At 45.6% G+C, this 144,179-nt stretch overlaps 1 long non-coding RNA gene and 1 pseudogene across 1 annotated transcript; one reads left to right on the top strand and one right to left on the bottom strand.

Annotated features, from left to right (window-relative positions):
* Positions 1-21,187: 21,187 nt before the first annotated feature.
* LOC141207024 (uncharacterized) lies at positions 21,188-23,473 on the bottom strand. The gene is made up of 3 exons (XR_012277453.1): positions 23,413-23,473; positions 23,029-23,121; positions 21,188-21,273 (listed from the first exon to the last, which is right to left on the bottom strand). It is a non-coding gene; the product is annotated as an uncharacterized lncRNA (long non-coding RNA).
* A 39,517-nt stretch (positions 23,474-62,990) lies between these two features.
* Positions 62,991-126,248, top strand: LOC141207025 (dynein axonemal heavy chain 12-like; annotated as a pseudogene).
* The last annotated feature ends 17,931 nt before the right edge of the window (positions 126,249-144,179 follow it).

The raw sequence follows: 144,179 nt of genomic DNA, 5'->3' as shown, positions 1-144,179 counted from the left end.
ATGTGAAATATGAAATATGAATAGCATAACTGCTATGAAAAATAGAAATAAATGAAAAATTTTTTGAAAATTTTTTTTATAGCGCATGAAATATGAAGTATGGAAAATGAATAGCATTACTGCTGTAAATAAATGAGAAATCTTAGCGCATAAATTGGCCAATTCATGTGTATCTGACAGCCGCGGTAAGGCGTTTCTCGATGTCAGGACCTACCAGGATCTGTCTTTCCCGCACATAAGCAGACGGAGGTGTCTTAGAGAGGTATTCACATTGGTAGGTCCTGACATCGAGAAACGCCTTACCGCGGCTGTCAGGTACACATGAATTGGCCAATTTATGCGCTAAGATTTCTCATTTATTTACAGCAGTAATGCTATTCATTTTCCATACTTCATATTTCATGCGCTATAAAAAAAATTTTAAAAAATTTTTTCATTTATTTCTATTTTTCATAGCAGTTATGCTATTCATATTTCATATTTCACATCTATATACTCAGTGTTACAGTGTGCTACTTTATTTGTTCATGAAAAATCAGGGAGACACTATTATTTTTTTTTTTACGGCAAAAAATGCCAAAAGCAGGATAATAGAGATTTTTTACCGTGGAACAGCAAAACCACACTGCTGTCTCTCTGGCCTACACCAGACTATTTTCAACAGATATATTTGTGTCTGAAAAATCAGGGAGACACTATTATTTTTTTTTTTTACGGCAAAAAATGCCAAAAGCAGGATAATAGAGATTTTTTACCGTGGAACAGCAAAACCACACTTCTGTCTCTCTGGCCTACACCAGACTATTTTCAACAGATATATTTGTGTCTGAAAAATCAGGGAGACACTATTATTTTTTTTTTACGGCAAAAAATGCCAAAAGCATTTAGATGAAAAAAAGGGACTTTTCCTGGCCCCCGAGACCTGGAGCTAAGTCCAGCAATTTCAGCAACAGGAGCACACAGGACTGTAATGCAGCGTTTGCTGGTATAACCACTGCGTCTCCTATACAGCCTGCCTGCCTGATATCTGGGATGGATATTAGTCCTTAGAAGGACTGTTTGTTTGATCTGGCAGCCTTTACAGACCCTACACTAACTATTTCGCAGTTTATATCTCTCCCTAAATCAACAGCGCTGTCCCTACACTGTCTGTTCTGGAGCGACTGTGTCCAAGATGGCGGCGCCCCGTTTTAAATACTCGAGGTGACGCTGTGCGGCCAGCCAATCACTGTAATGCCCACAAACAACATGGCTGCGGCATTAAAGTGACTGGCTGGCAATCCCTGCATGTTCATTGGCTCTGTAAAGAGCGCCAAACATGCAGGGCGGAGACCCGAGCTCCCGCCCGAGTAACCCGGAAATGCTCGGTGCTCGCCGAACATCTCGAGTAGCGTGATGCTCGGGCGAGTACCGAGCAGTGTCGAGCATGCTCGCTCAATACTACACATTGCACCACAAACTGTCCAGGAGTTGGCGGATGCTTTAGTCCAGGTCTGGGAGGAGATCCCACAGGAGACCATCCACAACCTCATCAGTAGCATGCCCAGGCGTTGTAGGGAGGTCATACAGGCACGTGGAGGCCACACACAATACTGAGCCTCATTTTGACTTGTTTTAAGGACATTACATAAAAGTACGATCAGCCTGTTGTGTGTTTTTCCACTTTAATTTTGGGGGTGACTCCAAATCCAGGCCTCCATTGGTTAATAAATTTGATTTCCATTGATGATTTTTGTGTGATTTTGTTGTCAGCACATTCAACTTTGTACAGAACAAAGTATTCAATGAGAATATTTCATTCATTCAGATCTAGGATGTGTTATTTGAGTGTTCCCTTTATTTTTTTGAGCAGTGTATATACACAGTGTGTCTATCTGTGTCTGTGTGTGACAGCTGAGTGTGTGTACACTTTATGGAACATAATACTATGTTGTGATTGGGGTCTGTGGGGCATCATACAGTGTGTGGGCATTGTTAGGGCTGTATACTATGTGTGAGAGGCTGTTGGGTATCATGCAGTGTTGTGGGCACTATTGGGGCCATATACTATGTGTGGAGGGCTGAGGGGGCATCATAAAGTGTTGTGGGCAAAGTTGGAGCTGTATACTATATGTGGGGGGTTTCAGGGGCATCGTACAGAGTTGTTTGCACTGTTGGGGCTGTGGCGCCCCTGAGGGTTCGGTCGCCACAGAGGTATTGCATCTCATCCAGATGTGTGGTACTTCACTCTCAGGTAAGGAAGGAGTATGGCTCAGGATCCTAACACCAGCATTCGCTACACCACATTTCCGGGGGACAAGGCAAGATTGCTCCTACGGGAGAGCACAGTCCCTGATCCCTGGCTGGAGTGGGGGGAACCACCTAGAGAGGGGGAACCATGTAGTGGATGGGGTGAAGGACGCAGATCCTGGGAACACTTGAGTGGGAGCAGTATAAAATAGGGACACCATCTTAGAGAGTTCAGTCAGAGGAGGAGAAGTGAAGGAGCAGAGGCTCTGTATGAGCTCTGCTCCAGAGGTGGGCCTAGCCTGTGAGGCCCAGGACTGAAGGAGAGAAGAGAGGAGTGGGAGCAGGAAGGCTCCAGGAACTGAAGGGACCCTAGGGGTACGGGCCATGCAGAAGGCCACCCGTACGCCCGCTGCTACCAGGAGGTAGAGGGGTCAGGCCAGATAAGGGGAACCGGTCCCTCAACTAGCAGAGAAACAGCAAGGCTCAACTAGAAACCGGAAGCTGCAGCACTTTATGTACCGTAAGCCAAAAGTCCACACCAGTCTCACTAAGAAGGTAGCCACATAGGACCCAGGGGACGGAACACACGTCGCCCGCCAAGGCCCGAGGGTACCGGATAGAAGTGTCACTGAGTGTGAGGTGCAGGGAGAAGGCCAGAGAAAAGACACACAGAGGAGGATCCTGCTAAATACTCCGGAGTTACCTGGGGGTCGGTTGAACCCCTCACTGAGTGAGCACAGAACGACGAGGGCCGTTACATGGGTCCCTGTAACCAGAACTGCAATAACTGTGAGTAAAGACCTTGGGACTGCATCACACGGACTCTGTTTTCATTACTGACTCCTTGCCCTACAATCACCATCATCCACTCACACTGCCCTGAAGCTACACTCTTCCTGTGGGGAGTTATACCACATGTGCTGCCAAACCATCAGCTTCAGAGGACTGTTCCGCAGCGGCGGCCTCATTGCCCGCACTCCACAGGTGGCGTAGTCGGACATTATAAAACCCCTACACACAAATACTACCCTTAGATTGACCGCCCTGGGTCACGGACCGGGTCACCGCCACAGTGACTACAACCCCCAGCGTCTACCGGCCCGGCTCCGGGTACCCCACGGCCCAGGGGGCACGTCAACTTTGGCGTAGTCGGCAGGATATGAGCCCACCCGTTATCACTGGGTATCGCGCGCCTAAAGACTGTTTTCTACTAAATGTGGCGCCCGCCCCAGAAGAATGGGCGCCATTATGTGCGTGCTAAAAGACGACAAGAAACCACCTCCCATCGTGGGCCAGGTCCCAGAATGGTGCCAGAAGCGGAGCCCGCCCCAAACAGCAGTGGTCATGTATGCAAGTGTGTCCATCAAGTTGGGGGGGCTGACCCTGAAAGTAACCGACAGCAGATTGCCATGGGACCACAACAAACTGCCCTGGGACTGCCCCCAAAAGGGGAGAGGAGAGAAGAAAACTGGGAGACAGGGCGTGGTCTGGATCAGTCTAGACAGACCGCACCCTGTAGGGAAGATGGAGGACGGCAGCACAAGAGCCCCAGTCAGCGGCCTGCTGCAGGCCGCAGCACCCTACACCTTGGAGGAGCTAGTGGCTAAGCTGCCCCAGGAGGACTCGGAGTTCCTCCGCTCTGGGATGGAAGACCAGGGCCGGAGGATGGAGAGGGCCTAGCGAGACGCCATCACCGGGTGGAGACGGGAGATGGAACAGCGGATGGCGAACCGGCAGCCGACGACGCTACCAAGCACCGGCGGTGCCCCAGCCTTAGCGGAGCCCGACCAGCGCCAGGAGGCGACACGTGACGCAGGAGCGGCTGCGGGAGCAGGTAGGAGGAGTTTCCCTGTCCCGGGCGCTGCCAGCGTCGACCTGCTCCTGGGCCCCCTGGTGGAGCCGCTGACCCCGGGCGCTACCAACACCAGCCCGCTCCTGACCCCGCAGCAAGGCTCCCAGCCAAGCCCTCCAGCCCCGGGCGCCACCAGCGGCGGCCCGCTCCTAGGCCCCCAGCCAAGCCCTCCAGCCCCGGGCGCCGCCAGCGTCGACCTGCTCCTGGGCCCGCTGGTGGAGCTGCTGACCCCAGGCGCCACCAGCAGCGGCCCGCACCTGACCCCGCCGCAAGGTCCACAAGTCCCGGGCGCACCTGCCCTGCACGCCCCGCAAGCCCAGACACCGCCACCTCCGGGCACCGGCACAGCCAGCCAGCTTCTGGGTCCCCTGCAGGAACCAACTACCCCACCAGCCAAGTGGGTATACAGACGTCGCCGGTGGGACTGGTCCACGGAGGTGGAGGACCAGCGGCCCTCGCTCCTACCCGCTCCGCAGCCTGCCGCCATCTCCCGGTTGCCGGAAGACGAGGCCCAGTTTGAGTGGGATCACTCTGGGGAGGACCTGATGGGGTTGTCCCAGGAGACCAGGGCAGCCGCAGCCCGTCGCAAAGAGTTCTGCCACCAGCAGCTGGTCCAATTTCAAAAAGGAAAAAGAGCGCAGCTCACGGCGCGTGCGGTGGGAGAAATTAGAGGCCCAGAATATGCAGGAAAAGACCCGGGCCTGCCAGGCCAACAAAGCCACCCACGGTCCCAAGGAAGAAGGGACCGTAGTTAAATTCAATTTGGATGCCGGGTGGGGATTCATCCGGGACCCATACACAGACATTGATCTGTTCGTCAACAGGAGGGACGTGGAGTCCCACCTAATAGCAGGTCACCCTGATAGGGACCTCTACCCCGGAGACATCGTGACCTATACCCATCACAAAGGAGTCAGAGGCTGGTATGCCTTAAATGTCCACAAGGTGGTAGAAGAGCACGGCTTCTACCAGTATGAAGCTGAAGACCCGGCTGGGTCAGCTTGTGATGAACTAGAGCCTCCCTGGAGGGAGCAATACTACTAAGGACTGCCAGTAGTAATCAGTACCCGTACAGCAGCATAGACGCTGCAGGTTCACCGTTTGTGTTTTTACTAGGTTGTTTAGTTACCCGTAAAGGGTCCAGAGACTAACTGGCTGAGGACTGGGAGCAGCCGCTTCTTGTAAATAGTTGCACCTCTTGAGGTGCCCCTTATTGGTTTTATAAGAACTACAACGAGTGACCTCAGAACAAAAACCCGTTGTAGGTGACCGAAGACGAGGTCCAGCATCTGGATCGTCTAAGCCCTGCAGCCACCCCAGGGCCTCCGTTGAGGGTTTGGAACGGGTCCGTCATATTCATGTTTGCAAGTTTGTACTTTATCGAAAAATGGACACCTGGTTGCAGTCATTACTGTGACCGGTTGACCAAAAGTTTTACTTGAAAATGTGTTGATATGAAGAATGTTTATATTAAAAATGTCTTATATGTGTGAAGAAATATTTTATAAGTGTGAAGAGAAATGTCCTTTAAAAAGTATCCATAATGTTATATAATGTGATGCATCCAAAAATTTGCATGTCCTAATTTACCCTGTCTTTTGCTCTGTTCCAGCCCGTGGATGTGCTGTGTTTTACCAGGGGGGTGTGTGGCGCCCCTGAGGGTTCGGTCGCCACAGAGGTATTGCATCTCACCCAGAGGTGTGGTATCTCACTCCCATGTAAGGAAAGAGTACAGCTCAGGACCCTAACACCAGCATTCACTACACCACATTTCCGGGGGACAGGGCGAGATTGCTCCTACAGGAGAGCACAGTCCCTGGTCCCTGGCTGGAGTGGGGGGAACCACCTAGAGAGGGGGAACTATGTAGTGGATGGGGTGGAGGACATAGATACTGGGAGCACATGTGTAGGAGGTATAAAAGTAAGGAACCATCTTGGTTCAGACAGAAGAGCAGGTGGAGTTCCAGTCAGACAGACTGAGGAGAAGTCAGGGAGCAGAGGCTCTGTATGAGCTCTGCTCCAAAGGCGGGCCAAGTCAGGAGGCCTGAGCCTGAGAGAGAGGAGAGGGAGCAGGACGGCTCCAGGAATGAGGAGTGAAGGGACCCTAGGGGTACGGGCCGTGCAGCAAGCCACCCGTACCAGGAGGTAGAGGGGTCAGGCTAGAACAGGGAACCGGGTCCTTCAACTAGTAGAGAAACAGCAAATGCTTAACTAGGAACCGGAGGCTGCAGCATTTCAAGTACTGCAGACCACAAGTCCACACCAGTACACTAAGAAGGTATCAGCACAGGACCCAGGGGACAGAACACACGTCGCCCGCCAAGGCCCGAGGGTACCGGATAGAAGTGGCGCTGGGTGTGAGGTGCAGGAAGAGGCCAGAGGAAGGTACACAGAACGGGGTCCTGATAAGTGCTCTGGAAATACCTGAGGGTGGACTGAACCCCTCACTGAGTACGCACAGCACGACGGGGGAAGATTGCTTGGTACCTGTAATCTGAACTACAACAACAGTGAGTAAAGACCCTGGGACTGCACTATCCTGTCTCTGTGTTCCTTGCGGCGCCAGCACTCATAGCACTAGAACGCCCTGCACAATCACCACCATCATCCAAGCACGCTGCCCTGAAGCTACACTCCTCCTGTGGGGAGTCACATCACCTTGCTGCACATACCACCAGCTTCAGCGGACTGCTCCGCAGTGGCGGTTACCAATGACCGCAATCCACAGGTGGCTTAGTCGGACATTAACATTTGTACATATAGACTACCCCTTTGGTTTGACCGCCCTGGGTCACGGACCGGGTCACCACCACGGTGACTACAACCCCCAGCATCTACAAGGCCCGGCTCCGGGTATCCCCATGGCTCAGGGGGCGCGTCATCATGGCCAGGTATTTTTGACAAGGAAGGAAAAGTTTTTAAAGATGGTCAAGCAATACCTGGCCGACCAAACCAGCTTATTTGTTAATTCCTCTGCGACCTTCAGCTATTGGGTCTCAAAGCTGGACACCTGGCATGAGCTGTCCCTCTATGCCTTGGAGGTGTTGTGCTGCACTGCCGCTAGGGTCTTGTCTCAGCAGATTTTTAGTGCCAAAGGGGGGTCATAACGGACAGGCGCTTTCTCCTGCAACAGAAAGGCTGACTGATAACAATGAACAAAGCATGGATTATACCAGGCTTTTACACACCACCTGATGACAGCAGCATATAAAGTGTTTTTAATGTTCTATATTTGAATGAGGCCTGCCAGTTGTTGCCTTCTAGGGTCTATGGATGACCTTACTTATAATTTGTTCCTGCCTTTGTACTTGTGCAAAGCCTTTATGAATGTAGGAGTACCACAACTACACTTTGTTCACAATATTTGAATGAGGCACTACAGTTGGTGCCTTCAAGAGAGTATGGATAACCCTGCTTGTAATTTTTGGCAGGATTTGCACTTAGTGCATAGCCTTTATGAGTCTAGGAGTACCACTACATGACAATTTGAACAGAATGTGTATGAGACCCTCCTTTATGTCTAATACAGGGTGTATCCGAGTCGATAATTTTTGGCAGTTCGTGCTTCCTTCATAAATTACACTGAAGTTTACTATTTTTTCATAAAAAAAACAATTTTGGTTTACTTAAATTATAATTTTTTTAAAATGCTTTTTAAATTTTGCCTTATATACAAGTTATTATACAGGAAACATATTTCTTAACATTTTTTTTCATCTAAAATGCAATTTATCGTTGATTTGGAATGTTTTATTGTCAGTCCTTAAAGTGGAGTAAAAGTGTGAAACCATTGTTCTCAGCTGTGATCTGGGAGTCGGAGATGCTTCCAGGGGTCTTCCCCATGCTGTTCTCCTTCCATTCAGCACCTTTCTCATCCATTTGCACATTTTCTCTGCCCCCCAGACCTCCTTGTAGGGTCTGCCGGAAAAATGCTCAGATTTCTCATTGACTCCCATTATACTCGTTACTCGAAACGAGCACCCGAGCATTAGGAATTGTTTGGTCCGAGTAAGGAGCATTTTAGTTACTCGTGCATGCGTCCTGCAGTCACCGAGCACTGATCAGTGACACAAATCACTAATCGTCACTCGTGCTCGCTGTTTTCCAGTAATTTTTTTTCCTCTAATCCCCAACCTCCACCCTTCCTTTACACCACTTCCGTGCATGCGTCCTGCAGCCGCCGAGCCGCTGATCAGACGCGCATCACTAATTGGAACCAATGCTCACATTTGGCTAGGACTTTTTTCTTTCCTTTCTATTTTTTTTATCCTCTTTTTTCACCAGATCTGTGTATGCGTCCTACAGCCATTGAGCGCTGATCGGCATCCGATTATTTATTTTTTTTGTGTGTGATAAAACAATTAAAAAAAATGAGAGTAATTAATAGGACTAGAATAGGGACAGCAAAAATATACATGGTGTGGTAGCCTTTTTATACATGGTGTGGTAGGTCGACTTGCTCGGCCGCTTCCGGAAGTAGACTCAGGAACCAGGTTTTCTCTGCAGGCTTTATTATATGGCATAATGCTGTCACATCAGGTATTAGTGCAATACAGAGGGAAAAGGGAAAGGGAGCCCAGACACTAGGGAAAGGGGGAAGTGGAGACCTCCTAGTCTAGTCTAGCATCACTGTTTCTCAACTACCGCCCCTATATTGACTCTTCAGCAATCGCTGCACGCGTGCCTCGCCCTACTTTCCCTCATGTATGGCTACGGCTAGGGATGGAAAGAGATGAGCACTAGTCAACCGCCACTAAACACTATAGACAACAAGGGAAGACAAAACGGGGAAATTGCTTAGCTTTAGATCAGTTCAAATATACACACGGCCTCAAGCTCCAGAAAGGACTAAGTGCTGCTCCTGATAAGCCTCACAAGTGGAAATGAATATAGCCGGCGACTCCCTCTCAGACACACCAGGTATATATATGACATGCCCCCTGGGCCGCGCGCGTGTGGGGAAACCCGGAACCGGACTCATTGCGGATGCTGGGGGTTGTAGTCTTCGTGCGGCGGGGACCCGGTCCCGTGGCTCAGGGTGGTCAACTCAAATGGCAGTCTATTTGTGTGGTTTTTATGATATTAAACGTCCGACTACGCCACCCGTGGATTGCGGTCAGGATGAACCGCCGCTGCAGGGCAGACCGCTGAGGCTGGTGTTGTAAGTGCAGCAGAGTGTAGTACAACTCCCCACGGGAGGAGTGTAGTCTCAGGGCAGTGTATGCGGAGGATGGGAGTGATGGTGCAGGAGTAGCAGTGACGACACAGAGTCAGTGATGCAGTCCAGGGTCTTTACTCACAGTTCTTATTATCCAGACCACTTCTGCAGGTAACGGCTGCCTACGTCGTACTGTGCTCACCAGCCTCTGCTCCCACCTCCTGCTCCCTCTTCTTCTCTCACTGAACTGTCTTCTCTTTTAGTGCTTGCTTGGCCTCACAGGCTAGGCCCGCCTCCGGAGCAGAGCTCCACAGAGGCCCTGCTCTGTCACTTCCTCTCTCAGACTGAACACTGATCTAAGATGGTGCCCACCTTTTATACCTCCCTCTAGGTGCACCCAGGAACTACCTCCTCCCTGCTCCTGCACTACAGGGTTCCCACTTCCTCGGTGTTCCCTCCCCCCACTCCAGCCAGGGACAGGGACTGTCGTGCTCTACTTGGAGCATATCGGTCGCCCTGCCCCCTGGAAATCTGGTGTAAAGCATGCAGGTGTCAGGGTCCTGATCCACACTGCATCCATACCTGAGAGTGAGATATCGCACATCTGGCTGAGATGCAATACCTCTGTAGCAACCGAGCCCTCGGGGTGCTACATATACACCCAGGCCAGAGAGCTAATTAGCAAGAGAGAGGTAGCCACTTGGTCCTAAAGACAGCTTCTTATCTACAATCTTATCTTATCTGTAATGCCAAACGTAGAGATCTCCTGCAACCCACTGCAGGGCGACTGTTTGTCACCTTTGACACACTTGCGATAGTAGCCCCCCCTCTACGAGTGGCCTCAGGACCGGGTTTCTCAGGAAAAGAGGTGTGGAATGAGCTAACCAATCTGGGAACGTTCACCTCTGACGCTGAAACTCACATCCTCTCCTCTGGACTATGGCCTTTTCAGTGCACCAAGTATTGTAAAGAACAACATTTGAGATGAGAATCTACAATCCTCAAAATCTGGAACTCCAGATTACCATCAACCAGTACTGGGGGCGGTGGTAGACTTGAGGGTTCAAGAGGTTCCACATACCTTTTGAGTAAAGATATGTGGAACACATTGTGGACCTTTAAGGGCCTGAGGAAGTTCAAGATGAAACGCTGCTGAGTTAATGACGGTGGTTATTTTATAGGGCTTATTAGCCTAGGTCCCAGCTTCCAAGAAGGAACTTTTAATCTTATATTCGTGGTAGACAACCACACAAAATCATTCACATTCAGGTCCAGACCTGGCAAGCTTTTTCTGTCGGCCATACGTTTATACCTGTTTCACATGGTCTTTAAGTTTCAAAGAACACCCTGCCATATGGAGGAGAGCAATGATGTAAACCGTTCCTCCTCAGAAACTCATGAAGCTCTTCCCCCACTGAAGGTACCAAACTGTGGATGATAACCATATGTACCGAAGAACGGTGACCTGCCAGTGGATTCTTGACGATGATTATTGATGGCAAATTCTGCTGGCGGTAAGTAGGATGTCCAATCCTCCTGATTTTCGGAAACGAAACACCTGAGGTATGTCTCCAAGTTCTGATTGACACGCTCGGTCTGACCATTCGACTGAGGGTAGAAGGCAGATGAAAAGGACTGCTGCACCCCCGGTCGAGAACAGAATGCCTTCCAGAACTTGGAAACAAACTGGGTCCCCTGATCAGACACCACATCAGAGAGAACCCCGTGAAGCTTCACAATATAATTTATGAACACCTGAGCAAGTGTCTTGGCATTGGGAAGTGCAGGTAATGCGACAAAGTGAACCATTTTACTGAACCTATCTACTACCACCAAAACCACTGTTTCACCTGCAGAAACCGGTAGGTCAGTAATAAAATGCATGGACAAGTGTGTCCATGACCTACTAGGGATAAGTAGCGGAAGAAGAGTACCAGACGGAGGGGTATACGAAACCTTAGAACGCGCGCAAATACTACAAGCAGCTAAGTGTTCAATTGGATCCCGATGCAACCCCAGCCACCAAAAACGATGAGAGAGGAGGTCCGCAGTTGCCTTACCACCTGGATGCTCAGCAAGCACAGAGTTATGATGTTCCTTGATTACTTTGCGGCGCAGGTCAGATGGTACAAATAACTTTCCTGAAGGGCAGAAGGCAGGGGCGTCCCCCTGAGCCTCCAACACCTCACCGTCCAGTTCAGGATAAAGAGCGAAAATGACTACCCCTTTCTGTAATATCAGGGCAGGGTTCTCATGGTCACCACCACCAGGGAAGCTCCGGGACAAAGCATCAGCCTTGACATTTTTGACCCCTGGACGAAGAGTGACAACAAAATTGAACCCAGGGTTGAGACATTTAGCTGACTGGAGATATGACGGGTTCTTATGGTCAGTAATAACAGTAATAGGATGGACAGCCTCCTCCAACTAATGTCGACATTACTTGAACGCCAATTTGATCGCCAAAAGTTCCCTATTACCCATGTCCTAATTTCTCTCTGCTGAAGACAATTTTTTAGAAAAGAAGGCGCATGGATGCCATTTACCAGGGGATGAACCCTGAGACAACACAGCCCCAACCCCAACATCAGAAGCATCAACCTCCACATTAAAGGGTTGAGAAACATCGGGTTGACTGAGTATACATGCAGTGGCAAAATGGTTCTTTAAGGAAGAAAAAGCCTGGAGGGAAGAATCAGGAAGAGGGTTTGGATCATGGATGGTAATTTGATGTAATTCCCGGAAATCTAAACAGGAACGTAGACCGCCATCTTTTTTCTTCACAAAGAAGAACCCTGCCGCCACTAGCGAAGATGAGGGTCTGATATATCCCTTCTCCAGACAAAGGAAAAAAAATTACAGCTTTTTTTTTTTTCTTTTCAAAACGTGCTCGGCCGGCTATAATGTCACGCCAGGAGTTAGTGCAACACAAAGGGAAAAGGGAAAGGAGGAAGTAGAGACCTCCTAGTATGGTCTAACGTCACCCTGTCTTAACTACCGTACCTATATTGCCTCTTCAGCAATCACCGTATGCGTGCCTCGCCCTACTTTCCCTGGCGTACGGCTACGGCTAGGGATGGAAGGAGATGAGAACTAGTCAACCTCCACTAAACACTATAGACAACAAGAGAAGACAAAACAGGGGAAAATTGCTTAGCTTTAGATGATTTCAAATATACACATGGCCTCAAGCTCCAGAAAGGATGAAGTGCTGCTCCTGATAAGCCTCACAAGTAGAAATGAATATAGCCGGCGACTCCCTCTCAGACACACCAGGTATATATACACCCAGGCCAGAGAGCTAATTAGCAAGAGAGAGGTAGCTACTTGGTCCTAAAGACAGCCTCTTATCTAAGAAGCTGTCTGCAATGCCAAACGTAGATGTCTCCTGCAACCCACTGTAGGGCGACTGTCTGTCACCTCTGACACACCCGTGACAAAAGCTCTGCAACTCCAGCAAAGATAAACACAGCCTTACTAGCAAAACAACATAACAAAAGATAAACAATAGCACAGTCCATATGTGTATGTGCCATTCACCCACACAGGTTATGTCCACCCTTCAGCTCTGTCCTGAGCTATGGCTGTCCAGCCTGGAGACCTTGCCTCTCCAAACACAACACAAAGAAAAAAAAACAGGACTGAACATTTAAAGCTTGCTCAGCCACACCCTGAGGAGGAGATATGGGGAATGACTTCCCTCCCATCTCTACATCATTCCCATAAAACCACACCCTTTAAAAGAGGTAACCCACAGCATATAACATGCTGGCAGAGATTCAGTAGGTCTCAGTTCACACAGGAGAGAATCCTGAGTGACGCATACCTCCCCTCGCATATAATACCAGTGACTCTGTCACATATTCCCCCCCTCTGCCAAAAGCTGGGGGGCACCTTCAGTCACCCAGCAGGGAATTCTGGAGAGGGCAGTAGCATTAGCGTGTAACTTCCCAGGTCTATGCTCCATGTGAAAATTAAAGTCTTTGAGACCTAAGAACCACCTAGTTGCTCAGGCATTCTTACCCTTCTTTTCCCTCAACCATCTCAAAGGGGCATAGTCTGACACCAATTTAAACTTTTGGCCAAGTAGGTAATATCTTAGCGTGTGTATGGCTGATTTTATGGCTAAGCATTCTTTCTTCACAATGGCATAATTTTTCTCACAGGATGAGAGCTTCCGGCTCATATACAGGATGGGATGCTCTTCCCCATTTATCTCCTGTGACGGCACGGCTCCTAGGCCAACTTCTGAGTCATCTGTCTGGAGCACAAACTCTTTAGTAAAGTCTGGTGCAACCAGGACCGGCTGCTTACAGAGTGCCAGCTTCAGCTGTTGGAACGTCATCTCGGTTTCAACCGTCCATTTCGCCCTCGTTGATTTTGTGCCTTTCAGAAGGTCCGTCAGTGGTGCGGCAATCATAGAAAAATTTGGGATAAACCGCCGGTAATATCCCACGATTCCAAGAAACGCTCTCACCTGCTTCTTGGAGAGCGGTTGCAGCCAGTTCTGAATTGCCTCGTTCTTATTGACCTGTGGCTTAATTTCGCCTCTCCCAACTACGTAGCTTAAGTACTTGGCCTCCTTTTTTTGTTATTTTCTGTAAAGTAGTTAAAAATTATATACATTTCTCTTCATGTTTTGAATTAGAAAACAGTGTGTAATGTTCCCAATGCTGGAAATAAAAACTAGTAGAAAGATTTTGTGCTTAACTCATGTTTTTGGACACACTGCTATTGTTTTGAACATTACTGTATTAAAACGAAATCTGTGTTCTAAAAGCCAAGTAGCGCTCCTTCCTATCCAACCCCTGCTGTGTGCTCAAACATTAGTGTACAACCACATATGGGGTATCACTGTGATCGGTAAAAATTGCATAACAGATTATGGGGTCCATTTTCTCCTATTACCACTTGTGTAAATTATAAATTTGGTGCTAAAACAGTATTTTAGTATAAAAAAATAATTTTTTGTTCTCACGTCTGGAAGTTATAAAGTTTTGTGAATCACCTGTAAGTTAAAAATACTCAATACATCCCTAGATAAATTCCTTGAGGGGACTAGTTTCCAAAATTGGGTCCCTTGTGGTGGCTTCTGCTGTTTTCGCATGTCAGGGGCTTTCCAAATGCGACATGGCCTTCACAATATATTCCAGACCAATAGCTCTCTTTCCTTTCCTAGTCCTGCCATGTGCCCAAATAGAAGTTTTTGATCATCGCGTTATTTTTTAACCTATTGTCCATTGTGAAAATAATCAATTTGGGGCTAAAACGTCATTTTTGTGAAATAAATGACAATTTTCAATATGACGACCTAATGTTAACAAATTATGTGTAGTACCTGTGGTTTACAAATGCTCACTATACATAACCCTGGATAAAATCCTTGAGGGGGGTAGTTTTCAAAATGGGGTAACTTGAGGGGGGATTTCCACTGCTTAGGCACATCAGGGGCTCTCCAAACGCGACATGACACCCGCAGACCATTCCATCAAAGTCTGCTTTCCAAAACGTCACTCCTTCCTTTCCGAACCCTGCCATGTGCCCAAACAATAGTTTTCCCCTACATATGAGATATCGGCGTACTCAGGAGCAATTGCACAACAAATTTTTGGGTCCATTTTCTCCCATTACCCTTGTGGGAAAAAAATTTGGGGCTAAAAGTATATTTTTGTGGTAAAAAATAGATTTTTTTTTATTTTCACGGCTCTGCGTTATAAACTTTTGTGAAGCACCTGGGCGTTCAAGGTGCTCACCAGGCATCTACATGCATTCCTTGAGAGGTCTAGTTTCCAAAATCGTGTCACTTGTAGGGGTTTTCACTGTTTAGGCACATATGGGGCTCTCCAAACGACATGGCGTCTGCTCTCGATTCCAGCTATTTTTGCATTCAAAAAGACATTATGCTCCTTCCCTTCCGAACCCTGCCGTGCGCCCAATCAGTAGTTTTATCCCACATATAGGGTATTGGCATACTCAGGACCAATTACACAACAATTTTTGGTGTCCATTTCTCCTGTTACCCTTGTGAAAATAAAAAAAATGGGGCTAAAGTAAAATTTTTGTGGAAAAAATGTTTATTTTTTCCTTGCCATTGCTTTAGTTCCTGTGAAGCACCTGAAAGGTTAATAAACTTCTTGAATGTGGTTTTGAGGAATTAAGGGGTGCAATTTTTAGAATAGTATCCCTTTTGGATATTTTGTGTCATATATGCCCCCCAAAGTCAATTCAAATGTGATGTGGTCCCTAAAAAAAATATTTAGTAAATTTTGTTGTAAAAATGAGAAATCACTGGTCAACTCTTGACCCTTATAACTTCCTAACAGAAAAAACGATGTTTCAAAGAGGACGCAGATGTATAGTAAGCATGTGGGAAATGTTATTTATTAACTATTTTGTGTGACATGACACTCTGATTTAAGGGCGTAAGAACTAAAAGGTTGAAAATTGTGAAATTTTAAAAATTTTCGCCAAATTTCCGATATTTTCACAAATAAATGAAAGTCATATTGAAAAAATGTTACCACTATTATGAAGTACAATATGTCATGAAAAAAACAGTCTCAAAATCAGTGGGATCCGTTGAAGCGTTAAAGAGTTATTACCACATAAATTGACATTGGTCAAACTTCAAAAATTTGGGCAGGTCATTAAGGTCAAAATTGGCTTGGTCACTAAGGAGTTAAGGAAGATTTGGCGGTATGAAACATGTTGTTGTTTTGCTTTAATAATAATAATAATCTTTATTCATATAGCGCCAACATATTCCTCAGCGCTTTACAATTCAGGTCCATATACAACAGTCATAAGTAACATAGCTAAAGATAATACAATAATTAAAGCAAAACTAATGAGGACCCTGCTGGTAAGAGCTTACAATCTATAATGAGGTGGGGGGGACATAAAGTACAGGGGCTTATTTACAATGATGGTCCGCCATCTTGAGGGGATGAGGGAGAGATAAAGGCTGCAGGAGCTGTCACCAGCCAGGATTTGTAGGGGTTTTGGGTGCGGTGGAGTGACTTATGTTTGGAGAAATAATGAATGGGCTATAAATATATAAAAGGACTTTGATTAAGGAGCGTGATAGGCCGCCCTAAACAGATGTGGTTTTAGGGAGCACCTATCTTCGAGGAGTTAAGACTAAATCAGGGCCGGCGTCAGCACCCGGCGCACCCGGGCAAATGCCGGGGCCCTGAGCAGGCAGAGGGGCCCACTGGCGGTCACGCACCCCGCTGGGCTATGGGCGGAGGAGAGCGGTGTCAGCGCCCGCCCTTCTCCGCCGCTTGCTCAGGGCCCCGGCAGCTGGATACTTACCTCTCCCCGTGCCTCCGCAGATCCGCTGTCTTCCTGCTCTGCGCTCCCTGTGACGTCTCAGGTCAGAGGGCGCAGTGACACCTTTACACCGCGCCCTCCCCTGAGCCGTCACAGGGAGCGCTGAGCGGGAAGACGCCGACAACGCTGGAGTCCGGACCCGAGCAGCGGCAGCAGGTGAGAAGGGAGGTGAGTATTTGATTTTTTTTTTTTATGTATGGAGGCATGGGGCATTATAAAGAGGGGGGGGGGATTCCTGCATGGGGCATTATAAAGAGGAGGGGTGACAGCCTGCATGGGGCATTATAAAGAGGGGGGGGGATTCCTGCAGGGGGCATTATAAAGAGGAGTGGTGACAGCCTGCATGGGGCATTATAAGGTGGGGAACAGCCTGCATGGGGCATTATAAAGAGGGGGGGGACATCCTGCATGGGGCATTATAAAGAGGAGGGGTGACAGCCTGCATGGGGCATTATAAGGTGGGGAACAGCCTGCATGGGGCATTATAAAGGGGGGGGCAGCCTGTATGGGGCATTATGTGGGGGGGTAACAGCCTGCATGGAGCATTAAAAGGGGGGGGGCTGTATGGGGCATTATGTGGGGGGGAACAGCCTGCATGGAGCATTATAAGGGGGGGCAACCTGTATGGGGCATTATGTGGGGGGTAACAGCCTGCATGCAGCATTATATGGGGGCCAGTATCCTGTATGGAGCGTTATAAGGGGACCGGTATCCTGTATGGAGCGTTATATGGGGGCCAGTATCCTGTATGGAGTTTTATAAGGGGACCAGTATCCTGTATGGAGCGTTATATGGGGGCCAGTATTCTGTATGGAGCCTTATATGGGGGCCAGTATTCCGTATGGAGCCTTATATGGAAGCCAGTATTCCGCATGGAGCCTTATATGGGGGCCAGTATTCCGCATGGAGCCTTATATGGGGGTCAGTATTCCGCATGGAGCCTTATATGGGGGCCAGTATTCCGCATGGAGCCTTATATGGGGGTCAGTATTCCGCATGGAGCCTTATATGGGGGTCAGTATTCCGCATGGAGCCTTATATGGGGGCCAGTATTCCGCATGGAGCCTTATATGGGGGTCAGTATTCCGCATGGAGCCTTATATGGGGGTCAGTATTCCGCATGGAGCCTTATATGGGGGCCAGTATTCCGTATGGGGCCTTATATGGGGGTCAGTATTCCGCATGGAGCCTTATATGGGGGTCAGTATTCCGCATGGAGCCTTATATGGGGGCCAGTATTCCGCCTGGAGCCTTATATGGGGGTCAGTATTCCGCATGGAGCCTTATATGGGGGTCAGTATTCCGCATGGAGCCTTATATGGGGGTCAGTATTCCGTATGGGGCCTTATATGGGGGCCAGTATTCTGTATGGGGCCTTATATGGGGGCCAGTATTCCGTATGGAGCCTTATATGGGGGCCACTATTCTGTGTGGAGCGATTCACCGGTTTCTGAGCTATTGTGGAATTTATAATAGATATCACTCATGTAATGTAAGAAGTGAAATCTTTGCATTGTACTAATATATATATATATATATTTCTCCGCCATGTCTCTGCATCATGAATCGTGGTATGTGTTAAAGGGGCCCACTGAGACTCTTTCGCCCGGGGCCCAGAAAAACCTGGAGCCGGCCCTGGACTAAATGAACAGGTCACCAGCCAATATCTGTACATATGTACAGATATTAAGTGCTGGGGGCAAAACTTAGATTAGTGACATGACTTGATAGTCTTGCTAAAAATTATCTGTTTTTAGTGAACACTTAAATCCATAGACAGTAGGAATGAACCTGATGCACTCCTGAGAACTGGTGCAGCACAGAAAAAGTCATGGACGTGAGAGTGGGAGGTCCTGATTATGGAGGATATTAGTCTTGGCTCATTGGAGTGTAGATATGGTAGTAGACTGACATATGGGAGGAGTTGTAGAACAGTGCAGCACTGTGGAGAGCTTTGTGGGAGAGTGCAATGACTGGTACTGTGGAGGCGCCGGTGTAACTGCTGGACAGAAATATGAGCCTGGCTGCTGCATTCAGAATAATGACAAATGCAGTTAGTGTTAAGAAGCACAATTAGTGAGTTACAATTAGTTGTGAACTCAAGATGAAAAAAAATCAGAGCAACAGTAACAGCTTTTATTTTAATTTTTTTATTATTAATAATAGGATAGAAGGTTAAGGCATGAACAAAACCATGAATATTATTAATAGATGAAATCATAGTCATGAACACAGCTGGGGTCAGATACCAGGTGATCAGTAAAAGCCAAGTCAGGCGAGTAGTATGAATACCGCGGAGCCTGATGATAGAGGCAAAGCATATCTGGGTAAAGATGTTCCAGTGAGAAGGCCACAGGAAGCTGGTGAAGGTCCTTCTATACAGGTTCAGCAGTGATGGTGGATCTGCTGCATTTCTGGGCGCTAGATGCGGAGGTTTTCAGTCTTTTAGATGATGCTGGGGGAACAGTGACAACATGCACATATCCGAGCAGCCCTGGACAATCCACGCCGGCAGGATGATAAGATCCGGCGGAGGAGGGAACCTATGAGAAGAGAAATAAATATAATGTAAGTAATGGGACTCCGTATTACATGATACCACTGCGTGGACACTGCGGCCAAACGGCAGAGGAATCTTATCATACAGAGGTCAGGGATCATTGTCAGCCATCATACATGTGACAATCCCATCACTGACAGATGACATCTGCTCCACATGAATTATTCTCACTGACATCACACAACATAGAGCTGATTCTCACACTTACCTCGTCTCCTTCCTCTCTTTTCTTCATTTTCTGAGTTTTGTTCCTGTGTACTCAGATTTTTTTCAGATTTCCTTTCTTTCTGAGCTGGAAATTCTGATCAGAAAGTAAAAAAAACCCTCAGTAACAATATATTCTTATAGGATCTGCTTTGTATTTATAATGTAAGTAAAGGAGCTGATTCTCACACTTACCTCGTCTCTTTTGCCTCTTTTCTTTATTTTCTGAGTTTTGTTGCTCTCTAAGCAAATACAGCGAAGATTTTCTTTTCTCGAGAGCTGGAATTTCTGATCAGAAAGTAGAAAAAAAAAACAGTAACAATATATTCTTATAAGATCTGCTTTGTGTCTATAATGTAAGTAAAGGGACGACTTATTACTTGATACTACTGTGCGGTCACTGTGGCTGAACGACAGAGGAATCTTATTCATAAAGAGGTCAGGGATCATTGTTAGCCATCATATATGTGATGGTCCGTACTGGACATCTAGTGTCTCCCGGAAGTCTGTGTTACTGTTTTGGTTCAGCAGTCCGAACAAAGCTTGTTGAAAGGATGCAGCACAGCCAATCAACAAACTTTTCTGGTGTGGGCACTTCAGGCCCCATCACAGCCATGCCAAGTATTGGTATGCCTGTGATTGGCCGGCGCAGTATAAAGGGGACCCCATGTCATTTTTGGGGTGCACCTCCCTTTAATAATCAGTGAAGGCTATGCAGACAGCCGTGAGCTGATATTAATAGCCTGGGAAGCTTCATGGACATTGGCCTCTTCCCAGAATAATAACACCAGACCCGAGCTGTCTGCTTTCCCTCATCTGGGCATTTTTTTATATTATTTTTTTAATTATTATCTAAATACATGTACAGTAAGCTACACACACATACTGCACTAAATTATATATCTCACTGACAAATTTCTAACTATGCACAGGCACCGGCTGGTGAATACCGTATTTTTCGGACTATAAGACGCACCTAGGTTTTAGAAGAGTAAAATAGAAAAAAAATGTAAGCAAAAAATGTTGTCATGATGCCCTGTTAAGGGGGAGGGGGTCTGCTTCTGACAATGTGTAATGTACCCTACTTCCGTTAATATCCCCCATCCTGGTATATATGGCCCCCTCCTTCCTGTTATATGTGGCCCTCATCCCCATCCTGATATGCAATGGCACCCCAATCCACCATCCTGGTATGCATGGCTCCCCAATCCCCCATCCTGGTATGCATGGCCCCCTTATCCCTCTTCCTGGTATGTATGGCACCCTTCATCCTGTTATGTATGGCTCCCCCGCACACCCATCCAGGTATGTATGGCACCTTCATCCCTCTTCCTGGTATGTATGGTACCTTCATTCCTCTTGCATCCCTGTATGTATGGTCCCCCTCATCCTTCATCCCTGTATGTATGGACCCCCTCATCCCAGTATATATGGCCCCTTTCATCCCTGTATGTATGGCCCCCCTCATGCCACATCCCTGTATGTATGGCCCCCCTCATGCCTCATCCCTGTATGTATAGCCCCCCTCATCCTTGTATGCATTGCCTCCTCATCACTTATATGCATGGCCCCCTCATCCTTGTATGCATCGCCCCCCCTCATCCTTATATGCATGGCCCCCTTCATCCCTGTATGTATGGCCCCCTCATCCTGGTATGCTTGGCACCCCCTGTTCCCTGTCACGCTGCTCATAAAAAAAATAAACAATCATACTCACCTCCTCTCTCCTCCAGCGCTGTGTTCCCCGAACATCCACGGGTCTGCACATCCCTAATAACAACTGCTCCACATGAATTATTCTCACTGAATGACATCACACAACATGGAGCTGACTCTCACGCTTACCTCGTCTCTTTTCCCTCTTTTCTTCATTTTCTGAGATTTCTTGCTCTATACTCAGATATATTGAAGATTTTCTTTCCACGTCAGCTGGAATTTCTAATCAGAAAGTAAAAAAAAGCCCTCATTAACAATATATTCTTATAGGATCTGCTTTGTGTCCATAATGTAAGTAAAGGGACGACTTATTACTTGATACCACTGTGCGGTCACTGTGGCTGAACGGCAGAGGAATCTTATTCATAAAGAGGTCAGGGATCATTGTTAGCCATCATATATGTGACGGTCCGTACTGGACATCTAGTGTCTCCCGGAGGTCTGTGTTACTGTTCGGGTTCAACAGTCCGAACAAAGCTTGTTGAAAGGATGCAGCACAGCCAATCAACAAACTTTTCTGGTGTGGGCACTTCAGGCCCCATCACAGCCATGCCAAGTATTGGTATGCCTGTGATTGGCCGGCGCAGTATAAAGGGGACCCCACGTCATTTTTGGGGGTGCCCCCCCTTTTAATAATCAGTGAAGGCTATGCAGACAGCCGTGAGCTGATATTAATAGCCTGGGAAGCTTCATGGACATTGGCCTCTTCCCAGAATAATAACACCAGTCCCGAGCTGTCTGCTTTCCCTCATGTGGGCATTTTTTTATTTTATTTTTTAAATTATTATCTAAATACATGTACAGTAAGCTACACACACACACTGCACTAAATTATATATCTCACTGACAAATTTCTAACTATGCATAGGCACCGGCTGGTGAATACCGTATTTTTCGGACTATAAGACGCACCTAAGTTTTAGAGGAGCAAAATAGAAAAAAAATGTAAGCAAAAAATGTTGTCATGATGCCCTGTTAAGCTGGAGGGGGTCTGCTGCTGACACTGTTATAGGGGTAATGTACCCCACTTCTGTTAATATCCCCCATCCTGGTATATATGGCCCCCTCCTTCCTGTTATATGTGGCCCTCATCCCCATCCTGATATGCAATGGCACCCTAATCCACCATTCTGGTATGCATGGCACCCCAATCCCCCATCCTGGTATGCATGGCCCCCTCATCCCTCTTCCTGGTATGTATGGCACCCTTCATCCTGTTATGTATGGCGCCCCCGCACACCAATCCTGGTATGTATGGCACCTTCAACCCTCTTCCTGGTATGTATGGTACCTTCATTCCTCTTCCTGGTATGTATGGCACTCTTCAGCCCTGTATGTATGGCCCCCCTCATACTTCATCCCTGTATGTATGGACCCCCTCATCCCGGTATGTATGGCCCCCCTTCATCCCTGTATGTATGGCCCCCCCTCATGCCTCATCCCTGTATGTATAGTCCCTCTCATCCTTGTATGCATTGCCCCCCTCATCACTTATATGCATGGCCCCCTCATCCTTGTATGCATCGCCCCCCTCATCCTTATATGCATGGCCCCCTTCATCCCTGTATGTATGGCCCCCTCATCCTGGTATGCTTGGCACCCCCTGATCCCTATCACGCTGCTCATAAAAAAATAAACAATCATACTCACCTCCTCTCTCCTCCAGCGCTGTGTTCCCCTCTGTGCCGGAATATTCACTGCATGCGTGGGGAGCAGTGACCACTCATTTTCCCTAATAGTTTGCACGTGGTAGCCGCAGCGCGGCTCCTGCTGCGCTCAGCTGTCTGTGTGCCCGCTATTAAAGTCCCATGAATATTCACCACATCCCGTTCGGGTTCGGGATCACATTAGGGTAACATTCTTGAGCCTGATGGACCCGAACATCCACGGGTCTGCACATCCCTAATAACAACTGCTCCACATGAATTATTCTCACTGAATGACATCACACAACATGGAGCTGACTCTCACACTTACCTCCTCTCTTTTCCCCCTTTTCTTCATTTTCTGAGATTTCTTGCTCTATACTCAGATATATCGAAGATTTTCTTTCGACGTCAGCTGGAGTTTCTAATCAGAAAGTAAAAAAAAGCCCTCATTAACAATATATTCTTACAGGATCTGCTTTGTATCTTTCCTGTATATAGTAGAATTGTTCTACTCCTGTCCCCTATACATCTGGTAATCTGGAAAAACTTTACAAAATTAGGCAAATAGAGATACAGTATGGGCCTATGGGCAACATAATTGGAATCCATGAAACATGTATAACATAGAAGACCACTAACAAAAATACCATATGAAAGTATTTGAGCCTTGACATCAACATTCTCATTTTTTGTGCTGTAGACATGTACATACCTGACAATGGGGACGAGGGTGGCAAGCTGGTAATAGCATCATCTCTAATAGACACAGGAAAAGATTCTTTCTGCCTGTTTGGAAGAAAATAAACGTGTAAATTACAAGTAAATTCGGTATAGAAGGGGTTGTCTCACTAGATTAACATCAACAATAAGGCCTATTAGGATATATAAGAGTTATGGTAGGGAAGGTTTCCTACTCAAAACTACCTTCTATAAAGCAGAGCGAAAAACCACTACCAAGAATGGCTGGCATGTAGTACTACATCTCTCCTACAGTGTGGGCATCACTAAAAGTGCATGACTGGCTGCAATTATGGGCTGTCACCACCAGAGGTTTCTGAAGCTAAAAGCACAATGACTGCTAATCACGGGCGATGCATGCTGTATTTGTTGTTATGGTATTTATGTCCTATATTTGGGTTTGTGCATATATATTAGTATGAAGCTCCCAGTAATGACCTTAGAATCTACTCACATTTCTGAGATGCTTGTGCTGGATGCCGGGGTACACTCTGGAGGGGACTTGGGATCCTCATTGTTCATCCTCCTAGTAGCGGTGGTACAGAGCTAAATGTGGACAACAAGAAGATATTAAATACTTTTTTTTTACTTTTACAGGTCTTTTTTTACATATTTTAGATTAATTGTTCTCATACTTACTTTAGAAAGCTTTTCAGAAGAAGATGTAAAATTCTGGAAGTTAAAGCTCTCATTGTCCTCCTCATCCTCTGAGACGAGATGTTTGTTTATATCAGAGTGATCTACCAGAGATAAGTAATGAAGTATTATTAGAGATTGTTAGTTTAGCACAGTCACCATTTATCCGTAATATTAATGGGAGCCAATTGTCTCAAATTATGGTAGACGAGACAAATAGCTGCTTTGTCTAGATGACGTCTCCTTCTACTTACTGATAGGGGAGCTTATGTCTACGTCTGACAAAAGCTGAGGAACGTACTCAGGCTTCTGACTTAAAAGGTTGTCAAAGTCTACATCACTCAGGAATGGATGACCTTTGATCTCAAATGCTCCTGCTGTAGAAGACAAAACAAAAGTATTGCGGATATTGTCAGAGACTGCTCCATATCTGAACTGTTTAACTTAATCTGAACTAATGACATAACTGAGCAAACATGAAGGAAATATACTGAAAGTCATATTATGGCGAACTAAAAATGGATGAGCTGATAGAGAAGTGCTGAGTCTCATGGACTTGAGCGATATGTCCTTGGTGTAATAATTATCTGTTACCTGTCCCAAGTCTTTGTGCAGGAATTTTTCTGAGCAGTTTAGTGATGAGGTTCTGAGCAACAAAGGGAGGAACGGGATTACAATCCCAAATTACGCCTCCTGTTATATAGAAAAAGACAGAAAATGAAACCTCTTTATTGGACTGTACGACAAAGCAAAGGAAATAAGTAAACAAATGTAACCAATCAAAGCTATAATCGGATTATTCTACTTACCTGTGACAACATTTTCATAAATCTCAGTTGGGGAATTTCCATAAAATGGAACCAATCCCACAAGAAATTGATGTAGTATGATCCCCATTGACCACCAATCAACAGGTCTCCCATAGCCTTTTTTCAGGATGACCTCTGGGGCTACATAATATGGGGTGCCACAGACCTGGAAACCAATAGAAGAAAGAGATGAGATTGATGATGCCATTAATATGACAAGTTCTCACCATAAAAACACAATGACAGAAGATAAAATATCAGTGGAAAAGTTCTCTAGGAATGAAGAACGTAGAGAAGAAGCAATAGTGTGATGAGATTTGTAAAGAACAAGCTGGGTTTCTGTAAGTGATGCTGACCTCATGGTCCCGGAACTCTCTGGTGATGTCCTCTGTTAATTGCTTGTAGATGTTGGTTTTTGGTATCATGACACCAACTTTTGAAAGCCCAAAATCGGTAACTTTAATGTGTCCAGCAGATGTTATCAGGAGGCTGCGAAAAAAAAGATGATTTTAGCCTTACAGACTATATGATAATAAATAATAACTTTCCCTCCTTATTATACTACAGGGGCACTTACTTCTCCGGTTTCAGGTCTCTGTGCACCACACCACAGCTGTGCAAGTATTCCACAGCTACAACCACTTCTGCAAAGTACAAGCGGGTCAAGGGGACAGATAAATGACCCCTGGTGTTTAGAAGGGTCTGACAGTTTCCACCTATAGAAAAAAAGGAAATATGACAGGTGAGGGGTTTATAAATCAGATCCCTGTGACGAATAATGAGAAGTCAGCAGATATATTTGGCAGGAGAGAATATATACAGATGTAAAGGATAGTGCACATAATATTAGACAAAAGTAGTGGTAAAATGTGGTCCTTAACTAATTACATAAATACATGTCCCACTCAATATGAGTGGCCCCTCACACATAATTTGGACAACACAGAATGAGGATCCCCACACAGAATAAGGACTCCCACAGCACACCACTCAGTATGAGGACCCCACTCAGTTTAGGGGCATTCACAGTCAGCAACTCAATATAGGAGAATTCACAGTCTCCCATAGCCTCTCGCACAGTATTATGTCTCCCACAGCCCCCAATTCAGTATTATGGCCCTCACCAGTCCCCCACTCAGTATTATGCCCCCCACCAGCCCCATCACTCAGTATTATGGCACCTACCAGCCTCACTATTTCATATTATGGCCCTCACCAGCCATCTAATCAGTATCATGGCCCCCACCAGCCCCACCAATCAGTATTATGGGCCTCACCCGCCCTCCATTCAGTATCATGGCCGCCTCCAGCCCCACCACTTATACAAATCAGTATAGTTGTTCCCACGAGCCGCTTAACTCAATATTATGACTCCCAGCAGCCCCACCACTCAGTATTATGGCTGACACAAGCCTCACTACTCAGTATTATGGCCCCCATCAGCCCCATCACTCATTATTATGGACCTCACCAGCCCCACCACTCAGTATTATGGCCCTCACCAGCCATCTAATCAGTATCATGGCCCCCACCAGCCCCACCAATCAGTATTATGGGCCTCACCAGCCCTCCAATCAGTATCATGGCCTCCACGAGCCCCACCACTTAGTATTATGGCCCTAACCATCCATCCAATCAGTATAATGGCCCCACCACTCAGTATTATGGCCCCCTCCAGCCCCATTACTCAGTTTTATGGCACCCACCAACTCTCAGTATTATGGCCCTCACCAAGCCTCCAATCAGTATCATGCCCCCCCCCCCCATCTTCCAAATCAGTATGATGGCCCCCATCAATGCTCCAATTAGTATGATTGGCTACCTTCAGCCCCCTATTCAGTATTATGGTCGCCACCACTCAGTATAATTGTCCCCACTAGCCCCCCAACTCATTATTATGGCTCCCTCCAGCCCCACCACTCAGTATTATGCCCCCCTGAAATCAGCATGATGACCCCCACCAGTGCCCCAAACAGTATGATTGGCTACTGCCAGACACCCATTTAGTATTATGGCCCCTACAAATACTAACATAAAAAGCACTACTCATCTCACCCCATTCCCCAGGCATTCTGGTCAGTGCAGTGTGAGTACTGAGTCGCCACACTACAGGCGTGATGCTATTGCGACTTTTCACCTTCAGTGCACAGAGTCTCAGACTCACCACAGGCTGAATGGTGGATCAGGGAGCTTTTGGCTTCTTGATCCACCATTCTGTTCAGCCATATTCGCATTCTGAGGATGTGGCTATGCTGAAATTTTGATGATAGGAACAGGGATGGGAAACAAAGCAAAGTGGCGCGGGACCCCTCCGACTCATGGGCACCATAGCACCCGTGCACACAGATCAATGAATTTCCAGGTATCTTGGTAATATATAACCTATAGTAAATTCTCTGAGGGGATGTAGCCAACCACTTGGACAAATCCTAATTATATGAGCGGTGATAAGATGTAAGCAGACATGGATTGAATATAATATAATGTACATGTCCTACCTTCTACATACTCCATAACCATACACAGGTGAGATTTAGTTGGAAAGGAGCAGAGCATGGAGACCACAAAGGGACAATCAGCGAATGTTAAGATGTCCCTCTCCAGAAAGGCCAATTCCACTTTTCTTGGAGTATCCAGGTTCTGCTTGGCCATTTTCTTCATTGCAAAGATCTGGTGTGAGTCTTTATGGTGCACTAAGTATACGGCCCTGGAGAAAAGGAGAATCTATGGGTTATAATGAATCCTTATTAATAGTCCATCTATAGAAGTCATTACATGATCTTCTGTACCAATTCTTGAAATCTGGCCGTCACTGGATATTCATTTCAAGAAATTAATAAAATAGCACTTAGATCAACTATGGGCGATCTGCACAATGCCATGTCTGTCTGAGGCCTCACCCATGTCGCATTAGAGACATGGGAGAGAATCTACCCAAATTCTTCTTGGCCAGATTCTCTATATTTGGTCAATAGATACGATTCTGCCCAAGTGACATTTAGTGCAAATTGAAATTCCTCCAATTGCTGTAAGAAGAAATTTGTTATGCTCCTCCCATACCCTATGGCATAATAAAAGGAGGGGATGGAAGTAGTTAAAAAATAATAAAACATGTTATACCCACCTATCCTTGGCTCTCACCTGTCCATCACTGCAGTCCTGCGTCCTCTGTGCCAGTCTTTGGATGTTCTGGCGCCCCCTTCTGGTGCTGAGGCCAGTGATTGGACTCACATTGTCATGGTGGAGGATGTGGGTGCAGATGTCATTGACGTCAGTATCGTGTCAATCCTCACGTGACCGTGTGCAGCCAATCTCTCTTATCAGCTCCATAATGGAGCCGCCCCGAAAAAAAACAAAGTCCGCTGAGGAGGAGAAGGAAGCCCTGGTGGAGGTGCAGCATAAGAACAGGTGAGGGGCTAGGACAGGGGAATGGAATCTATTATTTTAATCTCTTTCCTTAAGGGTATGTGTCCATATGAAGTATTTGGAGCAGAAAGTTTTCCACCAAATCTGCATCCCTAGGCAGGAAAAACTATGCAAAAAAGAGGTGCGTTTTGTCCTGTTTTTACCTGCATTTTTGTTGCAGATTTTTCCCCACTTATTATTATGTGTGAAATCTGCAGAAAAAATACTGAAAGAAATGACATGATGCAGATGTGCTGCAAATCTGCAAGGAAAAATAAGCATCGTGTGCATAAGATTTCAGGAATCTCCATCACTTTGCTGGCAACATGAAATTCCTCAGGTTTTGTGACAATTCTGAGCAGAAAAAACACAGCAAAAATGCAAAAAATTTGCAATGTGTGCACAGGCCCTTACAGTCTGATTTGTTATAGATCAGTTTGCTCAGCTGTATATAAATGACCTGAATAGTGAGAATTAGAACAGTGATGTGGACTCCGATCATTTCCCTATGATAACGCTGAATGGCAGAGCACAGAGGCAGAAGCATTGTCAAAGGGAACCTGAGAAATATGGATTATACCAGCAGAAATCTCACCCAAAAGCTCCGCTGCCGATCAGTCTGGATGTTTGGAAGTCGCTCATATGCGGCTTTCTCGCCGGGATCAATGATTCGATCACACTCTATAAAAAAATAAGAAATGATTTTCAGATAAAAAAGCTGCAAGAAAAAAGCTCCGGATACAAAACCATCTTCCACCTCTGTTATGTCCCAGCTGATTTACACTGATTGTATGTAGGGGGCGATACAAGCAGGACGCCCCGCAGACATGGGGGTAATTTAAGGGGGATACTCCATACACCGGAATCATTGTACCAAGCAATGTGAACTGAGGTCTAAGATGGTAGACATGCAAGAAATAGGAGCATGTTCACACTAGCAAAAAGAAGCAAAACCTACAAAAGACAAAAATATATCTCATACCCTACCATCATTATATATAAATGTAAAGCAAAGTTGCATAATAAATATAGGGTACTTAGTGAACTATTTTTGATCAAAAAAAGTATACAAGCCGTCCCACCAGCGGCAAGGTGACCCTAAATTGGGACGGTACCTATACTGTCTATATTAAAAACCTTACTGTATATCAAAGTTGAAGTAATGCATATAAAAGGGTAGACAAATAGGACCGGGTCCCAACTCTTTTTTTGATCAAAAATAGTTCACTAAGTACCCTATATTTATTATGCAACTTTGCTTTACATTTATATATAATGATGGTAGGGTATGAGATATATTTTTGTCTTTTGTAGGTTTTGCTTCATTGTACAGTGCAGAATAATATGGGAGATCACAGAAGAGAACTGAAAAGGAATCTGTCAGCAAGTTGTTTTTTATATGTAATCTAAGAACTGCATGAAGTAAGGGCCGAAATCCTGATTCCGGCTATGTGTCACTTACTAGGGTCTGTGTCGTTGTTTTATTAAAATCAGTGTTTAATCAGCAAGAGATTATCACTACAGGACTAGTTGTCTTGTGCCATGTAGTCCTATTGCTCTGTGTAACCCTGCCCCCACCACTGATTAGCGGATTTCTGCATATTCACAGAGTACTGTACAAGAAAGCTGCCAATCAGTGCTGTGGGCAGTTATACATAGCCCAGCATGCAGAGAAAGAGAGATTTTATCACAACTGCTGCACCCAGTAAGTGACATTGCTGGAATCAGGGTCCCTGCCCCTACATCATGCTGCTCTCAGATGAGTAGCAAAATCTGGTGACAGATTCCCTTTAGTATAAGTGCTATTATCTAACACAATAGTGTCATCTACATTTAGAATAGAGATGTCCCATGGTTATATGGGGATAATACTGGACGTGTCATTCACACCCCATGATCTGGTGATATACAGACATCTCCCTCTATGATACTTACAGCGGCAGGTTCTTGGATCTCTGGGATCTCACAGATTACACTGTCAGCATCCGCCAGCACAGTTGTATCTAAAATAGCGATAAAACAATGAAGAAATAAAATGTATTAGATGATATCAATCCTATATACACAATACAGCAATATAATGGAGAAATGGCAGGACGTCTGTAAATGGGGCTATTACTAATTATATGGGGATTCTAAATATGAGAACGTACAGCACATCCATAGACAGATACATGTAATATAAATGATGGAGGAATCCCCAATCATCACATGAATGAGGAACTCATCACCCTCACTGTACATGTGAGTGATGGGAAGAGACAGTTCAAGCAGAGCAGCCATATGCAAGTTAGCCTGGAAGTGCACTGGGGGCATGTTACTGCACTCTGACTTTCACACCCCCCCCAGTGAACTTCCATCCAGATTTATATTAGATTTCTCCTGACTAAGACATTGGATCCTGATCCCCCATCCTGGTATATGCTTCCCCATCCTGGTATATGCTCCCCCATCTTGGGCCCCCATTCTAGTATGTGCTCCCTTATCCTGGAATATGCTCCCCTATCCCGGTATATGCTCCCCAGTCCTGGTATATTGTCCCCCATTCTGGTATATTGTTCCTCATCTTGGTATATGGTCCCCCATCCTGGTATATGCTCCCCTACATCCTGGTCCCCTATACTGGTATATGCTCCCCCATCCTAATCCCCTATCCTGGTATATGCTCCCCTATCCTCGTCCCCCATCCTGGTATATGCTCCCCCCATCCTGGTATACGCTCCCTCATACTGGTCCCCTATCCTGGTATATGCTCCCCCATCCTGGTCCCCCATCCTGGTATATGCTCTCTCATCATGGTCCTCTATACTGGTATATGCTCCCCCATCCTGGTCCATGCTCCCTCATCCTGGTATATGCTTTCCCTCATCCTGGTATATGCTCCACAATTCTGGTCCCCTATAGTGGTATACGCTCCCCAATACTGTTCCTCTATCCTGATATATGCTCCCCAATCCTGGTCCCCTATCCTGGTCCATGCTCCCCCATCCTGGTTCCCTATCCTGGTATATGCTCCACCATCCTGGTCCTCTATCCTGGTATATGCTCCCCCATTCTGCTCCATGCTCCCCCATCCTGGTATATGCTCCCCCATCCTGGTCCTTGTTCCCCCATCCCAGTCCCCCATCCTGGAATATGCTCCCCCGTCCTGGTCCATGCTCCCCCATCCTGGTATACGCTCCCCAATCCTGGTCCCCCATCCTGATCCCCCATCCTGGTATATGCTCCCCCATCATGGTATATGCTACCCCCCATCCTGGTATATGCTCCCAAATCGTAGTCCCCTATTCTGGTATATGCTCCCCAATCCTGGTCCCCCATCCTGGGATATGCTCCCTCATCCTGATCCCCCATCCTGGTATATGCTCCTCCATCATGTTATATGTTCCTCCATCATGTTTTATGTTCCCCCCCAGCCGGGTATATGCTCCCCCATCCTGGTCCCCCATCCTGGTATATGCTTCCCCATCATGGTATATGCTCCCCCCAATCCTCTGGCACCAGTCTCCTCCTCCACCGGCCTTTCTGAAGATCAGGGTATGTCCCCACTGGAGATCGCAATACACGGTAAGCGCCTACGCATACCGCTTTATCAGTCACCACACTCCTCCTCCATCCTCATCCTCCTCCCTCCCTGTCTGGGATGTGTCTTTCTGTCTCTGTCACATCCCTGATTATATTATAGGTAGAAGGTCGGATGATCGGCTTACCTGTAATCAGATCACTGGTCAGTTCCGGCTGACTCGTATTAGGGTCAGGGATTATTTCCGGGTGTAGATTTTGCCCATCTTTGGTGTTGCCTTTTGCTGTTTCCTAATAATTATAATATATATATTTAATATGTGGAAGATTTCACCAAATCACGAAACACATAAATCAGGAAGCACTAAACCCACATTTACAGATGCAGCAATTGTAACTATACAAATAATGCGCCATCTTGATAATAATTCTCAGAAAGTTCTCTCATTTAGGTGGATTAAGATAAATTTAGATTGAAAAATCAAACGTTCAGTGTAAACTTCGACTTTTCTGCACTGATACCCCAGAGCTGTGTTACCTGCATTCTTTATATCATGGGTACATCTTGTACTCCATTCCCTACAGTATTGGGTGGAATTGCTTTACACTGCAGTTCCTCTCCACAAGTCCATGTTAATATAGTGTAGAAGAGACTTGTGTGCACTATTATCGCCTATTATCTCAGCTTCAGCATTTACAAGCAGGAAGACTCTGATAATAGTGATAGACAGAAGCGGTAATACAGACTTCCCACCCCTGAGCTGTGACTACATCAGCAGAATACAGACTGTGCTCACAGGCGAGGGAGCAGCACAGACTGGCGGCCATACATATGCTGAGCCTGCCAGGAGCTGACAGGAGGCCTGTAACATCAACCACCAGATCTGATATCTGACTGCTGATCTGGAGAAGATCAGAGAACAAGGACGTGTGATAGGGAAGATGACGGCTCCTTACCAGGCGTTCCGATGAGCGGGCCCGACGTTCCAGTACAGACAGGACTTTTTCGGCGAGTTCTTTAATAAAAGCCAAATCGCCGTTTTGAAATCTTTTTTCAGCCTATAAAAAAGAAAAGAAATAAAAATGAAAATCCTGAGTGAGAAAGGGCACAATGGAGGCGGCCATTGTATGTGACATCTGCTCCTCTAAAGAAGTTTCTGTCCCGCTATTATTATCTATGATTATGGAGAAGATTTGTGCGGAGCGTCCGCCACTTACCTGCTGTAGTAAAGTCCTGATGTTCTGAGGTAAATCCGTCAGATAGTCTGACGTTAGATGACCTTGGTAGTGTTTGGTCAGGCAGTCATTTACTAGCTTTATCACCATCCGGTGAGTGAAGCTGAGGACGCCATCAGGTGGTAGAAGCGCAGTGTCTGGGTTATTATTGATAATAATCTCCCATAGTGCGTCTACCTGAAGATTATCCAAAAGTAATTCAGCCATAGCGAAAAACTGCAAATGCTATCAGTCACTATGAAGCCAAGAAAGGCACCCGTGACCCTGTGTACATTCTATAAGTAATGGCTGTGAGCTGTGATGTCATAATGGCCGACCATCACCAGTGATGTCATCATGGAATCTTGTCACAGAATGTTAAACTGGCGGCTCTGCACAAAAAGATGCCACCTAGCAATACTGACAGTGCAAACACCATAGAATGAATTACATCTCCATGTTATTATGGACGTTTTATTTTATTTCCAATTACAGCACAACCAGGATAAGGGGATGTTCACACGTTACATTTTCACAGCATTTTTTTCTACCCCGAAAACCTGAGTGGTAGGAGGAACAACGCTGCATACAATACTCGCGTTTTTGCAGCTCTTTTAATGGTTTTTTTTCATTTTAATGGGTGAAAAGCGCTGCAAAACTGAAAGAATTGACAAGCTGCAGATTTAAAAGAACAGGAAAAAAATGCAGCGTGTGATTGAGAGTTTAGAAATCTCATTCTCTAAGCCGGCTCTGTAAAATGCAGCGTTTTTTGTTCCTCAGAAGAAAAAAAAAGGCTGAAAAAAAACTGCCAACTGTGAACATACCTTAAAAATATACTCAGTTCTGTTATTGGAAACATTGTGTAGATTTATTTCTCATGTGTCTTTTTTTACCATAGAACATTTAACTCATTGGCTGCACATGACTATTAACAACTGTGACAACTATTGAGCAATTAAAGATAAGCGACTGAAGTTATAAATCATTGAGATCAGGGGTTGGCAATTCATTTTCCTGAGGGGCCACATAAGAAATTGTGACTGTTGTGGCTGAACTAATAGGCTGAGAATGAATTCTACTATGCTCACGCGCCATGCTCAAGCCCCCGGCCCGCATATTGTGCGGCTGTGACAGCTGACAAACATGCAGGAAATGTTTTCCATACACATGGCCTTAGCCATGTTGGTTATTGGCATTACTGTGATTGGCCGGCTGCATTGCGTCATCGGGTTTATAGAAGACCCTGTGAGGCGAAGCTTACCACACTGTCCTCTGGAAGCAGTTCAGAGAGAGTTGACCTAGAAAGGGAGAGCTTATATTATTCTACGTCCCACCCTAAATATTATACAATTGTACCCTTTACTACCTTTCATGGTGTTTTTAACATTTTCTGACCTATTTAATAAGTAATGAATTTAAAAAAATGACGTGGCGTCCCCCCTATTTTTGATAACCAGCCAAGGTAAAGCAGACAGCTACAGGCTGATATTACTGATATTATCAGGCTGGGAAGGTCTATGGATATTGGCCTCTTCCCTGCCTAACAATACCAGCCCCAGCCGCCCATGTAATCCATGGCGATCCCACGACATCCACCGATTCTGTAGTACAGCCGATGGAGTCTCGTTCTGAGAACAAAGCCTCTTAGGTCACTCCCGGTCAAGCTGCGCTCTGCGAGACCCGGCGAGAGCAGTGATGACATCAGTAATGTTACTGAATATATATCTAAAATATTTACAGCGTCTATCTATCCATCTATATACAATATCTAAAATATATACAGTGTCTATCTACAATATCTACAGAATCTATCTATCATCTATTTATATATCAATCTCTCATGTCTATCTATCTATCTATGTGCTCCATGTGTGAATACATATGTGTGTGTATATATGTGCGTCACCTATGGTGTATGTACATTCATGGCCGAAAGTGTTGGCACCCTTGAAATTGTTCCAGATAATCAAGTACCGTATTTTTCGATTTATAAGACGCACTCCCCCCCCCCCCAATATTTGGGGGGAAAATAGGGGTGCGTCTTAGAAAGCAAAATCACCTTACCGGCTGCAGTGGAGCAGGTCCCGGAGATGCTGCGGGGTGCCAGAGATGCGGACAGTGTGCCGGAGATGCTGCAGGGTCAGGACAGGGTGTTCGGAGGTGGCTGCCGGCCCCATGCTGTCTGCCAAGTTCTGCGCTGGAGGTGTTCGGTGGTGAGGGGGATCCGCCGACATCTTGTGGCAGCCGGATGTTGGCGGAGCCCCCACACCTTCCATGCTGTCCTATGCGATGGACTCCGGGAAAATGGCCACCGGATTGAGATTTTTGCGCTGAGATCTCGTCTCCTGAGATCTTGGTGCCAAGATCTCAATCTGAGCATGCGCCGCCTCTGGCGGCCATTTTCCCGGAGTTCATTGCATAGGACAGCATGGAAGGTGTGGGGGCTCATCATTCTACTGTTTGGAAGGCCTACAAAGAAAAGAACACAGTACCCACAGTCAAATATGGTGGAGGTTCAAAGATGTTTTGGGGTTGTTTTGCTGCCTCTGGCACTGGGTGCCCTGACTGTGTGCAAGGCATCATGAAATGTGAAGGTACCAAAGGATGCAATGTAATGCTGTAGTGCTAAGATGTTAATGGTCATCAGGAATCCATATTGGTATCCTGTCTTTAAAGAACCCTTTAAGATATTTCACAGTAACAGTTCAGCTTGATAGCCTTGTACTTTCTGTAATTTTCTCAAACACCTGGACTGCATAGCTCCATTATCATTATTTAGTTTATAGTATCACCCAGTACCATATAGCTCCATTATCAATGTTTAGTGAGAGCGATGCATGTTTATATTCGTTAGCAATATTTGGTGAGAATATGCTGTGTTTATAGAATGGTAAGACATCTGGTACCAGGAGCATTTGGCATATTTCATCTCCGGTGATATATTTGATATATTTGTTTGGTGTTAATTGACATCTGAACAGCTGGCCACTCAGAAGAAAGATACTATATTGAACAAATAGAACCTGTCAGAATTTGTGCAACATTTGGTTACGCAAGCATTTGTTTTTGAACAAGATATAAGCTAGTGAAGTTTTCAGCTAAGACAGAAGCCTGTTGACCTGTGGACTAAAAGGGGACGCCCTGACGTCGCAGTGTGGATTCATCCCAGGACTTTTCTCTGTCTTCGCTGTTTTGCTTCTCACAGCTGATATTTTTCTGGACAGATGATGTATGTTGCTCCTGGTGAAGTTTTTCCTGTATAGTGTGCGCTGTAACTACTTTACCTTTGTGATTTATATTGTGATGCAAAAGTGTACGCAATATCACACCATTTCCTATTTTCTGTAATCATTTAATTATAATAAAAATTAATCACCTTCTTTAAAGCCGTATCCGAGCCCTTTAAATACTTGGCAAAACATTTGGTGTCAGAAGTGGGATACACAGAAGGCTTAAAATTTATATTTTAGCTAAATTCCGATAATCCGGAATTTTGAGACCAAATTCCAATAGTCCGGAAAAGTGTGCGTACACCCCAGCAAGCTGCTACTCTGCTGAACCAACTCCCAGATCCAGAAAAACAGCCGATGCCTTTCTATAGAAGCATGCTTCAAATCCAAAGGAATTACTCCGCCACATGGCAAGATCTCATTTCCCTGGCAAATCTTAAAGCAGGTGATGCATATTGGCCTGTTATGGACACTGCATTTAATGATGTCTCACTTGTCAGTGACACCACATGGGACTCTGATGTTCAGTTCTGCCAAAAACTTAAGCTCCGAGCTGTTAACGTGGTAACCGTACTAGAAAGTCCCATTGTGCCCAATCCACATACATTGTCAGAAATGCCATCAGATGCAAAACGTGTCATCGATCTGGCCAATGCTTTCTTCAGTGTACCACTGCATCCAGAAGATTGGTATCTGTTTGCCTTCACTTACAGAGGATCACAATACACCTGGACAGTCTTACCACAAGGAGCACAGAACTCACCAAGTCACCTCTCAGGCTCTTCTCCAGTGGTGTCAGCCCAAAGTTGTGTTTTTAGGCCACTGTCTCTCTCCAAACCTGAAACATCTAACGGGTGAAAGGAAACTTGCTATTGAGACCGTTCCTCTACCAAAAGGACCTAAGCAATTACAAGCTTTCTTAGGACTTATCACATATTGTCACCAATGGATTCCAGATGCCTCAAAGCTGATGCAACCGTTGTACGATGACCTCAAGACGTCAGCTTTTCCACTACGTCCCAAATCCGTGGAAGCCTTCTACGCTCTTAAACAGGTCATACAGTCTGCACCACCTCTTGGAATCCCCCTGTGCGTGATACTGGAGCCTCAAGCAGAAGGCGGAGTCCTGGCCTGAGGACCGCCAACATCTTGGACACGAGGAGACGCATCACTGGAGCCTGTCTCCGCTCTTGCTGCACTCCCCTGACAGTAATCTCTACTAGCCAGGGGTAAGTGCTTCGGACCGGCACCCCCTGATCACCTGTAAAAGAGACACTCACCTCGCCCTCGTCCTCCTTAGGGGTCCGGAGACATCAGGGTTGCCTGCGTGCAGTGCACCACGTCCTCTGTGGAGTCCTGCAGAGCGGGTCGTCGGGACTTTCCCTTCAACGGTGTGTAGTGCGGGGCTGGGAGGCTGCTAGTCCCGGGCAACGGAGACTTTTGAGGCTACTCTTGCGCTTTGAATTTGGCCCAAACAGAGCATCAATACCTTGATAATTCTCCTTTATACTCTGTTCACTACAGGGTCATTTTTTACATCAGTGGAGTAATATGGGAGTTTGTTAAACTCCAAATATCCGTCCTCCATTGCTAATTACATCAAAACTCCATCCAGTGGACATTTGAATTATAACAATCATTTTTTTTTATCATTTACTTCAAACGCCATCTTGAGGCCCACAGGAATATTGCAGTCTCAATTTTTTACAACTATTGTCCACTCACTACTCCTATGATACAACCCAACTCTCCATGGTCATCTAATAACCAGACTTGACCTCACATATTCAGTTTATTACTGGACAATAGATAACCTGCTCTGGCGATCCCTCCATTTCTTATCATGAAGTAACTACTGTCTACAAACCATGATTCTGTGAGTCTTCCGGTTCAGGCGCTGACCATGTGATCTCTGATTATCTATCTGCTCATGTTCTCCCCCCCGTACATCGCCTCCAAGCTCCTGATTTTCGACCCCGCAGCTCAGAATTTTTTTGAAATTTTCACACAGCTGAAGGTCGTCTTTGAACAATATCTTTGGCCTATATGGACCACTACCTTCTCCGTAGCAGGCAAAAACTATCTTCCTTTTCCAATCACTCTGACTTCTCCAATCTTCATAATATGGCTCCTACTCTAGACCAAGAGGAACAGCCCGCCCAATCTGAAGACGGAGGGGATCTACGTCAACCCCCTAAAACGCCCCGCAATTCTACTTCTAGGAACGGGGAATCACAAATGGACCCTTCGGAACTAGCGGCTGAGGTCACTGCTAGGCTACTTCCTGAAATCAAAACCTTAATTCAATCCACACTAAATACTGCTCTGATGGATCTTCAGGCCAGACAGGAAGAACAAGCCGAACAGCTCACTGAGTTAGAATCACGAGTATCGAACATTGAAGATGATTCAAATGAGGACCATTCCAAAATAATGGCTATTGTTCGTGAAAACACAATACTGAGAAACCGTATAGATGACCTTGAGAACCGCTCTCGCAGAAGCAACCTGCGTTTGGGGGGTCTACCTGAATCGTATCTTCAGAACACTCTGAAACCCCTATGCGAGAACGAAGTCCCAAAAGCCCTAAAACTATCTGAAGGTAAAAAGGTGGAAAGGGTCCACAGAATTGGTCCTCCACCCTCTGTCTCTGGAGCTTACAATACAACCAGGCCAAGACAGGTCATTATGAAATTTTTGAATTTCAATGATAAAGCTGACATTATCCGAGCATCAACCACCCATTGATCATTCAAGGCCATAAAATCTTGCTTTTTACTCCATTGAAGTAACCAGGAAAAGGAAGTCCTTCAGCTCTATATGCACCAGACTGCACAAAGAAAAAATTTGCTTTCAACTCCGCTACCCGGCTACTCTACGCCTGAAAGACACAGATGGCTCTTTCCGGGAATTTATCTCACCTGATAAGGCAGAATCTTTTGTCAGCAGTCTCCTAGGCCCAGGGGCCAGCCCTGAACAGACCTACCAGGCGATAACTCCCTCTAGCTCACTGTCCCCTAAGAGACCCACAAAACGAGGAGACAAAGGAGACCAGAGTTATAACAATCGTTGATTTAATGAGTTTCTCCTTTTATACACCTGGAGGCTCTGGAGTAAAAGTCTTTTATGGAGGCACCATTTCCGCTTGGAAAGCGTTTAGAAAGAAATATGGCCTTTCTTTCAGAATTTCTAAGCACCTGCCGCTATGGCGGAACCCGGAATTTCCACAGGGCAGTGAAAATAAATTATTTTTTAAATGGCAGCAAGCAGGTATAAATAACATATCTCACGTTATCCACCCAACCGATCAGAGATGGTTGACGTACCCAGAATGTATGGATAAGTATGATCTACCTCTTCAGCAGGGCTTTCAATTTGAACAAATTAGACTATCCATTATGTCAAACTTAAGGGATGTTACCTTCGAGACCTTTCAAAACGAATTAGATGTAATTTTATCATCCCAACAGGCACTCCCTCAATATCTAGTCTTTACTCGGCCATGAAATCCAATTTATTAAAGATACACCCTGACATTTTCTTTAAATAATGGAAGCAACAACTTGATGACGTTGAAATTCCCACTATGCCCAGCTGAGTTTGAGACCCCTGGGCTAGACCCTATCATTCCCCCCATAGCAGAGCTAATAATCCAAATGAAACATTTTATGGGAGTAGAGCAGCTAGGTGCCCTTAGTAACAAAGAACAACAAGCCGGCAAGTTTCTATCAAAATGGAAGCAGTTTATTAGAACATGTTGCTCTCTGACTGAAAAGAATAAAATTGTCAAACCATTTACTTCTACAGAATGGTATATACTAGAGGATTTACACAACAACCTAGGACTTTTACGCGTTAACTAAAACATGGGAGATAATTGACACAAATCACCGATATTTACTTAATTCTTTTGGTTGAAGATGACTGTATTTTGCAAGACTTAATCTTTGTATCTTTCTTTAGTTGATTATTTGGTAAGCCAGCTAACCTGAACTTATCGGGTATTCAGTGTGCCTGATCTATGGACAGGCTCCTTATTATTCTGCATTCTGCCTTTGTTTCATATGTCTTTATATGTTTTTGCTTTTCTGAAAAAAACAAATAAAAATGATGTTTAAAAAAAAGAAACAGGAAGATTCCATCCGGGATATGCCGTGGTTACACATGACCAGGATTCATTTAGAAAAGAGAAAGCAGCGGTGGACGTGTCTCAAGACACCGAAGAAGGGCCTCAAAGCTCTCTTATGAAGTTTTATCCATTTACATCAAGACAAGACACCGGATGATGAAAAGAAGTCGTGGCAAGAAGCAGGAGCTTAAAGGATGAAGATGGAGTCTGGAGGAAGAACAAAAAGATCTGTCTACCTCGTAATTTGTACCCCTTGGTGACAGAATGGGCACCGGGTATCACCCATAGAGGCAAGAATCAGATGAATGACTTGATTTGGAAGACTTATATGGCACATGGGATTTCTACTGTCACCCAAAAATATTGCAAGTCCTGCTTTGTGTGTGAAACATGCAATCCAGCACCGCCTCAGAAAGTAACTCAGAAACATTTGGCTAAACCACTCTATCCCTTTCAAAGAATTCAAATCGATCATATTCAAATGACAAAAGTAGGGAAGTACGAGTATGTACTGGTAGTGACTGACATGTTCTCGGGATGGCCTGAAGCCTATCCAGTAACCAATATTACTGCCAGAGTGACTGTTAAGAGACTGATGACTGAGGTAGTGTGCAGATATGGAATCCCAGAGGTAATTGAGAGTGACCAAGGACCCGCATTCATTGCAGCACTGACTAAGGAACTATGGACATTGGTAGGGGCCGATTTGGGTTTACATACTCCGTATCACCCCCAGAGCTGTGGTAAAGTAGAAAGGCTAAATTGCACCTTGTAAAACAAAATACTGAAAGCCAGTTAGGAGGTCAAAACTTCCTTGGACAGACATTTTGCCCATTGCCTTATATTCAGTCAGAAACACTCCGAGGGGTCCTGCTAAACTCACACCATATGAGATTCTTTTTGGGGGGCCTCCAAGGTTGGGTCAATATTTTCCACAATAGCTAGCCTTAGGAAGTGATACTCTCGTAAATTATGTCATTGCTCTTATTAAAGAATTGTCAGTAACACATGCACGAGTTTTGTCATCCATAACAGATCCAGATTTAAGTAAAGGTACTCACACTTTCCAACCTGGTGACTACGTGCTGGTAAAGAAGTTCACCAGAAATACATCCCTAGAGTTGAGATTTGAGGGTCCATACCAAATGCTCCTGACCACTCCTACTTCAGCGACGTGGATACACGCCTCCCACTGCAAGAAGTTCGTGCCTCCATCAGAACCTTCTACAAAATGTTACATATCCTCTATTTTGTGTGTTGTGCCATTCTATACTCATTTGTAGGAGGACAACAGATTGCAATCACCCAAGCAAGGGGGATGATCACGCACTGATGGGTGAGGGAACCACAGTAGGGACAAAAGGTTAATAAAGTATTTAGGGGGGACTGTTGAGGAGAGCCATAGGATCAAATACTTAATTAACCTTAAGACATAGGAGAATACATATTGGTGGTGATGGACCATTTTACTCGATTTGCCCAATCATATGCCACCGCCAATAAAGCTGATTGAACAGCGGCAGAGAAGATATTCAATGATTTTGCTTTGAGGTTTGGGTTCCCTACGAGGTTACACCACGACCAAGGAAGAGAATTTGAGAACCAGTTCTTTCCCAAGCTAGGAAAGTACTGTAGAATTCAGAGATCCCACACAACGTCCTATCACCCAGAGGGTAATGGACAAGTGGAAAGTTTTAACCAGACATTATTGTCGATGTTGCGCACTTTAACAGCTGACGAGAAGAAAGACTGCAAGAGTTCTCTGTCAAAAGTGGTACATGCCTATAACTGTACAAATAGCGATGCAACGGGTTACTCAAACAATCGCTAAGACTGCCAATCGACATCAAGTTCGATACTCCGGTGTAAGAGACTTACAGAACATATCCGGAGTACGTTCGGAAATGGAAGGAATGGATGGCAGAGGCATACAACATAGCATCTAAAGTGGTTACGCAAGGACAGAGCAAGAGTAAGGAGTACTATGATCAAAAATGTTATGGAGCAGAAATGGCACCGGGAAGCCGGGTGCTAGTCAAAAACGTAGGTGAGAAAGGTGGTCCAGGAAAACTTTGTTCGTACTTGGAGGACAAGGTGTATGTGGTCGTAAAGAGGAAAGCTGATGACATTCCAGTGTATGAAATCTGATTGGAAAGAGGGGACAAGAAAACCAGAATAGTCCATCGGAATTTATTACAACCCTGTGATTATCTCCCACCACAACAAAACTTTCCAGAAGCAGACCGATATCGACCGAGATCAACTAAGGGACCACCACAGACTGAAACTCCAGAGGTGGATAGTGACCTTGAAAGTTCCGATGAGGAAGAGCACACCATTGTATTTCTCGAACTGGCAAGGAGAGGGACGTACCATCCTCAAGAGAGTGAACTAAGTCCTGAGGCTCCAAAGTTTGTACCAAGGAGTAAAGATGAAGTCCAATTCAGATCTGATGATCGAATACTGATCACTGAAGAGATTGATCGACATTCAGGAGGAGCGAAATTACCAGACCGTGTGGAAACAGGCGACTCAGGAGAAGTACAGAAAGTTACAGAGGCAGATCCAAGAGCATCTGAGGAAGCATGGGAAATGAGTGCGGTGGAAGAAACTCCTGTTACCGAAGAACCCGTGGTATCTGAGGAACAACCCACCAGAAGGATTTCGACTCGAGAAGTAAGGAGGCCCGTGATGCTGACGTATGAGACAATTGGAGAACCAAGTCAAGTGCCAAGGACTGTCGACTGGAAACAGGTATCTCTCCCTGCAGACCAGGTAAGCCCACTTGAGTGGTGTTCACCTCCGAGAGACAGTATGGGCAATGTTACCTGGTGGAAAGACTTGTTTTGGCCTAGTGAGAGAGAGAGCTGGTTGAAGACGTACGAAAAGCTCCAGCGGTAGAGATGCTGATTGTTTTAAATGTGTTGTTTATTTCTTACAGGAGTCCTACAAGAAAAAGGTTGCAAGAATAGGTTATTATCAATGTTTATAAATGTTATACCAATTTGATAATGACAAATTTATATATATAGTAACTAAGCCGGCGGCCGCGACCAATCAGCGAACCGTATTAGTGAGGAACGGGGACCGGGGAGCGGCGCCGCCGGTCGGGATACTTCTGATGCGAGCAGGCCCGTACCCTGGGGTCACTCTTAAAAGCAAGGAAAAATGGGGGAAAGTTATATGGGAAAGGGGAAATTGTTTGTGACACCACCCATGGTGTCTGGTGAGGATCACCAGCGCTGCTACAGTCCTCTGAGGCCGGTGATCAGGCAGCTTAGTTGGTGCTGCTCCCCACAGGTGGAGCAGGGTCTCAGGGCAGCGTAGTAGAAGGGATGCAGGACAGAGGGGACCCAGCCGGGTCAGAGGAAGAATAGGCACACTCACAACAGTTCACTTCAGTACCTTTACTGGTGGTGTTTCAGGCACGATCCAGGGCACTGTAGGGTGAAGGGTGCATATCGGGACTCTCCCCAGTGAGCGGGTGTGGAGCCTCCTGCTTCTTGCCTTTTCCTGGTAAGTTTATGACCTGCCTGGAGCTATGCCTAACTTGGTCTCTGTCTTGCACCGGCTGACCTGGTGGTAGGGCCTTCCGTTGGAGATCACACTCCCCGGTCTCTTGGGCCTCCCTCACTCCTGACCCTGGTATAACGGTCAGCTTTTGGTGTTTCTGGGACATATAGTTCGCCAGGGGTTCCGGTAGTTTCTGCTGGTCCTTAGGGATCCCTGCAGACGCGGACCCGGTGTCCGGTAAATGCTTGTGGGGTGAGCTGGTTAAGCTCCTCTGCCCCCTATGTAGCTCATTTACTCCACTTGCCTTCGGCCGCGCTCGGGGCCCTCACAAGGCTTCACACTGGCAGTAGGCCTCGCTACTCTTCACCACTCTTACGGCGTCGGCACGCTCTGGGCTCACTAACTGAGCTCACTGAGTCTGGGCTGGCCTGACTTTCTCACAGACTAACACTATCTGTGGACTCCAGACTTAGACTGCACTGCCTAGCTCCACCTTCCCTATTTATATCTCTAACAGGCTCCCTCTGGTTGTCTGAGGTGGAAGGTAGAGGTGTGTGAATGCTATGAGGGCCTCTTGTGGAGGAATCCGTCCATGCACCCCTCTGGGATCTGTGGCACCAATGCGTAGCAGGGCGCCACATTCCCCTCTAGCAAAGCTCAGTACTCCCGGACTGAAGTACTTTTTTAACAACAATAACAATAACTCTTCACTTTATGGGAGGCACTTTGCTTAAATGTTACATATAAAACATTATAAATAATAAATAGATATTTACATTTCAATAAGCAACCCCAGAATTCAAGTCTCTTCCGGTGAGGTTCCCCGACAGGATGTCCATCTCACAGGTTAGAGTACTTGGTAGCTTGAGGGACCTGTCCAAAGCAAACCCTCCATGTAGGCCCTGGGGTGGTTGCAGGGCATGGCGATCCTGAGTTGGACCTCCGCTTGTGCCACACCAGACAGGTTTTTGTTCTGATGTCACCTAAAGGGGCACTCCAGGGAGTGCAATTATTTACAAGAAGCAGTTTTGGGGCTGCACATAGTCCTCAGCCACAGAGTTCTTTATGTACCCTTACGGTTAACTAGAGGCAATCAGGGGAAAGTGTCCATTTCACTTAGATTGTCCATTGCAAGCATAACACAAATTAATAAATACATATACATGAAAATACACAATATAATACCCCAGGGGCAACTATTTACACTGTCAGAGTTTCCTTCTTACTCTCTGTATCTGACAGGGGTCTGACCTCGTGTGCTACGTGTTGACCTACGTGGTACTGGGATGCGTGAGGCAATAGTATTTGCACTACCTCCCATTCTGTCAGTTCTAAGTGTTGGGGAACTGCAGGGTTGCCTAGTCCTCTCTACAGGACTGGCAAGTATACCATTGGCTGGGCCTTCTTGCTCTGCTCCAACCAGGGATCCTTCTTCTGGGGATTCTTCTTGAGCAGGTGTGACGCCTCAAAGCCTCCTGTAAGCCCCTTACCCTGGGAGATGGGGGACTCGGAGTCGGGTCCTGTGATGGAGAGATGGAGTGCAGCCGTGGCCCGGACCTGCTCCGTGCCCAGGGCCGTCACATTAAAAAGGATGGTATGGGCTTATCCGGGTTGAGTGGCTGGTTACGACTACGCCACCTGTGGCACCTGGTGAAGGTCACCAGCGCCGCTGCAGTCCGCTGAGGCATGGTGTTATGGCGGCCGTCGTTGTTACTACTCCCCACAGGCGTAGCAAGGCCTCAAGGCAGAGGGACAGGATGACGGGGGTAGTAGTAGAGGAGACCTGGTGCTCCGTAATGCGGTGTAGCGCAGAATAAAGAGTCCGGAGGCCATAGGGGTGAACTTCCAAGGCTTTACTCACGAAAGAGATGGCAGTAGGAAGGCGACTCCCTGCTCCTCGCGGGGGATTTGCGGTCACCAGAGACGAAGGGGGTCCAACAACCTCCGAGTAAGTCCAGTGTTAAATCAGGACCCCGCACCAGAGTGTTCCTAGACTTCAGACCGGGTCCTTTCCTGTCTGTGTGTGTGTGGATAGGCCGGGACTAGAGTTGAGCCACCCCCGTAGTGTTCGAGTTCGGTTCGTCGAACACCCGTATGTTCGCCGAACTGTTCGTCGAACTGGTCGTCGAACTGGTCGTCGAACACCGTTAAAACCAATGGCAGGCAAACAAAAACACATAGAAACACATAGAAAACACCTTCAAAGGAGTCCAAAACCTGACAAACTGCTCAGAAGACACAACTAACACATGGAAAAGTGACAAGTACATATAGTCATGCGAAAAGAAAAGAGGTGGAGGAGTAAAAGGAGGGGGAGACACAGATATAGGCATGTCATGCCCTTCTAAAACCAAAAAAGTGCGAAGCTGACACGGCCAGTCCGTTCCTGCCCGTGCGACGTCTGTGTCGCTGGGTTTGTGCCAGAGCTGCGGTGGACCCTGACGGCCAGCCCCCCTCTCCCAATACTGGTGCCTGTCCGCTGGTGGGTCGAGCGAGCCCCCCTGTGGTGGAGGCAGGTCTAAGCTTTTTAATTTAAATTGTCTCTGTAATTTGAATGAGTACACTTTAAATCCTTTTACAAGGATCTATTGGAGGGCAAGTCTGATGCCAGCAGCCGCGGGAATTCCAGCTCCAGTAGCCTCCACTAAAGCTGCTGCAGTTAAAAAGCTTTAATAAGGATCGAGCTTCGCCAGTCCCAGCCCCTGTGCCTTGGGGTGCCTCCCCGATGCTCTTCACTGAGTGTCCCGGGGGCCCGAAGCATTTCCTTTGAAAAAATTAAGTGTCCAAACTACAGGTGGTGTAGCTTGCTTAACAGCTGGGATAATCCGCTGACTAGCAGACACTGCTACTAGGCCCAAAGTATTTCCTGTGCTAGATGCAGTTAAAAATTTGTAATTAGATCTACAGGCGGTGGCTACTCTGCTGACTAGCAGACACTGCTACTACCCCCAAAGTATTGCCTGGGCTAGATGCAGTTAAAAATTTGTAATTAGATACTCTCGTTGGATGCTGAGAAAGCATTCCATAGAGTCTCCTGGCACGCCATATATTATTCTCTTAAAAAGCTTGGGGTAGGGGTCTAGGGGACCCTTTTATAGCCAAAATCATGGCCCTGTATCGCAATCCGTCAGCTAGGCTGAAGATAAAAGGAACATTTTCATCACCTTTCATAATCACCAATGGGACAAGGCAGGGATGTCCTCTGTCCCCTCTCTTGTACATCCTAGTGATGGATCACCTGCTCTCATCAATTCGTGAAAACCCCAATATTAGGTGGATTGAGGTGGGAGGCACCGAGTACAAGTGCTCTGCATTTGCTGATGATGTCCTAGTATATATCACTCAATCACATATATCCATCTGTAGCATCGGCGTCTCTGCCCCGTACTAGGCAGAGACGCCGTCCCTCTCACCTCCCCGCTCCAGGCGCGGCGTCCTCCAGCGCTTCTCTCCCTGCTGCTTCCGGCACGCGCTCCTTCCCCGGCAGTGTGCTTAGGGCGCGCGCGCGCTCCCCCTCTCTTAAAGGTACCGCGCGCGCCGTCCTAAGGAGTCCCCGACCAATTGCCGGAGGACCTCCCATATATAAGGCACCTCCTCCAAAATGGAGGTGCCCGAGCAATGTTGTTGCAAAGCCTTCACTCTGCTTCAGCCCTCAGGTCCCGTTACCAGTTACCTGCCAGTCACCTGCCAGATTCCTGCTTGTTACCTGCCAGTCACCTGCCAGATTCCTGCTTGTTACCTGCCAGTCACCTGCCAGATTCCTGCTTGATACCTGCCTGATATCCGCTTACCTGCTTGCAAGCCTGCGGTCCGATGGTCTGCCTTCCGACACCTGTCAGTCTGTCTATGGACCAGCCTGCCCTCTCACCTGGGAGCGCTCACCTACTACCTGTCTGCTAGCCTACCTGGAGGCTCCGCCGTCACGTGCTGTGACCACCTGCCTGTCCAGAGACTCTTGACCGCTCATCTGGGAGCGCTCATCTGCTACCTGCCTGCTAGCCTACCTGGAGGCTCCGCCGTCACGTGCTGTGACCACCTGCCTGTCCAGAGACTCTTGCCCGCTCACCTGGGAGCTTCCACCTGCTACCTGCCTGCTAGCCTACCTGGAGGCTCTGCCATCACTTGCCGTGACCACCCGCCTGTCTAGAGACTGTCCCCGTCACTTGCCGTGACCTCCTGCCCTTCTATCCAGAGACTGTCCCCGTCACTAGCCGTGACTACCTGCCCGCCTTCCCTGGGAGCCACCTGCTTCCTTACAAGGACTGCCCCCTTGTATAGTTGCTCAGAGGTTCCACCTCCCAGACCCGTTACACCATCCCTGCTGTTATGGCTGAAATAGATGACTTTGTTACATGGTCAAATTTTAAAATCAATGCAGCGAAGTCTGAGGCCCTTGATGTCTACCTCCCCAAATCCATACAGGATTCCATCCAGTCCAACTTTCCTTTTGCCTGGCCTTCACAGGGTATCAAATACTTAGGAATTCGTATTCATAGAGACCTCTCCCGTCTATTTTATCTTAATTTTGGGCCCTTTATTGAACAACTCCATAAAGATCTTACTTCTTGGACGGTGAAGGATTTTTTCTGGTTCGGCAGAATAAGTATACTAAAAATGAACGTCCTACCTAAACTCTTAAACCTCTTCCAAACCATTCTCGTGGTGATTCCCTCAAATTTTTGGAAAAGACTGCGGAGTAGCTTTTAGTCTCCCCAGGATGACACAGGTGGGGCAGATGGTGGTTGTCCCGGCCCGCTAGGCCGCATTGTAGCACAGTGAGCTTCGCACTGCAACTTATGCTTCATATCCATGTGACGGTTCATGCATGAAGTACTCAAACTATGGATTTTTTGGCCTCTACTTAGCTTTTGGTGACAAATGTTACAGATAACACGAGTTGGGTCATCCTTAGCGATCTGAAAAAATGCACAGGCTATGCAAGGTTTAGAGCCCATGCGACTTTGCTACTAGCAATACTATCAAATGATTGGCTGGGTTAGATGCAGAGCGTCTGGGTTTGGTTGGGGGTCCCCACAGTCAGCCTAGGCTAGATTCAGTTAAAAATTCTCATTAGATACACAGGCGGTGCAGCTTGCTTCGCAGCTGGGCTAATACGCCCAAAGTATTGGTAGACTCTATACTAAATAAGGAAGGATTCACTGACTGTGGTGGCCCCTCCATGGGCCATGGCAATTGATGGAGATTTGGTGGATGGTTATAGGAGAAAGCTCCTTAATAGAGAAAGTAGGTGGATTTATACTTTAAACAGCGGGTTTAAACATCAGACATGATTTGATGTATCATTATGAGTGATCATTTATAGATTATCATTATATATATGTTCCTTTTTTCTTCTTTTCTTTTTCTTTTTGATTATTTACATTTATATGCATTATTTCTATGCTATACGATTTTAACATGGTATGTGTGTTTAAATTTCTGATTAACTCAGCCTTGAACAGGTGCATAGCAGGACATGACATATAAATACCACTTCCTTGCTGTTTTTTTTGCTATGCAATGATTAAGTACTCGTATATATATTGTGCAGAAAGTAGGGTGAAAGTCCGCCCAGGCGGGAGGAAATTGGAGTTTCATAACACATATTTGAACTGGAGAGGTATTAGAGGCCTGCAATGGCCACAGATACTAATGGAGGTAATCAAGGTAGGGAGAGAGGCAAGAGGTCCGGTCATCTTAGTTATACGGGCCGGGTGAAACGACATAGCTTATCACAAGAGCGCATAACTAATGGCAATAATGAAACTAGACACTGAGCGCTTCAGAGAATTTTTCACAAAACTAACTATAGTATGGTCAGAGATTGTGCCGAGAACGGTATGGCATGGTACGTGAGACATCACGTCCATCGAATGGACAAGGCAGGTAATAAATATTTGGATGGTAAAATTTATAAGAGACAGAGGCTGTGTAGTGATACGACACCGACAACTGGAAGGAGATAACGCAGGTCTCATACGGCCCGACGGTGTTCACTTAATGGATATTGGACTGGACATATTCTTGTCAGGACTCCAGGACGGAGTGGAGCAAGCGTTAAGAGTGATGGTTGGGGGTCAGAGTCCTGCATACGAGTAAGCAGGCTCCTCCGTGGCCTGGAAATAGAAAGGACATGTTGGAGAGTTACACTTGTTGGCCAACTTGCCGTTGTGGAGATTAGAGACACAGGGCATGCTGCAACAAGCTGAATTATTTTAGAAATAAAATGCATTTCTAATGGAATGAGTATAAACAGTTAATAAAGCTGCGACCGATCCTCACCCATCCAGTTGTAAGAGTTACATGATTGTATTGTCAATGAAAGGGGGGCGTTAGGGGGTTGAGCATCTGGGTTTGGTTAGGGGTCCCCACAGTCTGCCTAGGTTAGATGCATTTAAAAATCATTATTATATACACAGGCGGTGCAGCTTGCTTCGCAGCTGGGTTACTACGCTGACTAGCAGACACTGAAGCTTTGGAGAAGACCTCTGAGTAAACAGCTCTTCAGACTCAACCATCTGTGTTACCCCAAGCCATAGTGTATGTATTTTCATACGGTTAAAAGGGGGGGGGACCCAACCCATCTCTAATTGACGATGGCAACGTCACGTAAAACAAAGCAAGGGGACTCCAAAAAGAGTCTCCATTTTTTCCAAAAATTTGTGGCACAGACACCACTTAAGTGGCATCAATTGCCCCAGAGTTGCTTAAAACGGTTGGTTAGAATGAATACCACATACTGCTACTATGCCCAAAATTATTTTCCAGACAAGATGCAGCTAAAAATTATTAGTAATTTGCAAGCTGGTGGAGCTTAGTATAGATGGCATAATAGAATGAGTACCGCACACTGCTACAGGCCCAAAATTATTTTCCAGTCAAGATGCAGCTAAAAATTATTAGTAATTTGCAAGCTGGTGGAGCTTAGTATAGATGGCATAATAGAATGAGTACCGCACACTGCTACAGGCCCAAAATTATTTTCCAGACAAGATGCAGCTAAAAATTATTAGTAATTTGAAAGCTTAAAACGGTTGGTGAGGTGATTTTACAAAATCCTCAAGCTTTTACTCTCCCCAGGATGACACAGGGGTAGAAAAGTCCTTGCGGATCCATGATTTGTTCATCTTTATGAACGTGAGTCTGTCTACATTCTCAGTAGACAGCCGCGTGCGCTTATCTGTCAGCACACCACTAGCAGCGCTGAACACACGTTCAGAGAGAATGCTGGCTGCGGGGCATGACAAGATCTCCAAGGCGTAATTTTTCAGATTGGAAGCCCAAAAAGAGCAAGGGTCCAGTGACACAGTCATGGCTTCGATGTTTACTTGGAGATACTCCTGTACCATCCTCTCTAGGCGTTGACTATGTGTCAGACTTCTTGTCTCCTGTGGCCTTGCAAATGATGGGCTAAAAAAGCTGTGAAATGATTCCGCAAAATTGCTGTTATCAGCAGATACTGTGTTTCTGTTACGGTTTGAGTGGTGAAAACTCGACAGTCCCACGGTTGGCAAGTTAGAACTGTGAAATTCACTACGTGCACCACTGGTGTTTTGTGGAAAAGCACACGTAAGATTCTGCAACAGTCTCTGCTGATACTCCTGCATGCGTGAATCCCTTTCTATGGCAAGAATTATTTCGGCAAATTTACTTTTGTACCGGGGATCTAAGAGTGTGGCAACCCAGTAGTCAGGATTATTTCGAATAGTGCAGCAAGAAGGCACTCATGTGTCTTGCGCATCCAGGAGCACCAAGTCCCTGTTGTTTTGGTGGTGAGGTAACAATCATGCTTCCTTCCTCTGCCCTCTCCCCCCAACCTCGCACAACAGAAATGTGATCAAGGTCTCCCTCATCTGATGAGTCTTGCAGAGGTTAGCCCTTCCGCATACAACTCCTCCTCCTCTACTTCCTCCACCTCCTCTTGTCGCACCACCTGACTCCGAGTTCTGTTTAACATGTGCTCCAGCATGTAAATCACCGGAATAGTCATGCTGATAATGGCATCGTCAGTACTAAACATCTTTGTCGCCATTTCAAAACTGTGCAGAAGGGTGCATAGGTCCCTGATCTGAGACCACTCCTCCAGCGTGATTTGCCCCACCTCTGGATCCCGTTGGCCCAGGCTATACGTCAGAACGTATTGCACCAGGGCTTGTCGGTGCTGCCACAGTCGCTGCAACATGTGCAGAGTTGAATTCCACCGGGTAGGCACATCGCATTTTAGCTGGTGAAGTGGCAGGCCCAACGACTTCTGTAGAGATGTAAGTCGCTGAGTTGCGGGATGCGAACGGCGGAAGTGAGCACACAGCGACCGTGCCCTCTGCAGAAGGCCATCTAGTCCGGGATAGTGGCCTAAAAATTGCTGGACAACCAGGTTCAACACGTGAGCCATACAAGGTACGTGTGTGACATTGCCCCGGCGAAGGGCCGCACCCAGGTTTGCAGCATTGTCGCACATGGCCTTCCCTGGTTTCAGGTCCAGTGGAGACAACCATTCATGAAACTGGTTCTCCAGAGCTGACCACAACTCCTGAGCTGTATGACTCACATTTCCCAGACATTTCAAAGTAAAAACTGCCTGATGATGTTGAGCCCTGCTGCCAGCATAGTAAGGAGGTGGGCAGGATCCCTTTTGCGCAGTTAGAAAGCGTGTGGCATGAATAGACAGGCTTTGGGAGCAGGTGGAGGACCGAGAGGAGGTTGAGGAGGCAGAAGCAGTGGAGGAACTTCGAGATAAAGAGGATTGACACACAACTCGTGGGGACGGCAAGACTTGGACAGCAGCCCCTTGTCCTGCTGTCACCATAGTTATCCAGTGCCCAGCCAGCGACATATAACGCCCCTGTCCATGCCTACTCATCCAAGTGTCTGTGGTGAAATGCACCCTGTCACACACAGAGTTTCTCAAAGAAGCGGTGATGTTGTGTGCGACATGCTGGTGGAGCGCAGGCACACCTTTCTTTGAGAAATTGTGCCGACTGGGCATCTGGTACTGGGGCACTGAGACGGACATAACGTCTCGAAAATCCTCTGTGTTCACCAGGCGGAAAGGCAGCATTTCTGTAGCCAAGAGCTTGCAGATGGTGAAATTCAACCTCTTAGCTTTCTCATGGCTAGGAGGAAATGGTCTTTTACTTGTCCACATCTGAGGGACCGAGGGCTGGCTGTTGTGCTTAGACGGGGTTGAGAAGGGTGTCCCCGGCAAACTGCCGTTCTGTGAGGAAGATGCAGGCAGACATGTTAGGTTGCCTTGATCCAAAGGTGGTGCTCTCGATGTCGGAGAGCGCTCAACACCAGCTGGTGTTTCCACCTCCAAAGAAAATGATGACCTGCCAATCACGCTGGCTGTTGCGGGCAAAGAGGTGGCAGGTCTGCATCCCAAAACAGGTGTGACTGCTGTCCCCCCAGTCACAGAGGATAAAGAGGCCGTGGATGCACAAGATGGGGCAGACGGTCAGGGCCGGCTCCAGGTTTTTCTGGGCCCCGGGCGAAAGAGTCTCAGTGAGCCCCTTTAATACATACCACGATTCATGATGCACAGATACCACAGAGAAATATATATATATATATATATATATATATATATATATATATATATATATAGTACAATGCAAAGATTTCACTTCTTACATTACATGAGCGATATCTATGTAAATTCCACAATACCTCAGAAACCAGCGAATCGCTCCACACAGAATACTGGCCCCCATATAAGGCCCCATACGGAATACTGGCCCCCATATAAGTCCCCATACAGCATACTGGCCCCCATATAAGGCCCCATACGGAATAGTGGCCCCCATATAAGGCCCCATACGGAATACTGGCCCCCATATAAGGCCCCATACAGAATACTGGCCCCCATATAAGGCTCCATACGGAATACTTGGCCCCCATATAAGGCTCCATACAGAATACTGGCCTTCATATAAGGCTCCATACGGAATACTGGCCCCCATATAAGGCTCCATACAGAATACTGGCCCCCATATAACGCTCCATACAGAATACTGGCCCCCATATAATGCTCCATACAGGATACTGGCCCCCATATAATGCTGCATGCAGGCTGTTACCCCCCACATAATGCCCCATACAGGCTGTCCCCCCCTTATAATGCTCCATGCAGGCTGTTACCCCACATAATGCCCCATACAGGCTGTCCCCCCCTTATAATGCTCCATGCAGGCTGTTCCCCCCACATAATGCACTATGCAGGCTGCCCCCCCTTATAATGCCCCATGCAGGCTGTTCCCCACCTTATAATGCCCCATGCAGGCTGTCACCCCTCCTCTTTATAATGCCCCATGCAGGATGTACCCCCCCTCTTTATAAGGCCCCATGCAAGATGTCACACCCCCTCTTTATAATGCCCCATGCAAGATGTCACCCCCTCTCTTTATAATGCCCCATGCAGGATGTCACCCCCCTCTCTTTATAATGCCCCATGCAGGATGTCACCCCCCCTCTTTATAATGCCCCTTGCAGGATGTCACCCCCTCTCTTTATAATGCCCCATGCAGGATGTCACCCCCTCTCTTTATAATGCCCCATGCAGGATGTCACCCCCTGTATTTATAATGCCCCATGCAGGCTGTCACCACCTCTCTCTATAATGCCCCATGCAGGATGTCACCCCCTCTATTTATAATGCCCCATGCAGGATGTCACCCCCTCTATTTATAATGCCCCATGCAGGCTGTCACCCCCTCTCTCTATAATGCCCCATGCAGGATGTCACCCCCCTCTCTTTATAATGCCCCATGCAGGATGTCATCCCCCCCCTCTCTATATAATGCCTCACGCAGGATGTCACCCCCTCCCTCTCTTTATAATGCCCCATGCAGGATGTAACCCCCCTCTCTTTATAATGCCCCATGCAGGATGTCACCCCTCCCTCTCTTTATAATGCCCCATGCAAGATGTCATCCCCCCATATTATGCCCCATGCCTCCATACATTAAAAAGAAAAAAAATCAAATACTCACCTCCCTCCTCCTCACCTGCTGCCGCTGCTCGGGTCCGGACTCCAGCGTTGCCGGCGTCGTCCCGCTCTGCGCTCCCTGTGACGGCTCAGGGGAGCGAGCGGTGGAAAGACGTCACCACGCCCTCTGACCTGAGACGTCACAGGGAGCGCAGAGCAGGAAGACAGCGGATCTGCGGAGGCACGAGGAGAGGTAAGTATCCGGCTGCCGGGGCCCTGAGCAAGCGTCGGAGAATGGCGGGCGCTGACATCGCTCTCCTCCGCCCATAGCCCAGCGGGGTGCGCGACCGCCAGTGGGCCCCCCTGCCTGCTCAGGGCCCCGGCACTTGCCCGGGTGCGCCGGGTGTTGACGCCGGCCCTGCAGACGGTGGTTGGCCCCGCCCGCTAGGCCGCATTGTAGCACAGTGAGCTTCCCACTGCAACTTATGCTTCATATCCATGTGACGGTTCATGCATGAAGTACTCAAACTATGGATTTTTTGGCCTCTACTTAGCTTTTGGTGACAAATGTTACAGATAACATGAGTTGGGTCATCCTTATCGATCTGAAAAAATGCCCAGGCTATGCAAGACTTAGCACCCATGCGACCTGAAGAGCAACCACAACTTGTGGTCAGTGTTAGAACTCTCCTGTTAGGTTTTTTTTAGTTTGCTGGTCACATGACCATTTTTGCCTATTTAATCCGGCTCCGCCCTCCTGGTCTTGCTGGACTTCATTGTATTTACTACTCTTGAGCTAGCTTGGTGCTCAGTTGCCGTCCCCTGTTAGTTTTGCTAGGTCTTCTGACCTCTATGCTTTTTGTTGTGTGTTTGTCTTTGACTGCTACTATTTCTGCTAGGAGGTGTCCAACTTATCCCAGTCCCTAGTTCTTGTAGGGATCCCTCCCTCACATCTATAGGTCTTCGTACAGACTAGCCGAGGACTTTAGCGGGTCTGATCGCAGGATCAGGTTCCCCGTTACATCGTAGGGATCTAGTTTAGTTCTATTGTAGGGACAGTTCTCCTGTCTTTCCTTAGTGTTTGTAGCAGATCATAACAGTAAGTCCAGCCCTAAAAGAAAAAAAAAAAAATTTTCTAAGGAAATACCTCCAGTTTTCCATCATGGTCTCGGTTCAAGATTTGGCTCAATGCTTGCAGGGACTCTCTCTGGAGGTGGCCGAGCTCCAACAACATGTGAGTAGCTGTCCCTGGAGCGACTCTTCCTAAAAGTCGTTTATTTAATCTTACTATTCCTGAGAGAAAGGCTTTGGAGGAATACATACAGACAAGCTTGGCCGCCGGTCACATTAGGCCTTCCAAGTCTCCTGTGGCTGTTGGATTTTTTTTTGTAAAGAAAAAAGATGGCGGTTTACGTCCTTGTCTGGACTTTCGTGAGATTAATAAAATTACTGTACGCAATCCTTACCCACTGCCATTGATTCCTGATTTATTTAAGCAGTTAGTGGGGGGCCAAGTGGTTCTCTAAAATTGATCTCCGGGGGGCATACAATTTGTTGCGGATGAAGGAGGGTGATGAATGGAAGACTGCTTTTAACACTCCTGTGGGTCATTTTGAGAGTCTGGTTATGCCTTTTGGTCTTACCAATGCTCCAGCATTTTTTCAGAATCTTATTAATGACATCCTTAGACCTTTAATCGGCAAAAATGTGGTTGTGTATTTGGATGACATTCTGATTTATTCGCCTGATCTGGAGTCTCATTGGCGGAGCGTACGTGAGGTATTACAGTTATTAATGGACAATTCGCTTTTTGCTAAGCTGGAAAACTGTGAGTTCGCTGTACAGAGAATTAGTTTTTTGGGCTACATTATCTCCAGTGAAGGTTTTGAGATGGACCCGGTTAAAGTTCAAGCTGTGCAGGAATGGCCTAGGCCTATTGGTTTGAAATCGATACAGATGTTTTTGGGTTTCGCCAATTATTACAGAAAATTCATAAAAAATTTTTCTATTATTGTCAAACCGCTGACCGATCTCACCAGGAAAGGTGCTAATGCGGTTCAGTGGACTTCTGAGGCCATTGAAGCTTTTGTGTTTCTAAAGGAGAGGTTCACCTCTGCTCCCATCCTTATGCAGCCTGATGTGACTAAGCCGTTTTTGGTTGAGGTTGATGCTTCTTCGGTGGGGGTCGGTGCGGTGTTGTCTCAGGAAAACAAGGATGGAGTACATCCCTGTGCCTTTTTTTCAAAAAAATTTTCTGAGACTGAACTTAATTACGATATTGGTAATCGGGAATTGCTGGCGATTAAACTCGCATTTGAACACAGGCGTCACCTCTTGGAAGGTGCTGAATTTCCCATTCAGGTTTTCACTGATCATAAAAATCTGATCTATCTTGATGCTGCCAAGCGCTTGAATGCCCGTCAGGCTAGGTGGGCACTTTTTTTCTCGCGGTTTAATTTTTCCGTTACTTACATCCCGGGTACCAAGAATGTTAAAGCGGATGCTTTGTCTCGCAGCTTTTCTCCCATGGTCGGTGTTGAGGAGGAAGAGGAGAGCATTTTACAAGAAGGTGTTGTGATTACTGCTTTGGACTCCTTTTTGGAGGATGAGATTCTTAAAGCTCAGGAGAATGCCCCATCTAACACTCCCCATGGGAGGTTGTTTGTGCCTAGGACCTTTAGGAGAGATTTGTTTGTTGAGTGTCATGAGTCTCGGTTGGCAGGTCATCCAGGAATTTCTGAGACCAAGAGACTTGTGGGTCGCAGTTTTTGGTGGCCTGGATGGCAGAAGGAAGTCATTAAGTGGGTGCGCCAATGTACTGTGTGTGCTAGATCCAAGTCTTCGCATGCTCCTGCTGCGGGGTTGCTTTGCCCTCTGGAGGTTCCTAGTGCACCTTGGACACATCTGGCTATGGACTTTATTACTGACCTTCCCCCCTCTGAAGGTTTCACGGTCATCTGGGTGGTCGTGGACCGTTTTAGCAAGATGTGTCACTTGGTTCCCTTCATCAAACTGCCTTGCGCTAAGACACTCGCTAAGTCCTTTGTCAAGGAAATTGTCAGACTACATGGTGTTCCTACTGACATTGTTTCTGATAGGGGACCTCAGTTCGTGGCTCGTTTTTGGCGTGCCTTTTGTGACAGGTTGGGAGTTCATTTGTCGTTTTCATCTGGATATCATCCTGAGTCTAATGGCCAGACAGAAAGGAAGAACCAGGATGTTGAGCAGTTCTTGCGTTGTTTTGTGGCAGACAATCAAGACGGGTGGTCTGAGTTTCTGCCACTTGCTGAATTTGCTCTTAACAACCATACATCCTCTTCTGCTGGGTGTTCGCCTTTTTTTTTGTTGTTCTGGGAGACATCCGTCTTTTGGGTCATTCTCCAAATTGGTTTCGGCTGTGCCTGAGGAGGAGAGTTTTTCCGGTGATTTGGAGAGAGTTTGGACGGATGTGCGTGGTAATCTTCAGGAGGCTAACAAAAAATCTAAGAGGTACTTTGATAGGAAATGGCAAGAGGTTTTGTTTGCTATTGGTGACATGGTTTGGTTGTCCTCTAAGAATCTGCGATTGAGGATTCCTTCTAAAAAATTGGGTCCCAAGTTCGTAGGGCCCTTTAAGGTGCTTCAGATAGTTAACCAATATGCTGTTAGGTTGGAGGTTCCTATGTCCTGGAAGATTAACCCGGTGTTTCATGTTTCTCTGTTGAAAAAAGCTGATGTGTCGGATGGTGACGCCTCTGCCACTGTTCCTCCGGTGGTGGAGGACGGGGAATATGAAATTTCCCGCATCCTAAATTCTAGACGGCATAGAGGGAGTTTGCAGTATCTCGTCGCTTGGAAGGGTTTCGGACCTGAGGATAACTCATGGGTGAGGGCGGATGATGTTTCTGCTTCCAGACTTGTCAGAGCGTTTCACTGGAGGTTTCCTGGTAAGCCTGGGCCTAGGGGATCCGGAGGATCCTCTTAGAAGAGTGGGTACTGTTAGAACTCTCCTGTTAGGTTTTTTTTAGTTTGCTGGTCACATGACCATTTTTGCCTATTTAATCCGGCTCCGCCCTCCTGGTCTTGCTGGACTTCATTGTATTTACTACTCTTGAGCTAGCTTGGTGCTCAGTTGCCGTCCTCTGTTAGTTTTGCTTGGTCTTCTGACCTCTATGCTTTTTGTTGTGTGTTTGTCTTTGACTGCTACTATTTCTGCTAGGAGGTGTCCAACTTATCCCAGTCCCTAGTTCTTGTAGGGATCCCTCCCTCACATCTATAGGTCTTCGTACAGACTAGCCGAGGACTTTAGCGGGTCTGATCGCAGGATCAGGTTCCCCGTTACATCTTAGGGATCTAGTTTAGTTCTATTGTAGGGACAGTTCTCCTGTCTTTCCTTAGTGTTTGTAGCAGATCATAACAGTCAGAGGCAGAGTTGTGTTTGAGGATGCAGTTGTTGACGTGCTTCCAGTACTACGTCTCTGTCCAGGAAGGCGCCACCTGACCTCGTCGTCAATAGCATCCTCCTCCACCTCCTCTGCTGACCTCATCGACTGGCTGACTGTGGGTTGACAGTAAGTGGGATCTGCAACCTCGTCATCATCACCCTGTGTGTTCTCACACCCGTTGTCCTCAGAGCCAACCTCTTCCTGCCCTGACAAAAAACTCAAGTTGTCGCTCTAATCAGGTATTTGAGTCTCATCATCGTCTTCCTCATTGTCTCCACCAACAGGAGTTACAGTTTGGGAACGAGGGTCTACATTATGGTCAGAACCTACTGCGTCTGGTCCTGGATCCGACTCATAAAGATTCTGCGCATCAGTGCAGATCATTTCCTCGCCTGGATTCACAGAAGCTCTAGAGCCGACCTCTGATTCCCAGGCTATAGTATGAGTAAACAGCACTGCAGACTCAACCATCTGTTCTACCCCATACTCAGACGGGCAGCTGGAGACTTGGGAGCTGTGAGGAAGCAAGTGCGATTGGGGTGACACCTCTGAGGACTGGAGTATTTGTGATGTTGAAGTTGAGGTGGAGGAGAGCCCACTTAAAGGAGCACTTGATATCCGTTGAAGCACCTGCTGTTTTTGTGCCTCATCTGGAATTTGTAGCGATTGGCGTGGCCGTAAGAAAGGGATCGTATCACATTGTAAGCTAAAAGAAGTAGACATCTTAGTTTGGCTGGAAGATGGTCTTTCTTCTGCAGATGTTACTGTTGCTTTAACACCTACCCCACGGACACAACCTTTTTTTCCCTTCCCAACACGCCTATTCCCCTTTCCACCAGCAGCAGGCCTTTTTCCACTCATTTTGGTGGTTAACTAATTGACAACGCTGGAGTTGTTTGCACAAAAAACGATGGATGGGAACCGAGCAGAGCTGAGTGGCCAAACTGTGGTATTAGCCCAAAAGGATTGGCTGGGTTAGATGCAGTAAAACAATTTTATTACATACACAGGTGGTGGAGCTTAGTATAGATGGATTAATAGAATGAGTCCCACACACTGCTACAAGCCCAAAATTATTTTCCGAGCTAGATGCAGCTAAAAATTATTTGTAATTTGCAAGCTGGTGGAGCTTAGTATAGATGGACTAAGAATAAGTCCCACACACTGCTACAAGCCCAAAATTATTTTCCGAGCTAGATGCAGCTAAAAATTATTTGTAATTTGCAAGCTGGTGGAGCTTAGTATAGATGGACTAAGAATAAGTCCCACACACTGCTACAAGCCCAAAATTATTTTCCGAGCAAGATGCTGATAAAAATTATTTGTAATTTGCAAGCTGGTGGAGCTTAGTATAGATGGCCTTATAGAATGATGCTATGCCCAAAACTTTTACTTGGCTAGGTGCAGTAAAAAAAATTGTATTCTATACACAGGTGGTGTAGCTTGCAACACAGATACACTACTCCACTGACTAACACACACTGCAAGAGGCCAAAAAGGATTTGCTTAGCTAGATTTAGCCAAATGCTGTGAAAAACACTAGCACAGCACTGGCACAGACCTGCCTGGCAAAAAGTCCTAGGAAATGCTGTAAACTAGTCCTCAAAAGGACTGCAATTACAATTAGTCCCTACTCCCAACCTATCTATTTAAGAGAACAGACCTGCCCGCTAAAAGTCGTAGGAAATGCTGGAACTTTGTCCTTAAAAGGACTGCAATCACAACTCTTCCCTACTCCCAAGCTATCTGTAGATTTGTGCGAAAATTGGCTTGAAATTAACAAGGTATAGCACACACAGCAACAGCGGTGCCGTCTAACACGCAGCTGCAGCAGTGAGAAAATGGTAGCGACGGGGAAAATGGCTGGGTCTTATAGGGCAAGGATATGTGACATACACAGCCAATGACACATGCCCTTGCTTGTGTGAAAAAAAGCACTTCGCTCCGTGTGTGCGCTACTGATAGGCTGACAGATAGCACCTCCCCACTGTAAATGCGGGAAAGAGAAAAAAAAATGGAGATCTTCATTATCAGCATTACTGTGAAAAAATCCAGTTATGATTTTGGTGCACGAACAGTTATCGAACATAACCTCGAACAGCCGGATTTTTTTCAAATCGTTCGTGTTCGCCGAACGGCTCGAACACCGCCCAAAACAGCTCGAATTTGAGATTGGCGAGTTGAACTCTGCTCATCTCTAGTCGCTACAGAGGTATTGCATCTCACCTAGAGGTGTGATATCTCACTTCCAGGTAAGGATGGAGTGTGGCTCAGGACCCTAACACCCACATGCACTACACCACATTTCCGGGGGACAGGGCGACGATGCTCCCAAGAGTGAGCACAACAGCCCCTGCCCCTGGCTGGAGTGGGGGGAGGGAACACCTAGAAAGGGGGAACTCAGTAATGTGTGGGTGGGGAGAGTAGATCACGGGTGCACTGTATAGAGGAGTATATATGGTGGGCACCATCTTGGTAGAAGGGAGAGAGTGGTGAGAGAGGAGAGAGAGGAGAATTCAGGGAGCAGAGGCTCTGCATGAGCTCTGCTCCGCAGGCAGGCTAAATCACAAAGCCTGGGCCTGGAGGAGAAGAAAGGAGAGGAGAGGAACAGAGGAGGCTCCAGGAGTGGAATGAAGGGACCCCAGGGGTGCGGACCGGCCAGTCGCCACCGTACGCTACCAGAGTAGGGTGGTCAGGCCAGGAAAGGGAACCGGATCCCTCATCTAGTGGAGGAGAGCAACTACCCTCAGCTAGTAACCGGAGGCCGTGGGATTGCACATGCTACGGCCCCTCACTACACCCGTTAGGAAGGCACCATATAGGACGCAGGGAAATGGAACATACGTTTGCCCGCCAAGGCCCGAGGCAGCTGGACAGAAACGTGGTCAATTGTGGGGTACGACAGGCCAGAGGAAGGACACATGAAGGGGGTCCTGAAAAGCATTGCAGAGGTACCCGGGAGTTGACCGAGCCCCTCACCTGGTGAGCACAGCACGACGTGGGCAGCCATTACCTGCAGAAGTGGCTTGGAGTGTAAAACTGTGAGTAAAGACCCTAGACTGCATTACTGGACTCTGAGTCATTACTGTTGCTCCCGCGCACCATCACCCCCACCATCTGCACTCACTGCCCCGAGGCTATACTCCTCCCGTGGGGAGTTATACTACCCTCTGCTGCGCACACAACATCAGCCTCAGCGGTTTGCCCCGCAGCGGCGGTTCTCAGTGACCGCAATCCACGGGTGGCGTAGTCGAACATTTAAACGTTACAAAACCCAATAAACAGATCCGCCACGGGACCGGGTCGCCGCCACGGAGGCTACAACCCCCAGCATTACACAGAGACCCGGCTCCGGGTATTCCCCCACACACACACGGCCCAGGGGGCGCGTCAACTTTGGCGTAGTCGGCAGGATCGAAACCAACCTGTTATCATCGGGTATTGTGTGCCTAGAGACTGTTTCACTGTATTGAATGTGGCGCCCGCCCAAGAAGAACGGACTCCATTATGTGCACGCCAAAAGACAACAAGAAGCCACCTCCCATCGTGGGCCAGGTCCCAGAATGGCGCCAAAGACGGAGCCCACCCCCAACAGCCATGTGTGCAGCTGTAGAGATGTCCATCAACGTGGGGGGGCTGCCCCTGAGAGTGATTGTCAGCGGACCACCCCCAGCAGGGGCGGAAAGGAAAGAAAACCGAAGGGAAGGGCGTGGTTTGGATTAGTCTTGGCAGACCACACCCGGAGATGGCGGGGAGCGCCAGTCCCAGTATCCTGACCAGTGGCCTGCTGCAGGCCGAAGCGTCTCCGTGCAGCCTCGCGGAGCTGATGGCCCAGCTCCCCGGAGAGGACCCTGAATTCCTCGGGGCTGAGCTGGAGAATTTGGACCGGAGGATGGTCCAGGCGCAGCGAGAGGCCATCGCGGGGTGGAAAGAAGAGATGGACCGGCGGGTTGCGGCCCGGCAGCAAGTGGCGCTGCAAGCACCCGACAGCGTGCCTGCCCCTGAGGACAGAGGAGGACCGCAGGAGGCTGAGAGCGGCGCTGCGAAGGGAGCAGGTAAGGGGGGCGCCCCTGATACCAGCCCGGACGCCACTAGCCTGCCCCTGGACCCCGTCGCGGAGACGATCGCCACGGAAGTCGCTGCACCTCCTCCGCTCCCGCCACCTGCACCTAGGCCCCAAGCCCCGAGCGCAGAAGCCGGGCCACGTCCCACATCGTGCCCCTTGATTCCAGGTGCGGCCGGAAGCGGCCCGCTCCAGGCCCTGTCGCAAGGTCTGACTCCCCCGATGCCTTACAAGAACGAGCGCCCCCGGTCCCAACACTACCATCCCTGGGGACCGACTTATACAGTCAACTTGCCGGGGTTCTCGCAGGAGACGCGGGCGGACGCTGCTCGCAGACGGGAATTCTGCTGCCGGGAGATAGCACAGCTGGAGAAGGAGAAGCAGGCGCGGCGCCAGAGGCAGGAACAGCTGCAAGCCCGGAGCGCTGAGGAGAAGACCCGGACCCGCCGAGACCCCCAGGCTGCACGCAGTCCCAAAGTCATCGGGATCGTGGTCAGGTTCCACCAGGAGAAAGGATGGGGGTTCATTCGGGACCCGACAACCAACACAGACCTCTTTGTTAACCGGAGGGATGTGGAGAGTCGCCTGCCCGCGGGTCACCCGAAACGGGATCTGTTCCCGGGAGATCAGGTGTCATACACCCGACACCGAGGCCTGAGGGGGTGGTACGCCCTCAACGTTCAGCGGGTGGAAGAGCAGCGCTACCCTGAATCCTACTACGTGGAGGACCTGGATGGGTCTGAAGAGTACGAGGAGCAGGAACGTCCACCAGAGGGAGACCGCTATTGAAGAACAGCAGCAGGAACTGTACATAGTTACCAGTCAGGGTGAAAGAGTTTCAAGTCACGCCCGTTTGCAGACTATAAAAAGTTTGTTAAAGTTACCCGAAAAGGGTCTGTGAATTATCCGGCTGAGGACTGGGAGCAGCCAATCCTTTTTATCTGGCTGAGGACTGGAAGCAGCCAACCCTTTCTATCCGGCTGAGGACTGGGAGCAGCCAACATTTGTAAATAGTTGCACTTCTTAAAGTGCCCTCTATTGGTTTTATAAACACCTACCTCAACAGATACCCGAAGGTGTTTGAAAGTTTACACTTAGTAAAATTACACCTTATTGGGTGACATGGACACCTGGCCGCGGCAAGGACTGTGGCCTATTAAAGAGACTTTGCCGTTGAACTGTTGCCGATAATTTGTTGCGCATGAAGGAGGGTGATGAATGGAAGACTGCTTTTAACACTCCTGTGGGTCATTTTGAGAATCTGGTTATGCCTTTTGGTCTTACCAATGCACCAGCATTTTTTCAGAATCTTATTAATGACATCCTTAGACCTTTGATTGGCAAAAATGTGGTTGTGTATTTGGATGACATTTTGATTTATTCGCCGGATCTGGAGTCTCATTGGCGGAGCGTACGTGAGGTATTACAGTTATTGATTGACAATTCGCTTTTTGCTAAACTAGAGAAATGTGAGTTCGCTGTACAGAGAATTAGTTTTTTGGGCTACATTATCTCCAGCGAGGGCTTTGAGATGGACACGGTGAAAGGTCAAGCTGAGCAGGAATGGCCTAGGCCTATTGGTTTGAAATCGATACAGAGGTTTTTGGGTTTTGCCAATTATTACTGAAAATTCATTAAAAATTTTTCTATTATTGTTAAACCACTGACCGATCTCACCAGGAAAGGTGCTAATACGGTTCAGTGGACTACTGAGGCCATTGAAGCTTTTGTGTTTCTAAAGGAGAGGTTCAGCTCTGCCCCCATCCTTATGCAGCCTGATGTGACTAAGCCGTTTTTGAAGTTGATGCTTCTTCTGTGGGGGTCGGTGTGGTGTTGTCTCAGGAAAACAAGGATGGAGTACATCCTTGTGCCTTTTTTTCAAAAAAATTTTCTGAGACTGAACTTAATTACGATATTGGTAATCGGGAATTGCTGGCTATTAAACTCGCATTTGAACACTGGCGTCATCTCTTGGAAGGTGCTGAATTTTCCATTCAGGTTTTCACTGATCATAAAAATCTGACCTATCTTGATGCTGCCAAGCGCTTGAATGCCCGTCAGGCTAGGTGGGCACTTTTTTTCTCGCGGTTTAATTTTTCCGTTACTTACATCCCGGGTACCAAGAATGTTAAAGCTGATGCTTTGTCTCGCAGCTTTTCTCCCATGGTCGGTGCTGAGGAGGAGGAGAGCATTTTACAAGCAGGTGTTGTGATTGCTGCATTGGACTCCGTTTTGGAAAATGAGATTCTTAAAGCACAGGAGAATGCCCCATCTAACACTCCCCATGGGAGGTTGTTTGTGCCTAGGATCTTTAGGAGAGATTTGTTTGTTGAGTGTCATGAGTCTCGGCTGGCAGGTCATCCAGGAATTTCTGAGACCAAGAGACTTGTGGGTCGCAGTTTTTGGTGGCCTGAATGGCAGAAGGAAGTCATTAAGTGGGTGCGTCAATGTACTGTGTGTGCTAGATCTAAGTCTTCACATACTCCTGCTGCGGGGTTGCTTTGCCCTCTGGAGGTTCCTAGTGTTCCTTGGACACATCTGGCTATGGACTTTATTACTGACCTTCCCCCCTCTGAGGGTTTCACGGTCATCTGGGTGGTCGTGGACCGTTTTAGCAAGATGTGTCACTTGGTTCCCTTCATCAAACTGCCCTGCGCTAAGACACTCGCTAAGGCCTTTGTCAAGGAAATTGTCAGACTGCATGGTGTTCCTACTGACATTGTTTCTGATAGGGGACCTCAGTTCGTGGCTCGTTTTTGGCGTGCCTTTTGTGACAGGTTGGGAGTTCATTTGTCATTTTCATCTGGATATCATCCTGAGTCTAATGGCCAGACAGAAAGGAAGAACCAGGATGTTGAGCAGTTCTTGCGTTGTTTTGTGGCAGACAATCAAGAGGGGTGGTCTGAGTTTCTGCCGCTTGCTGAATTTGCTCTTAACAACCCTACATCCTCTTCTTCTGGGTGTTAGCCTTTTTTTTGTTGTTCTGGGAGACATCCGTCTTTTGGGTCATTCTTTCAAATTGGTATCGGCTGTGCCGGAGGAGGAGAGTTTTTCCGGTGATTTGGAGAGAGTTTGGACGGATGTGCGTGGTAATCTTCAGGAGGCTAACAAAAAATCTAAGAGGTACTTTGATAGGAAACGGCAAGAGGTTTTGTTTGCTATTGGGGACATGGTTTGGTTGTCCTCTAAGAATCTGCGGTTGAGGATTCCTTCTAAAAAATTGGGTCCCAAGTTTGTAGGGCCCTTTAAGGTGCTTCAGGTAGTTAACCAATCTGCTGTTAGGTTGGAGGTTCCCACCTCCTGGAAGATTAATCCGATGTTTCATGTTTCTCTATTGAAAAAAGGTGATGTATCTAATAGAGACGCCACTGCCACTGTTCCTCCGGTGGTGGAGGACGGGGAATATGAAATTTCCCGCATTCTTAATTCTAGACGGTATAGAGGGAGTTTGCAGTATCTCGTCGCTTGGAAGGGTTTCGGTCCCGAGGATAACTCATGGGTGAGGGCGGATGATGTTTCTGCTTCCAGACTTGTCAGAGCGTTTCACAAGAGGTTTCCTGATAAGCCTGGGCCTGGGGGATCCGGAGGATCCTCATAGAAGAGGGGGTACTGTTAGAACTCTCCTGTTAGGTTTTTTCGATTTTGCTGGTCACATGACCTTTTTTGCCTATTTAATCCTGCTCCGCCCTTCTGGCCATGCTGGACTTCATTGTAATTTCTACTCTTAAGCTAGCCAGGTGCTTTGTTACCGTTCTCAGTCAGCTTAGCTAGGTCTTTGGACCTCTATGTTCTATGTTGTTTGTTTGTCTTTTTACTGCTACAATTTCTGCTAGGAGGTGTCCATCTTTCTCCCAGTCCCTAGTTCTTGTAGGGATCCCTCCCTCACATCTATAGGTCTTCGTTCAGACTAGCCAAGGACTTTAGCGGGTCTGATCGGAGGATCAGGTTCCCCGTTACATCGTAGGGATCTAGCTTAGTTCTATTGTAGGGACAGATCTCCTGTCTTTCCTTAGTGCTTGTAGCAGATCATGACAATAGTTTATCCTTCAATGTTTGCAATGTTTGCAAGTCAACATTGGGGGATGAACTGTGGATGCTCCAGTAATGAGAATTAGTAACACCACCCCTTTCTCTTGACCTTTGGATGAAGTCTTGAAGAAGAACAGTTGTGAACTACATAAAGGAGTCTTTTTACAAAACCACTGCCAGGAACACTCTATGGGACAGCACTACAGAACACCATGAATCCATTAAGAAGGATACAGATTTGGTTTCTACAGGATGCCAGCTTAAGGGACCACAGCCCTGGCTGGAGGAATACAGATCTGCTCCATTGACTACCACAGAACCCATGGATACATCTGGGAAAACCAGGTTGGGACCCACCAGTCACCTGGTCCCATGGAGATGTTTGGAGAAACCAGGTTGGGACCTTCTGGTCACCTGGTCCCATGGAGAAATTTGGAGTAGCCAGGTTGGGACACTCCGGCCACCTGGAACTCGTGAATATGCTCAGAAAAAGCCAAGTCGGGACCTTCCGGTCACCTAGTTCCATGGATATGTTGGGAGAAGCCAGGTTGGAACCCTCTGGTCTCCTGGCCACGTACCTCAATGGACTGTCAGCTTTCTAAGCTTGTTGTTACCTCCTCTTTGTGGGTGCTCACCAAAAGTGGGGTGCCTTTGGTGGGGGTAGTCAGCCCCAGAAGCCCCTCGGATTGGCAGCTGCTTTAACCCCGGCGAGTCAGCGGAAGGGTGAGACTCTGTAATTTGCACCATAATAGGTATTTGCTGGGACTGTTCGATATGTTTATTGTGTGTTTGGTGGTTTAATAAAATATTACCTCACTGTTTTACAATCATCCTGTGTTGTTGTTTATGTATCTTCTATCAGTTATGGATTATAATGAGTGCGATCCGCTCCACCATGAGGGGCCCGATCCTCCCGGGGGCCCACGTTCAAAGATCCCAGCACAGCTCAGGACGGATTCTTGTAGTGCTGATGTTTGATAAATAGGATATTACAGCGCTCATAGAAAATAAATGTCTGACCTCTTCTTTCTGATGGGCATTTCAGAGTGAGGAGCTGCGCTCTGGACTCACCGCTGCACTCCCCATGCCATTGCGGCGGCCATCTTAATATCGATTTGTGCGGAGGAGACTGGGGAGTCAGACGGGGGTGTCAAATGTATGGACCCTTTTAACCGCAGGATGGAGGGTCACTGTGAATATTAATTCATGAACCACTGTGCATAGCAAAGCAATAAAATAAAAATACCAATCTCCTCCTGACTCTTTAATGCGGCTTCCAATTGCTGCTTTCCATTTTTTCACTTGAGCTCATGTTGAAGGACGCAGGCGGCGCAGCAATAATATCATCATCCCACCTGCGTCACACAGCCAGCGCCGGGCAGTGAGCTGAGGATGGATTCCTGCAGCAGCGCTGCTATATCCACCGCGGCGCAAGGGGGTGGTATGCCCTCAATGTCCAGAGGGTGGAGGAAGAGTACTACCGTGAGCACTACTGCTCAGAGGACCCGGACAGGTCTGAAGAACACTTTGAGGAGGAAGAAGGTGCGCAAGGAGGACACCGCTACTAAGGAGCAGCAGCGTACAATGTATATAGTTACCCGTCGGGGTAAAGAGACTGTTACCTAGAGTTACCCGTTATCGGGTCAGTTAAAGCCGGCTGAGGACAGGGAGCAGCCACTTTTTATGAACTATCCGGCCGAGGACTGGCAGCGGTCAATTCTGTAAATAGTTTCACTTCCTAAAGTGCCCCCTACTGGTTTTATAAGAGACTACAATAACAACTGACATCAGAACAAAAACCCGTTAGAGGTGGCCGAAGACGAGGTCCAGCAGCTGGATCAGCTACGCCGTGCAGCCACCCCAGGGCCTTCGTTGAGGGTTTACGAACGGGTCCCTCATGTTTGAGTTTACAAGTTTGTATTTTATAGAAAGATGGACACCTGGTTGCAAAGCGCACTGTGACCAGTTAACAAAAGTTTTACATGAAGAATGTTTATAAGAAAAATGTTTTATATGTGACAGATGTGGTTATAAAAGTGAAAAGAGTTTTAGAATGTTTTATATATGAGAAGAAAAGTCTTATAATATTGCTGAAAGAGAAAATGTGCCAATAACGTTAAAAGAGAAAAATTGCCTCCCATAAAGGGATGAGTAATAATGGTTTATAATTTTATATATGGATGCATTCTAAAACCTTGCATGTTTTTGAACTGTCTTTAGCTCTGATCCAGCCCGAGGACGTGCTGTGGTTTACCACTGGGGAATGTAGCGTCCCCAGGGTTCGGTTGCTACAGGGGTATTGCACCTCATCCAGAGGTGTGATATTCCACTCCCAGGTAAGGATGGAGTGTGGACCAGGGCTCAGTTAGCTGCACACACACACCCCATTCCGGGGGACAGCTCGACGGTGCTCCCAGCTGTGGGCACAACTGACCATGTCCCTGGCTGGAGTGGGGATGGGGGAAGAGAACCCAGTGGTTTAGGAGAAGAAAGGGGGCGGTTTCTGGAGCATAGGAAGGAGCTCATGGGGTGCAGGTCACCTGAGCTCAGGCTCAGAGAAGTAGATAAAAGGTGGGAGCCATCTTAGAGAGTTGAGAGAAGTGGTTGAGTCAGAGCAGAAGGGAGAGAGAGCTGACAGGGAGCAGCGGCTCAGCCTGAGCTCAGCTCCACAAGGCAGGCCTAGAGAGAAGGCCGGGGCCAGAGAGGAGAAGAGAAGAAGGAGAAAGAAGGAAGGAGAAGAGACAGAGGAGTGGAAGGGGTCCAGAAACAAAAAGGCAGAAGGGACCCTAAGAGTGCAGAACGGTCAACAACCGTTGCATACCCCATTATACCGGGTGGAAGGGTCAGGCAGTGGAAAGGTACCGGATCCCTAAGTTGGTGGAGGCGAATCTACCCTCAGCCAAGAACCGGAGGTTGTGACCATTTATTGGTGTGACCCCCCGCTAAACCTGCTAGGAGGGTACCATATAGGATAGCGGGAAGTGAAGGCCAACGCTTACCCGACACGGTCCGCGGTAGCCGGACAGAAGTCAGGACACTGGTGGGGCACGAGAGGCCATAGAAAGGACAGAAGGGGGTCCTGTGCCATAATCCTGAATTGCCTGGGGGTTGACCGAGCTTCTCACCTGGTGGACGCAGCACGGCTCGGGCAGTCCTTGCTGACAGAAGTGACTTGGATAACAACTGTGAGTAAAAGACCCTGGACTGCATCATTGGACTCCCCCAGCATCCACTTACAATGCCCTGAGGCTACACTCTTCCCGTGGGGAGTTATCCTACCCCTGTGCTGCACACTAACAACAGCCTCAGCGGTCTGCCTCGCAGCGGCGGTTATCTCTGACCGCAATCCACGTGTGGCGTAGTCGGACATTCACAAATCTACAAATAGATTGCCACAGCATTTGGTCTGACCACCCTGAGCCACGGGACCGGGTTGCCACTACTACCCCCATCAGCACCGTACACTAGAAGGCCCGGTTCCGGGTACCCCACGGCCCAGGGGGCGAGTCACTTATGCATCACTATTGCCCACAGACACTCATTATTGTACTGCTCTCCAGCCCTTCAGTGAACAAAATCTCTTCTGTAATAACAACATTTTTCATATTTTGACTCAACCGTCCAGAGCACATCCTGCCAATTTTCTGCACCCTGGTTCCTCTGTTTTAATGCATAGTTGAGTCACTTGGTCTTGTTTTGATGTGGAAGATATGACTTTTTCGCCACAATTCTGCTATGTAGACCACTTCTGGCCAGTCTTCTCTGAACAGTAGATGAGTGAAGCTGAGTCCCACTGGTTGCTGCCAGATGTGAGCTGATGGCACTGCTGGACATCTTCCGCTTTTGAAGGAAAGTAACCATAATGTGTCATACATCTGCTGCACTAAGTTTCCTTGGCCGACCACTGCATCTACTGACCTCAACGTTGCACATTTTCTTGTGCTTCTTCATAAGTGCTTGAATGACACATCTTGAACCCTCAATCTGCTTTGAAATATGAAATATGTGCCTTAGAGACCTTGCTGATGTAGTATAACTTCCTTGTGTATTCTTGCTCAGTCTTGCCATGGTGTATGACCAGACACCTGACTGTATTATTACAAAATCCCTGACTTTGCGCTGGTGTACCTAGAAGAATTGATGCTGTTTTAAAGTGAAAAGTTGGTCACACCAAATATTGATTGGATCTAGATTTTTCGTTTGTTCATTCACTTGTATTTTGTTAATTGATTAAATAAATCATTAACATTTCTATTTTTGAAGCGTTCTTACTTTGCAGCATTTTTTCTACACCTTTCTAAAAATTATTTTTATGTGATTGTGTCTTTTATTTGCTCATTAACCCCTTAATAACATCTGACGTACTAATACGCGTCTGTGCCCTGGGACTTAAGAGCCAGACCCGTATTAGTACGTCATCGCGATCGCGCGCGCACACAGGCTGTGCGGGCGCGATCGCCGCCGGGTGTCAGCTGATTGTCACAGCTGACACCCGGTACTATGTGCAGGGAGCGGTCCTGCACCGTTCCCAGCACATTAACCCCCGCGATGCTGCGATCGAAGTCGATCGCGGCATTGCGGGGGCAAGGGGAGGTGATCGGCGATACTCACCTCCTCTTCCGGCTTCCAGCGCAGTCTGCAAAGGCTTCCCGGGTGTTGCCATGACGACCCGATGTCGTCATGACAACATCCGGGTCACCAGAGAGCAGGAAGATTGCTTGGACATGCGCAGTGCATCTCCAAGCAATCTTCACACTGTGCACTTCTGACAGCCTTCATGGCATAGGGATCGTGCTCCATTCCTGTGCCATGCAGGCGATCAGAAAAAAAAAAGTGAAAGTCCCAGAGTGGGACAAAGTAATAAAGTGTATAAACTGTGTGAAAGTGGAAAAAAAAAAAAAAATGTGCAAAAATATTATAAAAAAATAAAAAAAATAATACACCAAAAATAAAAATATAATGTACCCATCAATAAATATTATTATAAAAAAAATAAAAAAAAAACAATAAAAGTACATATATTTGGTATCGCCGCGTCCGGAACAACCTGACCTATAAAACTGTCCCACTAGTTAACCCCTTCAGTGAACACGGTAAAAAAAAAAAAAAAAAACGAAGCAAAAAACAATGCTTTATCACCATACCGCCAAACAAAAAGTGGAATAACACGCGATCAAAAAGACGCATATAAATAAAAATGATACCGCTAAAAATGTCATCTCGTCCCGCAAAAAAAAAGCCGTCATACAGCTCCATCAGCCGAAAAATAAAAAAGTTATAGCTCTCAGAATAAAGCGATACAAAAAAATATTTTTTTCTATAAAATAGATTTTATTGTGTATAAGCGCCAAAACATAGAAAAATGATACAAATGTGGTACCGCTGTAAACGTACTGACCCGAAGAATAAAGCTACCTCATCAATTTTACCACACGCGGAACAGAATAAAAAAAAAAAAAAAAACAATTCCTGAATTGTTGGTTTTTGTTTATTCTGCCTCCCAAAAATCGGAATAGAAAGCGATCAAAAAATGTCACGTGCCTGAAAATGGCACCAATTACAACGTCAAGTCATCCCGCAAAAAACGAGCCGTCACATGACTGTCTGCCAAAATCTGGAAAATTATAGCTCTCAAAATATGGCGATGCAAAAACTAGATTTTACAAAAAATGCGTCTTTTAGTGTGTGACAGCTGTCAGTCATAAAAACCCCATATGATTCTGGCATTGCTGTAATCACACCGACCCGAAGAATAAAGTCGTCTAATCACTTATACCGCACAAGGAACGGCGTCAAAAATAAACTCTTGGGTTAGGATTGGGCTAGGGTTAGGGCTGGGTTTGGGGCTAGGGTTGTGCTGGGGCTAGGGTTGTGCTGGGGCTAGGGTTGTGCTAGGGTTAGGGCTGGGGTTGGGATTTTTTTCAAAAGTAAGAAAAAAAGATGACGATATGGCGACTAGTGTTGAGAGCAAGTGCTCGCTACTTGAGTTTGCATCGGGTGCTCTGGTATGCATTGAGTATCGTGGGTATTTGAGTGACATGCTCGAGTCTCTGCCCCATATGCTTCGCAGCCAAAAAACTTTACGGGGATTGCCTGCCATGCACGAGCGATCCCCGCATGTTTTTTTTTGGGTGTCTAATAACCGTGAAACATGCGGAGCAGTGACTCGAGCATGTCACTCGAGCACACGCTGTACATGGTGCATACCTGAGTACCCGATGCAAACTCAAGTAGCGAGCACTTGCGCTCAAGAATAATGACAACTTATTCAATATGATGACCTAATGTAAACAAATTCTGTGCCGTACCTCTGGGTTCAAAATGTTCACTATACACCTTAATAAAATCCTTGAGGGGTATAGTTTCCAAAATGGGGACACTTGTGGGGGAGCTCCACTGTTTAGGCACATCACGGGCTCTCCAAACGCGACATGGTGTCCGCTAACAAATTGAATAGAAAATCGGCTCAAATTGTTAGCGGACGCCATGTTGCTTTTGGAGAGCCCCTGTGTGCCCAAACATTGGAGCTCCCCCACAAGTGACCCCATTTTGGAAACTAGACCCCCCAAGGCACCTATCTAGATGCATAGTGAGCACTTGGAATCCCCAGGTGCTTCACAAATTGATTCGTAAAAATGAAAAAGTGAAAAAAAAAACACTTTTTCATTTTTATGAATCAATTTGTGAAGCACCTGGGGTTCCAAGTGCTCACTATGAATCTAGATAGGTGCCTTGGGGGGTCTAGTTTCCAAAATGGGGTCACTTGTGGGGGAGCTCCAATGTTTGGGCACGCAGGGACTCTCTAAATGCAAAATGCTATCCGCTAACAAATTGAATGGAAAATCGGCTCAAATTGTTAGCGGACACCACATTGCGTTTGGAGACCCCCTCTGTGCCCAAACTTTGGAGCTCCCCCACAAGTGACCCCATTTTGGAAACTAGACCCCCCAAGGCACCTTTCTAGATGCATAGTGAGCACTTGGAACCCCCAGGTGCTTCACAAATTGATTCGTAATAATGAAAAAGTGAAAAAAAAAACACTTTTTCATTTTTATGAATCAATTTGTGAAGCACCTGGGGTTCCAAGTGCTCACTATGAATCTAGATAGGTGCCTTGGGGGGTCTAGTTTCCAAAATGGGGTCACTTGTGGGGGAGCTCCAATGTTTGGGCACACAGGGACTCTCCAAATGCAACATGATATCCGCTAACAAATTGTCGGCTCAAATTGTTAGCGGATATCATGTTGCATTTGGAGAGTCCCTGTGTGCCCAAACATTGGAGCTCCCCCACAAGTGACCCCATTTTGGAAACTAGACCCCCCAAGGCACCTATCTAGATGAATAGTGAGCACTTGGAACCCCTAGGTGCTTCACAAATTGATTCGTAAAAATGAAAAAGTGTTTTTTTTTCACTTTTTCATTATTACGAATCAATTTGTGAAGCACCTGGGGGTTCCAAGTGCTCACTATGCATCTAGAAAGGTGCCTTGGCAGGTCTAGTTTCCAAAATGGGGTCACTTGTGGGGGAGCTCCAAAGTTTGGGCACAGAGGGGGTCTCCAAACGCAATGTGGTGTCCGCTAACAATTTGAGCCGATTTTCCATTCAATTTGTTAGCGGATACCATGTTGCATTTAGAGAGTCCCTGTGTGCCCAAACATTGGAACTCCCCAACAAGTGACCCCATTTTGGAAACTAGACCCCCCAAGGCACCTATCTAGATGCATAGTGAGCACTTGGAACCCCTAGGTGCTTCACAAATTGATTCGTAACAATGAAAAAGTGTTTTTTTTTTCACTTTTTCATTTTTACGAATCAATTTGTGAAGCACCTGGGGGTTGCAAGTGCTCACTATGCATCTAGATAGGTGCCTTGGGGGGTCTAGTTTCCAAAACGGGGTCACTTGTGGGGGAGCTCCAATGTTTGGGCACACAGGGGCTCTCTAAACGCAACATGGTGTCCGCTAATTATTCAAGCAAATTTTACAATCAAAAAGTCAAATGGCGCTCCTTCCCTTCCGAGCCCTACAGTGCGCCCAAACAGTGTTTTTTCCCCAAATATTGGGTATCTGCGTGCCCAGGGGAAATTACACAACAAATTTTGCGGTCCATTTTTTCTTGTTACCCCTGTGAAAATAAAAAGAATTGTGTCTAAAGTAACATTTTTGTGAAAAAAGTTAAATGTTCATTTTTTTCTTCCACATTCAAAAAATTCCTGTGAAGCACCTGAAGGGTTAATAAAGTTCTTGAATGTGGTTTTGAGCACCTTGAGGGGTGCAGTTTTTAGAATGGTGTCACTTTTGGGTATTTTCTGTCATAAAGACCTCTCAAAGTGACTTCAAATGTGATGTGGTCCCTAAAAAAATGGTTTTGTAAATTTTGTCGGAAAAATGAGAAATCGCTGGTCAACTTTTAACCCTTATAGCTCCCTAACAAAAAAAAATTTTGGTTCCAAAATTGTGCTGATGTAAAGTAGACATGTGGGAAATGTTATTTATTAACTCTTTTGTGTGACATATCGCTCTGATTTCAGGGCTTAAAAATTCACATTTTGAAAATTGCAAAATTTTCACCAAATTTCCGTTTTTTTCACAAATAAACGCAAGTGATATCGAAGAAATTTTTCCACAATCATGAAGTACAATATGTCACGAAAAAACAATCTCAGAATCAGGGGGATCCGTTGAAGCGTTCCAGAGTAATTACTTCATAAAGTGACAGTGGTCAGAATTGTAAAAATTGGCCCGGTCATTAACGTGCAAACCACCCGCGGGGCTTAAGGGGTTAATAATCTGATATATCTTTTGGTATTTTGTGTATAGTTGTTTTTTTTACTGTTGGGGTAAATTGTAGGATATTGATTTCAGAGTGGTTTCCTGATCCTTTGATTGTAGGAATGAGTGGTATATATGTGCTAATAAATTAGGACAAAAGGTAGGAAATTTAGGAAAAAACTGAACATCTCAGCAGTAATAACATGCTGATTGTGATGTCATGAAGATGACTTGAATTTCCACCAATCAGATCAGCATGTTTCAGGTAACCCAGATAGAACAGTCCATGAAACATGAGTCACGGCCACTGTGAGGTAATAATGCTGATTAGAATTTCCACCAGTCAGAAAACAGAACCGCCCAGAAGAACCACCCAGGAGGTATGAGTCATCGCCACTGTGAGATCATAATGCTGACCAATCACAGAGCAGCCACACCCAGATTTTTCACCAATCTGAGAGCAGCCACACCCAGATTTTCCACCAATCAGAGATCAGCAGTGGGTATAAATAGCCGCTGCCGCCTGCCCGGCTTAGCCTTGCACTGGTTGGGTCTCTCTTTTTTTCTCTCTCTTGGTATCTCCCGGTATCTCTCCCTCCCCTCTCTCTCTCTCTCTCTTTGACCCAACGGCCCTCTTAGGGGCTACCCCAAATGTGTAAAAGATAGAACCAATATTTGTGTTGTTTGTCCGTTATATGAGCCTGTGATTAACCCCTTCCCACTCTTTGCCATATATATATATTATATACATAGTATGTGCAGGTGGGCCTTAAAGGGAATTTCCAGGACAAACATATTGATGGCCTATCCCCTGGCTAGCTCATTAATATCAGATTTGTGGAGGTCCGGCACGTGGCACCTCCACTACTCAGTTGTTTGAAACTCTGGCAGAGGTCAGATGTAAACATTGTTGAGGAGCTGAACATCACAGCTCTGGTCACTGTGTAGTGGCTGCTACCTGGTGCTGCAGATCAGCTCCTATTCCATGAATATTAGCTGACTTGCAGGACCCACAGTACAGTGAATGGAGCAGTGATGTTAAGATCTTCAAACTGTTTACATCTGAGTGTTGCAAACAACTGATGGGTAGAGCCAGTACCGCGTGTCGGGGCCCACCGATCTGATATTGATAACACATCCCCAGGATGGCAGCTCAGTAGATACCATACCAGGATGGGGACATTATACCAGAATGGGGTCACTATACTAGTATGGGGACATTTTACCAAGATGAAGGACGCTACAGTTAGGTCCATATATATTTGGACAGAGACAACATTTTTCTAATTTTGGTTCTTGACATTACCACAATGAATTTTAAACAAAACAATTCAGATGCAGTTGAAGTTCAGACTTTCAGCTTTCATATGAGGGTATCCACATTAAAATTGGATGAAGGGTTTAGGAGTTTCAGCTCCTTAACATGTGCCACCCTGTTTTTAAAGGGACCAAAAGTAATTGGACAATTGACTTCAAGGCTATTTCATGGGACAGGTGTGGGCAATCCCTTCTTTATGTCATTCTCAATTAAGCAGATAAAAGGCCTGGAGTTGATTTGAGGTGTGGTGCTTGCATTTGGAAGGTTTTGCTGTGAATTAAACATGCGGTCAAAGGAGCTCTCCATGCAGGTGAAACAAGCCATCCTTAAGCTGCAAAAACAGAAAAAAAACATCCTGGAAATTGCTACAATATTAGGAGTGACAAAATCTACAGTTTGGTACATCCTGAGAAAGAAAGAAAGCACTGGTGAACTCATCAATGCAAAAAGACCAGGGCGCCCACGGAAGACAACAGTGGTGGATGATCGCAGAATAATCTCCATGGTGAAGAGAAGCCCCTTCACAACAGCCAACCAAGTGAACAACACTCTCCAGGAGGTAGGCGTATCAATATCCAAATTTACCATAAAGAGAAGACTGCATGAAAGTAAATACAGAGGGTTCACTGCACGGTGCAAGCCACTCATAAGCATCAAGAATAAAAAGGCTAGACTGGACTTTGCTAAAAAACATCTAAAAACGCCAGCACAGTTCTGGAAGAACATTCTTTGGACAGATGAAACCAAGATCAACCTCTACCAGAATGATGGAAAGAGAAAAGTATGGCGAAGGCGTGGTACAGCTCATGATCCAAAGCATACCACATCATCTGTAAAACACGGCGGAGGCAGTGTGATGGCTTGGGCATGCATGGCTGCCAGTGGCACTGGGTCACTAGTGTTTATTGATGATGTGACACAGGACAGAAGCAGCTGAATGAATTCTGAAGTATTCAGAGCCATACTGTGTGCTCAGATCCAGCCAAATGCAGCCAAACTGAGGGGTCGTCGTTTCTTACTAGAGATGGACAATGACCCAAAACATAAAGCCAAAGCAACCCAGGAGTTTATTAAAGCAAAGAAGTGGAATATTCTTGTATGGCCAAGTCAGTCACCTGATCTCAACCCAATTGAGCATGCATTTCACTTGTTAAAGACTAAACTTCAGACAGAAAGGCCCACAAATAAACAGCAACTGAAAACCACCGCAGTGAAGGCCTGGCAGAGCACCAAAAAGGAGGAAACACAGCGTCTGGTGATGTCCATGAGTTCAAGACTTCAGGCAGTCATTGCTAACAAAGGGTTTTCAACCAAGTACTAGAAATGAACATTTTATTTACAATTATTTAATCGGTCCAATTACTTTTGGTCCCTTTAAAAACAGGGTGGCACATGTAAAGGAGCTGAGACTCCTAAACCCTTCATCCAATTTTAATGTGGATCCCCTCAAATGAAAGCTGAAAGTCTGAACTTCAACTGCATCTGAATTGTTTTGCTTAAAATTCATTGTGGTAATGTCTAGAACCAAAATTAGAAAAATGTTGTCTCTGTCTAAATATATATGGCCTAACTGTATATCAAAATGGGGACAATATATCAGAATGGGGACAATATACCAGGAAGGGGGACATTAAATCAGAATGGGGACATTATATCAGAAAGGGGAAATTATACCAGAATTGGGGACATTATACCAGAATAAGGGACACTATACCAGAATGGGGTACACCATACCCGGATGGGTGACACTATATCAGAATGGGGACATTATATCACAATGATGATGTTATACCAGGATGGGGGACATTATATCACAATGATGATATTATACCAGTATGGGGGATATTATAGCAGCATGGGGGACATTATGCCAGAACTGGAGATACTATACCAGGATCTGGGGCATTATACCAGCTTTGGGGACATTTTAGCAGAATTGGGAGCATTACACCAGCATGGGGGATATTATACCAGGTTAGAGACATTATGCCAAAATGGGGACATTATATCAAAATGGGGACACTATACCAGGATGGGGACATTAAACCAGAATGAAGGAAATGATGCCAGAATGGGGACATTACCAGACAGGGGCACAGGTGGGGGAAAATGTTATAGCATAAGGCCCAGCATGTGGGAGATTATTTCAATGAGGAGCCAGGATGGGGGACATTACTACATAGGGAGAGAACACATATACTGTATCTTTATAGGATCCAGAACGCTACAAGGGCCCATACATCTGACCAACATGCAGGTGGGGGCCTATCAGACTCTAGTTACTCCACTGGGTGGGACCAGATCATTTCCAGGACTCCTTGTTCTTTACATTGAAGATAATTCTTAATGATATTGGCTGTACGTTTGGGGTTGTTGTTCTGCTGAAGAAAACATTTGGATCCAATCAGACACCTCCATGATGATATTGCATGATGGATAAGTATCTGCCTCTATATCTCAGCATTGAGGGAACCAATAATTCTGACCCAATTTCCACCTCCATTTGCTGAAATGCAGCCCCAAACTTACAGGACCCTCCACCGTGCTTATGCATCACTATTGCCCACAGACACTCATTATTGTACTGCTCTCCAGTCCTTCAGTGAACAAAATCTCTTCTGTAATAAAAACATTTTTCATATTTTGACTCTACTGTCAAGAGCACATCCTGCCAATTTTCTACACCCTGGTTCCTCTGTTTTAATGCATAGTTGAGTCCCTTGGCCTTGTTTTGATGTGGAAGATATGGCTTTTGCGCCACAATTCTGCTATGAAGACCACTTCTGGCCAGTCTTCTCTGAACAGTAGATGAGTGAAGCTGAGTCCCACTGGTTGCTGCCAGTTCTGAGCTGATGGCACTGCTGGACATCTTCCGCTTTTGAAGGAAAGTAACCATAATGTGTCATACATCTGCTGCACTAAGTTTCCTTGGCCGACCACTGCATCCACTGACCTCAACGTTGCACATTTTCTTGTGCTTCTTCATAAGTGCTTGAATGACACATCTTGAACCCTCAATCTGCTTTGAAATTTGTGCCTTAGAGACCTTGCTGATGTAGTATAACTTCCTTGTGTATTCTTGCTCAGTCTTGCCATGGTGTATGACCAGACACCTGACTGTATTATTACAAAATCCCTGACTTTGCGCAGGTGTACCTAGAAGAATTGATGCTGTTTTAAAGTGAAAAGTTGGTCACACCAAATATTGATTGGATCTAGATTTTTCGTTTGTTCATTCACTTGTATTTTGATAATTGATTAAATAAATCATTAACATTTCTATTTTTGAAGCGCTCTTACTTTACAGCATTTTTTCTACACCTTTCTAAAAATTATTTTTATGTGATTGTGTCTTTTATTTGCTTATTAATAATCTGATATATATTTTGGTATTTTGTGTATAGTTGTTTTTTCTGCTGTTGGGGTAAATTGTAGGATATTGATTTCAGAGTGGTTTCCTGATCCTTTGATTGTAGGAATGAGTGGTATATATGTGCTAATAAATTAGGACAAAACGTAGGAAATTTAGGAAGAAACTGAACATCTCAGCAGTAATAACATGCTGATTGTGATGTCATGAAGATGACTTGAATTTCCACCAATCAAAGAGCAGCATGTTTCAGGTCACCCAGATAGAACAGTCCATGAAACATGAGTCACGGCCACTGTGAGGTCATAATGCTGATTAGAATTTCCACCAGTCAGAAAACAGAACCGCCCAGAAGAACCACCCAGGAGGTATGAGTCATCGCCACTGTGAGGTCATAATGCTGACCAATCACAGAGCAGCCACACCCAGATTTTCCACCAATCAGAGATCAGCAGTGGGTATAAATAGCCGCTGCCGCCTGCCCGGCTTAGCCTTGCACTGGTTGGGTCTCTTTTTTTCTCTCTCTTGGTATCTCCCGGTATCTCTCCCTCCCCTCTCTCTCTCTCTCTCTCTTTGACCCAACGGCCCTCTTAAGGGCTACCCCAAATGTGTAAAAGATAGAACCAATATTTGTATTGTTTGTCCGTTTTATGAGCCTGTGATTAACCCCTTCCCACTCTTTGCCATATATATATATTATATACATAGTATGTGCAGGTGGGCCTTAAAGGGAATTTCCAGGGCAAACATATTGATGGCCTATCCCCTGGTTAGCTCATTAATATCAGATTTGTGGGGGTCCGGCACGTGGCACCTCCACTACTCAGTTGTTTGAAACTCTGGCAGAGGTCAGATGTAAACATTGTTGAGGAGCTGAACATCACAGCTCTGGTCACTGTGTAGTGGCTGCTCCCTGGTGCTGCAGATCAGCTCCTATTACATGAATATTAGCTGATCTGCAGGACCCGCAGTACAGTGAATGGAGCGGTGATGTTCAATCTTCACACTATTTACACTTGAGCGCTGCAATCAGCTGATGGGTAGAGCCGGTGCCGCGTGTCGGAGCCCACCGATCTGATATTGATAACCCATCCCCAGGATAAATCATCATTATTATACTACTGGAAACTCCATTAATGGATTGTCTGGGATTAATAACACGAGCCCCTTCTTTAAGAAAATACAGTCCCTAACTGGTCACAGGATAAATGTGGGATTTCAGGTCACCCATTTACTGCAATATAGCTGGCAATGCCACCCAGCGGATCTAAGCAAGTCCCGGGGCCACAACAATATACAGCCAGAGCCCGAGTATAGGATGGAAGATTAAAAAAAATCTTCAAAAATGTATTTAGTATGAGGCATACATCAAAAATACATGCAATGCTTTTCCTGACAACTCTGAGTTTTATAATGTGGAAAAAAATGTTTAAAAAAACACTGAGTGAACACACCCCTAGCTGCATTGTGACTGTATATATACATATATAAGCTGCCCCTCCCCCACCATGTGAGCATTCTCAGCGTGTACTGACCAATGCTGTCCACCAGGTGGCATCAGCAGGAAATTACAGCGATGAGACAAGCACTGCATGACAGCCCCGCCCCAATCTGCCCTATACCAGACACGCCCCCTACCAACGCCCCGCCTCCGCTGCCATGACAACCGAATTATTTAATGGCAGAAAGAGAGACCTTATATGAGCAGAGAAGTAGCGGCCGGAGCGCGGGGTCCGCACAGGTGAGCGCCCCCATAACACAGTGTATGTACTGCACGTCAGCTCTATGGCAGACTGTCACCTGTGCTGGATCCAGTACGTGTTACACTTATATCTGTACAGAGACACAGAGGACGCTGCGGGGCCTGTAGCTATATATGTGTGTGTGTGTGTATATACAGTATATATATGTGTGTGTGTGTGTGTGTATATACAGTATATATATGTGTGTGTGTATATACAGTATATATGTGTGTGTGTGTATATACAGTATATATGTGTGTGTGTGTATATACAGTAAATATATGTGTGTGTGTATATGTAGCACCCTGAGGATTCGGCTGCTACAGGGGTATTGCACCTCACTCCAGAGGTGTGGTATTCCACTCCCGGGTAAGGATGAAGTGTGGGACTGAGCTCAGTAGGCTGCATGGACTACATACATCCCATTTCCGGGGGACAGAACTACGGTACTCCCACCAAGTATATGTGCAGGTACGACAGCGTCTGTCCCTGGCTGGAGTGGGAGGGGGGTGGAACATCCCAGTAGTGTAGGGGCAGATAGGGGGAGTAGTCTGGGTAAAGCTAGGAGCTCATTGGGTGCTAGTCACCTGGGCTCACACATAGAGGGAGTATATAAGGTGGGCACCATCTTAGGACAGGGTTTTTTTAGCCTGAGGAGCAGAGCAGAAGAGTTCAGCCAGGAGGGCTGACAGGGAGCTGTGGCTCCGGCTGGGCCCAGCTCCAGAGCCAAGCCTGCAGAGGAGAGAGGAGAAAGAAGGACCCAGAGAGAAAGACAGAGGGAACCCCAAGAACCCAGAAACAGACCAGAAAGGGTGAAGGGTTGGCGGACACGGGTACCGGAACCCGAACTGGTGGAGGCCACTTATCCTCAGCCAGGAACCGGAGGTCGTGGTCAAGATTTGCCACGACCCTCACCAAATCCACCAGAAAGGCACACCAAGCATGGGGTCAGGGAACCCAGAGGAGGTTTGACCACTAAGAGACCCGAGGGAGCCAGCCAAAGGTGGATCCCTGGTGGGAACGGCCAGAGACAGAGAGAGAGAAGGGAGCTCAGGACCACGCTTCAGAACTGCCTGGGGGTTAGCCGAGTCCAGGACCTGGTGGACGCAGCACGGCTCGGGTGGTCACTCAAGGCCAGAGTGACTGAGAGAACACTTGTGAGTAAAACCCCTGAAACTGCATCTCCTGACTCTGACTCTTCTTACTGACCGTCACAACCCCCATCATCTTCACCTGCTGCCCTGAGGCCATACCCCTCCCGTTGGGGGTTATACCATCATCGCTGCACCCATACCACCGGCCTCAGCGGACTGTTCTGCAGCGGCGGCTGCAAAGCCGCACTCAACGGGTGGCGTAGTCGACATCCAAGTTAACATCTACTGCCATAGACTGCCACTTAGTTTGACACCCTGGGCACGGACCGGGTCACCGCCACAAGGACTACTACCCCCATCGAGATCCGGCTCCGGGTATCCCCCGCGTGCGCAACGCAGCGCAACATGGCCCAGGGGGCGCGTCATATATATACAGTATATATGTGTGTGTGTATATGCTGTATTACTGTATATATGTGTGTATGTGTGTGTATATACAGTATATATATGTGTGTGTGTATGTATACAGTATATATATGTGTGTGTATATACAGTATATATGTGTGTGTGTGTATATACAGTATATATGTGTGTGTGTGTATATACAGTATATATATATGTATGTGTGTATATGCTTTATTACTGTATATATGTGTGTGTGTGTATATATACAGTGTATATATGTGTGTGTGTATATATACAGTATATATATGTGTATGTATATGCTGTATTACTGTATATATGTGTGTGTATATATACAGTATATATGTGTGTGTGTGTATATATACAGTATATATATGTGTGTGTGTATATATACAGTATATATATGTGTGTGTATGTATACAGTATATATGTGTGTGTGTATATATACAGTATATATGTGTGTGTGTATATATACAGTATATATATGTGTGTGTATATGCTGTATTACTGTATATATGTGTGTGTGTATATATACAGTGTATATATGTGTGTGTGTATATACAGTATATATGTGTGTATGTATATGCTGTATTACTGTATATATGTGTGTGTGTATATACAGTATATATAAGTGTATGTATATGCTGTATTACTGTATATATGCGTGTATATATATACTAGCTATTGAACCCGTTCAATTCCCGGGGGGCGAGCATTTTTATTGGTATGTGGTCTCCCATCCTGGTATTTGTGCTGCCCCCATCCTATTGTGGTATGCATGGCACCCCTCACCCCCTAATCCTGGTATGTATGGTCCCTCCACCCCCCAATCCTGGTATGCGTGGCACCCCTCACCCCCCAATCCTGGTATGCATGGCACCCCTCACCCACCAATACTGGTATGCATGGCACCCCTCACCCCCCAATCCTGGTATTCATGGCACCTCTCATTCCCCAATACTGGTATACATGGCACCCCTCATTCCCCAATCCTGGTATGCATGGTCCCCTCACCCCCCAATTCTGGTATACATGGCACCCCTCACCCCCAGTCCTGGTATGCATGGTCCCCTCACCCCCCAATTCTGGTATACATGGTACCCCTCACCCCCAATCCTGGTATGCGTGGCACCCCTCATCCCCAATCCTTGTATGTGTGGCACCTCTCATCCCCAATCCCAGTATGCGTGGTACCCCTCATCCCCAATCCCGGAATGTGTGGCACCCCTCATCCCCAATCCTTGTATGTGTGGCACCCCTCATCCCCAATCCCAGTATGCGTGGCACCCCTCATCCCCAATCCCAGTATGCGTGGCACCCCTCATCCCCAATCACGGTATGCGTGGCACCCCTCATCCCCAATCCCGGTATGCGTGGCACCCCTCATCCCCAATCCCGGTATGCGTGGCACCCCTCACCCTCAATCCTGGTATGCATGGTCCCCTCACCCCCCAATCCTCGTATGCATCGTCCCCTCACCCCCCAATCCTGGTATGCGTGTTACCCCTCACCCCCCATTCCTGGTATGCGTGATACCCCTCACCCCCCAATCCTGGTATGTGTGGCACCCCTCACCCCCCAATCCTGGTATGTGTGGCACCCCTCACCCCCCAATCCTGGTATGTGTGGCACCCCTCACCCCCCAATCCTGGTATGTGTGGCACCCCTCACCGCCCAATCCTGGTATGCGTGATACCCCTCACCCCCCAATCATGGTATGCGTGGTACCCCTCACCCCCCAATCCTGGTATGCGTGGTACCCCTCACCCCCAATCCTGGTATGTGTGGTACCCCTCACCCCCAATCCTGGTATGTGTGGTACCCCTCACCCCCCCAATCCTAATATATGCATGGTCTCCTGACCCCACAATCCTGTTATGTGCGGCCCCCTCATCCCTTTCACACTGTACACACATACGAAAAAAATAAACAGTTATACTCACTTTTCTTCTCTGTACGCCACCGCGCTGTGCGGTGCGATTTGCAAATGTGTCTTCAGTAAAATGGCGCCAATAGCGCAATGCGCACGCGCCGGTCCGACACCTTCACTCCCCCCCCCGGTCTCCAGCGAAGAGAGGCACCGAGGCAACGCTCCTCCTGGTCAGGTAAGTATGTAAGTATGGCGCCGGAGATCGCAGTATGCGTTCAGTGTCTACGCATACCGCGATCTCCGGCGCCATACACCTCCTGTTACCTGTAACGACTGGATGCGTGCTTCTCTCTGGAGCCAGACTGCGCGTCACGCATGCGCAGTCTATAGAGGCTTCGGACAGAAACACGCATCCCCGGTTATATTATAGATATGTGTCACGGGTGTGTCGCCACGAAGATCATCACGATTACACAGCCTGACTTCTCGCAGCTGACTTTTTGGTGCTTTGTGTTTTTCGGCAGTGAGGGAGTTAATTCTCTCTCTCTCTGTGCTAGACGAGGTCCAGCCTCGCCCAGCTGCAATCAATGCTGCTGTAGTGAGACTCCTTCAAATGCCTGCTGGTCTGTTAGGGAAGTGTCGGTGAAAGCATTTCATGCAGACTAACAGAGCGGATCGTGGTATTTGGAGTTTCAGAGATAAGTGCATTTGAAGTGTTTTTTCCCTTCCTCGCTTTATCATTTATCTCCTTTCCCGTTGGTGTTCCCTCTGTTGTAGTTGTGTAGTTTTTGTATGCAAGGTGGTTTTGGTTTTTCCCTTGTACTGTCTCGTTCGTCTAAGTACTGTGTGTGGGCATATTATTACTTGTCCCCTTTTGTTGTGATCGGGGTCCTTCTCAGGACTAGATTACTTAGGTGCAGGGATCCTCAGGAGGTAGGGGTTACGCTGGCGGCCTGGACCTCTGTACCTTTAACAGTACCTCCAGGTTGAGGGATTAGTCAGGGCCCCAGCTTAGGGTCAGCTTAGGCCCCCTACCTCCAGTATACAGAGACAGCGTGACATTTTCACCGACCACTTAGTTTTTCTCCAGCTACCATGGATCCAGTAGCCGGTCTAGCTCGGCAGTTGCAGAGTTTGTCCATGAAGCTGGCGGACGTTAGGTCCAAGGTTTTGTATCCTCGCGAGCAAGCCGGACCAGAACCTAAAGTAGCTCTCCCTGACAGGTTCACTGGGGGGCGGGACAAGTTTTTTGTTTTCCGGGAGGCATGCAAGTTGTACTTTCGGCTGCGGCCTCGGTCATCGGGGAGTGAAGAACAAAGGGTGGGAATTGTCATCTCGCTCCTACAAGGGGACCCACAATCTTGGGCGTTCTCTCTTCCCTCGGGCTCCCCGGCTCTCCAGTCAGTGGATAGGTTTTTCGCTGCTCTGGGACTCGTATATGATGACCCAGATCGGATCTCCCTTGCTGAGTCTAAGTTACGTAGGATTCAGCAGGGAGATCGTCCGGCGGAGGAATTCTGTTCGGAGTTCCGTAGGTGGGCCACGGACACCCAGTGGAATGACCCGGCTCTTAGGAGCCAGTTTTGTCAAGGTTTATCCGACAAATTACAGGATGTGTTGGCACAGTATGACTCTCCCGCGTCACTGGAAGCCGCTATGGCCCTTGCTATTCGCGTTGACAGACGGCTTCGGGAGAGGTGCGGGATAACTCTACCCCCTGTGATGACTCCACCTCCTACAAGGTCCCCTCATATGGTGGTTCCCCTGGTCAGTCCAGAGGAGCCTATGCAATTAGGAGGGACATCATTTCGGGGGAGGGGACCGGTGGTGCGCCATAAGACAGGAAGGTGTTTCTTCTGCGGGAGAAAGGGACATTTTATTGGGGGGTGTCCATCCCGTCCCTTGCAGAGTGAAGAGTCGTCGGAAAACTGTTGATCCCAGGTTGTGTGGTGGACGGCAATCTGGGAGTAGGTATTTCGTCCCTAGGTTCGTCTCAGTTTCTCGTACCGGCGGAGGTGGTGGTGGGTACGAGAACTGAGAGGATATCTGTTCTTCTGGATAGTGGGGCCGGGGCTAATCTGGTTGATGCTTGGTTTGCCCGGGTTCAAGGTATGCGATTGAGTGAGTTGGCTAAACCCATCCCCATATTCTCGATCGATGCCAGGCCTCTCGGTCAGGGAAGTTTTTTGCAAGCTGTGCATGACGTAAAACTTCAAGTGGGGGCGATACATAAAGAACTGTTGTCTTGCTACGTGTTGGAGGGTCTTCCCACTCCTATAGTGTTGGGCCTTCCTTGGTTAACTAAGCATAACCCGGTTATTAATTGGCAAACCAGAGAGATAAGCCAATGGAGTAAATTCTGTAATAAAAACTGCATGAACACGGTCATCGGTGCGGTTACTCCTTGGGTCTTACCTCCATTTCTGGCGGACTTTGAGGATGTATTCTCGGAGAAAGGGTGTCAGGAACTACCTCCTCATCGCGAGTATGACTGTTCTGTAAAACTGCTCCCTGAGGCCAAGTTACCTAAAGCTAGGTTGTATAACCTTTCTGGTCCTGAGAGGCAGGCCATGAAGGATTATATTTCAGAAAGTCTGGCTAAGGGGCATATTAGACCTTCATCTTCACCGGTGGCTGCGGGGTTCTTCTTTATTAAGAAGAAAGATGGAGGCCTACGCCCTTGCCTGGATTTCCGTGAACTTAATCGGATTACGGTCCGAGATCCGTATCCGCTCCCACTTATTCCCGATCTCTTAAATCAGATCGTGGGCGCCAAATGGTTCTCTAAGTTGGATCTCAGGGGGGCGTACAATCTGATTAGGATGAAGGAGGGGGATGAGTGGAAGACGGCGTTTAACACTCCGGAGGGGCATTATGAGAACCTTGTCATGCCATTCGGTCTGACTAATGCCCCGGCGGTGTTCCAACACTTTGTTAATGACATTTTTCGCCGCCTGGTGGGACAGTTTGTTGTCATATATCTGGATGATATCTTAATTTACTCGCCGGATCTGGTGTCTCATCAGGAGCACGTTAGGCAGGTGTTACAGATCTTGCGGGATAATAAACTGTATGCCAAATGGGAAAAGTGTGTGTTCGCCGTACAGGAACTCCAGTTTTTAGGCTTCCTGGTTTCAGCGTCCGGTTTTCGTGTGGACCCTGGGAAAGTGCGGGCAGTTCTTGAGTGGGATCGGCCAGAGAATCTTAAGGCACTACAACGTTTCCTGGGGTTTGCTAATTATTACCGGAAGTTCATTCGTAATTTCTCGTCCATGGTTAAGCCTCTCACAGACATGACTAAAAAGGGGACGGATTTTTCTAGGTGGTCTGACAAGGCTTGTCAAGCATTCTCCTCCTTGAAAAAATGTTTTGCCTCGGCACCCATACTCATTCAACCTGATGCGTCACAGCCATTCATTGTAGAGGTAGACGCTTCCGAGGTAGGGGTGGGAGCAGTATTGTCACAAGGTTCGTCCCCTGGTAAGTGGCATCCGTGCGCCTTTTTCTCTAAAAAATTGTCGTCCGCTGAGAGGAATTACGATGTCGGCAATAGGGAACTCTTGGCCATTAAGTTAGCTTTTGAGGAGTGGCGCCATTTTTTGGAGGGGGCAGTCCATCCGGTCACCGTCATCACCGATCACAAGAACCTGCTATATCTGGAGTCCGCGAAACGTCTGAATCCCAGACAAGCTAGGTGGTCATTGTTTTTTACCAGGTTTAATTTTGTCGTTACATATCGTCCTGGGACAAAAAATGTAAAGGCGGATGCCTTATCTCGTAGTTTCCCTGGGGCCGGGAATACGGACGACCCGATTCCTATCCTTCAGGAGGGGGTGGTGGTTTCGGCAGTATGCTCTGAGCTGGAGGAGGAGGTATTGGAGGCTCAGGGGGACGCCCCTGTTGGACCTCCGGGGAGACTGTTTGTTCCAGATCAGTTGCGACAAAAGGTGATCGAGACACACCATAACTCAGTTTTTGCAGGACACCCGGGGAGTAGAGCAACTGTGGATCTCCTCTCGCGTCGGTTTTGGTGGCCTAACTTACATAAGGAGGTGGTAACTTTTGTCGCGTCCTGTGGGGTTTGTGCGCGCTCTAAGACCTCACATACCCGTCCGTCTGGGGCCCTCTTACCTTTGAAGATCCCGGAGCGTCCTTGGACTCATCTGTCTATGGACTTTATTACGGACCTCCCTCCGTCTTCGGGTAAAACGGTCATACTCGTTGTAGTGGACAGGTTCAGCAAGATGGCACATTTTATCGCTCTTCCGGCTCTCCCTAATGCTAAAACTCTTGCGCAGGTGTTCATTGGGGAGATTGTGAGGCTTCACGGGGTACCCTCCGAGGTGGTGTCTGATCGGGGGTCTCAGTTTGTGTCCAAGTTCTGGAAGGCGTTTTGTGCACGGCGGGGGATGCATTTGTCGTTCTCATCGGCTTTTCATCCTCAGACCAATGGTCAGACGGAACGTATGAACCAGAGCTTGGAGACATATCTCCGGTGTTTTGTGTCAGAGAACCAGGAGGACTGGGCTTCTTTCTTACCTCTGGCAGAGTTTGCTCTTAATAATAGGCGGAGCGAGTCCACTGGTAAGTCCTCGTTTTTTGGGGCATATGGTTTTCACCCCCAGTTTTGTACTTTCAGTAGGGGGGGCTCTTCGGGGGTTCCTGAGGAGGAACGATTTTCCTCATCACTCGCTTCAGTATGGAGAGGGGTGCTGAAGAATCTGAATACTATGGGGAACCGATACAAACGTATGGCTGATAGGAGGAGAGTGTCTGGTCCGGACCTAAGTGTGAACGATCTGGTATGGTTGTCTACCAGGAATATAAAACTTAAGGTTCCCTCCTGGAAACTGGGTCCCAGGTTCATCGGGCCGTACAGAATCAGTTCTATTATTAATCCGGTGGCATTCTGTCTTGACCTCCCCCCTACGTTTAAAATTCACAACGTGTTCCACAGATCGTTGCTTAAGAGGTATGTGGCGCCGGTGGTACCGTCACCTTTACCTCCCCCTCCAGTGGTGGTCAAGGGTAACTTGGAGTTCCAGGTATCGAGGATCATCGATTCAGGCTTTAATCGCCGGTCCCTTCAGTACCTGGTTCATTGGAAAGGGTATGGTCCTGAGGAGAGGATGTGGGTTCCTGCGTCGGATATTAACGCAGACCGATTAGTTCGGGCCTTCCACACGACTCACCCGGATAAACCTGGCCCTGAGGGTCCGGAGGCCCCTCGTAGAAGGGGGGGTACTGTCACGGGTGTGTCGCCACGAAGATCATCACGATTACACAGCCTGACTTCTCGCAGCTGACTTTTTGGTGCTTTGTGTTTTTCGGCAGTGAGGGAGTTAATTCTCTCTCTCTCTGTGCTAGACGAGGTCCAGCCTCGCCCAGCTGCAATCAATGCTGCTGTAGTGAGACTCCTTCAAATGCCTGCTGGTCTGTTAGGGAAGTGTCGGTGAAAGCATTTCATGCAGACTAACAGAGCGGATCGTGGTATTTGGAGTTTCAGAGATAAGTGCATTTGGAGTGTTTTTTCCCTTCCTCGCTTTATCATTTATCTCCTTTCCCGTTGGTGTTCCCTCTGTTGTAGTTGTGTAGTTTTTGTATGCAAGGTGGTTTTGGTTTTTCCCTTGTACTGTCTCGTTCGTCTAAGTACTGTGTGTGGGCATATTATTACTTGTCCCCTTTTGTTGTGATCGGGGTCCTTCTCAGGACTAGATTACTTAGGTGCAGGGATCCTCAGGAGGTAGGGGTTACGCTGGCGGCCTGGACCTCTGTACCTTTAACAGTACCTCCAGGTTGAGGGATTAGTCAGGGCCCCAGCTTAGGGTCAGCTTAGGCCCCCTACCTCCAGTATACAGAGACAGCGTGACAATATGTGTGTGTGTGTATATATGTATACTGTATATGTGTGTGTATATATGTATACTGTATATGTGTGTGTATATATGTATACTGTATATGTGTATATATATGTATACTGTATATATATGTATAGTGTATATGTGTGTATATATGTATACTGTATATGTGTGTATATATGTATACTGTATATATATGTATACTGTATATGTGTGTATATATGTATACTGTATATGTGTGTATATATGTATACTGTATATGGGTGTATATATATGTATACTGTATATGGGTGTATATATATGTATACTGTGTATGTATATGTATACTGTACATGGGTGTATATATATGTATACTGTACATGGGTGTATATATATGTATACTGTATATATGTGTATATATATGTATACTTTATATGGGTGTATATATATGTATACTGTATGTGTGTATATATGTATACTGTATATGTGTGTGTATATATGTATACTGTATATGTGTGTATATATGTATACTGTATATGGGTGTATATATATGTATACTGTATATGGGTGTATATATATGTATACTGTGTATGTATACTGTACATGGGTGTATATATATGTATACTGTACATGGGTGTATATATATGTATACTGTATATATGTGTATATATATGTATACTTTATATGGGTGTATATATATGTATACTGTATGTGTGTATATATGTATACTGTATATGTGTGTGTATATATGTATACTGTATATGTGTGTGTATATATGTATACTGTATGTGTGTATATATATGTATACTGTACATGGGTGTATATATATGTATACTGTATATATGTTTATATATATGTATACTGTATATATGTGTATATATATGTATACTTTATATGTGTGTGTATATATGTATACTGTATATGTGTGTGTATATATGTATACTGTATATGTGTGTGTATATATGTATACTGTATATATGTGTATATATATGTATACTGTATATATGTGTGTGTATATATATATATCTATACTGGATATGTGTATATAAATATATGTATATTGTATATACAGTACAGACCAAAAGTTTGGACACACCTTCTCATTTAAAGATTTTTCTGTATTTTCATGACTATGAAAATTGTACATTCACACTGAAGGCATCAAAACTATGAATTAACACATGTGGAATTATATACTTAACAAAAAAGTGTGAAACAACTGAAAATATGTCTTATATTCTAGGTTCTTCAAAGTAGCCACCTTTTGCTTTGATGACTGCTTTGCACACTCTTGGCATTCTCTTGATGAGCTTAGAGGTAGTCACCGGAAATGATCTTCACTTCACAGGTGTGCCCTGTCAGGTTTAATATGATAAAGTGCTTTATTCTTTGTCAGGTCCAGGGGTCCTGTAGAATGTGAATCCCTGAGGAGCAGCGTATCCTTGGCTTGTGCCAAGACAGAAGAAAAGTTGCTGAACACTTGGTACCCCAAAGTGATCAATCTATTTGCCAATCAAGATGCCCTGCAGTTGATTAAAGTGGATAAATTGGATTCCTTTTATAACTGCGTCTCGACACTTATGTCCAACCAGGTAAAGGCGGCTGCAAGATCCGTGATATATAAGGATTCATGTTCATTATTGTATCTCTGGATCACACATAGACTCAGAGTGGTATTCCCATCTCATATATTTATGGCACATCCACAGTCTGAGGACGCACATCCGGCTGAAGTATATTGCTGCGCAGGGACATGCCGGGTCCCTGAGCTGCAATGCATGCCGCCAGACAATCAAAGGCCGGTAGCTGATGTCGGCGTGCCAGTCACGAGCGACGCATGGAAGTGACGTCATGCGCTGCCCGTGCCGGCACACTGAGATCAGCTACAGAAGAAGACGCCGCATGTCATGGGAGCGGAGGAAGGTAAGAAGAATCATTTATTTTTGTTTATTTAATGCATTGGAAAAGAACGACAGAACATTATACCAGGAAAGGGTCAAGGATGGGGAGCATTATACAAGGAAGGGGCTCAGGGTGGGGAGAATTAGACAAGGAAGGGGCCCAGGATGGAGAGCATTATACAAGGAAGGGGCCCAGGATGGGGAGCATTATACAAGGAAAGGGCCCAGGATGGGGGGAATTAGACAAGGAAGGGGCCCAGGATGGGGAGCATTATATAAGGAAGGTGCCCAGGATGGGGGGAATTAGACAAGGAAGGGTCCCAGGATGGGGAGCATTATACAAGGAAGGGGCTCAGGGTGGGGAGCATTAGACAAGGAAGGGGCGCATTATATAAGGAAGGGGCCCAGGATGGGGAGTATTATACAAGGAAAGGGCCCAGGATGGTGGGAATTAGACAAGGAAGGGTACCAGGATGGGGAGCATTATACAAGTAAGTAGCCTAGGATGAGAGGCATTATACAAGGAAGGGTCCCAGGATGGGGAGAATTAGACATGGAAGGGTCCCAAGATGGGGAGCATTATACAAGGAAGTAGCCTAGGATGAGGAGCATTACACAAGGAAGGGGCGCAGGATGGGGAGCATTACAGAAGGAAGGGGCGCAAGATGGAGAGCATTATACAAGGAAGGGGTGCAGGATGGGGAGCATTACACAAGGAAGTGGTGCAGGATGGGGAGCATTATACAAGGAAGGGGCGCATGATGGGGAGCATTATACAAGGAAGGGGTGCAGGATGGGGAGCATTACACAAGGAAGGGGTGCAAGATGGGGAGCATTATACAAGGAAGTAGCCTAGGATGAGGTGCATTACACAAGGAAGGAGCGCAGGATGGGGAGCATTATACAAGGAAGGGGCGCAAGATAGGGAGCATTACACAAGGAAGGGGCGCAGGATGGGGAGCACTATGCAAGGAAGGGGCGCAAGATGGGGAGCACTATACAAGGAAGGGGCGCAGGATGGGGAGCACTATACAAGGAAGGGGCGCATGATGGGGAGCATTATACAAGGAAGGGGCGCATGATGGGGAGCATGTCACAAGGAAGGGGCCAAGGATGGGGAGCATTATACAAGGCAGGTGTTCAGGATGGGGGGCATTGTACAAGGAAGCGGCCCAGGATAGGGAGCATTATACCAGAATGGGGGTCATTATACCATGACATGGGCCAAGATGAAGGACATTAAACCAGGAAGGGCACAAGGATGGAGGTCATTATACCAGAATGGGGCCTAGGATGGGGGACAGGATACCAGGATGGAAGACATTGTTATAGGATGGGGGGCATTGTACCAGGATGGGTGACATTGTTATAGGAAGGGGCCAGGATGGGGGACATTATTACAGTAAGAGGCCCAGGACCAAGGACATTATAACAGGAAAGAGCCCAGGATTGGGACGTTATTGCTGAAAGGGGCTCAGGGTGGGGGCTATTATACACAGAAGGTGGATATTATAACAGGAAGAGGCACTGGATAGGGGATATTATAACAGGAAGGGGCCTAGAATGAGAGACATTATTATAGGATGGGGCTATGATGGGGGAAATTATTACAGGAAACATCCAAGGCAGAGGCGAACACGCGCATCATTATCGGATCTAGAATGCTACAAGGGCCCATACATCTGACCAACATGCTGGTGGGGGCCCAGGTCCAAATTTTGCACATCTACAGGAACATGACATATGACATAACAGTATGTCATATGTTGGGAAGGGTTTAAGCTACAGCACATTACATAGCCTCTTGCAGCTATATCAATGGAAAAATTAAAAAATGTATGGCTTTTTGAAGAAGAGAAGGAAAAAATGCAAAACAAAAAATTACCCGGTCCTGAAGGGATGAAGGAGTTCCCACCCACAGTAAATGTTGTCACGTAGCTTTCTTCTCTTATGGCCCAGTCCATCTCCCTGTTTTCTGCACCACTCTCGTAGTCATGTATTTTTTCTCCTTATAAACACTAATATATACTTGCTGATTTCTCCCCCCACAGGTGAGAGACCTTCTGCAGAAAACTGTAGAAACTTATGTCCGTTTATTTGACCTGATAGACCTGCAATTTTTACCAATCTTCAAAATGCAACTTACATTTGATGACGAGAAAATGGATTTCTATCCAAGCTTCCAGGACGTAGAAGAAGTTGTACTATTTATATTAACTCGGATCTCCAAGCCCCTTCAGGAATCAGGATTTTTTTCAATGCTGACAACTTACTTTTTATAGTAGGTACATGTGTGACTCACAGGTAAAAACTGCAGTAAAAAAAATGGAAATTTGCTGCCACCATTTTGGAATATCACAGCAAAAAAAAATATATAGTACTGGCTGATTTACAATTGCTATTGGCTGTCACCTAGTATATGAGCGTCCGCAGCAGTATTCTCCGGTGGGCCCCCATGCAGGGATAGGACAACGAGTATATTGACTTTGTAATACACATTGCAAAAATATATGAGAATTATAAGTAGAAGAGTTGGATAGCATGAACACTTTTACAGGCTCGAACTGGCCAACAGGAGAACTGGAGAATCCTCCGGTGGGCCCCCATGAAGGGATGGCTCTCCACTCCAGTCCCCCATTAAAGTGCACCTGTCAGCAGGAGTGTGCTGAGTAAACCACATACACTGTCAGGAGGGCGACATTACACAGAGTAAAATGATACCTTAGTTGATGAAATTCGTCCTGTGGTTCTTGTGTAATCTTTGCTTTCAGTTTGGAAATAATGATATGCTTATGCTCCGGCGCGGCGTGTGGGGGCGCTCTATCTGGTGCTCTGCTTACATATTCATGTGTATGCTCTTATGACAGCTCACTGATCGTCCACTGACCTGCCTCCTATTTTACCTAGCCCCACACTACTAGATGCATTATGTAAAATAGGAAGCAGGTCAGTGAAGAAACAGTAAGGTGTCATAGGAGCATACAGATGAATATGTAAGCAGAGCACCAGATAGAGTGCCCCCCACAGGCCGCCCCAGAGCACGAGCATATCATTATCTCCAAACTGAAAGTAAAGGTTACACAAGAACCACAGGACGGATTTAATCAACTAAGGTATCATTTTAATCAGTGTAGTGGCACCCACCTGGCAATGTATGTATTTTACTGAGCTCAATCCTGCTGACAGGTGCGCTTTAAATGTATAAGTGGTTAACTCTGAATTTTTGGGGTGACAGATGGCCTTTAAGCTCCCTTTAGTGGCCACTGAGGATACACAGCATGGCAGCTTTTATTCCATGTCTATGCTGAGGATATGGAGCTTTGTATGGAGTTTTTGATTTATTTATATCATAATAGGTGGATGTTCAGGGGGTTTATATTAGAGACTTCTGCAGTATTCATGTCACTTTATAGAACGTTCTTCTTTGTCCAGAACATTCAGACGGTGCAGCCGTGGCTTTCTGGTAGTAACACGGTTCAGATCATCGAGGCCAAACTCCCTGATTACATCTTTGATTCTGCCGCGCTGAAGCTGAAGGAGGCCGTCAGCCACAATCTGCACCAGCCATTCAGGCATTTCCAAACCTACGGTAAGCGGGACGTGAATCATTAAAGGGATGGTACATACGGAAAGCTGGACATGAGTCATTAAAGGGATGGTACATATGGTAAGCTGGACGTGAATCATTAAAGGGATGGTACATATGGTAAGCTGGACGTGAGTCATTAAAGGGATGGTACATATGGTAAGCTGGACGTGAATCATTAAAGGGATGGTACATATGGTAAGCGGGACGTGAATCATTAAAGGGATGGTACATACGGAAAGCTGGACATGAGTCATTAAAGGGATGGTACATATGGTAAGCTGGACGTGAATCATTAAAGGGATGGTACATACGGTAAGCTCGACGTGAGTCATTAAAGGGATGGTACATATGGTAAGCTGGAAGTGAGTCATTAAAGGGATGGTACATATGGTAAGCTGGCCGCGAATCATTAAAGGGATGGTACATATGGTAAGCTGGACATGAGTCATTAAAGGGATGGTACATATGGTAAGCTGGACGTGAATCATTAAAGGGATGGTACATACGGTAAGCTCGACGTGAGTCATTAAAGGGATGGTACATACTGTAAGCTGGACGTGAATCATTAAAGGGATGGTACATACTGTAAGCTGGACGTGAGTCATTAAAGGGATGGTACATATGGTAAGCTGCACGTGAATCATTAAAGGGATGGTACATACGGTAAGCTCGACGTGAGTCATTAAAGGGATGGTACATACTGTAAGCTGGACGTGAATCATTATAGGGATGGTACATACAGTAAGTAGAACGTGAGTCTTTAAAGGGATGGTACATACGGTAAGCTGGCCGCGAATCATTAAAGGCATGGTACATACGGTAAGCTGGACATGAGTCATTACAGGAATGGCACATAGGGTAAGCAGGATGTGAGTCATTAAAGGGATGGTACATACGGTAAGCAGGATGTGAGTCATTAAAGGGATGGTACATATGATAAGCTGGACATGAGTCATTACAGGGATGGTACATACGTTAAGCAGGATGTGAGTCATTAAAGGGATGGTACATACGGTAAACTGGACATGAATCATTAAAAGGATGGTACATACTGTAAGCTGGACATGAATCATTAAAGGGATGGTGCATACGGCAAGCTGGACATGAGTCATTGCAGGGATGGTACATAAGGTAAGCAGGATGTGAGTCATTAAAGGGATGGTACATACGGTAAGCAGGATGTGAGTCATTAAAGGGATGGTACATACGGTAAGCTAGACGTGAGTCATTAAAGGTATGGTACATATGGTAAGCTGGAAGTGAGTCATTAAAGGGATGGTACATATGGTAAGCTGGCCGCGAATAATTAAAAGGATGGTGCATACAGTAAGCTGGACGTGAATCGTAAGTATTAAAGCGATGGAACATATGGGAAGCTGGACGTGAATCTATGAAAGGGATGGAACAATCACAATCAGAAATCTCCTGCCGGCGCTTGCAGCGTGATCTTCCTGTGGACGCTTTGATCCTGATACCTTTCCAAAAGCCATTGAACCCAGTGTTAGGGGTTCCCAGAGGTGTGATCCTCATCTATCAGACATTATCATGCAGAAATACTATATATCATTGGTCTAATAAGCACTTCAAAGAGGATCTGTCTCTAGATTTCACCATATAAATGTAGATTATCAAATTGATCTCTTAGACCTGATGAAGCCAGAGAACTTGCTTTCATAAATCCATGTCCGATCAGCTGTATAATCCTCTTTGAAAGTTTTCTCCGTCCGACATTAAGATGAGTCTAGATACAACTATAAATTCTGTGTTATATTATTTGATAGTTGAAAGCTTCAGCTGGCTGGTGGATGGTTCAGCCGCGGAGAAAGTAGAAACTTTCTTATCCGAGGAGCACAGTTTGATGAATACACAGAGGTACGTATGTGTGATCATAATGTGTTTTTTTTTTACATATTGGACCTTCTTGCATATTATCTCGAACCGTCATTAAATTAACTCATCCCTGCACAGCAACACTGGCTTTGATGTTTCTAGTAAAAATCGACTGCGTATGCGCCGTTCATCATATGCAAGTTATCTAGGACTAGTCCAGCGGGACGTCACTTCCCACAAACAAATCCCACCTCAGATGCTGAGATCACACCCAAATCATGGCATCTTAGTCTCACCTGGCGAGGTGGATCTTCTAAGCCTCAGGTCCGGGTGGGCACACGGACCCCAGGCGTTGGTGTGGTAAGCAGGAAGGCACATGAGCAGCAGGAATTGGCACTCAGGAATCTTGGGAGCTGCAGGATGGATGTAGCGTAACCCAGTAGGAATGGAAGAAAGTTAACGCAGAAGGTGGAGCACACCAAACAAAAGTCTAAAAACTCAATCCTAAGACCCAGGTGTGTGTCCTAACGGTCCATAAATAGGATTTAGGAGATTATGTCACTGAGCTACACAGGACAACCTGTAAAACCTGACGTGGAGCACAACACGGGACAGCAGACCGAAGTGAAGGAAGCAGAGCTCGGATACCCAAGACAGGTGTATAATACTTAATTTCACATGCCCAATTTGCATTTGACGGCCGGCACATAAAAAGTTTAGTTTTTTAAGGTAGAAACATTTTTGCCAGATATATACCGTGGATGTCAATGCAGGAATTTGGCATGCCTGAAGGACCTGACAGGTTCACTTTACGGGGACCCCCTTTGGTTCGTTTGAAGGGTCCCTTGACAATAAGCTGATCACAGCTGGAGTCGGGTGGACGCAGCAACAAGGACTAAGTTTCAGGAATCATTTTCTTACCATTCCCATTAGAATCAATACTGTCCTAAGTCCTACAGAGCGAGGGGTGCAATGTGTCCGATAATAATTGAGGGTCAAATCAGAAATCTCACTTGTAAACGAGACTGATGTATATTTGTATTCCAGTTTATAGAACAATTTCACACCCTGGCCAGAGATATCATGGGACCCGCACTTACTTCACCATGGTACACCTCGACTGCGATGACTTAAAGCAAGGCCTGGCTGACAAAGCAAAAAGTTTTGCAAATATATTACTAGATAGACTGGTGACAAATCACAGATTGGAGAATGAAGAGTGAGTAAAATCCTGGATTCAAGGAGGTTTCACAATAGAAAAAAATAATCTGTAATGGGCCTCTACCTGCCATGTGCCATTCAGGGGCCCTTGGGGTCGAGGTCAAGTGCTACTTCTGCTCTGATTTCATACAGTGAGTTATAGATGCTGATGCTACAGTAAAAGTTCAGAATCTCACATTACTTTACTTATGATACCATAAAATATCATCACATTCCAGTATATAATATACAGGTGCTTCTCACTAAATTAGAATATCATCAAAAAGTTAATTTATTTCAGTTCTTCAATACAAAAATTGAAACTCCTATATTATATAGTCATTACAGAGTGATCTATTTCACTTGTTTATTTCTGTTAATGTTGATGATTATGGCTTACAGCCAATGAAAACACAAAAGTCATTATCTCAGTAAATTAGAATACTTTATAACAACAGCTTGAAAAATATTTTTAAAATCCAAAATGTCTGATCAGTAAATGCCTCAATACTTGGTCGGGCTCCTTTTGCATCAATTACTGCACCAATGCTGTACGTACGTCCCTGGGTATAATTAGTGAAAAACATAATATATAGGATTATTCCGATATTTCTTGTGTCCTGGTTAATATGTATTTTTCCATCTATAGGTCATGTCATACTAGCTATACTTACCAGTCCCCCTCCAGGTTTCAGTGATGAGATCCCCAACATGATCATGTGATTGCTGCAGCCTATCAGTGACTACGGTGGTAACCTGCTACAGCCAGTGATTGGCTACAGAAATCACATGTCCACATAGAGCAGGAAGAACACAAACCGATGGAGGAAACTGTAGTTGTGGAGCATCAGTATAATTTTATAACCTAAGTTTTTGGAAAAAATATAATTGGTGCAACCCCTGTGATTGTAGATGCTAGATACATTAATACATAGTGAGTTTCATTTTTTTAATTTTAGGAGTGTCAGCGGAGGATGAATTATCTTCTAGATGTTCATTTATTTGTACCTGAAGATATCATCCTGAACTCAACAGTGTTATTGTGGCCAAAAAATATCAACCCAGTGTTTGATGAAAACGACCAGGTATGTGGGCTCATTTCTGAAAATGGGGTCTCGGGTGCCAGCTCCAATGAAGCAGCAGCCCCCTGCAGTGTCCAGGTAATTAAACAGGGGACGCTCAGGGAGCATTTTTTGATAACTGTTCCTTTCTAAAAGCTGATTGAAAACGCCAAGCGTAAAGGAGAGGGCGAGCTTCTGGGGAAAAGAGAGAAGCTTGTGCTGGAACTGGAGAAACTTTTGCGTCGGATGGAAGAATTTGCAGAGTGCTCTGAGCTGGATATGATGCAGCAGGTATGATACTCACAGGCTGTGTTATAGTTTTCCCTCTTCTTATTTTCATTACTTTAAGACTCTTTTCATATTTGTACAGATCCTTTTTACCCCAAAACGCATCATTGTTGTCGTGAATGATAATTTTTTTGTGCAACACAAAAGATCATTTCACCCGACGAACAAGCGTTTGGCCATTCGTCGGTGATTGGCAGCCTATTTATACTGCACAATTATCCTTAAACGAGCGTTCCTGGGAAGTAGTTATAAAATGCTCCCTAACTCTGGTTTGGAGTTGCATTAGGCCTTTTTTATGTTGTTGGTTTTTTTTTTGGGGGGGGGGGTTCTATCCCTTTTTAAAGGCAAGAATCAAGAATATTGAGACTACAGCCAATAGTGTAACCTGAAGCTTCAATACAAAATCTCCATTAGGGCCCCCAACTATTGCAGGTCTTTAATAGTAGTGATCTTCTCATATGAGTCAAAGAGACCTTTTGGGCCCCCCTTAGCTCCAGATGCAATTGCAACCCCCTGCACGCACTGTAGTTACGCCCTTGACTGCAGCATTATTTTTGCTATACAAAAAAAACCTATGAAAAAAACATAAACCCGACTGACCACCATTATCAGCCAGAACAGTCTTTATAGAGGCAGTCCCTAGTGCTTAACCTGAAGTGCAGTCAAGCAAAGGCAGGTCAGAGGCAGTCGTCACACCTGAGCACTGACGTATGAAAGCGTCCACTAGGCCTGAAACGCGTTGCGTCCAATAGGCCTGAAACGCATTGCGTCCAATAGGCCTGAAACGCATTGCGTCCAATAGGCCTGAAACGTGTTGCGTCCAATAGGCCTGAAACGATTTGAGTCCAATAGGCCTGAAACGCGTTGCGTCCAATAGGCCTGAAATGCATTGCGTCCAATAGGCCTGAAACGCGTTGTTCCAATAGGCCTGAAATGCGTTGCGTCTAACTCATTTTCTTTAATGGAGGCAGTCCGGTTAACCCTTTACTTATCTGTGTTTATTGTGCCTGGTTTCAGTAAGTGACAGATGTGAGGACTGTACAGAAGCGAATAGCAGATGCAGAGGAGGCGTTGGCTTATATTAACAAAGAAGAAGCACTGTATAAATGGGACCTTACAACATACCCTCAGCTGGATTCTTCAAAGTCAACATCGAACCTTACCAGAAACTTTTTGCACTGATTTACAAATGGCAAAAAACTGAAAAAAAGTATGTGCACCCCATTGGGGAATTCTGAGTTAACTCTTGGCATACCGTTATTTATTAACACCATACGTGATCTGTAGTGGAGAGTAAATGGCGCATTTAAACAAGCTGATGATCATTACCAATTATCAGCCTGTGTAAATGTGCCAGTAATCACCCGATAAACAAGCAAAACACTAATTCGCCGGGAACGAATCATTTATGGCAGCAAAAATCATCTTTATCTACAGCACTTTGTCCCTTGTAACGTTATAGGGTCAAAGTATATCTAATAACCAATCGTTCTGTCCCCATCACTGTTCTTCGGTCCTGGAAATAACCAAGCGCCAAAAGTCTTGCATATATTACAAGGGGATTATGTGTTATTAAAGGGCTGTCCGGCCTTGGGGCACAAGTCTGCAGTCACTCCATGTGACTGCAGACATGTGAATCCTCACAGCATGTGTACTGTGCGCGTTATAAGGATTCCACTGCATCGGGAGCACAGGCGTGTGACAGCAAGTATGTGATTTGCATACATACGGTCACATCCCAACTAGACATATCCGGCCTTGCTCAATGCAAGCATATTGAGTGGAGCCAGACACGTCTAGTCGGAATGTGGTCAGAAGTATGCAAATCACATACTTGTGGTCACATAACAGCCCGTTCCCGGCACCGGAAAATCCTCGCAGTGGGTGTGACGCGCCCCCTGGGACATATTCCTTTTTGAGGGGAATACCCGGCACCGGATCAGATGGGGGGTTGTAGTCTCCGAGCGGCTGTGACCCGGTCCCGTGCCCAGGGCGTCAAGCTAAGTGTTATGTGGCAGCTTTACAGATGTTACTAAAGTTCTTTTGTGTCGACTACGCCACCCGTTGTGATGCGGTCACTGTGGCCGCCGCTGCTGCAGGGTCCGCTGAGGCTGATGGTGGGTGCGCAGCTTGGTGAGATAACCCCCAACGGGAGGGGTATAGCCTCAGAGGGGACAGGCGCAGAGGATGGGGGTTGTGGTGGTGCGATGCAGCCGGCAATGAAGACAGACTCGGGTTGTGCAGTTAAGGGTGTTTACTTACTGCTGATGTTGTACTGGTCACTCCAGCTGCTAGTGACCACCCGAGCCGTGCTGCGTCCACCAGGTCCTGGATCCGGCCAACCCCCAAACAAGTCCAGAGCGTGGCCCTGAGCTCTCCCTCTGTCCTTTCTTCAGCCGTCCCCACCAGTGATTCACCTAGGTCCAGCTCCCTCGGGCCTTCTTTTGGGACACCCTTGGCCCTGGGTTCCCTGACCCTTCATGTGGTGTGCCTTCGGGGTGAATGTGGTGGGTGACCGTGACAGACACTGCCCACGGTCTCCGGTCTTTGGCTGGGGAATGTCTTTGCCCCCACCAGCTTGGGTTCCGGTACCCTCTTGCTGACTCCTCACCCGGTGCTCTAATTTGGGTTCTTGGGTCCCTTCAGTCTTCCCCCTCTGGGTCTTTCTCTGCTCCACTCTCTCTCTCTCCAGGGCTGCTGTTTCCTTCTCTCTCCTCTCCAACTGACTTGTTCTCAGCGTCTGACCCTGATCTAAGTTGGTGCCCTCCTTATATATCCCTCTATGTGTGAGCTCAGGTGACCAGCACCCAATGAGCTCCTAACACTACCCAGACTGCTCCCCCTATCTGCCCCTACACTACATGGGATGTACCACCCCCCTCCCACTCCAGCCAGGAACAGGCTCGGTTGTACCTGCACATTTCTAAGTGGGAGTACCGTCGGCCTGCTCCTCTGAAATGGGATGTATGTAGTGCATGCAGTCTATCTGAGCTCAGTTCCACACTCCATCCTTACCCGGGAGTGGAATATCACACCTCTGGGTTGAGGTGCAATACCCCTGTAGCAGCCGAATCCTCAGGGTGCTACATTCCCCCCTGGTAAATCACAGCACGTCCTCGGGCTGTAAGACATAAAACACCAAAACATACAAAATTTTTATATGAACATATAAAACATATAAACATTATATATATATAAAACTTTTTATATAAACATTCTCGTAGACTTCTCTTGTCTCTGGTTCCTCCTCCGGACACTGTGCAACGTGTGTCCGGGAAAAGTGCGACAGTCTCTTAGAAAATCTGGTTTTCTATAAAACCGGTAGGGGGCGCTTTAGGACGCGCAACTATATACAGGGAGAAGTTGGAAGTTGGCCGCTCTCAGTCCTCGGCCAGGTAGAGGGAAGGGAATGGCTGCTCACAGTCCTCAGCCTGTAGGATGAAGGGGTTAACGGGTAAACAGTTCACTGGTCCCAACGGGGACTATTTTAGCAGCAACAGTTTCAGTTTCTATATACCCCGATTGGGTAACTATTTACAGCACTTGCTCTGCCGCACTCAACGGCGTCTTCCTCCTGCTCTTTCTTGATATGATGTTTCTTCAGACCCGTCCGGGTCCTCTGGCTCCTCCCAGATGCGGCACTCTTGGTCTTATGGGCGCGGTGGTGGTGGCGCCCGGGTTGCCCAGGCCTTGCGGCCAGGCCTGGGGCACCTGGAAGGTGAAGGGCACCGTTAGGACGGCGGCGCCCTGGGCTACCTGGCCTTGCGGCCAGGCCGGAGGCTCCGCGGAGGTAGGGGGCGCTGTTGGTGGTGCGGCGCCCGGGGGTACTAGGCCTTGCGACCAGGCTGGTGGTAATTCCTGCTTTGTCACGCTCCGGGTCGAGGCGCGTGACGTCACAGGGGTCGCTGCGGCGGCTTCCGGTCGGGGCCTAGTCCATGGCGGTGACATGGCGGCTACGGGCACAGCAGGGGGACTTTCGGGCTCTGCGACGGGGAGCTGGGGCAGGTAAGCGGTGTCACGGCTTGGGGTATAGGCGTCCCCTTTACCTGCCTCCATGCGTTCGGCTCCCTCCTCGGCGCCGTCTCCGGCCTTGGGTCCTCCTGCGCCATCCTCAGAGGCGGTCTGCTTCCTCTTCCAGGGTAGCGTGCTCCGTTGACTGGTCTCTGCTTGCTGGGTCATCTCCCGGCTCCACTCCGCCAGTATCTCGCGCTGTACCCGGGCCATCCTCCTTGCGAGGCCCTCCAGGGCAGTTTGTGCACACTCCCGGTCTCGGGGGAGCTGCGCTAGGATCTCCGCTAGACCTAGCGGGGTTGTGGACTCTAGCAGGCTCCTGACCATCGGGTCGGTGCTGCTCTGCTCTGCTTCCGGCAGGCTCCTGGCCAGCGGGCCGGTGCTGCTCTGCCCTCCTTCCTCGGTCTCTAGCAGACTCCTGGCCAGCGGGCCGGTGCTGTTCTGCTTTCTTTCCATCTCCGGGTGAGCTTCTCCGCTACTCCTTGTTAGACCTCTTGCCTCCGGGTGCGCTCGCTCCAGACTGCTCCAAGCGACACCCATCTTTTCTCTTCTCTTTCGTCTCCTCCCACTTCGAGGGCGGTCCCGGGGCAACTCGGTGACTGTCAGCTCCAGGGGGAGTTCTTTCACGCTGACAGACACCTCCAGCATCACAGTCTCTGTTGGTGGGGGCGGTTTCCACTTTTGGTGCCATTTTCTGTCCTGGCCCACGATTGGAGGTGGCCTCTTGCCCTCCTTTGGCACGCCCATAATGGCGTCCGCTGCTCTTCCAAGGCGGGAAATCTGCGGTTTTGGCGGGAATCGCTTCCCAGTGGCGGGAAACTCGGCAGATGGCGGGAACAAGCTGGAAATGGCGGACAATCGGCGGGAAACGACTGGTGATGGAGTCCGATGGCGTGGACCCTCCGGAACTGGCAGGAGTCTTCTTTCTGAGGTAAACTTGCACTTTTCTTCAGGCACGCAGTACCCGGGTGTTGCGGGCACGTAATCCTGCCGACTACGCCAAAGTTGACGCGCCCCCTGGGACATATTCCTTTTTGAGGGGAATACCCGGCACCGGATCAGATGGGGGGTTGTAGTCTCCGAGCGGCTGTGACCCGGTCCCGTGCCCAGGGCGTCAAGCTAAGTGTTATGTGGCAGCTTTACAGATGTTACTAAAGTTCTTTTGTGTCGACTACGCCACCCGTTGTGATGCGGTCACTGTGGCCGCCGCTGCTGCAGGGTCCGCTGAGGCTGATGGTGGGTGCGCAGCTTGGTGAGATAACCCCCAACGGGAGGGGTATAGCCTCAGAGGGGACAGGCGCAGAGGATGGGGGTTGTGGTGGTGCGATGCAGCCGGCAATGAAGACAGACTCGGGTTGTGCAGTTAAGGGTGTTTACTTACTGCTGATGTTGTACTGGTCACTCCAGCTGCTAGTGACCACCCGAGCCGTGCTGCGTCCACCAGGTCCTGGATCCGGCCAACCCCCAAACAAGTCCAGAGCGTGGCCCTGAGCTCTCCCTCTGTCCTTTCTTCAGCCGTCCCCACCAGTGATTCACCTAGGTCCAGCTCCCTCGGGCCTTCTTTTGGGACACCCTTGGCCCTGGGTTCCCTGACCCTTCATGTGGTGTGCCTTCGGGGTGAATGTGGTGGGTGACCGTGACAGACACTGCCCACGGTCTCCGGTCTCTGGCTGGGGAATGTCTTTGCCCCCACCAGCTTGGGTTCCGGTACCCTCTTGCTGACTCCTCACCCGGTGCTCTAATTTGGGTTCTTGGGTCCCTTCAGTCTTCCCCCTCTGGGTCTTTCTCTGCTCCACTCTCTCTCTCTCCAGGGCTGCTGTTTCCTTCTCTCTCCTCTCCAACTGACTTGTTCTCAGCGTCTGACCCTGATCTAAGTTGGTGCCCTCCTTATATATCCCTCTATGTGTGAGCTCAGGTGACCAGCACCCAATGAGCTCCTAACACTACCCAGACTGCTCCCCCTATCTGCCCCTACACTACATGGGATGTACCACCCCCCTCCCACTCCAGCCAGGAACAGGCTCGGTTGTACCTGCACATTTCTAAGTGGGAGTACCGTCGGCCTGCTCCTCTGAAATGGGATGTATGTAGTGCATGCAGTCTATCTGAGCTCAGTTCCACACTCCATCCTTACCCGGGAGTGGAATATCACACCTCTGGGTTGAGGTGCAATACCCCTGTAGCAGCCGAATCCTCAGGGTGCTACAGGTGCAATGTGAGAATTTACAAGTCCGCAGTTACATAGACTGTAGACTTGTAACCCAAGGCCGGACAATCCCTTCTGCAAAATAGGAGATAAATGTATGATCGGTAGGGGTGCTCTAACCACAGGGTCCTCCAGTAATCCTGAGGACAGAGGTTCCTAAGTCCACTGTGTGAATGGAGTGATAGTGCGCATGCGTAGCCAGTGCTCCATTCATGGGAGCAGTCATGCGCATGCGTAACCATCACTCCCATAGATGCACACATGCTTCATTCACAAAGCTGTATCTAGGACCACCGCTTTCAAAACTGCTGGGGGCTGCAGCAGTCGGACTCCCAGTGATCAGATATTTATCAACAACCTTGTGGATAGGTGATTAAACATTATTTATGGGACAACCATAGCCATAGATGTAGAAGAGAAAAAAAGCAGAATAAACAGTAATAGATGAGCTAAAAACATGAAATTTATCAAAATATGTCTTGAAAAATCTCACGCTTCCAGGTGGATCGACGGCGCTTTCCTTGACCTGAACGTAGAAAGCATGGAAGCCGAGGTGGACGAATTCTTCCAAGAGGTCTACAAGATGATGAAACTATTTCAGCAGAAGCAGAAGACGTTAGAAGAGGAGAAGAAAAAGGCGGCTCAACACCGGACACTGTCTGAAGATAAGGATTCGGTGGACGAGGAAAAGAAGGAAAGCCGCATAGTTCTCATGTGTTCTGCCATCACCGAGCAAATCAAGGCTTTTAAGGTAGATGCATCAAATAATGGATATATCAGTAATCTGGGCCCGGTTTGCTGGAGCGCGCTGTTACCTCCCAATCCCAGCCAACTTCAGCACAGTGGTTACTATCGAGACAGCAGCGGTGGTCGGTCTCCTAGGCAACGATCTCTAAACAAAAGAAAAGTGTTAATATCTCAAGAACGGCTGCAAATGTCAAGAAGCCGTAAATTGCAAAAGTGCAGGTTTTTACAATATCTATGAAGATGGGAATAACCCTTTAATTCATTTTTGTAGCCGTAATCCCGGGACACTGATTATGATTGACTCCTTTTCAGGAATATATCCCTCTGGTGAACATCCTTTGCAACCCAGGAATCAGAACCCAACATTGGCTCCAGATGTCTGAGATAGTTGGCTCTGAGCTCACTCCGAATTCTGGCACCAGCCTGAGGAAGGTTCTGGAGCTGAGCTTGGATCCGCACTTACACCAGTGTGAACAGATTAGTGTGGCAGCTAGTAAGGTAAGCATCTCTGGCTAATAAATGTGTATCGGTGGTCGAGAATACTATCCTGTTATTGAAATGAATAACAAACGATGGAAAACCGAAAAAAAACTAAATGAGAATTGAGTTAAAAGAAAGCCGATAGCTGTCAGGGGAAAGTGCTGGAGCTTTTTACATTTTAGAAAGCAGAACATTTAGTTCCCACAAGGAATAAATTGCTGCAAACTGTTTGTCAGGGACTTTTTCCCATCTCGCTGTTTAATTAAGCATGCATGCTCAGCCGAGCAGGGTGTGAATGTGTATTGGGAGAAATAGCTGTCTACCAAATGGGCAGATTCGCCAGTGGCTATCTCAAGAGTGTGACAGTTTCGCCAGTGGCTATCTCAAGAGTGTGACAGTTTCACCAGTGGCTATCTTAAAAGTGTGATGGTTTCGACAGTGGCTATCTCAAGAGTGTCACAGTTTTGCCAGTGGCTACCTCTAGAGTGTGATGGTTTCGACAGTCGCTATCTCAAGAGTGTGACAGTTTTTCCAGTGGCTATCTTAAGAGTGTGATGGTTTCGACAGTGGCTATTTCAAGAGTGTGACAGTTTCGCCTGTGGCTATCTCAAGAGTGTTACAGTTTCGCCAGTGGCTATCTCAAGAGTGTCACAGTTTCTCCAGTGGCTATCTTAAGAGTGTGACAGTTTCTCCAGTGGATTTCTCAAGAGTGTGACAGATTCGCCAGTGGCTATCTCAAGAGTGTGGCAGTTTCGCCAGTGGCTATCTCAAGAGTGTCACAGTTTTGCCAGTGGTTATCTCAAGAGTGTGATGGTTTCGACAGTGGCTATCTCAAGAGTGTGACAGTTTCACCAGTGGATTTCTCAAGAGTGTGACAGATTCGCCAGTGGCTATCTCAAGAGTGTGACAGTTTCTCCAGTGGCTATCTTAAGAGTGTGACAGTTTTGACAGTGGCTATCTTAAGAGTGTGATGATTTCGACAGTGGCTATCTCAAGAGTGTGACAGTTTCGCCTGTGGCTATCTCAAGAGTGTTACAGTTTCGCCAGTGGCTATCTCAAGAGTGTGACAGTTTCGCCTGTGGCTATCTCAAGAGTGTTACAGTTTCGCCAGTGGCTATCTCAAGAGTGTCACAGTTTCTCCAGTGGCTATCTTAAGAGTGTGACAGTTTCTCCAGTGGATTTCTCAAGAGTGTGACAGATTCGCCAGTGGCTATCTCAAGAGTGTCACAGTTTCTCCAGTGGCTATCTTAAGAGTGTCACAGTTTCTCCAGTGGCTATCTCAAGAGTGTCACAATTTCTCCAGTGGCTATCTCAAGAGTGTCACAGTTTCTCCAGTGGCTATCTTAAGAGTGTGACAGTTTCTCCAGTGGCTATTTTAAGAGTGTGACAGTTTCTCCAGTGGATTTCTCAAGAGTGTGACAGATTCGCCAGTGGCTATCTCAAGAGTGTCACAGTTTCTCCAGTGGCTATCTTAAGAGTGTCACAGTTTCTCCAGTGGCTATCTCAAGAGTGTCACAATTTCTCCAATGGCTATCTCAAGAGTGTCACAGTTTCTCCAGTGGCTATCTTAAGAGTGTGACAGTTTCTCCAGTGGATTTCTCAAGAGTGTGACAGATTCGCCAGTGGCTATCTCAAGAGTGTGGCAGTTTCGCCAGTGGCTATCTCAAGAGTGTCACAGTTTTGCCAGTGGCTATCTCAAGAGTGTGATGGTTTCGACAGTGGCTATCTCAAGAGTGTGACAGTTTCACCAGTGGATTTCTCAAGAGTGTGACAGATTCGCCAGTGGCTATCTCAAGAGTGTGACAGTTTCTCCAGCGGCTATCTTAAGAGTGTGACAGTTTTGCCAGTGGCTATCTCCAGAGTGTGATGGTTTCGACAGTGGCTATCTCCAGAGTGTGACAGTTTTGCCAGTGGCTATCTCAAAAGTGTGACAGTTTTGCCAGTGGCTATCTCAAGAGTGTGACAGTTTTGCCAGTGGCTATCTCAAGAGTGTGATGGTTTCAACAGTGGCTATCTCAAGAGTGTGATAGTTTCGCCAGTGGCTATCTCAAGAGTGTTACAGTTTCGCCAGTGGCTATCTGAACAGTGTGACAGTTTCTCCAGTGGCTATCTCAAGAGTGTGACGGTATTGCCAGTGGCTATCTCAAGAGTGTAACAGTTTCACCAGTGGATTTTTTGCCAGTGGCTGACTCAAGAGTGTGACAGTTTCACCAGTGGCTATCTCAAGGGTATAACAGTTTCACCAGTGGATTTTCTCAAGAGTATGACAGTTTCACCAGTGGCATTCTCAAGAGTGTGACGGTTTTGCCAGTGGCTATCTCAAGAGTGTGACGGTTTTGCCAGTGGCTATCTCAAGAGTGTGATGGTTTAAACAGTGGCTATCTCAAGAGTGTGGCAGTTTCGCCAGTGGCTATCTGAAGAGTGTGGCAGTTTCGCCAGTGGCTATCTCAAGAATGTGGCAGTTTTGCCACCGGCTATCTCAAGAGTGTGACAGTTTTGCCAGTGGCTATCTCAAGAGTGTGACAGTTTCACCAGTGGCTATCTCAAGGGTATAACAGTTTCACCAGTGGATTTTTTGCCAGTGGCTATCTCAAGAGTGTGACAGTTTCGCCAGTGGCTATCTTAAGAGTGTGACAGTTTCGCCAGTAGCTATCTTAAGAGTGTAACAGTTTTGCCAGTGGCCATCTCGAGTGTGACAGTTTCGCCAGTGGCTCTCTCAAGGGTATAACAGTTTCACCTGTGGCTATCTCAAGGGTATAAAAGTTTCACCAGTGGCTATCTCAAGGGTATAACAGTTTCACCAGTGGATTTCTCAAGAGTATGACAGTTTCACCAGTGGATTTCTCAAGAGTGTAGCAGTTTCACCAGTTGCTATCTCAATAGTGCGACCAGATCAACTTTTTTTACAGTATGAAACTGGTCACTTACCCACTTACTTTAGATATATTGGCCGAACCTACATTTTTGACAGAACTAACCATCCAATGTGCATGGGGTTGAGATGGGGGAATGACGATCACAAATGTGGAGGTGATAACTTGAATTTCAACTGTCTGTTTGGCAAATAGTCCAGTTAGCTGAGACTGACATCTGCTTACTCTCCTCTTCATGTACAGGACATATGCACGCTGAGGTCAGATAGGCATGCATGTATATTTTGAGAGATGGGGTGGAATAGATAGCTGTTGGGTATCCTTAATGACCAACCTAAAGCTCAACCTAAAAGTCAACTTGATCAGCCAACAATCTAATGTGAATGAAGGCCGTCTCGCTATCCCCTGTTGGCAAATGTCGGAACAAAGAGGAATCTGCTACTAGTGAAAAGTTTCTGTGTTTTCTTATTAGGAGTTTTCCCTGTAGAAGGCGATGCATACCATGGAAGAAATGTGGGACTCCATATCCTATAATACCAGTCCCTATCGAGAATCTGGCGTTTCTATTCTATCAGCAGTGGATGAAATCCAAACCACTCTGGATGACCAAATTGTGAAGACTCAGACAATGAGGGGATTGCCTTTCATCAAGCCCTATGAGAAAGAAATCAAGGTATAAAATATTCACTTGCTTATTAGCAGAAGATAAGGTTTCATTAGGATCTCCGAGGCTAAAGTTACATGCGGCTCCAGCTTACATGTAAAGGGGATGGTATCAAGGAGTCTCACCAAACTTTCCCTACAAATGTCCAACAATTCAGAATTCATATCCATTGAAAATTTATCTTCTAAAATGATAGCATTTTTTTTCTATCAATTTCATTTTATGTGTAATTAACTTTTTGCTCTCCTCCTTTAAGCAATGGGAGGAACGACTGATAAGGATCCAGGAAACCATTGATGAATGGCTGAAGGTGCAGGCCCAGTGGCTTTATCTAGACCCCATATTCTCTTCTGAGGACATCATGCAGCAAAGCCTGAAGAAGGACGCTTATTCCAGACTGTGGACAGAAACTGGAGAGAGATCATGAAACATTGCGTTAAAGACCCGAAGGTAAATGGATGCTTCATGGTGGACTGATACAAGAAAGCATGGTCATCTTGCATCCAGGATTGATGTTTTCCAAGAGTCCGTGTCCTGATGCTTCCATCACAAGGATTCCGGGTTATGGGGCTCCGCACTGCCTGGACTCCAGCCTCCCGCATCTTCTATTTTCTATCCAAATAGGTTCTCATTTTTTTTTCAATATGAACTATTGGCACAATAGTCAATGAATGTGACCTTTTTTCAGTCTCTATAACTATATAATGGAATCTTACTTATGGGCTATCTACTTTGTTTTAGGTTTTAAGCGCCACTTCTCTGACCGGACTTCTGGAAAAACTTCAGGACAGCAATGTGCTTCTGGATAAAATCATGAAAGGGCTGAATGCCTATCTGGAGAAGAAGAGGCTTTTTTCCCACGGTATAGTCCTTTCACTTGTTGCAATGATTCTATATACTACTTAAAGAAATTTTTTTTTTTCTTATTTAAACGCATTGAAATCATTTTTGTAATTGGATTTCATTAATAATTTTGCACTGTTTGCCTTCTATTGGCTCTGTGTTGCGCTGGCTATTGGACTTATTTGTAATCTGTCTTTTTTCAGCTCCTCTTAGCCGATTTATGACCACAGATCACATCAAAGCTGAATGTGCAGGAAACAAAAAGCCTAACGGTGCAACATTTTTAATGAAACTGAATTGTCGCAAATACTCGCAAATAAATGGGTATTCCCATCTCCAAGATCCTATCCCAATATGTAGTAGGCGTAGTAATAATAATAATATTAGCAAATACCTCCAGTTAGAAATGTAGTATAGTTCTTCTGATTCGCTATGTCGCTTTCCCCATGTGCAGGGCATTGCAGTAGCTTCGGTATCCATGGTTACGACCACTCATATAGTGACAGTTATTTGCTAGTGGTCGTAACCTAAGCTACTGCAATGCACTGCACATGGGGTAAGCGACAAAGCAAATCAGAAGAACTGTACTACACTTCTAATTGGAGCTATTTGCTAATATTATTATTATTATGCCTATTACATATTGGGGTAGAATCCTGGAGATGGGAATACCCATTTCTGTTAAGAAAAAAAAGTTCCCAAAGCTGGATAGCCCCTTTAAGCTAGCCATACGCATGAGATATGAGATACCCGTGGTCTGAATGGTTATTTGGCTATTTCTCCTGACTCCCACATATTCTGCTGAACAGTCATGTGTTTTTAATGGGGAGAGAGGAGAAAGTCGGTACTGGACACCTCCGGCAGCGGGTTATCTCCCCTGAGAACCAAAAGACCGGGTATTGAAATCCCATCTGCCCGATCCTTCTGGCCCTGACATCCTCTATCGGGGGAGAGTCAGGAGACCCCCATACACATCAGTGGGTAGGCCGGTCCTGCTGCAATCGTCAGGTTTAAACTATTTTAATCCAATGTGTATGGGGACTGAATCTTTACTTTAAAGCTTTGCTTTTCTATTTTCTCACATAGACACTAATACAAATGGCGCCTGACCCAATACTTTAATGACATTTTTATCATATTGTGCATTTTCGCTTTAGCTTTTTCTTCCTGTCCAACGACGAAATGCTAGAAATTCTCTCTGAGACTAAAGATCCTCTGCGGGTCCAACCACATCTAAAGAAGGGCTTTGAAGGCATCGCAAAGCTGGAGTTCCTTCCTAACCTGGACATCAAAGCCATGTACAGCACCGAGGGGGAACGCGTAGAGCTCATCCAGACCATCTCCACCTCCGAGGCTCGGGGGGCCGTGGAGAAGTGGCTCATCCAAGGGGAAGATGTCATGTTAAGGAGCGTGCATGATGTTATTGCTCGGTCACGAATGGTACGGATCTACCTACAGACCAAAAGCATTAATTGGAACTAATCTAGTACTTTTATATTTGTATAAGATTATTTGGCAGCAGTGAATGATTTGTGGATGATGTATCTCTTGCTATAGAGCCAGGTAGCAGATCTTCTACCTGCAATCGGTAGAAATGAATTTGCTGGATAATACTAGTAAGGTTGTCCCTCTCTAAAATGCTTCTGTCAACGTAATTTAACTTTGTTTTTTAAAAGGCGTACCCTGAGACTGCAAGAAAAGACTGGGTGAGGGAATGGCCGGGACAGGTCGTGCTCTGTGTGTCTCAGATGTTCTGGACAAGTGAAGGGCATGAAGCTATCGGCAGTGGCCCAGAGGTACGGCATAAGCTCCTTTACTGATCAAGGTGGCTTCACTATAAAGTCATGGCTGGAAGTGTTGGCACCCTTGAAGTATTTTTCCATAAAATTATTGCAATTGCATGTGTATTTTTTGTTATACACATGTTTATTTCCTTTGTGTGTATTGGAACAACACAAAAAAACAGAGAAAAAAGGCAAATTGGATATAATTTCACACAAAACCCCAAAAATGGGCCTGACAAAATTGTTGGCATCTTTCCAAAATTGTGGGTAAACAATTTTGTTTCAAGCATGTGATGCTCGTTCAAACTCACCTGTGGCAAGTAAAAGGTGTGGGCAATATGAAAATCACACCTGAAACCCGATACAAAGGGGAAAAGTTGACTCAATCTTTGCGTTGTTACGTGCCACACTAAGTAGGGAGAACAGAAAGAGGAAAAGAGAACTGTCTGAGGACTTGAGAACCAAAATTGTTGACCAATATCTTCTTTTTGTGTTCCAATACACACAAATTAAATGAACATGTGAACAACAAAACATGTGTAATTGTAATAATTTTCTGGGAGAAATACATATATATACATTCATAGACAGACTTCATGTGTTCTCCTGCTAATAGATTGTCATATCCAGGGACGCAGCTTATAGGAGTTTCCAGGGGCGGATATACCATTGGTGCAACAGAGGTAAGGGGACCCACATTCACATCAAAAGATGCAAGTAGCTTCTTTCACAGTATGTTATTAGACTGCAAAGAGCCCATGTACTGTTCTTGCCCAGGGGTCTTCTCCTGGGGGTTGCAGTTGTTCAGCGGCTCAATATCTTGAAGGTACCCAAAAGGCTCCATAGTATTTGATAGTTGGGATTTTGCATTGATTCATGCATCTTGTCTAGAGATGAGCAACTAAATTTGCAGGACCTTGGTCTAAGAGAGCAGGTTAGTAGTCTGCGGCTGTTGGATGGGAGCCTTGCTAACCGCCTCTTACATGCCGGCATCCCTGGCTCCTCTTTTGATTAGCCGGCCAAGCGTGATGTCATTTGTGCCTCACACCACAACTATGACATCGACATCAAAAGAGGAGCCGGAGATGCTGTTTCATGGAGCTCCGGTCCTGCGGCCGTGGAATACTGACCCGACTGTTGGACCAGAGTCCTGCAAATCCATTCGCTCATCTCTACTCGCGTCATATCTACCAATAAGGGAAGACATTGTATGGGATTTCCCATAATACCAGCATAAAATGAATCCATCTGCATTGAGTTTTCCATGCTGTTTGTGGCAGGGTTTTATAGAGGTACATCTGGGTATTTGGAGCTCTGGGTTCAATCCAGATCTCCAACTTCTATAAAGATATGTTGTAAAATTGTTGTGTACATTAAAAAGTGCCTGCATATTGTGGAGTTCTCAATCTAGTCTGCAGCTTATAATCTGTATAGATTTCAGCCCCCTTGCAATATGTATGTTCTATGAATGTTTCTGCAGATGATTTCACCGTTACATCCTTCTTGTAGGGCCTGAAAAACTCCTATGATAATCTGCACCTCCAGCTAAATGATATTGTGGAGCTTGTGCGAGGAGGCAAATTGTCCCAGCAGACTCGCACCACATTGGGGGCTCTCGTCACCATAGAGGGGCACGCTCGTGACGTGGTCATGGAAATGATCCAAACAGGTTTGTGCAAACATCATGGCTGGCACCAAACTTTCCAATACCATGTTCTATTTATCATACACTACATGGAGAAAGGTATTGTGCCCCCTCCACATTACACCTACAGGGGCTTTTATGGCCTCCTATTCTAAATCCATATACAGGATGTTAATATGGAGTCCGTCCCTCTACAGATATCACAGCTCAATATGCAGAGCACCTTCATACATTTCACCACATTCCTATCTTCTTTCCATATCTATGTTATATTCCCCCCTCTTTTCTTTGAGTTTTCATAGGACACAATTGATCTTGTCACAGTAAAGCAATCTTGGGGTGTACTTACAATGACGTCTATGGGGCAGTAGTCATTTCTGCATATTGAGATGGTGGTCCCTATATAGGAATGTTTTGGCATCTGTATGTGTCGGCGTCCCCTGTATATGACTCATTGCCACAATTGATATTCTTTATAGTCAGTGTTTTGGATGGCCTAGGTGCGGTGTGTAATATTTTCTATCAATGGTGTGTGTGCCCTCCTCTGTGCGGTGTCCTTCCATAACCATGGATGTACTAATAAAGGGTTTTTATGTCAATTCCTTTAATGACCTTTTGTTCGGTTTCTTTGTAGGTATTATGTAATTCTCTGAATGGTCAGCCATTCTAAGCCTGAGCAGACATATGGCAATGTAATTGATGTGTGACTGACATTGTTCTTCCCTATGTTGCGGTGACATATTTATGCTGCCATTGTGCAGTATTTGTTCTTATTAATCATCCTAAAGGTGTTTAGTGGGGTTGAGGTTGAGAACGTGTGTGAAACAGTTCTGCTCTTCTATTCCCTTAGGGTTGGAAGCTACAATTGTTTAAAATGTCTTGTGCTGAAGCATTAAGATATCTTTTCACTGGAACTAAGGGGCCTAGACCAACCCCTAAAAACAAGGCCATACCCCCACCAGCAAACTGTACAGCGGGCACAATGCAGTTAATAGGGTAACGTTCTCCTGGCATTCACCAAATCCAGACTCGTCCATCAGATGCCAGATAGAGAAGTGTGATCCGTCACTGCACAGAACAGGTCTCCTCCAGAGTTCTGTGGTGGCGGCTTCACACCACTCCATCCGACGCTCGGCATCGTGCTTGGTGATGTAAGGCTGCATGCAGCTGCTCGGCCATAAAGCTCCTGGCGGGGGCGCAGTGTTTGTGGTGATGTTGTTACCAATGGAGTCAGGAAAGCGTTCTGCCCTCTGCTCCTCAGCACTCAGTGACCCTGCTCTGTAATGTTCCGGGGTCTCCTGAGTTGCTGCAGTTCCTTCTACTCCTTAATAATATCACTCACATGTGATGGGGGAAGATTTAGGAGGGAAGAAATTTAATATCCAGACTTGTTACCCTGGTGGCTCCTATTACAGGACCGCGCTGGTATCAGAGAGCTCTGCACCACCAGCCGTTCTGTCATATGTTAGTAACAGCACACAGCATGGGAGGGCGGATGTTATACACCGGGGGGCGTGGGGATTGATGTTATACACGGGTGGGGGCGAGAGTCTTAATGTTATACAAGGCCGAGGGGCCAGATGTTATACCCTAGGGGTACGAGGGGCTAGATGTTATACATGTCCGAGGGCTGGATGTTATACACTGAGGGGCAAGGGGACGGATATTATACACCGGGAGAGGCCGGATTTTATAAACTGGGGGCTGAGAGTCCGGATGTTATACACCGTGGGCAATGGAACTAAATGAAAAAAGCAGAATTCGGTGACTAGGAGTTTTGTCCTATAATGTATGTGCATTTGCCTTCCCTTTAGAAACTCTCCCTCGTGATTCTGCAGTGTCTTAGAGGTTGACTATCTTTTCCTACATTGCTCAGGAGTTTCTCATGAACAGACTTCCAGTGGCTTGCCCAACTCCGCTATTACTGGGAGAATGAGAATGCGAGAGTGCGAATCATCAACTGCAATGTGAAGTCCGCCTATGAGTACCTGGGCAACTCCCCACGCCTGGTCATCACTCCGCTCACTGACAGATGCTAGCGGACTCTGCTATGATGTGATGGGTTATGCTCAGAAATCTTTTTGACTTTTGCATGATGCATGAAACTTATTAGAAAGTTTATTGATATTTCATACCAGTTCTTCCATGTTTCATTGGTAGATCGGTGCTTTTTATCTAAATCTTGGTGGAGCTCCAGAAGGTCCGGCCGGCACAGGAAAAACTGAGACCACCAAAGATTTGGCCAAGGCGCTGGCCGTGCAGTGTGTGGTCTTTAACTGCTCTGATGGTTTGGACTACATAGCAATGTCAAAGGTACATACAATGTTAAGCTGCTCCATTGCAGATAATAAACTGACTCCAACCGATGTTCTGCTGACATCTTTTGATTATATAGTACAGACCAAAAGTTTGGACACACCTTCTCATTTAAATTTTTTTCTGTATTTTCATGACTATGAAAATTGTACATTCGCACTGAAGGCATCAAACTATGAATTAACACATGTGGAATTATATACTTAACAAAAAAGTGTGAAACAACAGAAAATATGTCTTATATTCTTGGTTCTTAAAAGTCGCAGGTTAACAGCAGCTCAGATTAGAGACCAGGTCAATGCCACACAGAGTTCTAGCAGCAGACACATCTCTACAACAACTGTTAAGAGGAGACTTTGTGCAGCAGGCCTTCATGGTAAAATAGCTGCTAGGAAACCACTGCTAAGGACAGGCAACAAGCAGAAGAGACTTGTTTGGGCTAAAGAACACAAGGAATGGACATTAGACCAGTGGAAATCTGTGCTTTGGTCTGATGAGTCCAAATTTGAGATCTTTGGTTCCAACCACCGTGTCTTTGTGCGACGCAGAAAAGGTGAACGGATGGACTCTACATGCCTGGTTCCCACCGTGAAGCATGGAGGAGGAGGTGTGATGGTGTGGGGGTGCTTTGCTGGTGACACTGTTGGGGATTTATTCAAAATTGAAGGCATACTGAACCAGCATGGCTACCACAGCATCTTGCAGCGGCATGCTATTCCATCCGGTTTGCGTTTAGTTGGACCATCATTTATTTTTCAAAAGGACAATGACCCCAAACACACCTCCGTGCTGTGTAAGGGCTATTTGACCAAGAGGGAGTGTGATGGGGTGCTACGCCAGATGACCTGGCCTCCACAGTCAACAGACCTGAACCAAATCGAGATAGTTTGGGGTGAGCTGGACCGCAGAGTGAAGGCAAAAGGGCCAACAAGTGCTAAGCATCTCTGGGAACTCCTTCAAGATTGTTGGAAGACCATTTCCGGTGACTACCTCTTGAAGCTCATCAAGAGAATGCCAAGAGTGTGCAAAGCAGTCATCAAAGCAAAAGGTGGCTACTTTGAAGAACCTAGAATATAAGACATATTTTCAGTTGTTTCACACTTTTTTGTTAAGTATATAATTCCACATGTGTTAATTCATAGTTTGATGGCTTCAGTGTGAATGTACAATTTTCATAGTCATGAAAATACAGAAAATCTTTAAATGAGGTGTGTCCAAACTTTTGGTCTGTACTGTATATACTTTTTTTTTGTTTTTCCAAGGGCTGGCCTCATCGGGAGCATGGGCGTGTTTTGATGAGTTTAACCGTATTGAGCTGGAGGTGTTGTCCGTGGTGGCCCAACAGATTCTCCGCATCCAGAGAGCCATCCAGATGAAGATGGACATGTTCATCTTCGAAGGAACAGAACTGAAGCTTAACCCAAATTGCTTCGTAGCCATTACCATGAATCCTGGCTACGTGGGACGTTCTGAGCTGGTAAAGAGTCCCAGTGCCTTGCATCGGGCCCTTCCACAACATTTCTATAGGATTCAGCTCAGGACTATGACTCGGCCATTCCAAAACTTTGTTTATTCAACCATTCTTTTGTAGAACGACTTGTGTCTTTGGGCCATTGTCTTGCTGCATGACCCACGTTTTCTTGAGATTCAGTACATGAACTGATATCCTGATATTTTCCTTTAGCATTTGCTGATAGATTTTAGAATTCATTGTTCCATCAATGATGGCAGCCGTCCTTGGCCAAGTGCAGCAAAACAGGCCCAAAGCATGTTACGATTACCATCTTTGTGTTTCATAGATGATAGGAGGTTCTTATGCTGTAATGCAGTATTTTCTTTCTGCAAACATATAGCTTCTCACTTAAAATCTCTATCTTGGCCTCATCCTTCCACAAAGCATTATTCCAGTTACCTATTGATGTGCCCAGGTGAGTTTTAGCAGTGGCATTTTAAATCGCATTGCCTTTCTCCTTGCAATCCTGCCATGCTCGCCATTGTTGTTCATTGTCCTTCTGATGGTGGACTCATGAACAATTACATTAGCTAATGTGAGGAGAGGCCTTTAGTTGCTTAGAGGTTACCTTGAGTTCCTTTGTGACCTCACAGACTGATGTAGCTTGAAGTCAAATTTATGCAGTAATATAGAAATTTTTGAGGGGTTCACAAACTTTCAAGTAAATACTAGGTTTACAAAAGAAACATAAGATTTCATAAAAGGGATTATTCTCCCCGAAATCTATATGAGATTGTACATTTCCTATGTATAATCACAACACCTGATGCCCTCATTTCTGCAAGCTCCTTAATATTGATGTCCCATTCTCCTATTTTCCAAAATGGACACAGTAGAGGTGTGGAGAGAGATTTGGAAAGTGTTAAAGGAGTACTCCCATCTCCAAGATTCTATCCCAATATGTAATAGGTGTAATAATAATATTAATAGCAAATACCTCCAATTGGAAATATAGTATAGTTCTTCTGATTAGCTATGTCGCTTAACCCATGTGCAGGGCATAGCAGTAGTTTAGGTATCCATGGTTACAACCACTAGCAAGTAACTAACTGTTACTATGAGTGGTCGTAACCATGGATACCTAAGCTACTGCAATGTCCTGGACATGGGGTAAGAAACATAGCTAATCAGAATAACTATACTACATTTCTAATTGGAGATATTTGCAAACATTATTATTATTATACCTATTACATATTGGGACAGGATCTTGGACATGGGAATACCCCTTTAACTACACTTTGACTGATTTCTTCTGATGTGGAATAGACACATCACTTTTAGGTCTGGGGTGGAGGATAGTGTAAATGGATATAATGGGTTCCCCGGCTCTATGCCTAGTTTACAGTAATTTAGTTTCATTTGTTGACTGACCCATCTGGTTTGCGCATTTCAGGTTCTTTTCCGGACTGTAGCAATGATGGTCCCCAACTATGCTCTGATTGCGGAGATCTGCCTTTATTCTTACGGTTTTCTGCACGCTAAACCTCTCTCGGTGAAGATGGTAATGACTTACCGGCTGTGCTCGGAGCTGCTCTCGTCCCAGTTCCATTATGATTATGGGATGCGTGCAGTAAAGGCTGTGCTGATCGCTGCTGGCAATCTGAAGCTGAAATTCCCCCATGAAAATGAAGAGATTCTTGTAAGTTCTGAACTGTTGGTCGCTTTACATCTCGTATAGGATAGCATTACCATCTTACCGAGAAGCATTTGGATCACAAAAATTAAAGCTGTATGATTTTATAGTAGCAGACAGAGACTTGCAAATAATTTCTGCACATTACTGTTCCTGGCTTGTTAGATCTCATCTGTGCAAAAATGTCAAAACTATAGTTGTTAAACACGTAGCTTGTTCATCTTATGGGACAGTTTTGATTTTTAACTTAATCGCATGTATTTTAGGCTAAAAATCATTTTAACAATTGGGTTTTATTAAAAACGTTGCATCGCTTGGCTTTCACCGGCTTTTTGATTCCCTGCACATTCAATTTTGATAAGGTCTGTGGTCATAAATAAACTGAGAGGAGCTCAGAAAAAGACAGATAAAACATTTACAAACTCCCCGTCAGCCAGCAAAAACGAGTTCACTGACAGTATCTCACTTAACTCATTCTGCAGCCGGCAATTAACAGTGCAACACAGAGGTCACATGTATTCCCTATGGAAAAACAATTCTGCAGCATATTTTAGTGCAACTCAGCAGCGTTCCATTCCTCTTTTATCATTCCTGGAAATGTAGGAATTAATTGAAATCTGTCAATAACGAGTACCCTACACAGTCTGACAATGTCACCACTGTTTGGGCACAGTCAGATTGTATAGGGTTGTCCCCTATATAGATTATATATACATTATATATCATTTACACATACATTTCCAGGAGGTATAACAGAGGGACGATACAATGTAGAGTTTTAGGAAAAGAGGTTTCATCCTTATTTTTTGGAGAATACTATTCTTTACTAATACAGACATACCACAAGAACTGACGGCTCCTTTGTAATGGGGTTCCTCACTTTTAATATTGCTTCATGTCATATTGTATATGAATTATTTTATCATTTAATCCTTTTTCATTCTATTTAGCTCTTGCGGTCAATTAAGGATGTAAACGAACCCAAATCTTTGTCTCCTGATATTCCTCTGTTCAATGGGATTACCAGCGACCTGTTCCCTGGCATTCAACTTCCAAAAGCCGACTATAAGGTATTAAAATATAATAGTGTCTTAAAGGGGTTTTCCAAGACTTAAAGAGGACTTGTCCCTCGCCATAAATATGTAAATGCCGCTGTTCTCCTGACTCCGGCATTGTTTTTCTTTTCTTCCTGCTCCTCTCCGTTCCTGACATCTGTCACTCTCCTCTAGCCCTTTAAGCCAACTGGGCAAGGCCTTCCTGAAGACTCCCACAGAGAGGACTTGATGACCACACCCACTTGGCTATTAAAAATTATGAACTAGATTTCTATAAAGAGGCTATATCTCAGGAATGGAGAGGCGCAGGAGCAAAAGAAAAACAACACTGGATTCAGGAGAACACCGGCATGTACACCAGGTAATAAAATCGCATATTAATGGCAAGTGATAGCTCCTATATAGCTGGCCAGCTATCATTTAGATGACCGTTATCTTTCCCGGCTCCCCCATATTCAGGAATGCTCGCTCCTGTTTTCTCTATGACAGAGTCACTGCCAGAATCTTATGGCAGCTGCTAATTTCAGGGTCAGAAAGTAAGGATCGGGTGATTAAATTCCAACCGCCCGATTTTTATGTCCCCCAACATAATCTGTCATGAGGCCCCCATACACAGTAGATGGTAGACCAATCCCATTGAAATCTCCCGATCCTGATCCACTGCTTTGGAATTGGGTTACATGACCTTGTCACTCATCGTCCGGTCCCATTAGTGCAACCTGGGCAGCAGCACAGGGGCACCAGAGGTAAGGGGGCTCACTTATACCTCCAATGCAAGATGATCTGATGTAGAAAACAAATGGTTAAAACATGTTAGTGATTTATCGCTAGTTTAGTTGTAGGTTATGGAGACATTTTTTTTTTAGATGAATGAATCGATTTGCAGGAGCCTGATTCAATGGCCAGGTGTCATGGGTGCGTCAGATGTGACAGACAGTCGTGCTGCAGTTGGTTGCAGGAGATCCCTTTGTTTGGCATTACAGACATCTTCTTAGCAGTCTCACTGTAGGAACCAGCGGCTACCTCCCTCCTGCTCTAATTGACAATCAGGCCTGGGTGTTTAAATACTTCCTGGTTGCTACACAGAGGTGCCAGTGATATTCACATGTCCCCTTGTGAAGGCTTGGAGCAAGTGCAGTTCTTACTTCCTCTCTGGTGCTAAGAGGATGTGTGTGCCATCTCTCTGAAGTCGACTCAAGCTAAGCTACTTCCCCTGTGTCTGTCTCCCCTTGCTGTCTTTAGTTGTCAGTGGGGATCGACTAGTGCTCACCCCCCCTTCCCTATCCAGGGCCAAGCGCTAAGGAAATACAGGGATAGTTTCCTGTGCGGCAATTGGTGAGGAACCAATATAGAGTGGGTAGGGGAGACAGGGTGATTGCAGATCAGCCTAGGAGGTCTCCATTTCCCCCTTTCCCTAGTGTCTGGGCTCCCTTCCCCTCATCCCTTTGTGTCGCACTTTGTCTTTCCTACACTGTGCGTGACATCAGGTCAGTGGTGGGCACTGAATGAGACCCCTGAGAGCCATCTTATTTCTTCCTGCACCCCGGCTCTTCTTCAGATTAGCCGGCCTGGCATGACGTTATGGTTGCAGCATGATGTACACCAGGCCATATAATCAGAAGAGGAGTCGGGGATGCCGGCAGCTAAGAGGCGGCTCTCAGGGGTCCCGTCCAGCGGCCACAGAATACTGATCTGGGTCCTGAAAATGTATTCTCCCACCTCTAATTGGATCCACTGTAAACAGACTGATGAAATATTTTACCTTCCTTTTGCTCAGGATTTACTCGAATGCGCACAGGAGAGCTGTGCTGGACACAACATCCAGCCCGAGAAGGTCTTCCTGGAGAACATGATCCAGACGTATGAGATGATGATTGTCAGACACGGGTAAGCTGGAACTACAGAAGTCCATGGGACGGGGGATTTATTCTTCGCTGTTTCCATTTTATGCAATGGACCATGCTGCATTTTGTTTATCCCGTACAGTTTTATGTTGGTTGGAGAGCCGTTCTCTGGAAAAACGAAGGTCCTCGCTGATACGCTGTCTCTTATGAATGAGCGAGGGTGCGAAGAAGAAAAAGTGATTTACCGGACAGTGAACCCTAAAGCCATCACCATGGGGCAGCTGTTCGGGCAGTTTGATCCAGTGTCACATGAGGTTCGTCTATGATTGGAATTATTGTTTATAATACTAATATCTTTGCTGAAAATGGGAAAATCTCCCCTTTTATGGCTTATAGACATGGTAGAAGGGGTTCCTTCAGAGACATAGACCCCAGCCATACATTGCCGGACAATCATTTTATTATGACTTACTCCCTGTTTGCACAAAAATTGGAAACTGTTTTATTTTCCCCATCAGACATGGAAACAACAAATTGTATTATTTATGGCAGAAATTAGCATAAGTTTGCATACTTCCAGATACATTCTGACTAGACTGTGTCTGGCCTCACTCAATACACTTGCTTTGAGTGAGGTCACGCACTTTTAGTTGGCATGTGACCGCATATATGCAAATCACTTACTTGGGGTCTCTCCCGGTGCCGGCACGTTCACATCAATAGGGGCCACGTGTAGTCAATACATGTGTATCATCAATATCATAATCCAAGGCGTTCCCTTTAATAATCCTTTCAATTGTTGGATTGTATTGGATTTTATGGGAAGAGCAATTTTATTGATGCCTCTCTTCATTTGCAGTGGACCGATGGGATAGTCGCTAATACTTTCCGGGAGTTTGCGTTATCTGAGACTCCGGAAAGAAAATGGGTTATCTTTGATGGACCTATTGATACGCTAGGGATAGAAAGTATGAACACAGTCCTAGATGATAACAAAAAGGTAACTCTCTATTTTACTTTGTGTAACTTTTTTTTTAAAATTTAACCACTTCCTGACCGCCCACTGTAGATAAAAGTCCGCGCAGCCTGGGCTCTGTGCAGCGCGGACGCTTAAAAACGGTGGGTTGTCCCGCAGCACTCAGGACCCCGAGGGTCCTGCAAGCGCTGCAGGTGCGGTGCAGAGCGATAGCTCTGACAGGGAACATCATCGGGACCTGATTGGATCAGGTCCCAGTGATGTTAACACTTTGCTGTCTTCTATATGCCACGATCTATAGTGATCGCGGCATATAGAAAACAGCAGGAGGAGAGGGGGTCGTCTACTTACCTCTCCGACGACCCCTGATACCTTCCAGGACCTGGCGTTGCTATGGCAGCTGGAGGTCACATGACCGCCTCCAGATCTGCCATATATGGTGTCCTGCCAGGCTCAGCCTGCAGCTGAAGCCTGGCAGGAGACACTGACTGTGAAACAGTCAGCAAAGATCTCATGTAATGTAATACATGTCTATTACATTACATGAGATCAGTGATCAGAAAAATAAAAATTACTGCCCCATACAGGGACTAAGTAAAAATGTAAAAAAAAGTAAAAAAAATGTTTTCAAACTACTAAAAAAAATCACAAAATAAATAAAAATAAATAAATAAAATATTAAACCGATAAATCCGTATATACTTATGCAAAAACAAAAAAAGTACACATATTTGGTATCGCCGCATCCGAAACAACCCGAGCTATAAAACGGTCACACTAATTTACTCCTTCTGTGCACACCGTAATAAAAATAAATAAAAAATGGAGCAAAAAACTATGCTTTTTCCTCATATTGCCAAACAAAAAGTGGAAAAAAATGCGATCAAAAAGCAAAATGGAAATAAAAATGCTACCGCTGAAAACGTCATCTTATTCCGCAAAAAACAAGCCACCATAGAGCTCCATCAGCCGAAAAATAAAAAAGTTATAACTCTCAGAATAAAGCAATGCAAAAAAAATATTTTTTCTATAAAATTGTTTTATTGTGTAAAGCGCCAAAACATAAAAAAATATACAGTAAGTGTAGTATCGCTGTAAACGTACTGACCCGAAGAATAATGCTGCCTCATCACTTTTACCACACGCAGAACGGCATAAAAAAAAACTCAAAAAACAATTCCTGAATTGTTGGTTTTTGTTAATTTTACCTCCCAAAAAACGGAATAGAAAGCGATCAAAAAATTTCACGTACACAAAAATGGTACGAATAAAAATGTCAACTCGTCCCGCAAAAAACAAGCCGTCACAAGACTCTGTCGGCCGAAATATGGAAAAATTATAGCTCTCAAAATATGGCAACACAAAAAGTAGATTTTACAAAAAAAAGCGTCTTTTAGTGTGTGACAGCTGTCAGTCATAAAAACTCAATATGAATCTGGTATCTCTGTAATCGCACCGACCCGAAGAATAAAGTAATCTCATCACTTATACCGCATGAGGAACAGCGTAAAAAATAAATAAAACCAATTCTTCACCTGCTACTGATTTGTTTATTATGTCTCCCAATGTGCTCACCACACATCTAGATAAGTTCCCTAAGGGGTCTAGTTTACAAAATGGTGTCACTTGTGGGGGGTTTCCACTGTTTAGGCACATCAGGGGCTCCCCAAATGCAACATGGCGTCCACTAATTATTCAAACAAATTTTACATTCAAAAAGTCAAATGGCGCTCCTTCCCTTCCAAACCCTGCAGTGTACCCAAATAGTGGTTTTCCCCCACATATGGGGTATCAGCATACTCAGGAGAAATTGTACAGCAAATTTAATGGTGCAATTTCTCCCGTTACCCTTATGATAATGCAAAATTAGGGGAAGAAAAAAATTTTTTGTGGGAAAAATGTGAACATTTTATTTTTACGGCTCAATATTATAAACTTCTGTGAAGCACCTGGGGGTGCAAGGTGCTCACCACACATCTAGATAAGTTCCCTAAGGGGTCTAGTTTCCAAAATGGTGTCACTTGTGGAGGGTTTCCACTGTTTAGGCACATCAGGGGCTCCCCAAATGCAACATGGCGTCCACTAATTATTCAAGCAAATTTTACATTCAAAAAGTCTAATGGCGCTCCTTCCCTTCCGAACACTGCAGTGCGCCCAAATAGTGGTTTTCCCTCACATATGGGGTATCAGCGCGCTCAAGAGAAATTGCACAAAAAATTTTGGGGTTCAATTTTTCCTGTTACCCCTACGAAAATAAAAAAAAATATGTCTAAAGTAACATTTTTGTGAAAAAAGTTAAATGTTCATTTTTTTTCTTCCACATTCCAAAAATTCCTGTGAAGCACCTGAAGGGTTAATAAAGTTCTTGAATGTGGTTTTGAGCACCTTGAGGGGTGCAGTTTTTAGAATGATGTCACTTTTGGGTATTTTCTGTCATAAAGACCCCTCAAAGTGACTTCAAATATGATGTGGTCCCTAAAAAAATGTTTTTGTAAATTTTGTTAGAAAAATGAGAAATCGCTGGTCAACTTTTAACCCTTATAGCTCCCTAACAAAAAAAAATTTTGGTTCCAAAATTGTGCTGATGTAAAGTAGACATGTGGGAAATGTTATTTATTAACTATTTTGTGTGACATACAGTACAGACCAAAAGTTTGGACACACCTTCTCATTTAAAGATTTTTCTGTACTTTCATGACTTTGAAAATTTTACATTCACACTGAAGGCATCAAAACTATGAATTAACATATGTGGAATTATATTTTTAAGAAAAAAGTGTGAAACAACTGAAAATATGTCTTATATTCTAGGTTCTTCAAAGTAGCCACCTTTTGCTTTGATGACTGCTTTGCACACTCTTGGCATTCTCTTGATGAGCTTCAAGAGGTAGTCACTGGAAATGGTTTTCACTTCACAGGTGTGCCCTGTCAGGTTTAATAAATGGGATTTCTTGCCTTATAAATGGAGTTGGGACCATCAGTTGTGTTGTGCAGAAGTCAGGTGGATACACAACTGATAGTCCTTCTAAATAGACTGTTAGAATTTGTATTATGGCAAGAAAAAAGCAGCTAAGTAAAGAAAAACAAGTGGCCATCATTACTTTAAGAAATGAAGGTCAGTCAGTCCGAAAAATTGGGCAAACTTTGAAAGTGTCCCCAAGTGCAGTTGCAAAAACCATCAAGCGCTACAAAGAAACTGTCTCACATGAGGACCGCCCCAGGAAAGGAAGACCAAGAGTCACCTCTGCTTCTGAGGATAAGTTTATCCGAGTCACCAGCCTCAGAAATCGCAGGTTAACAGCAGCTCAGATTAGAGACCAGGTCAATGCCACACAGAGTTCTAGCAGCAGACACATCTCTACAACAACTGTTAAGAGGAGACTTTGTGCAGCAGGCCTTCATGGTAAAATAGCTGCTAGGAAACCACTGCTAAGGACAGGCAACAAGCAGAAGAGACTTGTTTGGGCTAAAGAACACAAGGAATGGACATTAGACCAGTGGAAATCTGTGCTTTGGTCTGATGAGTCCAAATTTGAGATCTTTGGTTCCAACCACCGTGTCTTTGTGCGACGCAGAAGAGGTGAACGGATGGACTCTACATGCCTGGTTCCCACCGTGAAGCATGTGTGATGGTGTGGGGGTGCTTTGCTGGTGACACTGTTGCGGATTTATTCAAAATTAAAGGCATACTGAACCAGCATGGCTACCACAGCATCTTGCAGCGGCATACTATTCCATCCGGTTTGCGTTTAATTGGACCATCATTTAGTTTTCAACAGGACAATGACCCCAAACACACCTCCAGGCTGTGTAAGGGCTATTTGACCAAGAAGGAGAGTGATGGGGTGCTATTCCAGATGACCTGGCCTCCACGGTCACTAGACCTGAACTCAATCAAGATGGTTTGGGGTGAGCTGGACCGCAGAGTGAAGGCAAAAGGGCCAACAAGTGCTAAGCATCTCTGAGAACTCCTTCAAGATTGTTGGAAGACCATTTCCGGTGACTACCTCTTGAAGCTCATCAAGAGAATGCCAAGAGTGTGCAAAGCAGTCATCAATGCAAAAGGTAACTACTTTGAAGTACCTAGAATATAAGACATATTTTCAGTTGTTTCACACTTTTTTGTTAAGTATATAATTCCACATGTGTTAATTCATAGTTTTGATGCCTTCAATGTGAATGTACAATTTTCATAGTCATGAAAATACAGAAAAATCTTTAAATGAGAAGGTGTGTCCAAACTTTTGGTCTGTACTGTATCTTTCTGATTTAAGGGCATGAAAATTCAAAGTTTGAAAATTGCAAAATTTTCGCCAAATTTCCGATTTTTTCACAAATAAAATCGAAGAAATTTTACCACTATCATGAAGTACAATATGTCAAGAAAAAACATTCGCAGAATCAGTGGGATCCGTTGAAGCGTTCCAGAGTAATTACTTCATAAAGTGACAGTGGTCAGAATTGAAAAAATTGGCCCGGTCACGAAGGCAAAAACAGGCTCTGGAGCGAAGTGGTTAAACAATTCTCGACTGCCCATATGATGATGCCATGTGTTTGGAAGCTTCTAATAGGTTTTTGGCAACATCTGAGTTAATTAGAGACACACCTGTGGATGTTTGAACATTGGCGGCAGCCTAGGCACGGGAAATTGCCTAATCGTGGTGTAGATAATGTCGTCTGGTGTGTCCTTGGGTTAAAACTCCCAATGTCGGCCTGTACCAGTCTGTCCCTAAGGTTCAGAGGTCTTTTGTTACATACCATGACATATTGCCCATTATTATTGCTTTGTTCTGTATTTCTTATATTATGTTTTTACTTTTTTCACAGATCCTACATATATGAACCGGATATATCCTTTTTGTCACCCTATATAATATTTTCTATGTTACACTGTATTGCTTATAATGTTTTGCGGATGCTATATTACATGTACTCTATATAATATATATTTCCCCTGCCTCTCCCCTCTCACATGGATATGTATGTGTGTCTATTTATCAATCACCCCCCCTGTCTTTCCCCTTCTCCCTGCATGTATCATCATATACTATCTGTATATGTTTCCCCAGTCTTTCTCCTCTTATGTATATGTTTATTCATTTTTTCCTTCTCCCAGGCATACATTAACATTTCCCCAATATGGTCCTCCCCTTCATCTATATTACCCTTATCCATTTTTAGCTACCGCTCCCTGAGCTCCTAATGGCTTTCTTTAGGTTCACTCAGCTCCACAGTACGCATCCTGCGCACGCGCTGTTGTTGTTTTTTTCCCTCTATTTATATCTCATCCATTGTGTCGCGCGCATGCGCTGTCATGCGTTCCACGCAACCGGAAGTTGCGTTCCACGAGACCTGATGTTGCGTCATCGCACTCCGGAAGCAGCAAGTCACACAGCGCTATTTAAACACCGTCACCGCTCCTGACACCACACCACCACCGGCAGGATACACTTTCCAAGAGGCACATAGGTAAGAGCCTTCTGGGCTGATCATCATGACCTCATGTAGACTTCGGTATTTACCCACTTTTTCTGGTCTTAGGTCCACTTACCATACCCCGTAGGCATACCTCCTCGGCCATTACCACTATTATTGCTTAAGGCAAGTATTTTCGTGGCTTGATACAGGTTATATCTAGATACTGGTGACTCATTTTCCCTTTGCTGTCTATCCACAGCTACTATTGCCGGCTGACATTTTTCCCTTACGACAACAACGACTGGTTCTCTTTATTGTAATTTATCCTGAGCTTCTCTGCAGTCACGTGGATAGATTCCCAGATATTAAGCAGTACATAGCAACTAGGTATCTTGAAATTCTTTCACTTTACAACGGTCCGCTCCTTTTGTTTTGAGTGTATACGCTCCCTTTTCTCTTTACTCCCGTTGTTCTCCCTAATACTTTCCCTTTTTTCTCCCTTCCCCTCCTTTTCCTCCCCCCCCCCCCTTTTTTCCCCCTCGTCTTGTTCCATCAACATGTACCTATTTTTGTATATATTACTCAATGTATTATCTACTATATTGTATCTCACTTATGTCTTTATTTATGTTTATGCTCTGGTTTTTAAGCTCTTCTGATGCCCCTGAGGAAAACCCTGTTGGGGTTGAAACGTTGGGCAACTGTATACTGACCACGATTTGAACCAGTTGATATTGGAGAAATAAAGCATCTACTATTTTATCACCTATATGAGACTTTTCTATATTATTTGGTGTGCCGGAATCTTTATCTACATGGATGCATGTGTTGTATTCCTGGCACCCTTCTTTTTCAATAGTTGAGCTTGGTCTTTATTAATTATTGTCATTTAGTCATGTGACAGGTCACGTGACCGCTGATGTCGGCGGTCGCTTGACCTGTCACAAGACTAAATGACGTCATGGAAAGTCCTTTTACACCATCGCGAGCCGCCCAAGACACCGGACGCACCGGAGAAGGAGACCGGGGGCCATCGGAAGGCGAGTAGAATGTGTTTTTTGTTTACCATTTTTATTCTTTTTTTAACTATTAACTTGGTCACACTATATAAATCCATGCCGGTTGCATGGATTTATATAGTGTGACCAAGTTGTCAAGCACTTTTCCAAGTGATGCTAAAATCGCTTGGAAAAGCGCTTGACAACACGCATGCAAAAATGCATGCAAAAACGCTTGACAAAAGCTTTTATCTGGCAGGAAAAACGCATGTAAAATCCGCATGCATTTTTCCTGCCAGGGAGATACAGAAAAAATCCGGAGCATTTTTGCTTCGTGGGCACTTAGCCTGCGAGTCTTATATGTTGGAAACCACCCAAGAGTGTTACCATTTTAAACACTGCACCCCTCAACGTATTTAAAATTGCTTTCATATAGTTCATTAACCCTTCTGGTTCTTTTCAGGAAGTAATGGAAAGTGGAATGACAAGAATGAAAAAGTTTATTTTTACAATCTAGATTTTGATAACTTCTGAACAGGCAATTATAGCCGGCATACTTTAAAGGTAGTTATTTGGCCATGAGCTGCCAAGGCAAACATCAGGACCACACAATCAAGATATCAAGGTGCCGATAAAGTTAAAAGGAAGCCCCCACACTGTGTTAACTATTTAGATTCTATAATCACTATTGACAACAGAATCAAAGGGGTTAAACGTCCATGGTCTGTGCCAACACTGATCATGGCTGATGCAGCAAGTTGTCAGCTATAATGTACAGGTGACAGCTACAGGATAGTCACCTGTCGGGGAACGCTAGTCTCTTATATTGCAGATCAGTAAAAAGACGTCTATTGGTCAATAAGGGGTTAAGGATAACAAAGTCAATGTTTTGGAGCGGCCATCACAAAGCCCTGATCTTAGTCCTATTGAAAATGTATGGGCAAAGCTGAAAAGGCCGGTGCGAGCAAGACGACCTACAAACCTGGATCAGTTACAGCAGTTGTGTCAGGAGAAATGGGCCCAAATTCCAACCTAAGAGTATGTGCCCACGTAGCGTTTTACAAGCGTATATGCTGCGGACTTTCCTCAGGGTAAACGCTTGTGAAACGCTAGGTAATCTGCCCCCCATGGTCCCCAAGGGGAATCCGCAAGTTCTATGCCCATGCTGCGGATTTTTCCGCAGCGTTTTTGATGCGCGCAATAATCCACAGCATGTCAATTAATTTTGCGTTTCCGCAAGCGGAATTGCCTTTGCAATGCAATAAAAAACGCAGGATAAACGCGCGTGGAAAACGCAGGATAAACGCAGGATAAACGCGCGTGGAATTCCGCATGTGGAAAACGCGCGATAAACGCAGGATAAACGAGCGTGGAATTCCGCATGCGTTTTTCCGGGAGAGGACATGCGGAAATGAAGCAGAAATTTTCTGCTTCATTTCCGCAACGTGGGCACATAGCCTTATATTGTGGGAGGAAATCCCAAATGTTTCACCCAAGTCATTCACTTTAAGGACAATGGTACCAAATACTAATGAAATGGATGGAAAGTTTTGACTTTGTTTTAAGCATTTTTATTACTTACTGCATTCTCGCTCTCTCATTATTCTGGCATTTGGCAAATATTACAAATGATGGTAATCCTAATTGACCTAAAACAGGAAAGGTTTATTCTGCTTTCATGTCAGATATTGAGAGAAACATGCATATACTGTATGTCTTTTTATATAGTGTATGGAAACTTCTGGTTTCAACTGTATATGAGATATTGAAATGTAATTGGTCATATTGTAATTTATTTTGAATGAAGTAAGTGAATTCCCACATTAATTTGACATTATATAATAATGTCTTTATATTTAAATAAATCTCAAGTGATTTCAACAATACAACAGGATGTTATTTTCTTTTAATAAAAAAATTAAAATTAAAAATTCTATTGTGGTGTTAATTTTGTAATATTGATTTCTTTATGTGTTTCATTTATGTCTCAGTGTTTGAAAAAAGGCCTTTTGCATAAGGCTGAAACGTTACATTGAATTTTGGGATTTCTTTATGAAATAAAGAATTGCATTATCATTATGAATATTTGAGTGCCGAGTATCTATATATACACTGGCATGCCAGGCATGTCAATCTCCACAAGGAGAAAAATGACCCTTTAGATCCCAGTGAGAAGCCTCTCATACAGTCAAATCGGATCTCATGCTTTGTACTGACGAGGAGCAATACCCTGAAACACCGTGGCTGCAAATTGAGATTCTGGTTTGGCTTTTCTCCCAAGTCATGTGACAAGGCTCGTTAAAGGGTCGATATTGACTTTTAGGATTGCTACTTCCAATAGACTTGTCACTTATCTCACTTTTAACAAATCAGAATATACCGTAGATCATATATAATAGAAATAATCATTATCCACTGTCTGTCTTTCCAAAAGTGATAATAGGAAGTGCAGCCATATCGGTTGTGACCTTTGAATTAATTTCTCAGAAACAGACAGTGAACAGTCATTTTGTCAGGATGTTATATCAATGACTAAGTCATTAGTTTCCAAGAAGCTGCTTTAAAATTGACAAACTACTTCTTCCTATTTTTGCAGCGGTGCAATATTGCCATCTTATTAGAGAAGAGCAGTTAAAGAGAATGTGTTATCAAAAAATAACCAATTGTTTAAATTACCTTTTTACATGAAATGTATTATTTTTTTTTTACTTTTTTTTCACTATAGTAACCATCTAAACTAAAAAAACACACCCACAGATCCTGCAATTATCACCCTGGCCAAAATTAGTTTCATATTTCCTGTTGTATGCAGAAGATTTTTCAGCAGTTTTATTATCATGACTGAAAATGACAATGAAAGATGACACCTCTATATAAAGCAGATAAAGTAGCCACCATTCACATTAAATGATAGTCACAGCTCACCTCCTCACCCTTCCTTCACAATGAGTCTATTCTTAGGAATAGTGGCCAGTGTGAAAATTGTAAGACTTCAGGATTGATTTTTTTGATTGTGATGTTAAAAAGTGAAAATCTAAAAAAAATGACATTTAAAGTAAATTTAATGTAATCCCTTCTCACCATGGACAGTTTTAGTTTTTGGGCTTTTTCTTTGTTCCTCGCCTTCTTTCTCCCCTTTCGTGTGACATAGCTGTATGAGGGCTGGTTTTTTACCCTACAATATACTGGAAAACTGGAACAAAAATTCCAAGTGAAGTTAAATGGGATTGCGTTTTTCATTGTATTTGGGTTTTGTTTCTAAGGTTTCACTGTGCAGTGAAAATGACCTGTGAACATGATTCTTCATGTCGAGCAAACTTGAATAAACAGATATCAAACTTGTATAGTTTTATTTTGATGGTGAAAATATTTCAGCGATTCGGTCGATAGAGCTTTATGAGGGCTTGTTAATTGCTGAGGTTTTCATTAATAACATTTTTGGGTTATATACGATGTTTCAATCCCACTTTTTCATGTACCAACATGGCAGCCATGGGGACGGTCAGCAGGCTCATGGTTGCCACTGAAATCCATAAGCAGCACTTTCACTTAGTGAAGGGGGGTGGAAGCAACATCCCATGGGCATCCAAAATGGTGAACCTCTGGGACATCGCACCTTAACTACCACGGTCAGGGATTTACTGCAGCATCTAAGGGGTTAACAGCAGCAACCAGAGCTGCTCTAATAGCGGCTTTTACAGACAAATACCGGCAGTATAACACAGCTGGAATCTGCAGGTATATTGCGGGTTGAGTTGCAGAGTCCACTCCACACACTCGCACCCAACATGCACTATACATGTAGGGCAGATAGGGGTTAAACAACAGAGGACACGTTCCTTTTAAGCACTTAAGAATTTATTTATTTTTTACTTTGCAGATAGTATACTGGCATATGCTCTGTACTTAAAAGGAATGTCTGCATTAGTTAATGTCTTTTTGTTAGAAGGGCCCCAATATGCTGACTAAAGGATGATCTGTTGCTGGCAATCTCAGCGATAAGCCATTTGTTGAAAAATCTGGCAACAAGCATTTAATTCTCCTGCACTGCCACCAAAGGAAACAGGAGGTACTGCACAGTATCCAGTGAAATCAATAAGCTGACTATGTAATGAATGAAGTCCTGGGACCTTCAAAGTGGGAATGACTCCATGTAACTGCTCTCTAGTCTGCATAAAATGGGTTCAGGTTTACAACGGAGAATCCCCACTATTAACCTGTATAGTGCCCCAAGTATGTGCAAGTGGTTTCTAAACCAGACAACCTCATTAAGTCTCATAACACCTTTGTCAATAAACAGGTATTCTCAAGTTACTAAGTTGCTTTAATTAGTTAAACAGCATGAAAATACGCAAGTTTGCCACTGACTTGCTTTTTCTATCTGCTGTCATTCTCCTGCAATGAGAGCTTTTATCTTACATAGTGTAAAGCTCATTTCCTTGGAGTTCAGCCACTAGTAGACCTTGGTAGAGAGTGTGCAGTAGTCACATTCCAGGAGAAAAGTTAATTCCTAACATACCGTTATCTCTGTCCAGCCCATTCATTTCTATACACCAGTTAGCTGCTCCCTGCCTTCTCCCTTTAGGCTTTTGACGAGATGCTCTTATCCATCCTGTAGAATCACAATTCCTGCACCCAGTATCTAGGCTCTCACTGTCTGTGGCTGTGTGCTTGCTCATCAGAGCTATCACTCTGGGAGAAGAGCCCGTCCTGCCAGAAATCAGGAAGTAAGGAGACTGCACAGCTCTGAGCTGCTCAAGAGATCACTTATGAAAACTCCTTTTAGGCATCAAACATTTCCTTTGTTCAAATAGAAAGAATATAGATCTACATATTTTAGAATGTGTATGAACTACATGTCTGAAATAAAAATAAATGATTCTAAATAATATATATATATATATATCTACAGTACAGACCAAAAGTTTGGACACACCTTCTCATTTAAAGATTGTTCTGTATTTTCATGACTATGAAAATTGTACATTCACACTGAAGGCATCAAAACGATGAATTAACACAGGTGGAATTATATACTTAACACAAAATTGGGAAACAACTGAAAATATGTCTTCTATTCTAGGTTCTTCAAAGTAGCCACCTTTAGCTTTGATAACTGATTTGCACACTTTTGGCATTCTCTTGATGAGCTTCAAGAGGTAGTCACTGGAAATGGTCTTCCAACAATCTTGAAGGAGTTCCAAGAGATGCTTAGCACTTGTTGGCCCTTTTGCCTTCACTCTGCAGTCCAGCTCACCCCAAACCATCTCGATTGGGTTCAGGTCTGCTGACTGTGGAGGCCAGGTCATCTGGCGTAGCACCCCATCACTCTCAGTTTGGTCAAATAGCCCTTACACAGCCTGGAGGTGTGTTTGGGGTCATTGTCTTGTTCAAAAATAAATGATGGTCCAACTGAACGCAAACCGGATGGAATAGCATGCCGCTGCAAGATGCTGTGGTAGCCATGCTGGTTCAGTATGCCTTCAGTTTTGAATAAATCCCCAACAGTGTCACCAGCAAAGCACCCCCACACCATCACACCTCCTCCTCCATGCTTCACGGTGGGAACCAGGCATGTAGAGTCCATCCGTTCACCTTTTCTGCGTCGCACAAAGACACGGTGGTTGGAACCAAAGATCTCAAATTTGGACTCATCAGACCAAAGCACAGATTTCCCCTGGTCTAATGTCCATTCCTTGTGTTCTTTAGCCCAAACAAGTCTCTTCTGCTTGTTGCCTGTCCTTAGCAGTGGTTTCCTAGCAGCTATTTTACCATGAAGGCCTGCTGCACAAAGTCTCCTCTTAACAGTTGTTGAAGAGATGTTTCTGCTGCTAGAACTCTGAGGAAGCCATACGGCGAGAGCGTGGGTTCGGGGATAGGCTGACGACCTGGTGCGGGCTGCACACACATGGGTATGCATTGTTTCTGACTGTTTCTCTGACTCTCTACTTTTTGAGGAAGCTCCTCTTATATTCATGCTTTTATGGCATGCCTAATACATTCTTTACTGAGGGCTCCCATGTATAGGTATCTCACCTGTCATTAGTGGCACATTATTGCAGGGACTGTGATTATACAATCTACTGGGTAATCTATTGCATAGAGCTTTTGCATGGAACATTGAATGGATTACTACTATTATTATTTATTTTTCTTTGCGCAAGACACCTGCACTTTATGATTCATTGGGGAGATTATTACATGGACCTCTGCACGTAATATTGTATGGACTACCAATATATGTTTAACCCCCCCCCCTTCCCCTTTTTTTTCTCTCTGCAAAGTGCCTGCTATAAGTACTGCCCCATTTTTGTCCAATAAATGCAGCTGATCTCTGCGACCTGTGTATGTGCTGTGTGACTGGGCACTTCAGCCCTCACTGGGTACCCATCTTTACATCTTAAACTGTATGTTAAATTATGTATGCAAGTTTTTAAGAAATTGAATTAATAAAAATTATGTTTTTTATCGCTAAACTCAATGTCCTCCTCTCTTTCTGCTAGAACTCTGTGTGGCATTGACCTGGTCTCTAATCTGAGCTGCTATTAACCTGCGATTTCTGAGGCTGGTGACTCGGATAAACTTATCCTCAGAAGCAGAGGTGACTCTTGGTCTTCCTTTCTTGGGGCGGTCCTCATGTGAGCCAGTTTCTTTGTAGCGCTTGATGGTTTTTGCAACTTCACTTGGGGACACTTTCAAAGTTTGCCCAATTTTTCGGACTGACTGACATTTATTTCTTAAAGTAATGATGGCCACTCGTTTTTCTTTAATTAGCTGCTTTTTTCTTTCCATAATACAAATTCTAACAGTCTATTCAGTAGGACTCTCAGCTGTGTATCCACCTGACTTCTGCACAACTGATGCTCCCAACCTAATTTATAAGGCAAGAAATCCCACTTATTAAACCTGACAGGGCACACCTGTGAAGTGAAAACCATTTCCGGTGACTACTTCTTAAAGCTCATCAAGAGAATGCCAAGAGTGTGCAAAGCAGTCATCAAAGCAAAAGGTGGCTACTTTGAAGAACCTAGAATATAAGACATATTTTCAGTTGTTTCACACTTTTTTGTTAAGTATATAATTCCACATGTGTTAATTAATAATTTGATGCCTTCAGTCCAAAATTTATCCAAAATTAATGGGTATGCTTCAGATTTTTCCGCAATGATAATCCACAGCGTAAATTTCCGCAGCATGTGCACAGTGTTGCACAGCTTCTGGATACCCACAGTTGCAGTATAAAACTTCACAAAGCAGATTACATGGGATAACAAGCTTTTACTTCTCAGAACATGAGGTAAAGGAAAAAACGCACAGTCACACAGTACTGCATCAGGAAGTAAGAACAAAATAGAAAATACAAGAGAGACTTTTTTTCTTTCACAATACAGTAAACAAGGAAACTTTACACAACATCGCCATCTACTGTCAGATCAGCATAAAGTCCTCCTTCACACAAACAAAGAAGTCCACAACTATTGCATATACCAACACACAGCACATGCGGGTTATCAGTGAGGACCATGGGGCACGCATTACCAAGCGTTTAAGCGTTTTCGCTTCGAAAATTCCGCAGCAAAAACGCTTGAAAAACGCACAGTGGGCACGCAGCCTCAAAGTCACTTCAAAACTGAACAGGTCCCTATAAAAATAAGTTTTGTAAATTTCCTTGAAAAAAATGAAAAATAACTGCTACATTTTTAAATCTTCTAAAATGCTAACAAAATAAAACAACATTTTACAAATGGTGCTGATGTAAAGCAGACATGAGGGAAATGTTATTTAGTACTGTTTTTGTGTGGTATGACTATTGGGATTAAAGGCATAATCAAAGTTTGAAAAGTGCAATTTTTAAAACATTTTTGCCAAGTTTCTGATATTTTTATAAATAAACGCACACCATATCAGCCTAAATTTACCATTGTTTTTTGTGATGCATGATACTTTATAATAGTCTCGAAAGCTATGGGATATGTTGAAGCATTCCAGAGTTATTACTATATAAAGTGACACTGGTCAGATTTAAAAAAAATTGATTTTGTCATGAAGGGGTTAAGCCACTTTGTTACCATTTTGGCAGTATGCTTCGGGTCATTGTCCATTTGGAGGACCTATTTCTGCTCAAGCTTTAACTTCCTGGCTGATATCTTGAGATGTTCCTTCAGTATTGCCACATAATCTTCTTTTCTCATGAAGCCATCTATTTTGTGATGTGCACCAAGTCCCTCTTGCAGCAAAGCAACCCCACAACATGATGCTGCCGCCCCCGTGTTTCACAGTTGGAATGGTGTTCTTAGGCTTCTAAGCTTCTCCCTTTTTCCTCTAAACTTAACGATGGTCATTATGCACAAAAAGTTAAATTCTAGTTTCATCAGACCACAGGACATGTCTCCAAAAATTAAGGTCTGAGTTCCTGTGTGCATTTGCAAACATTAATCTGGCTTTTTTATGTTTCTTTTGGATTAATGGCTTCTTCTTGGCAGAGTGGTCATCCTCTTCACAAGGTCTTTTGCTTTTGTCCTGGGGTTGATATGCACATGTCGGACCAAAGCACGTTCATCTCTGGGACACAGAACCCGTCTCTTTCCTGAGTGGTATGATGGCTGGACATTCCAATCTTGTTTGAACTTGCATATAATTGTTTGTACAGATGAACGAGGCACCTTCAGATATCTTGAAATTGTACCTAAGGATGAGCCAGACTTGTGCAAGTCTACAATTCTCTTCCTGATATCTTTGCTGATTTCTTTACCCTTTCCCATGATACTACACATAGAAGCAGTGTGTTTCAGGTGTGCATTAAAATACATCCACAGGTGTGTCTCTAATTGACTCAGATGTTGCCCAAAAAACTATTAGAAGCTTCCAAACACATGGCATCATAATATGGGCAGTCCAGAATTGTTTAAATACATAGTAATCTTAGTGTATGTAAACTTTTGACTTTGCAGTAAGTAATAAAAATGCCTTAAAACATTATCTCTCTCATTATTCTGGCATTTGGCAAATATTAAAAATGATGGTAATCCTAATTGACCTAAAACGGGAAAGGTTTATACTTATTTCATGTCAGATATTGAGAAAAACATGCATATGTGTCTTTTTATATAGTGTATGTAAACTTCTGGTTTCAACTGTATATATGTATATATGTGCACATCTCATTGCTATAGCAAATCAGTGGGAGTCATCAACAGTGATAAAGTAATAGAAAAAAGGAAGAAAATTGAATCCTTATAGGAAAAGTAAGATAATTTGTCTAAAAAATGCCAGTGTAAGGAGGCTTGTAAGCTCCCCGGGGAGCCATTGCATGGTTTATAAGCCTCCTTACTCTGGCATTTCACTCTCCTCACTGGGATCTAAGGGGTAAAGTTTTTCCTTCTGAAGTCTCTCACACAGCTAAATCAGATCTCATGCTTTGCACTGCTGAGGGGCAACACCCCCGAAACACCATGGCTGCAAATTGAGATTCTAGTTTGCCATTTATCCTAAATCATGTGGCAAGGCTTGTTAAAAGGTTGATATTGACTTTTAGGATTGCTACTTCTAATAGGTGGCACTGGAAGAGACAGTTTGCAAGTTTTAGGTGGAATTTCTCTTCAATAAAAATACTTTTTGATTACACCAGTGATTTTTTTCCTTTCTTACAGACTGGACCAGTCATTGGGGAAGCCCTCACTGTTTCTTTCTGGATAGATTCCACTTCCTACCACTATGAAATGGAATAAATGCTATGTTTTAGAGAAATTAACAATAGTAATGGTAGTAATCTGACACCATATGATGGCAAATCCAAGCAACATGCCGTCATTTGTAACAATGGGAAAGCCTTTTTTTAAGAGGTTGTCCAGAATAAGGATGCCATATTTCATCGCTTTGTGGAAGAATAGGTAAATCGTTTCTCATGTTATATTCTCTGAACTGTAAATCGTAAACAGTTTCACAAATTTGGTTGAATGCCAGTGGACCCAAAAAATGCTAATTTCTAATAGTAAATTTAAAAATGACTTTTTTTTACTTTTATTTATTTCCAGATAAAGTGAAAGATCGAGGCTCTAATACAATTGGGTCAAGATTGAACCGTGTCGAGGACAAGGTAAGAAAATAAGATAAAACCATATATATTTATATTATGCACAGCTACTACTTACACATACACACATGGAGTACAGGATATACAGACAATTACCACATACTACATACAGAAGATTCCTCACTCTCTGAAAAAGTGTAAAATACATAATGGTGCATCCAGACACCAATTCTACAGCGCTGCTCATACACTGCAAAGAGTCTAAATACCTGTGGTCATCTGTGACTTGCACACACAAGTTAAGGTGGCCACACACAATAACTGAAAGTTGATTGCTGGTTCGGCCGTCCACTACCTCTCCCAACTCTCATACACGAGAAGGTTTGGCTTAGTTAAATGTTCATGTGTTTTCAAAGTGGAGAACTGTGAAAATCACTGCCAAACGGCTCTGGCAGCAGCTTATCACCTGAATAACAAAAGGGTCAGGCATTAAGGGTCAGGCAGTTTGAATTTTACCTCCTCTGACCTCATCTGTCAGGGAAGAGTCTGGATGTCCCCTTAGACTATTAGCTTAGTCTATTGTGTATGGAGGCTTAAAGGGGTTTTCCATTACTCAGACAACACCTTCTCAATCCATATGTGTGTCCCCCAGTAAAATAATAACACCTATACTCACCTCCAGTGCCAGCACTATTCCAGCGGTGTCTGCACTGGCTCTCCTGGGGATTGCGTGTGTCATGGGTGTGTCAGAAGTGACAGACAGTCATCCTGCAGTTGGTTGCAGGAGATCTCTTCATTTGGCCTTACAGACAACTTCTTAGAATATGTATCTCTAGGACCCAGGGGTTAGCTTCCTCGGGCTAATTAACACCCTGGCCTGGATGTATAAATACCTGTTGTGAGCCAGAGGGAGGTGCCAGCGATATTCATTGCCCCTTGTGAAGGCTTGAGCAAGAGCAGTACTTCTTCCTCTCCGGTGCTAGAGAACGTGTGCGCATTTGTCTGGAGTCGAGTAAAGCTAAGCGATTTTCCCTTGTTTGTCCCCCCTTGTTGTCTTTAGTGTTCAGTGGGGATCAACTAGTGCTCATCCTTTCTGTTCCCTAGCCTGAGCCTAATGCCAGGGATAGACAGGCTGAGGTATGCGTGCGGCGATTGGTGAAGAACCAATAAAGGGACATTAGTGGAGACAGGGTGACACTAGATCAGCCTAGGAGTTCTCCACTCCCCACTTTCCCTAGTCTGGGTTCCCTTTCCGTTTTCCCTTTGTGTTGCACTTAGTCTTTCCCACACCTTGCGTGACAGCATGACATTATGTCTCATGATTCCTAGGGGCAATCAGTGCTGACTTTACTCTCCCCGCCTTTGGCCAACTTGCATACATCCAGAGGAAGTGAGAGATGTTGCTGCTCTTACTTCCTCCGGATGTACAGGTATGTGCTATAACTGGAGGCAGGAAGAGTGAAGCCAGCGCTGATTGGCAGCAGGGATCACTTGACATAACAATGT

The sequence above is a fragment of the Phyllobates terribilis genome, unplaced genomic scaffold (assembly GCF_046119375.1).
Source record: "Phyllobates terribilis strain yellow unplaced genomic scaffold, ASM4611937v1 Scaffold_160__1_contigs__length_4322635, whole genome shotgun sequence".
Lineage (NCBI taxonomy): Eukaryota > Metazoa > Chordata > Amphibia > Anura > Dendrobatidae > Phyllobates > Phyllobates terribilis.
This window is presented reverse-complemented; position numbering and strand designations above follow the sequence as displayed.